Source organism: Xenopus laevis, chromosome 9_10S (assembly GCF_017654675.1).
Source record: "Xenopus laevis strain J_2021 chromosome 9_10S, Xenopus_laevis_v10.1, whole genome shotgun sequence".
Classification (NCBI taxonomy): Eukaryota; Metazoa; Chordata; class Amphibia; order Anura; family Pipidae; genus Xenopus; species Xenopus laevis.
Window position 1 is genome coordinate 90,739,028 of NC_054388.1, and position 144,179 is coordinate 90,883,206.

At 40.1% G+C, this 144,179-nt stretch overlaps 1 protein-coding gene across 4 annotated transcripts; it reads left to right on the forward strand.

Moving 5' to 3' along the window:
* Positions 1-24,910: 24,910 nt before the first annotated feature.
* ttyh3.S (tweety family member 3 S homeolog) lies at positions 24,911-119,094 on the forward strand. Of its 4 annotated transcripts, XM_041577748.1 has the most exons (16): positions 25,205-25,335; positions 43,381-43,491; positions 64,495-64,664; positions 80,874-80,985; positions 82,332-82,549; positions 86,012-86,107; positions 90,579-90,651; positions 91,404-91,479; positions 96,183-96,238; positions 97,213-97,305; positions 98,622-98,714; positions 99,906-100,042; positions 104,492-104,668; positions 105,065-105,140; positions 109,118-109,219; positions 113,336-113,421. In XM_041577748.1, the coding sequence occupies exons 3-15, from the start codon at positions 64,501-64,503 to the stop codon at positions 109,196-109,198; spliced, it is 1,452 nt and encodes a 483-aa protein (XP_041433682.1). In that variant the 5' UTR covers positions 25,205-25,335; positions 43,381-43,491; positions 64,495-64,500; the 3' UTR covers positions 109,199-109,219; positions 113,336-113,421.
* The last annotated feature ends 25,085 nt before the right edge of the window (positions 119,095-144,179 follow it).

Genomic DNA, 144,179 nt, shown 5'->3' on the forward strand with positions numbered 1-144,179 from the left:
TGGAATTGATACAATAGTTGCTCATACTCCAGAGATGCTGCTGAGAAATGTATCCGAAAGAAAAATGTTCCAGGCGGCACTCTGGATAAGTATAAAGAGGTATTTTTATTGTGTCATAGTGGGTAACATATCGCCTTACGCGTTTCGGGAAAGCCTTCCCTTAGGCATACAGATTCACATTCATCGTTTCTTTAAATAGTTTAAACAATTGCCCAACATGTTACAAATGTTTAAAAAAAGGAGGAAAATAAATTGTTTATATACATATGTATCCAAATCTTTAAAATGTATATAACATAGTTGCTTAAAACACCTTTTATTAGTATTGGGCAATTGTTTGTTGCTTAGCCCACTAGAGGTCACTGTAACATCAACTATTTTATACTTATCCGGAGTGCCGCCTGGAACATTTTTCTTTCGGATTTACTACAGTCGGATTTACAGCTGGTGGCTGAGCACACGGAGCTCACTGAGTTGATTGGGGAGACTGATGTTGTGGGGTGAGTCTTGAGCGGTTGTATTTTCATTGACTTTCCTGAGAAACTAAATGTTGCAAAATTGTAACCGTTGAGTCTGCATCTGAATTACTGAGCTGCCAGACTCAAACAGCAGAGACAGGGACATTCAACTTTAAACTTAGATTTTGGAAAAACAGTAAAAAATAAATAATGGAAAGTAATTTTAAAAAGTCTTTATTTCTGGGGAACTATCGAAAAACAACTGAACTGAAAAAAAGGTGGAGGGTGAAAAACCCCTTTAAAGTGTTTGGCAACTGGTTGATTTAATATATTTCTGACATACTAGTTCTGTTATCCCATCCATTTTACCGTAAGGGCATTTAATACTGTAAACTAGATATGTGGATGCACTTGTGTAAAAGCCTTTTATTGGAATGTGGGTACCACTCAATGGGTAATACACTCAAGCTTCCTTAAGTACAGTACCACACTGACTACACCCACAACAGTGACACAAAGTCCCATTTTTATATGGTTTAAGAACCGTTTGTAAGGAGCTGGTTCCAGGCCCTTTATCTGACAGTACTAACCTCCCTCCTAAAATTGTGAATGGAAACTGTACCTGTGCCATTTATGCTAGTAAAAAAATACTGTTAATTTCTACATGTCTTCGGAAACTTAGTACTAAAGTGAGGGTATGTGTAATACGAGGCAGGTATATTATTTGTAGTTGATTAAATGGCTTATAAGGTTTTCAAATGTATTAAAACTGTATTTTTGTGATCACACAGCAAACTCCAGTCAGAGCTGAAAACAACAAGCCTAGAGAAGATGCGGATAGCAATGGAAACCTACTATGAAAAGGTATGTCCATTTATAGAGGTCAAAGAGCTAACCTGTAACAAATATGTGGGAAGTGCCAGGGTCTATTTGTTTCACCTTAATAAATGGATTTAACAATGTATGCTATAGGCATCATCTGAGATACTGGGCAGTGTCACTGGAATCACTATAATCTTGACCAAAGGTCTGGCACTCAGATGTCTGGCCCTACTGAAAACTGTAAAACTTTCCAGCATTTTTTCTGAAATGTGTATTCTGACCCACCTAAACTTTAAAAGGGCAGTGATACACTGTCCTTGACTTTCAATAATAGTGTATTACTGTCTACAAAGATCATATTTGGATGACAAGTTTGCACACTTGGGGGCAAATTCACTAAAGGGAGAATTTTTGCCAGCAAACGCTCCGCCACACGTGGCGTTATTTCGTCATGCGTAAATCCATTACCACTACGCTAATTCACTAAAATGTGAAGATGCGTTTCAGCAACTGAATGCTGGCGAAGTTTCTTTATCGTTTATTCGTCAGCGCGAGCATTTCTTAGCGATCTTTCGATAGCGTTCAATTCTGCCCAGCGAAATGTTGTTAGTACACTTATGCTTTGGTCAATTTGAATAGGGCGGGTACATATAGGTCATATAGACGTCTTTATTAGTGATGTTGGTGCAAATGCTTGAAGTGGCCACTTTTTATTACACATGTCCAAGGAAGCAAATAAAGACTAAATAGATTCTCTAATGCCCTAGACATGAGCCCACCCTAAAACAAATGCAAGCAAGGGATGTGCCATGAATATTGTTCATTTATGAACATTCAACTAAATTAAAGCCTTTTGCTGTTATGAAAAATGTGTTTTTGTCCCTCCAATATAAACATAAAAGTGAAAACTACATTTAGATGTAGCCACTAGATGGCAGGCCTTTAGGGAATAAAGCAGCAAAGCATTTAAAACAGCAGTCTAATAGGATAGTAATGTTTGCCCTGCTGAATGTGAATGCTATGCCTTTGGTGTTAATTTATATTGATTTTAAATTTTGTATTGACTTTAAATTAAAGCTGATATAAGCCAAAATCCACATTAGCAATATAAAGGGGGATGATTTTCCAACAGAGAAATACTAGACCCCACCTTGATCTTTTGGTATTCTGAATAGTTCTAGGGGTAAGATTTTGCTTCTTGTTTTACGCTATATGTGCTGGTGTCACCACTTTTTTTTGTCTTGGCAAATTGCTGGATGTTTTCTCTAATATCAAAATAACAGAAGGGGTTAATTAATAGGGGTAATTATAAGGATGATGCAGGCCCTGTTTAAGGGGACATACAGTATAAAAGAAGAATGTGCAGTCATATAATTAGCAAGATTTACGTTCCTGGCTATGAGCTAGCCATAAAACTAAAGCCCCCCATTTATAATGCATGAGTGGTTTCAGTAAAAGCAAACAGATGTGATTGTTCTAATGATGTATATTTAACTGTCGCTTACTTATATTAAAGTTATTAATTTTAAATAACTTTAAATTAAAATTTTTAATCTTCTGCTGTCAGATTCATTCCTGCACAATCACTTATTGTGATTGTAATATGTTAAATAAAATATATCATGGCAGAGCTGAAGCTACAGAGAGAAGGTGTGTTTCTTCTACACAGATATAACTGAGAACATACAGATATGATCTCTAGTTGCAGATGTCCATACCAAGGAAATCGTTTGATACAGCAACCCAACCCTCCAATCCTGCTTTTGTCTGTCACATGATTCTGGGAGATGAAGTTCAGTAACAAGTGGGGAGCTGCAAATTTCAGTTACCTGCAATACAAATATTCAGTATACCAGAGGTTTATTAACGCTATAGCCTTCTTGCACACACGCGGTCAGATGGCAGAGCAGATAGCACAGTCTGACTCTTACGGAACGCATTTTAGGACATCCTCCTGTGAAATACCTGTCCTTCATGCGATGTCCTACGTCTTAGGAATGGTGCATCAGGTGCTTTTACCGTCACTCATCCTCCAAATCCACCTCCGTCCTCTACCCTTCCTTCTCAGCCGTCAGCAATACGAACTCAGAACCGCCCTCAGTTCTCTTCCTTCCACCGTCAGTCTTCCGCTCTCTTCACTCCGCCCTCGGTCCTCCGCCTTCTTCACTCCCTGCTCAGCCCTCTACCCTCAGCACTCATCCCTCCGCACTTCGCCCTCCGCTCTCCCCCCTCTGAACTCTCTTTTGATCCGTCAGTCTTCTCTCTAACCTCCTCAAGTGGTGAGCAAGAATTTTCATTCCTGCACTGCTTTATTCACATATTTTTTTTTTTTTAACTTCCGCTTTTGTATTTGGCGCCATTTTTCACAGCCAATAGGCGTCTTTGGTTTTGTGAGTGGACCTCTTTAAGGGAGAAGAGTGGAGGGCGAAGTGCGGAGGGATGAAGAGGTAAAATGGAAGGCTAAGGCAAGTGGGTAGAGTGCAGAAGGCGGAGGGAGGAGGGAAGAAGACGGAGGGAAGAGGGCGGAGGGCAGAGGTAAGAGGGCGGAAGGCGGAGGACTGAGGGAGGAGGGCAGAAGGCTGTGTGCGGAGTTTGTATGGCTGACGGCTGAAAATGGAGGGTAGAGGACGGAGGGATGACTGTAGATTTGGAGGATGAGTGACGGTAAAAGCAATCGTCATTCCTAAGCCATAGACATCGCATGAAAGACAGGTATTTAGCCAGAGGATGTCCTAAAATGCATTCCATACTGTCTGCCTTCTTCGTCGTCGTGACTCGTCATACTCAGTCGACACCACTCTTGCCTTGCCACCCAACTAGCCAAACCCAAGAGTTGCCTATTATTTTATTAGCTTGCAGCTTACTGCACAATTTAAGCACCTGCTTAAGTCCCCGGCAGACAGCTATCTAGAACAAGACACGGGGGTGGGGGGGCACCGGCCACGGGGCCAGGCCAGCCAGTGTGGTGCTAGCAGTAGCACCCCCCGGTTCTGCAGCAGTCTCAGTCAGTGCCAGTGGGCAGAGAATTTGGGGTTTTTTTATTAAAAACTTCATGTGAGGGGTCGGTCGGCCAGCAGCAGGGAGGGTGCAGGATGGGCCCAGCAACAGCTGTAGAGGCAGAGCCAGCTTGCGCCTGAAAACATTTTTGCTGTAAGCCTGCCTGCAATGCAGCCAGAGAAAATTTGCAGCCTGAACACAATAATTCGCCCGAATACTGAAAGCGAATCTTAATTTGTATATGCAAATTAGGGCAGGGAAGGGGAAAACATTTTTTACTTCCTTGTTTTGTGACAAAAAGTCATGCGATTCCCTACCCCTAATTTGCATATGTAAATTAGGATTCAGATTCGATTTGGCCGAATCCGAATTCTGCTAAAAAAGGCAGAATCCTGGCCGAATCCCGTACCGAATCCTGGATTCGGTACATCCCTAAGAGATAGTAAAAAGTAAATTGAAGGAGTTTCATGGCCACATGGCTCACAAGGTTTGAGACCACAAGGAGAGTGCTTCTGTACAATTAATTAAACATGAGACACCAATTATCTGTTTATACAAAGGTATATGTACTTAAGGGGTTGTTCACCTTCCAAACACGTTTTTTCAGTTCAGTTGTTTTCAAATTGTTCCCCAGAAATAAAGACTTTTTTCAATTACTTTCCATGATTTATTTTTTACTGTTTTTCCAAAATCTAAGTATAAATTTAAAAGGGTGGTTCACCTTAAAAATAACTTTTAGTATGCTATAGAACGACTAATTTGCAGCAACTTTTCAATTGGTTTTCATTATTTATTTTTTATAGTTTTATAATATAAATAATAATAACAGTAATGACTCAGCCTTTCATAGTTGTTCGCAGGAGCTCACCATCTTGGATTTTGTTAGAGTTTTGTTAGTGTCGGTAACACTGCACATGCTCACTGGGCTCTGGACAGCGGAATTTAGGGATTATTGAAAATCATCAAGCCGAAAATTAGGTTTGTCTGTTATAGAAATTGACGCTACATGGCTTATTATTAAATTGCGATGTTATTTGCACTAGTTTCAGAGCTGCCACGTAATCAGCCTTGTATTGTGAATATTAAATTCTAAATATACAGAGTATTGTGAATCAGTTCCTAAGCGCAGGCGATGGCAGCCCAGAGCATGTGCTGTGAATCAGCAGAAAAGCATCTTCAGAGGCAAACATCTTCACTGCTAAAGAGATATGGTTTCCTTGTGCTGGTACAGAACCCCAAAACGTAAAGTGCATCATTTCTAGCTGCCTTTTTTGTTGAGTCTTTAGTTCTCCTTTAGGTTCCTAATTTAGAAATGGAATGCTGCAGAGATGCAGCACGATTAACTCACCATTTTATATCTGAATAATGAATCTAGACAAAGTGTTTTTGCAGAATTTCTGTGGTACAATTATGGTTTATTGTGCAGAATGCATTAATAAATCAATCAAGGGGAGTGTAGTTGGAGTTAAGCAACAGTAAATCTATTTTTTAAGAAGGAAAATGTGTATATAAGCTACATATCTAATTAGATTACCGTAAATATTATTAATAATAATAAAACCATTCTAACATGATGGTTTCCTACATATACCAAAAACAACTCTAAAAAATATCTGTAAATATCTGAAATATTGGGGAAATCTCAGTTGGTATGTGCTGTGTGCTTATGAACCGCTTAGGAAATCATCCTTTGTGAGCTGAAAAGCCACTTCAAACTCACACAAATGCTCTTCACAAATGTGGGCCTTTGTAAGATGCAAACAAATTGGTTCTTTATCTTCTTTTTAGCGAGCTGACAGCTAGAGTAAGTTCTAGCAGAAAAAGCAGCAGATGAGATCACCAAGATCCAAGATATCCTCCAGCCAAGACGTCCAATACTCTTTAGGTACTTTACCCAGCGTTTTGTGATTTGTGTTGTTTAAAAACGGTTTCTCGTGTTTTTTTAATTCTTCATATTTATGTAGTGTTTTGGACAGAATAATGACATTTATGGTGTCTAATAAATATCATTATAATGGGTAGCAGAATATATTCCCATACACAATTCAGAGGCTAGTAATAACCTGCAGAAATTGTGACACATGTGACTGGGCCTCCAAATACGTGGCTGAAAAATAAATGGATGAAGCACTCTTTAATGTTTAGTGTGTGCAGCCGCTCATTCTCTGCAACCGATATGCCGGTCTCATTCCGCTGATAACCTAGGAGAAGAAGATGACTGCTGTGAACTCTGCTGGACAGAATCTGCACGGAGGGGTAAGTAAAGACTTAGGAGCATTTGCCCAGGGAAGCAGCTAGACTTGGGGGAGGGGGGTCTATGTAGGGTAGGGGGTAGGGTTTTTTAACTTTAGGGTTGAATTCTCCTTTCAATGAGAAGGAAAGCTACCAAGGCAGTTTACTGGCAATAGATTAGCCACAACAGTGCAAGCTAGAATGCCATTTTTATTCTTTAGAATGATTTTCAACCTGTTTAAACAGCTCTAGACACTGTCTCTATTTGTTTAGCATAGCTGTTGCCATATTAGCTTGCTGTGACACCACTTCCTGCATGAGTCTCAACCTGCTCACTCATAGCTCTGAGCTCAGATTACAGCAGGAAGGGGAGGAGGGAGGGGGGCAAACTGAGCATGCTCAAGCCCAAGCCATGAAGGTTTAAGCTGAAAACAGGAAGTCTGATACAGAATCCCATGTGTATGTGATAGAAGGAAAGAAATGCTGTGTTTCTTTTGACAGAGGACTCCGAGCAGCATTACATTGAGGGTTTACTAGTGTATTTATATAGACCTTTCTGATAAAGCTTACTTAGTTTTAACCTTTCCTTTTCCTTTAAAATAGATAACCATGGCAATGAGCTATTTATCTGCAACTGTTTTACAGAAGTTCCTTTCCAAAAACTGCTTGATTAACTCATCTTCATGTATATGAAATAGAACTCAACAGTCTCGATGTTCTCTGCAGCAGGCCTTTTCCTGGTAACGGTCTCTTCAGTCTTCAGAGTTCTAGGAACACATTAATTTGTGGCTATCATTTGTTTATGTTAAGTGGTACTATCTACAAGGTTTTCCCTTTGTCTCAATGGCTTTTCTTCTGGTTCCTTCAATTGTCCGAAACCATAATGGAAGCTTAATTGTCTCCTGATGAAGCTGCCAATAGAACATTGTGTGACTTGTGATAGGAATGTGATCAGGACCTTAGACCGATCATAATATCTCTTGCGGACATACAAATGATCTTTAATGTAGCCACTGCCCTTCTTAGAAAATAATTTGCAAGTTTCTTACTGCTCAAAAAACATCTGATACTGAGACTTATACTTTTCTCCCAGACAGGTCACTTGGATTTGAAAGCAGTGGTTGTAATGAGTTTTATGCATTACTGGATGTAATGTCATAACCATTCACAAAAAAATTATACAGCAATATATACTTAGTGAAGACAGGCTAACCCTTGTCTTAAAGCTATATGCTTAATGTTATTGGCACTAGGGTTAAAGGAGAACTAACCCTCCACCACCATAAGCCCTCCTATGCTTCCAAGCATTGCCCCCCCTCTCCCTCCCTGCGATGTGCTTTAGTGTAAAAAAAAAAACCTTTAAATTCTCACTCTTAAAGGATAAGTAACCTTTAAATATAAAATTGATGAGAGTGCTATTCTAAGCACTTTTGTAATTTGCATTCATTATTTATTTTTAAATACAAGATATTAAGGTAAATCTGTTCTGTTAATATTAATTAATTTTGTTCCAACAGCACCACCTGCTGGTCAGTTTCCCACCAGTCTGACTATCAAGTAGTCAAGGATGTTGTCAGGAGAAAGAAAGAGGTTGCTCTGATGTTCTGCTGCTTAGGAAAGATTTGAGAAAGGTTTCTAATTTTTTTCCTAAGCAGAAGAACATCAAAGCAGCCTCTTTCTTTCTACTGACAACTTCCTTGACTACTTGATGGTCAGACTGCGCAGAAACCAACCAGCAGGTGGCGCTGTTGTAACAAAATTTAGTACGTGTATCCCTTAATATCTTGGAATGAAAAATAAATAAATAAATAATGAATGTAAATTACAAAAGTGATTCGAATAACATCCTCATTAATTTTATACTGAAATATTTTAAAGGTTTACTTACCTTTAAATGCAGAAAAGTGCAGTGGAGCTCCCTGATGCCAACTTGTGGATCTTCATGTAGTCTTTGGGTCTCAACATCGATTTGCGCATGCGCAGTTGAAGCCAATTCCTGACTTGGCCCCAACGGACAGAGACGGAGATAAAGAAGGGCCCACTGGTAACACTGAACTAGTGCACCCAAGGACAGGCCTAAAAAGCCTTGAGTGGCAAATTATAGCATATATGCCTGAATCTACTGTGTCCATGGGAAATTTGCTAGAATGCAATGATTCTTAAAAATGTGGATTTCTTGCACTGGATTCCTGTTGCTGTAAGGTTAGGCATGCTTCCTGGAACCTACAGTTAGGCCCATAAATCTTTGGACAGAGACAACTTTTTTTCTAATGTTGGTTCTGTACATTACCACAATGAATTTTAAATGAAACAACTCGGATGCAGTTGAACTGCAGACTTTCAGCTTTACTTCAGTGGGTTGAACAAAAAAATTACATAAAAATGTGAGGAACTAAAGCCTTTTTTTCAACACAATCACTTTATTTAGGGGCTCAAAAGTAATTGGACTCAAAGGCTATTTAATGGGCAGGTGTGGGCAATTCCTTTGTTTTGATAAAAGCCTTGGAGTTGATGTGAGGGGGGGGGTGCTTGTATGTGGAACAAACAACATGCGGTCAAAGGAGCTCTCCATGCAGGTGAAACAAGCCATCCTTTAGCTGCAAAAACAGAAAAAACCCATACGAGAAATAGCTACAATATGAGGAGTGGCAAAATCTACAGTTTGTCACATCCTGAGAAAGAAAGAAAGAAAGAAAGAAAGAAAGAAAGAAAGAAAGAAAGAAAGAAAGAAAGAAAGAAAGAAAGAAAGAAAGCAAGCACTGGTGAACTCAGCAACGCAAAAAGACCTGGACGTCAACGGAAGACAACAGTGGTGGATGATCGTAGAATCATTTCCATGGTGAAGAGAAACCCCTTCACAACAGCCAAACAAGTGAACAACACTCCAGGAGGTAGGTGTATCAATATCCAAGTCTAACATAAAGTGAAGACTGCATGAAAGAAAATGCAGGGTGCACTGCAAGGTACAAGCCACTCATAAGCATCAAGAATAGAAAGGTTATATTGGACTTTAATAAAAAGAAACATCTAAAAAAAAAGCCAGCACAGTTCCGGAAAAACATTCTTTGGTCGGATGAAACCAAGATCAACCTCTACCAGAATGATGGCAAGAAAACAGTATGGAGAAGGAACAGCTCATGATGCAAAGCATACCACATCATCTATAAAACATGGCGGAGGCAGTGTGATGGCTTGGGCGTGCATGGCTGCCAGTAGCACTGGGACACTAGTGTTTATCCATGATCTGACACAGGACAGAAGCACCTGAATGAATTCTGAGGTGTTCAGAGACACTGTCAGCTCAAATCCAGCTAAATGCAGTCAAACTGATTGGGAGACGTTTCATAATACAGATGGACAATGACCCAAAACATACAGCCAAAGCAACCCAGGAGTTTATTAAAGTAAAGAATTGGAATATTCTTGAATGGCCAAGTCTGTCACCTGATCTGAACCCAATTGAGCTGCATTTCACTTGTTGAAGACTAAAATTCGGACAGAAAGGCCCACAAACAAACAGCAACTGAAAGCCGCTGCAGTAAAGGCCTGGCAGAGCATTAAAAAAGTGGAAACCCAGAATCTGGTGATGTCCATGAGTTCAAGACTTCAGGCTGTCATTGCCAGCAAAGGGTTTTTAACCAAGTATTAGAAATGAACATTTATTTTCAGTTTTTTAATTTGTCTAATTATTTTTGAGCCCCTGAAATGAAGTGATTGTGTTAAAAAAAGGCTTTAGTTCCTCACATTTTTATGCAATCTTTTTGTTCAACCCACTGAATTAAAGCTGAAAGTCTGCAGTTCAACTGCATCCGAGTTGTTTCATTTAAAATGAGTTGTTGTAATGTACAGAACCAACATTAGAAAAGATTTATGGGCCTAACTGTATTTAATAATGTATAGATAAGGGGGACCAAGTGTAGCACTGCTAATGATTTTATTAGAAGATGTTGCACCACATTCTAAAAATCATGCACACACAGCTCATCGCCTTAAGCAACCCATCCAGCCATCTCTTCTTGCTTCATATAGCGGCAGCACTTTGATTGCTTTAGCATCTATAATTGACTAAAGTGCATCAATCGGGCTGGCTGCTTTGCAAGGAAAGCACACATTCATCTCAAAGTAGTTTGACTATCAAGCTATATGTTTGGCATTCATAGTGCTAAATGTATTTATTTCTTTTACAGTATAGTAGACAGTAACACCAAAAATAAAAGTGTTTTAAAGTAATAAAAATATAATTCAGTGTTGCCCTGCACTGGTAAAACTGCTGCGTTTGCTTCAGAAACTCTACTATTGTTTCTATAAATAAGCTGCTGTGTAGCAATGGGGGCAGCCATTCAAAGGAGAAAAGGCTCAGGATACACAGCAGATATGCTCTGTAGAACATAATGGTGTTATCTGTTATCCACTATTTAACCTGTGCCATATAGTCTTTTTTCTATTCCCGCCATTGCTACACAGCAGCTTGTTTATATGAACTATAGTAGTGTTTCTGAAACAAACAGTTCAGTTTAACCAGTGCAGGGCAGCACTACATGATATTTTCATTACTTTAATACAATTAAATGTTTTGGTGTTACTTTAAGTGAAGAGGAGGGACAGATTTTTAGAGGAATAACTTGCAGATCTTGCACTTTCATTCTAAGCATCACAAACGGTTTTTCAGGGTTCATTAATCTGCCACAGCTTCATAAGTGATGTAATTCGTGGAAACTCATAAGATCTTTCCCTTTTTAAATGGTCACAGAGGATGCATAAAGGCCTCAGTACAGTGGATGCAGTGTTGTTTTTTCATTATTAACACTTGGGGGGGTTATTTATCAAAGTCCGAATTTATCTCAATATTTTCTGCAAACTCTGATCAAATCCGCTTGGTTTTTCTATGCTTATTTATTATTACATTTTCCCGAAAATTTGCTTTGCTTTGCGTAATTTTTTCATCCAATTTTCAAGATTTTTTCGGAATTTTCAACCGAAAATGTCGGCGTATTGCACAAAGCCCAGCGCACATCAAAAAATCATTGGGACTTTTCCCATTGACTTATATGCAACCTTGACAGGTTTGAGATGAGATTTTCTGATTCTGACTTTTCCATTCTTGGGGTTTAATAAATTCTGAAAAATGTGTGATTTTTTAAAAGTCCGATTTTATAAAAAAATTACGAATTTATCGTGATTTTTGCATTTGGAGTTTAGTAAATAGCCAAACTAGGGGAGTTGTGGTTGCACACCTGAGGCCAATTTCAAAAAGTTTAAAGCCCTGTCTAAATGATTCAAGTAAATATGCAAGTGCATGTAATTTTGAAACAGGGTTTTTTTTGTTACAAAGTTATGATCATAATATTGATAAGCCACCATACCACGTCAAGGTAAAACCCCACATGGTGGTCCCAAGGCCACCTCAGGTGTGCACCCACAACCCCCCATTTTAGTAAATAGCCCCCTTGGTATCTAGTGCTACATCTCAAGTTCCTATTATGTCTGGGGAGCAAGGCCCTCTGTTCTGCTGAACTGTATAAGCCGACTCTGCTGCCTTTGACTTTTGTCTGAGCTGCTGAGAATGTGTGGAATTTAGCTGGCTTCCATTATATCTTTTCATTGGTGATATTGCCACCAGCTCTGATTCATGAAATCGTTCCATAGCCTGAGCACTGCACTTGAAGAATCATGGTGTTATTTTTAGAACAGACAGAATTAGATCATGCTAGATTTTCTTTATTTAAAAGGTATGTATGAGTTAAAGGGGCAGCACGCTCGTATTACTATTGATTTTCAATTACATGACTTAAAGGGCACAAAGCATATTTCAGCACAAGTCAGAGACCACATTGTTTGTCCCAGCAGGTCTATCCACCGAGGTTAACAGTGCTGCACTGATGACAATGGGCAACAACTGCATTAGTGTCAACAAAGAATGCCTCTACACAAGCAAGCGACAAGGCAGGTCGCAAACACTATTATATATATAGAGCTCCTTAATTAAAGTTAAAAAAACATCGACAAATTTCCATTTTTGCACCCATTGTTTCCTAGAATTCCAGTATAAATTTTGATAGCCACTAAATTCACCAACTTTCTTCCTTTTCCAATGATATTTATTGGCATTTGAGAATGCCACAACACAATATAATTGCACAACAAAAGTAAGTCATCATACTTAAGGTGGATAAAAAGAAGGAAATTGCAATGCAATGTAAAATGGAATATAGAAAGAATAAATAACAGAACTAACTGCAAATAAATAATAAATGTGTTAAACATCCATTTGTCATCACATGAGGATTTTAAGTATCTAAAAAAGGGGAGCAATTATTCAAAACTGTTTTTCAAATTGCAAGATTTCCATATCTAAAATGAACAGTATCCTGCAGACAGAGAGATTTTAAATATGATAAAATGTCTTTTGAATCAGGAGATTTCTCTTGAATCCAATACAAGAATATTGATTCATGAGCTACTGCTAAAGCCAGATAGGTAAGGGTCAGTCCACACGAGCAGATTTGGGGAGATTAGTTGCCCCAGCGAGAAATTGCCTCTTCTTTGGGCGACAATCTCCCCAAACTGCATTCCCCCTGCCCTCCACCAGCTAAAATGAAAATCGTCTGCGGCAATTCACATGTGCCGCTTCGTTTTCCGAAGTCGCCTCAGGAAACTTCGGGCGACTTCGGAAAAGAAGAGGCGATTTCACCGCAGAAGAGGCTATTTGTTGCTGGGGCGACTAATCTCCCCGAATCTGCTCGTGTGGACTGACCCTTAAAGGTTTATATTTCTCAAGGCTCTTCCCCTTAGGGCAGAGACACATGGACAGATTCGGGGAGATTAGTCGCCCGGTGACTAATCTCCCTGAAATATTTGATTAAAATGGAGTCTATGAGAGGTGGCTGTTAAGTAATGTGGAGCTTTCTGAATTGGGACAATGCACATAATGTCTCTTCTGCAGACGTCACTTCTGGGTTGGAAAATTTTGTGGTGTATTAGGCACAATTGCAAGTTGACAGCTGTGTTCAGCTGTGGGATTTTTAGGAAGCATCTTTTATGGTGAATTTTTTTCTGTGGTGAGCTCTAATTTCATATTTTATAAATCTACTTGCACAAGTAGGATGTGTTTTCCATTTTGCATGCCTCTATATTTCTTATATTATCTGGATTAAAGTTAGTCAGCAGGTTGCAGTTCTGGTTGTGGATAGGGCAATTGGGTGTCGGGTCAGAGTCTCAACAATTGGTTCCGTACTATAGTTGTAAGTGCAAGATGCAAAAAGAACAACAACAGTTAGTTCCTGGCCTCCCTTGCATCCGAGAACCATGTCCTTTTAATCAGCAATATGTTTTGGTGCAAGTTGCAGATATAGAGCATATGCTGGCCCAAATACCTATATGAATTGCACTTGGATGGACACAATTTTGCACTTTATCCTTGCTCATTCATTAGGTTTGCCACCTCACCCTTTTAATACTGGCCACATATTGAATCCACATCCTGCATATTAAGGGGTGAGATGACAACCCTATCTTTCATATGTAGATATGCCCTCCAATGTTACCACATAGCTAAACATTAGAGAGTTCATTGTTTTTAAAAGGGGATATTTGAACAGAGGCAGATAAGCTTTTGCCAGACTTCAAATACCACTGTCCCTAAACAGTGACTGGGCAACAGCTGCAGATGCACATGCTGGAGATCACTAGCTATTCAGTAAAGAACTATACAACAATCATGTATTCTTAAGCTGGCCATAGATGCAAAGATCCGATCGTTTGAATCCTCGAACAATCAGACTTATCGGATTTCCCCGTCTCCCGACCTGCCACTAACCTTTCAGATCAAATAAAGTAGTAAAAAGAACAGATCAGACGATGTTCTGCACCTGACAGCAATCGTATGAAAGTTATGTCCGACAAAAGCTAGTGACAGTCTCCCACTGAAGATCGTTAGATCGGCAATACACTCAGAGATATTATCGGCAGCCGACAGAAATTTTCTAACCTGTCCGAGTGACCGATGTAGGGACACTCCACACACAATCCAAAAATCGTACGAATCGAGGATTGGTAGGATCGGATCTTTGCGTCTATGGCCAGCATTAGGCTTCAGCACTGCACTGCTTTGGAATTATTAACTGTTCTGTGTTAATCTGCCATGACAGTATTTGTTAAGCTCCCCATAGACGCGACGATTCTTCTTGCCGAACGACCGATTTTAGGGAAGCCCGACCAATCCTTCGAAATTATCGTGTGGTTAGTGGTATTCGAACGATCGTACATCTTACGATTTTTCGGCCAACATCTGTCAGGAAATTGATCGGCCAGGTCAAAAAATCTTTGTCGGTCCCAGTGCAATCTATCTATGTTTGCAGGGCCAAACAGGCAGCTCCCCTCAGTTTTCCTGGCAAATTGGTCTTTTTAGTTGATGGTAAATTCGTACGATCGTACGATCGTTCTGAGAAGATCGTGGTCTCACGATCAGGATCTGATCTTTTAAAAATCTCAACATCAATGGCCAGCTTTAGTCTCTGCCTCTTGACTTCATGGGGTCTTATCTTCCACATTGGTGGAAAGGTTCCTGACCTTGAACAGGTCCTTAATGTACACTTCCCGGGCAATTCCACCTTTGTGCTTAAGCTGGCCACAGACGGACTTCCCCATCTCCCGAACTGCCACTAACTATTCCGATCAAATAAAGTACAAAAGAACAGATCAGCCAATCTTCTGCCCCTTACAGCAATCGTATGAAAGTTATGTCCGACCAAAGCTAGTGAAAGTCTCCCTCTAAAAATTGTACGATCGGCAATACATGCAGAGATTCTACCCGCAGCCGACAGAAATCTTTTAACCTGTCCGATTGACCAAACGACCGATCTCCGCCGGACGAAAAATGTCTGGACTCTCCACACACGGTCCGAATATCGTACAAATCCTCGATTCGTACGATCAGATCTTTGCGTCTATGGTCAGTTTTACTCTCTGGTGACTGACATTTCATTTAAAGACACATTTATCCCATGAGTGCTAGTTAATTATGTTTGAGGCAGAAGCAACAGACTGGATGAGAAAGTTTGATATCTTACAGGAAGGAGAAGGATGATAACGAAACACCACTTTGAAACATTAGCCTCACAAAAACAACTGTGATTTTAAACTAATATAACCTAACATATTGTTATTTACAAGTACTTTCTTACAGCAAACAGAAGTCCATTACTCTTATGGAGCTCATAGCTCTTGGATTTTGCGTTGGAAGTAGGCAACTACTTGTAGTTGAAAGGCTCTTGAGTATGAGCCCTCAAAGGGGTTGTTCACCTGCAAACACTTTTTTAGTTCTCTTGGTTTCAGACAGTTCACCAGAAATGAAGACTTTTACCAAATACTTTCTATATTCTATGTGTGACCGCTTTAACTGTTCTAAGTTGATACATTTAGTTGATTCATTTATTATTTTTGTCCCTGCTGAGTTTCATTAAAGGTAGCTGTTAATACAATAGTTCCTAATACTCCACAGATACTGCTGAGAAATGTATCAAATAATTGTATCAACTAAATGGAGCAAATTGTAAAATTTCAGATGCTCCTGGATCACTGAGCTGCCAGATGATACACGAACATTAAACTTCAATTTCTGGAAACAATCTGAGACCAACTGAATGGAAAAAATTGATGTAGGCTGCTATGGTACCCCAGGGGTCATTTACTGTAAGTGCAATACATTTTGCACACTTTTACACTCAGTCTTTGCACCAAATTCCAATAGTTAAAGGAGAACGAAAGGCTTGGTGCACTTGGGGGTGCAAAATGTTAGGCATCCCCAAGTGATTGTATTGACTTACCTGAAATCCCGGGTCGGTGCTCCTATAGCAGAAAACTGCACCGGCCCGGGGTTATACCAGTGAGCACCACAGAGCGATCTTCTCCTGTCTTCCAAAATTCCTCTGAAAGCAAAGTCAGAACAAGAATGATTGATTGTGAGAGTGGGGATTATATGGATGAGCAGCTACATACAAACTGAAGCCATGCACAATTCCAGTCGTTGGCTGGAGCGGTGTAAAGGTCTCTACCGCTGCACTCTAGTTTTTCATTGGTTTTGGCTAGAGACCTTAGTTCCATTGAAAACATACAATGACATTTGCTTAACCACAATAACTGTCCCATGCACAAAGCAAGAATAGGTTTGCTGAGATGGTAATAGGGTTGCCACTTTTCCTCCTGTCTAACTCCAGGCAGGGAGGCGGGGCTGTGATGTAGTAGGAGGAGCTAAAGTCTCTTGAGCACTTGAGGGCTTGAGCATGCTCAGTTTGTTCCTCTGTCCCTCTCCCTCCTACCCTCCCTGCTGTAATCTGAAGGCAGAGCTATGAGTGAACAGAGAGAGAAAGACTCAGGCAGGAAGTGATGTCACACCAAGCTAATACGGCAGCTTCTATCCTAAACTAAAAGAGAGCTTCTAGAGCTGTTAACTCAGATGTGGTAAAGCATTCTGCAGATTAAATATAGTCTTATAGCTTGCACTATTGTGGCTAATCTATTGGCAATAAACTGCCTCGGTAGCTTTCCTTTTCCTTTAAAAAGAAACAGGGAAATGAATCTGTTATAACAGCAAAGCAAGAAGACATTTTTTACTAATACCCTTAGCTTTGGAATGATGTTGGACAGACAGGTGTCCACATACTTTTGGTAATGTTGTATAACTACACATAGGTATAGAAGAAACAGTTGCCTAAGAGATTGATACCCAGTACATTTAAAACATTTTGCTCCCACTCACATGTTGCTTCTAAGTTAATAGAGCATTTAAAGGAATTGTACAGTGTAAAAATAAAAACTGGGTAAATAGATAGGCTGTGCAAAATAAAAAATGTTTCTAATATAGTTAGTTAGCCAAAAATGTAATGTATAAAGGCTGGAGTGATTTGATGTATAACATGTCAGTCTGAACACTACTTCCTTCTTTTCAGCTCTCTTGGTTTACACTGACTGGTTACCCTGGTTACCAGGCAGTAACCAATCAGAGACTTGAGGGGGGGCCACATGGGTCATATCTGTTGCTTTTGAATCTGAGCTGAATGCTGAGGATCAATTGCAAACTCACTGAACAGTAATGTACCATGTGGCCCCCCTTCAAGTCGCTGACTAACTCAGAGTTATAGAGCTGAAAAGCAGGAAGTTGGATTCTGGTTGTTTTATTAGACATCTGTTCACTCCAGCCTTTATACATTACATTTTTGGCTAACTAACTATATTAGAAACATTTTTTATTTTGCACAGCCTTTCTAATTACACAATTTTTATTTTCACACTGAACTATTCCTTTAATATTTTCATGTAGGGGGCCTGGTATGAAAATGGTTGGCAGGCCCATTTGGTGCACATAGTTTAAGGAAGAGATTTCTATGAGTCTGACAGAGAGAAGGACAATTATTTTGGAGCTTCATAGAAACTGACACAGCCTGCCAAGCTGATGGTTCATAAAGGAAAAGTAGCTTCGGTAAGGAATGCATAGTTATTTTTTGAGAAAGCCATCATTAGCTGGGGGCCCTTGTGGATGAAAGTCAGGCTTTAGGGGAATACAGGAAATGATCCTATAAAATAAACTTCAAACATCTACCCATAAACATTACCATTTTATTGTAGTGGAGTTTGCCCAGGATTCCGTTTGATACTACTGTGTGTAATTTGTGTTGGCTGACAGCCCTCTTCACACATCTGGTATATCTATTCTTCTTCCATCCACCACTTATTGCTTCTCACAAATATTGGAATAACTACACTAACATATGAAATACATATTTTATATTATCTCTGCTCATTTACCCGTCCAACCATGTACAAATTTAGGTCATTAAAAATGGCCAATGGGCAGTGGGGGGGGGGTTCTATTGTTCAAGCTTTGATCCCCTTAACTATGCAGTATAGGATGTAATGTAGAGCACCGTGCAAGATACACATTTAGGGCTATTCCACACGGGGAGATAGCCACGCGTTTGCGGTCGCGGCGACAAAGCGCCGCGCCAGTCGCCGCGACCGGCGCAGGCGACAGTTTTGTATGGGCGCCTATGTAAAAACGCCTGTGCTAACCACACGAGGCATTTTCAGGCGACTGTTGAAAAGCGCATCGCCTCGTGTGGTTAGCACAGGCGTTTTTACATAGGCGCCCATACAAAACTGTCGCCTGCGCCGGTCGCGGCGACTGGCGCGGCGCTTTGTCGCCGCGACCGCAAACGCGTGGCTATCTCCCCGTGTGGACTAGCCCATAAAGCTCAGCATCATACCTCCTATTTTCCCCAATATATTTTCCTCTGCTTCATTGGATGTTGGCTGCCTATGAGTGATGAGTGTGCCTTGAAGGTCCAGTGATTGCCCAAGGACCAGGTGCTTAATTACAGAGGAAGCAGACCCTGAAGCTGCAGGGGGCCCAGGAAGTATAGGGGCCCCATGAGGCTCTAATTCATATACAGTTTCAATGAATATTGGTTAAACAGGTCAACCTCTAGACATTTTGTGCTAATTTGACGTTTCTTGTTACGAACAGGATATTTTTTTTTTATATTACCACTTCCTTGATCTGGCTGCAGAGATATACATGTTTTTGTTTGTGGTTTCAATTTTGGCAGTCAAGTGAACTTTTTCTACTTTTGAAAAGTTTCTTTTGTTTTTGCCTTTTTTCACACGTCTATTGTGTCAGCTTAGCTAAATCCAAAAATTATGGATTGAACCCTTCTTCTCCCTCTCTGTCCAATGGTTTTCTGAAGGATCCAGAATCCTTAAACTGTTTGCCCTTTTTTGTCTCATTTGAACATTATGTACATTTATTTCCTTAGAATATCATTCCTTAGAACCAGCTGTAACTTTGGCTGGGTAAAAATGTATTGCTCCTCTGTTTCAGAACTACAGCCCAGAAAACCCTCCAGCAGCTTAGATAGCATAAAGATGCTGTTGTTTTGGAACTTTTAGACTGTTGGGGTATAGAAATGAGCAAGTGTAACAAATCTGTGGTCACTTTCAAATGAATTAGTTGTTTGTCTTTGAACTTTGACATCTATTTCAATGAATGTCCATGCAAATCAGTGCCATGGTATGCAACTGAATGACAGGCAAATTGGCTACCTTGAAACATGCTTTATAGGATGGGGCTGACCTTCCAGAGTACCAGTGGATCTCCTAGTGGGTAATAACTTTAGTGGGCCCCATAGGTCCATCATAGGTCTATATGACTACCTTTTGCACTGTCTACTTATGTGAGAGATCCCTCAACACTAGGTTCTGTAATGGCTCAGTCCAATAATTGGGGATGGTGTTCAACACAAGGACACACAACACAAGCTTTCCCATTCACGGAATGGAGATAGGAGGAAAGTGTTGGAAAGGTTGCTCTGTTGGCTTGACTGTTATTTCATCTACAGTGGTGGAACTACCAGGGGGAGCAGGGGGTGCGAGCAGGCCAGGGCCCGCCCCCCCTCAGGACCCCCCCGGCAGCCCGCGCACCACTGAAAATGTGGGCCGTACGGAGGGGGGCGGGGCCCGGCTGCGCATCACGTACAAGGGCCCGCCCCCCCTCTAGGAACGCTACTGTTCATATACCACTGCACTATACAAATAAAGGCCTTAAAAAGGCTGCACGGCCATTGAAAACCTATTTTAGGGTCATCATATACAGCCCTGGCCTACAGAACTAGAGATAAGTTACATTATGTATGTATGTATGTATAACTTTATTTGTAAAGCGATGTTAAGGAATGCAATGCAGAAAAGTATATATAAGTATATATATAAAAATATACACAGGGAAGACAAATCACATAATAAATTTACACATGAATCATATAAGGACAAAGAGATGAAGTGCTATGTGGTAAGAGACACAGTGGGAAGGAGGTCCCTTCCCCGTAGAGCTTACAGTCTACATTAGATCACTTTGCTTGGTTATGTTGATTAATGCATATCAATGGACTATTGGGAGATTGGCTGAAGATGAGAACGAATCCCCTAATAATGAGGAGATCACAACCCAATCTATCCCTAATATTTATTTATTCATAAACCTTCATAACATTTTGTTTGGATTTAGGTTATCATTTTTTGGAGAAAGTTAGAAGCTGCTTCCTTTCACTTGTCTTGGTGTCTAATTATTTCAATTCTAATTTTGTACTCTTTCTAATTATCACACAAACCATGTTGATGAGGCATTTCATACTGCTCCGTTGGCATCTGATGTTATTTATTTCTCAGAAAATAATTGCAGGAAATATCTAAAAAGTCTCAGATTTACATTAGGAAGGCAATTAGACCTTCAATGGTTTTACTAAGGATATACTGACTGTTTCCCTCCACCCACCCAGGGACATAAGATGCTCAATATGTTCCAGTGCATTGACACAAACTATCATTGTTCAGGGGAGGTGTAATGCTATTTATATGCAGATGTTATGTAGGGGTGGCTTTATATATCACCATAACAATTCCTATAGGCATTAAATTATTGCCTGTTAATATGTGGGTTGCTGTTGATTCTTGAAGGGACGTTAGGAGTTTAGCAAATTTCTAAAGTGATAGCATTTATTTTATTGTTAAAAGTGCATCACAATCTCCCCAAAAATTCAAAGTCAAAATGTCTTATTTGCCAGTGCTTCCTATTAAGATCCATGGTAAATGTGCCGTCTAAAGTACATGAAGAGGTGACTAATGGGCCTTCACTCAAGCAACACTTAAATGCAGCGGGTCAGAAAGGGCACTGAGCCATTGCTTGAGGGTTAAATGGACACGCAAGTGATGTTTCTAATGGCCTGTACTGACAGCTGGAGGGAAGGAGCTGGTTTTTGGGAAGTGCTTTTCCTGAAGTGAGTGAGAGCAGCTGGCTGCCAGGACCCAATTGCAACTAACAGGGACTATAGGAAAGCAATTGTAACATAGTAACATAGTAAGTTAGGTTGAAAAGTACACTATTGTTTTATAGATAAACAATGATAAAGGTAATCTGACCACAGTCCATGTTAAAACTGAGAAATGCATCTTTGTTTGTATGTTGGGATGCTGGAATTTGCAGCTTTGCACAGTTTCGGAAACAACTGGTTGGAACATTCAGTTTAATAATTTGCCCTTGTACTTTCACTCATTAGATTTTGTAGCCAAGCGGCTTGTGTCAAGTCCTATGCTATAACAAGCTATTTATAATTACACATCTCTTTTTCAATGGCATGCACTCCACACCTACTTAATAGCAGAGGCATATTGAAAGCACATTTGCATGGCTAGATAGAAGGGATGCACCAATTCCAGGATTGGGTTCGGGATTCGGGCAGGATTCGGCCGAGTCCTTCTGCCCGGCTAAACCGAATCCGAATTTGCATATGCAAATTAGGGGCGGGGAGGGAACTTGCATGACTTTTTGTCACAAAACAAGGAAGTAAAAAAAGTTTCCCCCTTCCCACCCTTAATGTGCATATGCAAATTTGAATTCGGATTTCGTTCGGTATTCGGCCGAACCTTTCTCGAAGGATTCAGGGGTTCGGCTGAATACAAAATAGTGGTTTCTTTGCATCCCTACTAGATAGCAATCCATTTCAGGGACTCGCCAATTTATTTTGGCACCCTAGGCAAGGGCTTCAAGCAGTGCCCCCCCCCATCCGGTCCTGCATTACCACTTCTCACCTTACCATTCATATTGCCCCACATACCTGTACCAGCACCTATCATATTGCCCCCATTTGTACCTGTGCCAGCATAAGCCAAAACATCCATCATATTGCTACCCCCATTCTGTACTGTACCTATACCAGCAGCAGCCAAAAAAATCCATCATATTGCCCCTAATTTGTACTTGTGCATGAGCCAAAAATTCATCATATTGCCATAAACATCTGTGTGCTTGTACCAGCAACCGTCATATTGCCCTATGTACCTGAGCCAGCAGCAGCCAATTCCTCATATTGTCCCGAATCTGTACCTGTGCCAGCAGCAGACAAAAAATCCATCATATTGCACCAAATCTGTTTACCTGTGCTAGCAGCTGCCAAGAGGGAGGTGGGGAGTGCAAAAGGGGGTTGAAACAAGCAGTTTATAAAATTGAAAACACCAAGCAAACCAGGGTTTAAAAAACAAAAGAAAAAAAAATCCCCTTTAAAAGTGCGCCCCCCATGATTGCACCCTAGGCAGGCGAAAACTCTACCTACCCCTAGTTCCGGCCCTGATCCATTTATCCATATAGGGGTGTCCTGTAGATAGACCAGCCTGGAGACAACTGTAGCTGCATACTGCAACAATTTCTGTGCAGCCAATAGTCATGCTGGAATTGAACTTAATAGTTGTCTGGTTTAGAGGTGAAACGTGCCCCCCATACATGGCCAGCTGTGTGCACAAATTTCTAGGCACACAAATGGGGTTGCCATGTTTTATGGAAATTTTATGGAAATTATCATTACCGTTCCTCCCAGCTAATAAGCTTTTCTACCAGCCAGGAGGGTAGGTGCACCCCCCTAAGCACAAACTCTGCCCCATGGTGCAACCAGCAAGTGCAAAACAGGTTTTTAAATGATCCCTCCTCTCTTTCTTATTCTAAAATTGTGCATTTGGTAAGAAGCTACATTTAGAAGACAAAGTTCTTATATTTAACGTATGTGCTACTAATTTCTCTGAATCTGAGCTTGTCTCTGCCCTGAAGGGGTTTATCTCTAAAGGGATACTGTCATGGGAAAAACATTTTTTTCAAAATGAATCAGTTACTAGTGCTGCTCCAGCAGAATTCTGCACTGAAATCCATTTCTCAAAAGACCAAACAGATGTTTTTATATTCAATTTTGAAATCTGACATGGGGCTAGACATATTGCCAATTTCCCAGCTGCCCCAAGTCATGTGACTTGTGCTCTGATAAACTTCAATTACTGCTGTACTGCAAGTTGGAGTGATATCACCCCCTCCCTTTTCCCCTCCAGCAGCCAAACAAAAGAACAATGGGAATGTTAACAGCTCCCTAACACAAGATAACAGCTGCCTGGTAGATCTAAGAACAACACTCAATAGTAAAAACCCATGTCCCACTGAGACACATTCAGTTACATTTAGAAGGAAACATAGCAGCCTGCCAGAAAGCATTTATCTTCTAAAGTGCAGGCACAAGTCACATGACCAGGGGCAGCTGGGAAATTGACAAAATGTCTAGATTTCAAAATTGAATATAAAAAAAATCTGTTTGCTCTTTTGAGAAATGGATTTCAGTGCAGAATTCTGATGGATTAGCACTATTAACTGATGCGTTTTGAAAAAAACATGTTTTCCGATGACAGGATCCCTTTAGATTAACTTTTAGTATGACGTAGAGAGAGATATTCTGAGACAATTTGCAATTGGTTTTCATTTTTTTCATTATTTGTGGTTTTTGAGGTATTACATTTTTCATTCAGCAGCTCTCCAGTTTGCAATTTCACTAATCTGGTTGCTAGCTTTCAAATGACCCTAGCAACCATGCATTGATTTGAATACGAAACTGGAATAGGAAAACAACAGAAACAAGAGTGAAAAAAAGTAGAAATAACTATACATTTGTAACCTTTCAGAGCATTTTTTTTTGTTTTTAATTGGGTCATTAACCCCCATTTGCAAGCTGGAAATTGCCAGAATAAATAAAATAATTAATTTAAAATAATTCCAAAATGATTTAAAAGAAAAAAACCTATTGAAAGGTTGCTTAGAACTGGCTATTCTATTACACACTACGGGGGTTATTTATCAAGGTCCGAATTTATCTCAATATTGGCTGCTACAAACTCCGATGTAACCCGCTCTGGTTTTTAATGCTTATTTATTATTTCATTTTCCCGAAATATTGCTTTGGGGCAAAAGCTCAGATTATCACGATTTTTTCGTGAATTTTCCCCTAAAACTCTGAATTTCATCATGAAATTGCCCAAAACCCCCGACACAACCAAAAATCAAAGGGACTGTTCCCATTGACTTTTATGCAACCTCGACAGGTTTGAGATGCCGTGTTTTTATATTCGGGGATTTTAGCCCTTGGGGTTTTATAAATTCGGAAAAATTCTTGATTTTTTTAAAAGCCTATTATAACACAAAAAAAAAAATTACAATTTTTTCGGATTTTGGGTATTTGGAGCTTAGTAAATAACCCCCTAAAAGTTAGCCACCTCTTTAACTTCCCTAGCTGCTAGCGGTGGGTGATGGGAGTTGTAGTTCTCTGACTGGCTGGCTTGCACTCGTGGGAAATGGGAAGAGATACGATGGCATGAGATACGATGATGGAAAAGTAGAAAAGCACACATCAGGTTGGAGGGATTAAATTCCCTGATAAGGCAATGACAAACTCAGGATCTAAGAGGGGGCGGGGTTAAATGTAGGGGCGGGGCTCAGGAGAGGGAAAGTATCTGCCCCAGACAATGGAGGAGGATAAAGGGGAGGAGAAAAGGACCGGGCTCGTACAGGAGAGGAGGAGCTAAGGTACATCGAGTCTCAGTCGAACAAAGAGCCGGAGCTCGGTTGCAGTGCCAGGGACTGGCTGATCAGGGGGAGTCCCAGTGGCAGCTCCGGTTACAGAGCTTTGCTGCTTGTTATGAGCAGGGGGCGGTGTAGGAGCTCGGAGCTCTCAGGTTAGTGGCAATGGAGGAAGGGAAAAGAGTGTGAGACAGCTGCCCCCCTCCTTCCATCTTCGGGTACCCCATGGCTGGCAGGCCCCGGCTCTGAGTCGTTCTGCTTCCTACCGATATGGCCGCTGCCATCAGCTACACCCCACCGTGGTGGGTCAACCTGCTGCACCGGCTCCCCCACCTCAACCTACAGTGGGAGAGTCTCAATGGGGATTTCCGCCCAGAGGACCCTGACTACCAGCAGGTGAGAAAACGGGAGATCTCATGTGGCACCTGGGCATGGGGGTGTATTATTAATGGCATACATCAGTCTGATGTTATAAGAAGCCTATGCTGCATATACTACACTTCAGTGTATGGTCCCTTCTTGCTGCTGCTGATACATGTTTATATGCCACCCCAAAGGTGTTCTGAGACCTGCTTTCTTACTAATGAATAGTATCTTTTTGTTTGTACTCTGGGGATCTTAAGCTGTTGATCTGCCAATAGCTGTCAAGGAATGCTGGGAGTTGTAGTTCAGCAGGTGTGTGTGTGTATAGTGTCAGCATTTTGTTGTGGCAGCAGCTGTAATGCAATGACGTCACACAACAGCCAAGATAGTGTTCATGTATGTGTTCTCTCTCTATTTTCTCCCTGTGCTCTCCATGTGATCATGGAATGAAGTGATAATGTTACATTAGGCTGCAGGAACTCCCCCGTATGGTGACATTGTGTCTGCCATGTAAATAAACCTCCTGCCTGAGGATGAGTTGCTGTGTCTCATACACTACAGCAGCCGCTGGGAATGCTCTACATTCTTCTAAATGGCATCCATTATTTATATTGTGCTGATATATACTGTGACCTTTCTGTATTTCTCATCAGTCCCTGCACAAGTGGAGCTTACAATCTAGAATCCCTATCATACTCCCATACACTATAGTTGGTTTAATCAGGAGCCAATTAACCTGCGCTGTATGTATTTGGGGTGTGGGAGGAAACAGACATGGGAAGGATTTAGGGCAGAGACACATGTTCAGATTTGGGGAGATTAGCCTCCCAGCAACAAATCTCCTCTTTTTCGGGACTAATCTCCCCGAACTGCCTCCCGGCGTCTAGAATATAAATCGCCGGCGGGATGGCAATCTGTGAAATTCGGTTTTCCGAAGTCGCTCGAAGTTTCCTCATGAAACGACTTCGGGAAAACAAAGCGATTTACACTCTAGCCAGTGGGAGGCAGTTCGGGGAGATTAGTCACCCCAAAGAAGAGGAGATTTGTTGCTGGACGACTAATCGCCCCGAATCTGAGTGATAAATCTCCTCTTCCTCGGGGCGACTAATCTCACCGAACTGACTCCCACCGGCTAGAATGTAAATCGGGATGGCAATCGGTGCGGTTCGGTTTTCCAAAGTTGCCTCACAAGGAAACTTCGGGCGACTTTGGAAAACGAAACACTCCAAATGCCATCCTGCCGGCAATTTACATTCTAGCCGGCGGGAGGCAGTTCGGTGAGATTAGTCCCCCAGAAGAAGAGGCGATTTATCACCGGGCAACTAAATCTCCCCGAATCTGAGCATGTGTCTCTGCCCTTAACAGTAAGTCATTGAGACTGCAGAGGTGACTACCATTACAAGGAATCCAGAAAGCTTCCAATGACAGGAAGGCCATCTCCCATAGAATCAATTTTATTCAAATAATTAAAAATGTTTAAAGTGATTTCATTTTCCCTTTGTTATAATAAAACAGTGCCCTGTACTTCATCCCAGCTAAGATTTATTTAATCCTTATTGAAGACAGAACAATCCTACTGGGTTTAAATCATATTTCAATGATTTTGTAGTGAATGTAAGGTATGGAGACCCACGTTAATTAAAGGCCGCTTATCTGGAAAAACCCAGTGTCCAGAGCATTCTGGATAATAGGTCTTATACCTGTACGCTACACCCATCAAACATAACCAGCATGTTGCCCTGGAAGTGTAGTGTAATTGCAACTTGACATTACCTGTAGGCTGCTGGAGGATTCTGGGTGTTGTAGTTCAGCTGGAGGGCTTCAGTGTAGACATTCCTGCTCTGCATGTGCTTAAACCATATCTAATAAATACCATCTGTCATTTAAAAATCTTCTATTTCCATTAAAAGCCATATATTCATATATCCCACCTACATTCCTTATACATTATGCTGTAAAGCCCTTTTTTTATACCCAAAACTGCAAAATGAAGCTTTGTTACATTTGTGTTGGAAAAAAAATGGCCCCCGGAATCCTAGAAGGCTGCCTTTGCTTATGCCATATTAAACCATGAGCCATTTTTCCTTTATCTTAGAAACTTTGTGGAGCTTTCCGACAACTACTGTTTACAGTTTTGCTGCAATTTTATTTCTTTTTGTTCTTCCTGTTAATGGGTTAATAGAATCAGGCCATTCTATCCTGTGGAAATGAGTAGTGCCCAAAATGATGTGCCCCTTGGGGCCTGCACCTCACTGTTCTGCTGTTCGTTTCTCCATATTTCTGGCAACAAATGGCTTGTGGAATTCTGCTTATCCAGCTGTGACACAGAAGAAGCTGTGCAGTGAATTGCAGCCCCATTTAAAGGAACAGTAACACCAACGAAGTGTTTCAAAGTAATGAAAATATCATGTATTGTTGCACTGCACTGGTAAAACTGATCTGTTTGCTTCAGAAAAACTACTATAGTTCATATAAACAAGCTGATGTGTAGCAATGGCGGAAATTGAAACAAGGCTATATGGCACAGGTTAAATAGTGGATAACAGATAACACCATTATGTTCTACAGAGCGTATCTGCTGTGTAACCTGAGTTTTTTTCTCCTTTGAATGGCTGCCCCCATTGCTACGCAGCAGCTTATTTATATAAACAATAGTAGTGTTTCTGAAGCAAACACAGCAGTTTTACCAGTGCAGGGCAACACTGCATTATATTTTTATATACGTTAAAACACTTTTACTGTTCCTTTAAAACTTTGGATGAACAAGTAACAAATCTGCGGAGTCAGGTTTATCAGAAGGAACTTTTTTTTCCTTTCCTGTAAATGACATAGACAAATCATTATCAAGGTAATTATATGGTACGAGAGCAAGGCTGGGCATTGTGTGGGCATGAGGCATGACAGAACATTTAGCAATATTGTTCACAAACCATAAAATTGCAGGGTATGGTAAATGTGGCATGATACCTTTGTTTACAGACTTCACAATGGGAAATATCCTACTGTATATCTAGGGATTGTGTCTTATCCTTTTTCTACCACTAAACAATGTATGGGTCATTCTTCTTATTTCCTTAGCAGCTGTATAGTATGAGAGGCTAGATTTATTTTGTGGTTGTTTGTAGATTAGAATAGAATAAGAGAGAATTTGTGGGACGGCTTTTTTTTCTAGGGAAGGGATGATGTCATTCAATTTTGCAGTACAGCAGTAAAGAGTGACTGAAGTTTATCAGAGCATAAGTCACATATAGTGGAGCAGCACTATTAACTGATGTGTTTTGAAATTTTGTTTCCCATGACAGTTTCCTTTTAAATATCTCAACTTTCATAGAAAGTCAAAGTCAAAATTTTTTTTTTTTTTAAATTTCTTTATTTTCAGTTTTCCAACAAGGGTACAGAAAGAAAAAAAAAAAAAAAAAAGGGGAATGACAAGGGTGATAAAATTACACTTACATGTATCAACGCAAATGGTTTATATAATGCATTTACAACATTTCGCTCCATTTATTCGTCTTTTAATCCATCCTTATAAGGTCTTTCATATATCTATGCCAGGGAGACCATATTATTTTTTTTTAAATATTTTTTTCCCTAAGACGTTGTACAGCAGTTTAACCTACTTGAGTCCCTGTGTAGCAAGAAGTAGCAGTAAGTAGCAATAAGAATGCAAACTCTCGGCAATAACTGTGGAGATTAGATGAACCGATGACCTCATGATTTAGAGGCACATTTATCAATTCGAATTTCGAATTCATGTTTTTTAAAACTCCCATAAATTAGTCTAACTAGTCGAAATTTATAAATAAATTTATGAATAAAATCGAATTTAAACGACTCGAAAACTCGAATTCGATATCAAACCTGATTCGAGTTTTTTCTCCGAAAAAAACTAGAATGTCAGGAAGGCTGCAAACATCTCCAAATTGATCCCTGCACCTCTCCAATTGACTTAAACAGTAATTCGGCAGGTTTTAGGTGGCAAATAGTCATTCTAATTCTTTAAGGGCCAGAGTATGATAAGTCTCGAAAATTGTATTAGAATTTTTCAAAAAATAGAGTTTGGATAATTCCCTAGTCTAATTTGGCAGAATTTTCAATTTGACCCTTAATAAATCTGCCCCTTAATGTCTATTTCAAGGAATAAAGATGGAATGTCAGTCTTTGGGGTAAGAAATGAGCCTCGTACCCCCCTGTGGAAAGCTATCTGCCCGTACTTCTTGTGACGTAATGGGTTCCACTTTAACCTGCCTCTTTCTGCATTTTGATATGCAAGCTTGGCAGCAGCGTTGGGCCTGGTATAATTATTTTACATGTATTTATATAGCGCCAACATATTGCATAGCGCTGTGTGTATTGAAAGCACACTTGTACTCCCATGAGCAAAGTGGAATTTAATTTTAACATGTTAAATCAAAATTGCAAGTGGGACCAAAGTCATAAATGTCTAACGGGTCTTTGGTTGTCCCTTAGGTTAATGGCACAAGGTGATTTTAATTGTAAAGTCAAAAAAATATTATAATAGTTTTACCTTGTGTGAACTTGGAGACTCCACAGCCTTCTTTTTGTCTTTTGCATGCAAGTCCATGCTTTGGGGATTGGTAGAGTCAGAATGTTCCAATCCAAAAATGTTGCTTTTACTGGGACACTCTGTGAACCTTTGTGGGCCCCGAATCAGTGAATCACTGCACGCATGGGAGACTCTTCCAAACGATCGCTGCTTTCTGTCAATTTCTAGTACTGGACAGCAAACCGTTCTCCTTTCCTTTACTTGATTGGTTATAATAAAAATATGATGCAGTGTTGCCATTGCTACACAGCTTGTTTATATGAACTATAGTAGTGTTTCTGAAGCAAACGGATTCGTTTTACCAGTGCAGGGCAACAGTATGTGATATTTTCATTACTTTAAAACACTTCAATTTGTTGCTGTCACTGTTCCTGGCCTGCATATTTTGTGAAGTAGACCGGTTGTGCACCGTCTGCCTCTTTTACAGCAGTAGCAGCTGCTATTAGTGATCTAAACCATGATGCTTGTATATTATGCATTAGCCCTTATTAGATGTTATGATCTTTCAACCACAGCTGTTTCCAAGATGCACGTATGCATGGATGGTCTGCATCTTTCTTTTAATAAGTATGGGGATTTTGATAACAGTATTTTAAATTCTCCTGCCATTCTCCAATAGGCCAGTGCTCCTATACAAGCTCATATAGGTTGCATATACATCTGCATTACTATCCAGTGCAACACTAGCTGACCTTATATTCAGTTTTGGGGAAATGGCATACAGGATAACATTCGTATCAATAGAGAGTTCACAGGAGCAGTTACAAACCGGCGGAGTGAGCCCATTAGCGGGGAATCTGCATGCCGGTGTGTCCTTAGAAACCTCTCTGGCCGCGGCAAACAGCAACTCACAAAATTCAAAGACGGACTCCACCGGATCAGTTGACACGCGGAGACCATGCTTCTTATGAAGTGACACAATGGTCACGAAACGCGTTGAGCGCACATCCCCTGCCCGCTGGTAATTTTAATTCATGTCCAATAAAGCATTTATAGTTTTAAAACGTTGGTTTCCGCGTGTCAACTGATCCGGTGGAGTCCGTCTTTGAATTTTGTGAGTTAACATTCGTATCAACCAAGCTTCCTGTTCCCCTAGCTTCTCCAATTCAGTCTTGCCTTGTGTTGGTTGGAGGGGTCAGCGCCTCTCCCAATAAAGATTTACTGAACACTTTAGGCAGGTGTAGCGGGGAGATCCCCTGCAATGACGAAGGGTCATTCACATGTTGTGAAAAACATTCAAAAGAACAGCTGAATATTTGCCACTAGCTGCTGCATTTACAGTCATAATTAACCCCATATTGGCACTGAGAGGGTCTCTGTTATAGCTCTGTTATGTCTACAAGGGCATGGACACATGTAAACACAACAGCCTTACTAAATGCTATGCCACATAGGACCACTCTGAATTTTTTCTTGTGGGTTTCATTTACTGACGCAGTAGTTCAGACAGTAGAGGTCCTATGCTGATGGATGGTGACCAAGTTCCCAATCCATAATGGTCCTCTGATGTTGGATGATGAACACGTTCAAAATGGTAATGTTCTATGTTGATTTATGGTGGTCAGGATCACAATAAGTGATATCTTATGCTGCTGGATGGTGAGAAGTGTCCACAAACATCAATGATCCTATGCTGTTGGATGGTGACCAAGTTCACAATAGGGATATCCTATGCTGCTGGCTAGTGAGAAGTGCCCACAAACATCAATGGTCCTATGCTGCTGGATGGTGACCCATGTAGAAAGGGTTTTCTTCCTGCTGGATGATACAGAAGACCAGACTGCTGGAATAAAACAAAAAGTAGCTGCAGCTGGCGAATACAATAATGTAGAAACAGGTGTTGTGCTGATTTACCTCCAGACATGATATTCATAGCACTGTTACCTTGGGAACTGTGATACCAAAAATGAGACCTGTTTTATAATTATATTTGCTGATTGGCCTTGGGATGATAGGATTCCTGCCAAAGGGACATGAACCATTGAATCAATATATTAAAGAGTGATGCAAGTAATGGTTAGAGCATTCCTCAGCGAGTGAAAGCTCTTTAGTCCCTAGTGGCTTTCTGTGTGGAGAGGAGCAGATGGCCAGACAGTTTTAATAAGAGGGGTTCTATTGCTTTCTTCAGCACTTAGCTTATTAGTCAATTGAATGGAAGGCATCTTTATACAATGTGTTCTTGGCTTCTCAAGTAGAAGTGTAGGAGTGTTTCTTTTTTGTGGTACTTGTGGATCCTAGTTTCCTAGTTCTGTATAGTCAATGCTTAAATAGGTTAACTGGTTATATATATATATATATATATATATATATATATATATATATATATATATATATATATACACATGGCTGCCGACTCAGCAGCTTACTGGACTGTATATGAGAGCCTTCTGACTAACATCTGCCTGATGTTAGATTAGAAAGTCCCTTTGTGCAAGGATAGTATTGGTTATTGATTAAGGTTCTCTTAACAACAGGTCAAACTAGGCCCCTATTTTGGTCCAGCCGTGGGCCTGTTAGCTAAACAATCGGATATATCGTTAATTATTTTCTGTGTCACTATGTACCCCTCATGCGTAAATGTAACAAAACCTCATCTGTGAAGGTGGGAAATTTGGCTTCAATGTTCAGGCATGATGTTATTCTAATGGCTGTGTATCTGCTGGATAGCAGCCAGTCGTATCCTAGATTTCCTGGAAAGCTTCAACCTTTTTGCTGTGTTAGGATCCGTCTCTTCATATGCACTGCCTTCCTTTCTTTGATACTTTTGCATTAATAAATGTATTTAATTTATATTTACATAGTTTGCTCATGCACTGTAAATCTAGATTTTTATTGCAGTTGGCCAGTTTGAGGCCAGACAGTGGTATGGTAAAGTCAAAGCAGTCTAAAGGTGGCCATACACGGGCTGATAAAAGCTGCCGACAGACCGTGTCGGCAGCTTATTGGCCCGTGTATGGGGCCCCGCGACGGGCTTCACCGATCGAGATCTGGCCGAAAGTCGGCCAGATCTCGATCGGATGGGACAGAAAATCCCGTCGGATCGCGGCCGCATCTATTCGTTGATGCGGTCCCGCGATCCGGCCGCCCGTTAAGGCATCGTTAGGATCCGATCGTTGGGCCCTAAGGCCCACGATCGGATCAGCCCGATATTGCCCACCTCAAGGTGGGCATATCAGAGGGAGATCCGCTCGTTTGGCGACATAGCCAAACGAGCTGATCTCTCAGTGAATGGGCACCTTAACTTGTGAGAGATTGTCACATAGAGCTGTTAACCACTCAACCTGATTCATTTTGCTAAGAAGCCAAGGACAATGAGTCCCCTGGGATGTAATCAGTGTAATCCTGGGAATGCATCTGCTGATCCGCTCCTGCATCAGGTTAATACAAATACATACTATTACATTACTGTTTATGTTACACAGACATATTCTGACTCTTTATCTGGGGACTTCTCCTAGGAAAAAAGAGTGAAGACAAAATACCAAGGGTTGCCTCCAAGAAATAGTAATATTTTTGAATTGGTTTTGGCACAAATTTTTTCTTTGTTGAAAGTATGTTATTTGCAGAACATGAAAAGTATTCTGGGAATACAAGTCTTGGCTTTGGGAAACTGACTACTTCTGTATCATTTCAATGGTAGATGTATTTTGGATAAGCAGTGAAAGGTATAGCAAGGGACAGACAGACCATGCTTTTAGTAGCAATTACATTTTACAAATAACCTTAAAATGGTTGTAAGGGTTAAATGGTTTAGAACTGAATTTGCATTCATTATGCAAAAGTTTGTATTTAGGTTTTCACCCCCTTTAGCACTCAAAGGGCTAAACGTCATGAGCGCTTTTGTAGAATGGTGTCCTATTGACAGAAAGCATCCAACAAGTCGGATGGTGTCGCATAGGTCAAAATATAATGGGACTGAAAGAAAAATCTGGTGCATAAACTACATGTAAAATTTTCCATTTGACACAACACAGCATGTGAACTGTGTCTTCAACCAGCAAGATAAAATCGAATGGTGTTGGAAAGACTTTTTTTCTCACTGTCGGCTGTAAACCCATGAAGAAAAGACTCCATCAGACTTTATCTGATCTGACTTTACATTGTAGCCTAGGGGGATCCGATTTTGTAGCAACCTACATCATCTCTTAGGCTAGGGCCACACGGCGCGATTTTGCCGTGATTCTGAGCTGGGCGAGTTGCTAGTTGCGAGTCGCTGCGGTTTTTAAGCCGAAATAGCTTTGTTAACTTTGGCGCTGGCGTCAATGCAAATCGCGGCGAAATCGCTGCGCTAATTCACACGCGGCGATTCTTTTTCTACTGTCGCCCGGAAACGCCCAGCGAGGCAACTTCGGGCGACAATAGAAAACGAATCGCCGCGTGTGAATTAGCGCAGCGATTTCGCCGCGATTTGCATTGACGCCAGCGCCAAAGTTAACAAAGCTATTTCGGCTTAAAAACCGCAGCGACTCGCAACTCGCCCAGCGCAGAATCGCGGCAAAATCGCGCCGTGTGGCCCTAGCCTTACTGTGTGTGGTGTTGCATGGAGGATCAGATAAAATCTGACCCATAAAATAAGTGCTTGTGGAGTAGTGAGAGCCATGTAAATGCTACAGCATTGCAAGGTCTCATAGAATTAGCTTCTAATGCTTCATCTTCTCACACTGGCAACCTGATCTAAGAAACAAAGTATGACAAAGTATGGATCAGCTATATGTATTATTATATGCATTATGTTATTCTTGCAACGAGATACGGTTATGTCCATAAATATTTGGACAGACAACTTTTTTCTAATTTTGAACTGCAGACTTTCAGCTTTAATTCAGTGGGTTGAACAAAAAGTTTGCATGTGAGGAACTAAAGCCTTTTTTTGAACACCTCAGCTTCTGTCCTGTGTCACATCATGGATAAACACTAGTGTCCCAGTGCCACTGGCAGCCATGCATGCCCAAGCCATCACACTGCCTCCACCATGTTTTATAGATGATGTGGTATGCTTTGCATCATGAGCTGTTCCACGCCTTCTCCATACTTTTTTCTTGCGATCATTCTGGCAGAGGTTGATCTTGGTTTCATCTGTCCAAAGAACTTTTATCCAGAACTGTGCTGGCTTTTTTAGCAAAGTCCAATCTAGTCTTTCTATTCTTGATACTTTTGAGTGGCTTGAACCTTGCAGTGCACCCTCCGTATTTACTTTCATGCAGTCTTCTCTTTATAGTAGACTTGGATATTGATATGACTACCTCCTGGAGAGTCTTGTTCACTTGTTTGGCCGTTGTGAAGTGGTTTCTGTTCACCATGGAAACGATTCTGCGATCATCAACCACTGTTGTCTTCCGTGGACGTCCAGGTCTTTTTGTGTTGCTGAGTTCACCAGTGCTTTCTTTCTTTCTCAGGATGCACCAAACTGTAGATTTTGCCACTCCTAATATTGTAACAATTTCTCTGTTTTTTTTTATTCTTTTTGCAGCTTAAGGATGGCTTGTTTCACCTGCATGGAGAGCAAAATATTCCACATACAAGCACCCCCCTCAAATCAAATCCAGGGCTTTTATCTTCTTCATTGATAATTATATAATGAAGGAATTGCCCACACCTGCCCATTAAATAGCCTTTGAGTCAGTGTCCAATTACTATTGAGCCCCTGGTCCAATTACTTTAGGGCACCTGAAATTAAGTGATTGTGTTAAAAAAAGGCTTTAGTTCTTATATTTTTATGCAATCTTTTTGTTCAACCCACTGAATTAAAGCTGAAAGTCTGCAGTTCAACTGCATCTGAGTTGTTTCATTTAAAATTTATTGTGGTAATGTACAGAACCAAAATTAGAAAAAAGTTGTCTCTGTCCAAATATTTATGGGCCTTACTGTATGTGCTCATTTTTATTCAGCCGATTTTAATGGCCGATATTGATTGATGGTTTCAATTGATTGGTATCTTATTTAGCGTATTCTGGCTGTGATTTAGAGCAATGGGATGCTTATAATCATTCCCTGTCTCATTAAATAACTAGTTTATTTTTAAAGGTTAGCTAAAAGCTTTTTCTAGAAAAGTGATGTTCAGGCATCCTAACTTCTACCTCCCAGTCGTCCCTTATGTAGACTTAGTCTTGCATGTGAGCAGTATATTATTTTATATATTTTAGTATGTGATCTGGGTCTCTGGCCCAGATTCTTTATGCAATTGGGTCCATAGCTGACTACTCTTTGGATATGTCTGTGTATGTGTGTCACCTTACCTCCCCCCCAAATGTCACCAAGTTGAAAGAACTGAGAAACAAGTGACCCTATTTGTGGTGTCAGAGGTAGGTCCTGAGCTGCTCAGCCCAGTGAGCGTTGCAGTTCATTAGTGTGGGATATATGTATGCATGGTATCTGGGATAATGATCATCTGTTTTCTTGGAATTCTTCCTCAGACCATAGGGATGATGTATGTGAAAGGAAATTCATGAGTCATAGCTGTGGCTTTTGTTACATTCTTTGGTGGACCTTGTTATGCCGTCCTTCCGTCCTTTACCCCCCCAGGCATGTGTGGAGTGTGTTATGGGTTTAAGATTTAATGTGTTATGGGTTTGGAGAATCTTTTGGGAAATCCAAGGTTTTGTGTATTTTTCGGTGAGTTCTCATAACTATCAGTATGATTGCAGTCTGGAAAAGTTATTTCCTGTTAAAGAAATCTCTCAAAATGTAATTTAAATGAGGAAAAAAGAAGGAACATTATGCCGCTGGATGTAACTGTTGGATGAGTGTATTGTGAAGAGCATGAAAAGAGATTCAAGGCTGCTTCAGATTCCAGGGTCTATTTATATGTGTATGCATATATTTATCTACAAGCCAGTGCAACCAGAAGCCACCTACCAGCTCAGTTTATATTACGTTTATCAATAGAATTACTGTCCAAAATATTCAAAGAAACGAATAATATTAAAAAAAAAAAACATGCCTTCTGATGTCATTTACATGTCACCAAGGATATTGAATATTAGTAATAATAGGTCCAAGGTTCAGGTTTACACTTGGTCCTTACATGTTCCTGGACTACAACACAGGAGTGATGTAGTTCAGCAACATCTGTGGACCAACGGTAATGAGGCATGGTTTAATGTATGGGCTCTGTGATCTCGAATTTAGATTTCTGATTTCTGAGCAGTATTCAAAGCTGGCCATAGATGTTGAGATTTTTAAAAGATCTGATCATCATCGTGAGACCACGATTATCTCGGAACGATCGTACGAATTGTCCATCAACTAAAAAGACCAATTTGCCAGGAAAACAAAGGGTAGCTGCCTGCTTGGCCCTGCAAACAGAGTAGTGATGTCATTTTATCACATGACTCACTAATACTTGTGTATTATCATTAATAAAGTAACCCTTGTTGGAAAATGAGGATATTAGAAGTAACCTCGGAGTTCCATGACCTGTATAAAAGCACTCTTCTGCCTTGTGCTTTTATATGTTCATGGAACTCCTCGGTGGCTTATTATATTCTTATATTTTACAATAGGAGGTACTTTATTCACTATATTACCGGATCCCAGGGGACTTTTTCTGCTTCACTTCTTCATTTCTGTAAATATCTCTTCACATGTTCGCCTCATATACGCAAAGCAAATAAAACCAGAGGTTCTGGGTGATGGATTATGAATTCTTTAGCATGGCCTAAGATGGGTCTTTTTCACACTGCTTTCTTGGTACATGTGGAGTCATGAAAGTTGCCATACAGGGGCAGAATTAAGATGCTGATTCGCGTCCTTTCAACCAATTTGGCAACTTATCTGATGGGCCCACCCAACACATACCTGGCCAGAAATCAGCCAGATATTGATTGGGCAGGTTTGATTTTCCAGACGGTTTGAAGACTGCATTGGCTAATTGATGAAGTCCTTGTTCCGACAGCTTCTAATCCTGCCTTTGTATTTTGATTGTATGGCCTTCTGGCCAACGATCGGTTTAAAAGAACACTAACACCAAAAAAGAAACCATCCAATTTGCTTAGTTTATATTAGTGATTGTTATCTGACATGGCTATTTGCATCAGAGCCCAAGGTACACAACTGTGCAACATTAGAATGTTTCATTGCTGCAAATTAAGTGTTTTTTTAACACCAAATGCAGGCTCATTAGTTTAACGTGTTTTTCCTCTATGTAGGATCTTCTTTTATGACCATATGCAAAATCAAAAATTTTACACTTAAATCTATTGGCTAGTGGCTCTGTACATTTTGAAGCCTGTAAAGCACTGTTTGTACAGAGATGCAGAATACTGATAGACAGCCCTGCACAAGGCTTCCAGGGCTAGATCCAGGACAGAAAGCTGCATGTGAATGTTCTGCATGAAAGGATGGTTACTGATGCTGAAAAGATGAATGAGGTCAGGGAGCCAAGATGTGCACTCGGTGAAGAAGAGAAGAGGAGGAATGGACCTACCAGCTACTGTGTGTCATGTTAGACAGAGATATAGGAGAAGGAGACGGAGCATAAACATGTACACTTAAGTGGGCCATTAAAAGCTGCAGACTGAGTCGGCAGCTTAGTGACCCGTGCTTGGCCCTCCGATGGGCTTCCTCGATTGATATCTGGCAGAGAGTTGACCAGATGTCAATCGGGCAGGGGTAAAAATCCCGCCGGATTGCAGACCACTTTGATTCGTTGATTCGGCCCCGTGATCTAACCTCCCCTACTCCTGCATTATGATCCGATTGATTGGGTCATCCTATCGCCCACCGTGAAGGTGGGCATATTAAGGAGAGATCCGCTCATTTGGCGAAATTGCCAAACAAGTGGATCTCTGTGTATGGCCACCTTTAGGGATGTGAATTTAATCCCACAAGTCAGGTTTTCAGAGGCTACTAAAGTGGATAAAGTCACAGAAATCTTGTTTATTATTTATCATTGATTTTATCCAAAGTATTTTATGATTAAACCTTGCATAATGCATGCATTTGTGAATTTTTCACTGCTTATAGGGTTTTTCTTGCCTGTAGAAATCATTGATTTGTCCCCTTTTTAAAGATGCTCATTCTTGGCTGCCAATTGCACCCTGTATGTTTGACACCTAACCCCCTTGCTCTGATCTGAGCGTTGGTAAGTGCAGAGTGTGTGGCAGGCAGCAGCAGCCCCAGAAGCACCACTGGATTTGTAATTGGGGCTCATTCAGATATTGATTGAGTAGACATTCTTATTGATGAGTGTTTTGGCATGTATGATCAGCTTAAGGCTTTTGTTAACTGATTTCTAAACATGCATGCTGTGAGGCTAGTTTGGCTTTAGGATGTGCACAGACCAAAGGAACAGAATAGTGCTTATAATAAGATTCTTTATCTTTATGCTTTCTTTTTCGTTATGGTCTAATTGGTTGTCACTCTGGCAGGAATTCAGTGTCAAGACTACTCAAGACAGAAAATAAGTTTAGAAATCTATCCCTCACTGACCCTCAAGCTTGATTTTTCAATGTATCTAAGAGACCAGCTAGGCCTATTTCCCAGATATCACCCTAACAGGCCTTTAGGTTGACAAATTTAAGAGATGAACCAGCGCTAACCAGCTTGAGAATAGATAACACAAGAACAAATCGCCTAATATAGTGTAGTAATTCCAGGCTCTATTGCACACCTTTATGTGAATTCACAATTATTAGGGGAAAGTGCTTTTTTCCCTTCACCTCTTGGGTTTGTATACCCTTTACCAATCCTCTTAAACAGTGACACCTTCTAGGGTTTGAGATCGGGTACTCTCAAACATTTAGATTTCTGCAAGCCTTGATATATTTTTCTTTCTTCAATGTTCAGCCACCAGCAGTTCTAAAAGATTCACTCAAAATAGTGTAAAACCCTTTAAATTTAGGGGTGGGGAGGGAAATTACGTGACTTTTTGTCACAAAACAAGGAAGTAAAAAATGTTTTCCACTTCCCACCCCTAATTTGCATATGCAAATTAGGATTCGATTCCGTATTCGGCCAAATCTTTTGCAAAGGATTCGGGGGTTCGACCGAATCCAAAATAATGGATTAGGTGCATCCCTAATTCCGGACTTGCCGAGTCGGTCAATAATGGTTGCCGGGTTCTGACAGCGGCATACAGTCCTAGGCACACTCGAATGACGTCACAGCCTGACGTGTTTCGTCTTCTGACTTTCTCAAAGGCTTCAAAGTCTCTACTGAGCATACCCGCCTTTTCACTGTAGCGGTTTGTTGTAGGTATGCTATCTCATCTGATTACATGGGGGATTTATACACCTTTAGGGTAGGGACACACTGGGCGATTTGGGGAGATTTAGTCGCCTGGCGACTAATCGCCGCGACTTTCCACGACCAATCTTCCCCGAATGCCTCCCCTCACTCTGCGCCTGGATAAAATGAAAAATCGCCTGCGCTAATCACACGCGGCGATTTGTTTTCCGAAGTCGCCCGAAGTTTCCTCGTGAGGCAACTTCGGGCGATTTCGGAAAACGAATCGCCGGGTGTGATTAGCGCCGGCGACTTTTCATTTTATCCAGGCGCAGAGTGAGGGGAGGCATTCGGGGAGAAAAGTCGCTGCGATTAGTCGCCAGGCGACTAAATCTCCCCAAATCGCCCAGTGTGTTCCTACCCTTAACTTGAGGAAACTAAATTTGCATTATTTACATTGCCTCTTAATGTTGCAAGTATACCGTAAACCATGATCCAATACCCCTGTAAGTAATTGTAATCCCTGTATTTTGTTAATAAGGACCAAAGTAGTTTTCATTAATATATATGGATCTTACCTTTTCCTTATTGTATGAGAGAGGTTACTTCTTTTCCAGGAGGATACTATTCAGTGCAATTTGGACATATGTATGATTCTGTAAATGAGTTTGTTGAACTTACAGAAGCATTGGGTTTTTTTTTTTTCTTGAATACATTTGAAAACGATCTTGCCACTCTGTTTCAAAATGTCGTTCCTGCATTTCAGGTTATATTTGTGTAACGGAATTAGACTAATTATGTTTTTTATGTTCTGTCTTCATTGATGTCTCCATAAAAGTAAATTATGACCAATTCTTCCTACCATATGGTTGGCCGAGCTATTGATTTGGCATATATCTGGTTTTACTTTATCATAAAGGACAACTTTAACTGTCCACTGATGTGCTTGTCTAATTTTATTTAGTGAACATTGGTCTTGGGCATTAGGGGGTGGGTTTAACATACCTCAAAAAAAGGCATATTCCTACCCCTATAATAATTTGCATAGCCCAGAAATATTTTCATCCTTTTGCAGCTGAGGAGTAGCTGTCCAATAAGACAATTAGGTAACATATTGGTTTGCCTAATTAATGATGTATAATGGTTTGTGAGAATTGGGAATCTACATTTTGAATTGGATAGTTAAATGTGTAGGCAATGAATTGTCAGTATTATGTAACATTGATATGGAAATGTTTCAATGAAAAAGTGTTCAGTTTTGAGATTTTTGATGCCGTTTTCCATGGTTAGACTTCATAGACTTTTTCACAGGTCTTTTCATATGTGCCCAGACCATTGTTATTTCATGAAAGTAATCTATCAGGTGCAGTGCATTCTGATGTTGCAGAAGTAGAGATAGAGATTAGAATGGGGCTGCCTGTGGCATACACCAAATTCCTTTATTCCCTAAAGGATCATTTTATCACTGAGTCTACAATGAATAGTGCTTGGGTGATCAAAATGTGAGATTTGAGCCCATCTAAAAAAAAAAAACAAAACAAAACAAAAAAACACCCTCTTTCTATTGATTCCTATGACATTTTTAGAAGGGCATTAATCAAAAGGTAAAAATTAAAGTTTACATATTATGTATAAAACAAGAATGTACCAGTGCATTAAACTATTTAAGATATAGAAGCAGTTTACTTTAAAAGTTGTGTTTCTGGTTACTAGATTTCTGCAAAAACCCTTTAGTCCCACCCATCTGTTCTACTTCCTGGTGCCTCCTTTCCCAGGCTGTGCAGGGGAGCCGGCAGCACTCACACTGCAATGTAGGATAGGAACCAATCAGCAGCTAGACTGACCTGATAGGGAACTGAACCCTGTCTTTGCTTGTGTGACTGCAGGGCTGTGATTGGCTGTCCCCCTCCTACTATGCTTCTGGCATGGACTGTTAGGACACGCCTGCCCCTCATTTGAAACACAGGCAGGGACCAGAGAACGTCTATGGGGAACTCAAAAAAAGGGGCCATTTTTGAAGACAATGTTACAACCAAAATTAAAACAAGCACCATGTAAAAAACATAAGAACTACATTTATCCGACTGTTGGATGAAAACGCTGCAAAAAACAGCGTGCATCGTTTTCATCCGACAGGCGGATAAATGTAGTTCTTACCTGCGATTTCTCCTTCACTTCCTGTACATCCGACACGTCACATGCGTTTCATTGCATGGCGACGTGTTGGCTCGAGCCGCACCTTGGAGTTTTACCCTTAATCACAGAACGTAATGAAAATAATACTTAATCGATCGATTGAACGATTTCCAAAAAAAAAAACTTCAACTTCTAAAAACGTAGCCAAATGTTGGCTATAGGTTCTAGGAGGTCCCCATAGGCTAACATAGCAATTCGACTAGTTTCATTTTCGAATGGTCGAATATTCAAAGTTTTTCCAATTCGAACCGGTAAATTTTTGGCCTATTCGATCTTCGAAGTACCTAAAAATTACTTTGAAATTCGAAGTTTTTGAATTTGAAAATTCACTTCAAATTCACTTCGACCCTTAGTAAATGTGCCCCCTAAGGGTAGGACTACACGTATGTTTTCGGCGAGATCCGACGTGCTGCAACAAAACTCCTGCGAAATAAAAGGTAAGAGATAGAAATGTCGGATGAAGTTGCAGCGTTGATCCGACATGACTGTCGGATGCAGACAGCGTGCAGCATGCGTTTTGTCACAGCACGTGGGATCGCGCCGAAAACGTCAGTGCAGTCGTACCCTTAAAAATGACTTTTTAAAATATACATTAAAATATTAAATATACATTAAAAGTTACCTATAGGTCATGTTGATTGTTTTTTGCTGAGAGGTTTATTTTTGTAAGTAATTGTTAGTTGAAGTTCCCCAACCTGACTGTCCCATCATAGCCAGTTAGAGTTTCTAATGCTAACGGACTCCTACTGCACAAATATGGCAGCCCCCTCGTAGACGAACACAGGGAGTCAGATAGGTAATGAAAGAGCATTGGGCAAATACTTTATGGAAAAATGATAAGTAGCATATAAGAGGTTACATTTCTGGTGTCAGTATCTCTTTAAGCCTTTTCCATCTTATCATCTTGTTGTTTGCTCCATTTCCTAACTCACATTTAGTTTTTTCCTTTTTTTTTTATTTTAAATGGGTCAGAACTGAACATCTTTCAGTAAGATCAATACAGCATTAACTGATTTGTCTGATGCTTCAACAGTTATCCTGATTTAAGCCATTGCCCGTAATAGGTCTTGAAGGTTGGCTGCCATTCTCTTTCATTCAGTGCTGAAATAATTACAGACTAACTAAACACTGTTTTTCATCTTTTCTTTTAGCTGATATTTAAATGCTAAATATTGAACTAACAGATGTGGTCATCACCCCCAACAAGGTTTTTAAACCTGTGTGATCAATATTAGAGAGATTTTCAGCCACATATTGGGCAGGTAGGTCTATCGAAGTGCCTTAGTTTAAAGGGGTTGTTCAACGTTGAGTTAACTTTTAGTATGATGTACTATTGCATGCAATTGGTTTTCATTTATTACTATTTGTGGTTTTGTTATCTAGCTTTTATTTAGCAGTTCTCCAGTTTAGCAATCTAAAATGACCCTAGCAACTCAATTCATTGGTATGAATTAGAGACTGGTGTATGAATAAGAGCGGTTACATTCTACTCACAGCCATGGATCAACCGCAATTGTAGTGAACGACTTCTTTATTTCCTTCCATTTAAAAGACCATAACAATATGGCATAGGGTGCAGAGTAAAAAGTTCACACGCAGCTGATGCGTTTCGTGACATCTAGTGGTCACTTCCTCAGAGCATAGTTGCTTTCTACAACAAGGGCAAACTTTATAGTCAACAATTTTACAAACATTTACATTTAGGGGCCCATTTACTTAGCTCGAGTGAAGGAATAGAGGAAAAAATACTTCGAATTTCGAATGGTCGAATATGGCTACTTCGACCATTGAATAGGCTACTTCGACTATTCGACCATTCGATATTCGAAGTACTGTCTCTTTAAAAAAATACTTCGACCCCCTAGTTCGCCACCTAAAACCTACCGAGGCCAATGTTAGCCTATGGGGAAGGTCCCCTTAGGCTTCCTAACAATTTTCTGATCGAAGGAAAATCGATCGATGGATTAAAATCCATCGAAACGTTCGATTAGAAGAAATGTAGTCGTTCGATCGAACGATTATTCCTTCGAACGTTCGATCGTAGGAATATCGCTAAATCCTTAGACTTCGATATTTGAAGTCGAAGGATTTACATTCGGCAGTCGAATATCGAGGGTTAATTAACCCTCGATATTCGACCCTAAGTAAATCTGCCCCTTAGAATTATACATCCTTGTTAAATCCTTACTGCTTAAAAACAAAGTGTTCTCATATTAAAATATTCAAAAACATAGTGGTGGAATGTGTTATCATAGGGGTATATAACCATATTCACCATTTTACATTAAATATCCAGAAAATATTTTATTCAATCGTGCTGGCTGTTCTGTTTCTAAAGTGAAAATCCACCAAACCTCTCTTTTGTTTAGTGCTTTCTCAATATCTCCTTTTCTCGTTCCTAGCCTCACTTGCTCTATACCCTGAAATAAAATACTTTCTTCATTCCCATTATGTTCATTCAAAACGTGCTGCGCTATTGCTGAAGACACATCTTTCCTTCCTATACATGCCACATGTTCTAAAACTCTTATCTTTCATTCTCCTAGATGTCTTTCCCACATACTGTCGTCCACGTCTACAGGAAGCCAGATATATAACATTAGTTGTCTTACAGTTCACATAGGTTCTACATGATATTTGTTTCAAGATGGGGTCAGTGACCCCCATTTGAAAGCTGGAAAGAATCAGAAGAATAAGGCAAATAATTAAAAAAAATCAAAAAAAATAAGTAATGAAGGCAAATGGAAAAGTTGCTTTGAATAGGATATGCTATAACATACTAAAAGTTAACTTAAAGACGAACCACCTCTTTAATGCTATGACTAATGTAGTGAATCGACGCACACAAATGATAACAGCAACACTGGTACGGACAGACCAAATGTGAGTTTATGGGTTGCTGCTCTTTGCTTGAACTATGATATAATATATTGTCTATCCCTCAACTCAGTTAATACCTTTTACATAATTACACTATTGAGCAGGTCAGTATATCAATAAAAGTAATTTTTTCCTGATCGTATTTAATGATTCAGATAAATGTGTTGAAAGGCTGTACTTAGTGCAAACAGATGACTTTGTATCAATGCACAATGGATGTATTGATTAGATAATCAAGTTCTTTTTATGGTTCCCTAGTCAAAGGCTTCGTAATGAATATGACTGATCAGTATTCACCTGTGAATGTATTCAATCACCATTTAATCCCTGACTAAGGCAGAGTCTGCTTTTGAAAATGCTGGTGCTTCAGAGGATGTATGTCTAGTTTCTATTCATTTCATTAAAACGAAACTATAAGTTAAGTGAATAAAACCACAAATTTGCAGCCCAGACCACCTGCATATGTTTCAGTTCTGTTGTGAAAAGTGTAATTACATTATTTTTCACTTCACTTCAGGTTCTTATTTTTTTGCCATTTTAAAAAGTGCTCAGGATGTAATGTTCTAAATTTATTCTTAACGGCATTAAAGAGAATACAATAAATAATTGGGTCAATCATTGGGCCAAGACCACAAACGTAATAATTTTAGTTAACCGTGTCCTACTAGTGTTTATAAGTGTATAGTGGCCAGATGATCCCAAATAATATCCATGTATTATGGATATTGGTTAGTTCATCAATCAGTTTGAAAATACGATGTGTTGATGCATCTGGAAGTGTTCGTTGCGTTATTAGATGAGAAAGTGGAGTCACAATTCATTCTGGCTGTTGGCAACAGTGTGCAGTACTATGTATGGAGCTGATTGAGTGGATAACGTGTGGCTGGCCCTTGGTTGCTGGCTGACAGTATTAAAGCAGACATTTAAGGGCCAGCAACACATTGTATCCACCTGGTCAGTTCACAGGATGAACAGACATATACAGTGAGAAAAACCATACACATTATGGTACTCATTCCGCCTGAATTAATTGTGGCTCCTCTTGACTTTCTCATTGTGTTTTGTATGAAAACACATGGGGTCAGACTGGGCCGGCGGGGCACCTGGAGAAAACCCAATGGGTCCTAGACCCGCTCCCTACTTGAAGCACTGTCCTAAGCTCTCCATCCCTTGCTGCCTTGACCTTCCTCTCTGGCCTCAGTTGCTGCTGAGTGAAGGAATAGGTAAGTGCGGGGTGTGTTGCCGCGGAGGGGCTTGCGGCTCGGATTGGGGGCAGGGGGGGTTGCAGCTGAGATGGGGGGGACGGATGGGGTTGCAGCTGTGATGGGGAGACCAGAGGGTGCTTTGTCCCCTAGTCTGACACTAAAAACTCATTCTCTTCTCACACTATTTTGGAAAGTTTGCACACAGTTCTAATAACTGCATACAAAAGATAATTAGAGGGTCCTTGGTAAGGATTGTAAATTGATGAATGGAGTTTACTATTCAAATTTAATGACTATACAGCATGTGTATTTTGCCGCACTTAACATAGAGATTCAACCATTGGCCATTGTATGACCAGCTTAGGTGCTAATTCGTAACTTAGTTTTCAGCTTGTCATGTTTAATTATTACAAACAAACAAAGTTGAGGGCATTGCATCATGATAACTCCATATGCACATGCTAGAACAATCTCCTGTGTTTGCTCCAAACCTATAAACTGGTAACATAAAATGTTTTTACAGTGGTTATCTCCTGATGAGATCTGTTATGTCTGATAAAGGGAATACCCATGATAAAAACCTTTTCATGTTACCACTTTATAGGCTTGGAGCAATTATAGGACACTTTTTCAGCAGATGTACACATAGAAAATCCAACCAAATGTGTTAATGAGTATCCTACAGAAGGATTCCACCACAATAAAGCTGGCCATAGACGCAAAGATCCGATCATATGAATCCTCTATTTGCGTGATTTTCGGACCGTGTGTGGAGAGTCCCGACATTTTTCATCCCCGTCGATCGGCTGCCGATAATTTCTCTGCATGTATTGCCAATCTGACGATTTTCAGTGGGAGACTGTCACCAGCTTTTGTCGGACATAACTTTTGTTCGATTGCTGTCAGGACCAGAACATCAGCTGATCTGTTCTTTTACTACTTTATTTGATCTGAATGGTTAGTGGCAGGTCGGGAGATGTCGAAGTCCGATCATTCGAGGATTCGAACGATCGGATCTTTGCATCTATGGCCAGCTTACGAAAAACAGTTTTGCATAATGAAAGAGAATGTTTTATTCTAAGCATTATTTCTATATGCATTTAAGAATTCTCACAGATTTTATAGTTGTTTATCAATATAATATCCCTTTCACTAGTGACTTGTACCATTGGAAAATTGGCATCATCTCTTCTCCAACAAGGACTCCAATATACTCAATGCCTAAGAAAGTGAATCATAGATTCTTGCAGGGTTTTTGTGGAATTGTCTGGCTTTCACTTGTTTGACCATCTACGCGGTTTACTTTTCCCAGCTTTTAACTACATCAGTATAAAAAAAAGTAGAAAAATTGGTATAGTTTTTAAGCAACCATAGTTACATAATATCCATTTTAAGTTACCTGATTCATTTTGAAATTTTTTTTTTTCCCACGACAGTATCCCTTTAAAGATGAACCACCCCTTTAATGCTATGAGTAATGTAGTGAATCAGTGCACACAAATGATAGCAGCAACACTTGTACGGACAGACCAAATGTGAGTTTATGGGTTGCTGCTCTTTGCTTGAACTATGATATAATATATTGTCTATCCCTCAACTCAGTTAATACCTTTTACATAATTACACTATTGAACAGGTCAGTATATCAATAAATGTAATTTTTTCCTGATCGTATTTAATGATTCAGATAAATGTGTTGGAAGGCTGTACTTAGTGCAAACAGATGACTTTGTATCTATGCACAATGGATGGAAGTTACCTGCTTACCAGTGCTATCCTTGAAAGGAAGCATAGATCGAAAGATAGATTCAGTTTTAGAGGACTCCATGGTAGTTTATGGCATTGACTTGCAGGGACCATTTCTCCACCCCCTTAGGCTGGAAGTCATTCAACTCCATCCTGCCTTTGTTTCAGGTTTTTAAGTCATAGATTATGGTGTCCCACTTTGAGGGACACCAGACTTTGAGACCCAGAATCCATATCTTCACAGTGGAACAAGGTGAGGCAGGGGCTGAATGACTATGCCAGGCCAATATGTGGCTGGAAAATGGTCCCTGCAGACTATCATGGTTTTCAGTCTGAGGAATAATTTATGTCTGTGTTATAAAAATATAGATATATATATATATATCCAATCCCTAATCGAAATAGAACATTCTCAAGAGAAGCTGGTAGACTATGCACTTCAGCATACAACTTGGCACAACTCCGAGTAGAGCTCTTGCTCTAAACTGCTGCAAAATGTTTACTACTGTGGCATTAGCCTAACCTAGGTATTTTAATATACAGGGTATCGTCTGTATAGAGAACCCCCACCAGGAAATTTGGAGATTTACTAGAAAGGAATTACAGTCATATGATTGCCAGGAAATACATTTCTCGTGTAATCCCAAACTATAAACTACTCTAACCATTTCATTTTAATCCCACTATGCATTTTACGTAAGAAATAAAACCTGGCCGGATAGAGTGGGAGGGAGTGAGAGTTCATAACACAACTTTCCTTTTAGCCGCTCTGTAACCAGTTAAACTACTGTATTACACTTTATGAGCTGAGCTGATAAGAGGTTTAGAATGAATTTTCCTATCAAGTGCTGTGGATTCTTCTCTGAGTACAGGGGGTGGAATTCTCCAGGTAAAACATCTGCAAAATAACACGGGGGGGATGCCATTCCGTGATCTTCCCACAGCATATAGTGTAATAGCTTTCAATTCTGATAAAATGTCTATTGCCGTAGTTTATACAGCCCTATGGGTAATCCCTGAAATGTAATAAATAAACTGTAATAAGGTTGGCATGCAGTTATAATCAAGAACAGGTGCCCTATGTTTGTATATAAAAATGTTGGGAATTCGAGGTCATACTGAGAATGAAATGCCCGTTCACCATTGATTGCAACCCTGCTTCTATGTAAGATAAGAAAGAGCAGAAGTGAATCAACAGAGAAATCCTCATGATTTGGGCCTGCAAGTGCTTGGTCTGCTTTGCCTCCTTTGCTTAATACTATTCATTATCTATTATTTATATAGCCCAGACACATTTGCACAAAGATTGATAAAGACTGCACATCATTAACATGATACCCCAGTAGAATTTACAATCTAAGGCCTCTATCACATTCACTCAGAGTAGGGTTAGTTTTATTATGTGCCAATGAATCTTTCTATTTCCTCTGTAGTAAAATGGGAAAGCCAAAGTTTCCTGATTCAGAGGCATCATGTTTTATCAGTGTGCGCCTTTGTTTGGATTCTTGGCTGGCTTCTTCATGGCCGTTTGGAAACCTCATTAATTAACCTCATTACTCTGAGAACTGTAACGTATTGCATATGTCTGGAACTATTCTTTTTTTTAAAGGTATAAAATGCTACTCTGCTTTATACATCCTGTAAGTGCCTGTATAATTCATTTCTTTAATGCAGGAAGCTTAAAATCTTTAAATTGGAATTTAGGAAATATTGTAAAATGCTTTAAAAGTATCACTCACTAAAGTATCACTCACTTTGTTTGCTGTACTGCTTCTCATGTTCTTTAAGAAACATATTTCATAAAGGATACCTGCAGCCACAATCTTAATTTTGGTTAAAAACTGAAACAATTGGGTGTACATAGAAGATTGCTTAAAGGGGACCCGTCACCCAAAAAAATTATACAAAATCCTATTTTATCACATTAGTCAAGCATTATGAACTTTAATTACACTATATAAATTACTTGAATCTTGTTTCCTTTAGTCTGGGAATTCATAATTACATCAAGCAGGCAGGAGCCATTTTGTGGACACTGATATTAAAGGAGAAGGAAAGGATTTACATGAAAATCCCTTTAATATAATTACCATACTTCTGCCTCCCAAACAGCTATAGCAGTTCTTCTGGATGAGCATTATTTATCCAGCTTGCTGTCTTGAAAGTAAGCCCTCTCTTAAATAGATTGCAGTTGCCATTTTCAAGCTGCTGACATCACTTCCGCCCGTGTCTCCTACACTGTAAACTGCAGCTTTAGGGAGAGGGGCTGTGCAGGACTGTCTTGAAAAAACAGAGGAGAGTTCCGATTGGACAATGGGATTAAGTGGGCGGGGCTAACGAGGGCAAGACTTTCAGCACGTACAGGCTGAATATGCTAATGAAGAAAAAAAAAAAACGGCAGCAGCAGCTCAGCAGTGAGGTGCGCATGTGTTTGCCCGGGGAAATCTCTGTTGGAGGAGAAAGGAAGCAGCTCTGGATTGAAACAGGTACTTAATAGCAGGACCTGACTTTGCCATTACAAAGGCAAACTAAGCAACATTACATTGAGCTGGGGGAATATGTTAGAGACTATATTAAGGCTGAGATTTTTAGGGAATGTTGTTTAGAGACTTTCCTTCTCCTTTAAGGCAAGCCTTGGAGGACCCAATGTCTTTCCCCATGCCCTGGCTACACAATGAAATGGTTAAGAGAACGGGGGAATGTGGGGAGAGCAGTTACATCTAGGAAGTGCTGAATGAATAGTGAAAGTAATTGTCTGCCCCGCCTCTGCCTAAGGCATAGAGGAGGGGCAGGCAATATTTGATTGACAGCTGAGATTTTTAACTGAGCTTACAACAGCTATGAATGCTTTAACAAAAATAGAAATTGGATTTCATGTTCAATTTGAAAAGGACTTTTATTATACCGATTTTTGTGTCTGAGTGACAGGTCCACTTTAAAGATTTGGATTATCTGATTGACCCTTGGACCAAAGACTAGATTACACGGGGGGGGGGGGGGGGAGCCAGCAGCTGCAGACCACATCCCTATCCTTTTAATTGTCAAGTCTTTATATTGAATATCTAAAAGAACATGGGTTTGATTGTTCAGAAAGGCGAATGTGTTGGACCCACACACAGGCTAGAGTCTTGCAATGGTTGACTACTGACAAAATAAGTCTTGGGTGGAAAGCAGCAATGTAGGTTTAGGGCTTTAGCACATGGGCAGATTCGGGGAGACTTAGTCGACTGCGACTAATCGCCTCTTTTTCGGGGGCGACAATCTCCCCGAACTGCCTTCCCCCTGCTTTCCGCCAGCTGAAATGAAAAATCACCTGCGGCAATGCACTTGCGGCGCTTCGATTTCCGAAGTTGCCTCACGTGGAATCTTCGGGCGACTTCGGAAATCGAAGCGCCGCGAGTGCATTGCCGCAGGTGATTTTCCATTTTGGCAGGGGGAAGGCAGTTTGTGAAGATTGTCGCCCCGAAGAAGGGGCAATTAGCCGTCAGACGACTAACTCTCCCCAAATATGCCCATGTGCTAAAGCCCTTAAGCTCCCCATAGACTCGACGATTCTTCTTGCCGAACGATCGATTTTAGCGAAGTCCGACCAATCTTTCGAAATTATCGTGCAGTTACGATTTTTCGGCCGACATCTGTCAGGATATTGATCGGCCAGGTCAAAAAATCTTTGTTGGTCCCAGTGCAATCTATCTATGTTTGCAGGGCCAAGCAGGCAGCTCCCCTTTGTTTTCCTGGCAAATTGGTATTTTTAGTTGATGGTAAATTCGTACGATCCTACGATCGTTCCGAGAAAATCGTGGTCTCACGATGACGATCGGATCTTTTAAAAATCTCAACATCTATGGCCAGCTTTACACTGCTTTTCAGATGGAACCACATCCTCCTGGTTTATGATTTCATTTCATTTAGTTGCAGCATTTCTGTTGGTCCACAGACTTTAAATGAGAGAATCCTTGCTGTGAGGTCTAAATCAGAAATAACTTTGGGAATGGATATTGCATTCCAATATCTTACAAAGATGTTCAACGCAGAATTTGCAAGGAGGAAGTTAGAATAGCCGTACTTCCCCTTTCTACAAATAAGTTGATCTGTGCAGTTTTACTTCCTTTGGCTGCACGGCTACATGGTCCGTAATGATCTGATTATTTTTTTCTCTATTTTTCCCCTTTACTATATGCTGTGTTGTACACAGAAGTTACTACTGTCTATGCATAATACATGCATTAATAAGGACATGCCGTCTACTTTGTTTGAAATTAATAGCCTGAGTTTTTGTACAGCATTTCTATTGGTAATATTTACCCTATACTTCATTTCTCTTTCTTTTCCATTGTTCCATTGTGTAATGCCACCACATGTAACCAATGCCCTCCCATGTGCTTTTTATTTTATAACATTGTGTTAGGGTACCACATCCAACCAAATGCACTCTTGTGTGTCCTTTATTTCTCTTTCTTTTCCTTTATGCTCTTTCACACTCGTCCATTAAAGATACTGAGATACTTTCTATTATCTTTTGAGCAGGGTTTGTCCAGCATTCTCCTTTTCCAAATTCAAAAAGAGAATTTCAAGTCTCCTTAAGTAATGCATGATGAGGGCAGGCTCAAAAGAGCAATCTATATTCAATCTTGCTTTTCTTCTAAGGAAATTAGCATTGTTGGCACTAGAGGAAATCCAAAATGTGTATAAACTATTGTTTCACACATTGGCAGCAAAACAATGTACACATTAGTGCCTTTATTTCCTCTTTCTGCTGAAAAGCGCCAGATTTTATATTTTTTCTTTTTTTGGCATACAGGAATAGATGAATTCTTCAATACAAACATTTGTAGCATTTTGAATAGTGTCTAATTTTAGTCTTGGGGGCTACTGAGGAATTTACTTAATTTCAAATCTAGTGGAGTTTCTCTCATTAATATTTATTATAGAACACTGGGGGTCATGTCTGATCACTACTGCTGTTTAGGTCTTGGATTACATTCTGAGCAGATTTATACAAAAAATGGAGTTGTGTGAACACTCCAAGGCTAAGTAAAAATAAGGACAATGCAAGTCATCCGGCTAAATTAGCTACAAATAGGGTTGCCACCTTTTCCGAAAAAAAATTCCGGCCTTTCTATATATTCGCCTTTTTCCCCTATTAATAACATTGGGATCAGCCATCATTTTTACCGACCAGGCCGGTAAAATACCGGCCAGGTGACAACCCTAGCAAAAGAAAGGGAAACATTCCCTGGTCCCCTGTTTCATTAGTAATATAATATCTGTGCCAATGCATGTGTTTTCAAAAACATGTTTTGTTTTTTTTTGGTTACAACATTATGCTAATGAAATTGTGAAGCCACCGTCCCCACATCAAGGTGAAACTGACCACACGTGGCTAGAATAGTCCTATGGCCCCTAACTGCTGAGCAGGGAAACAATCATACTTATGAACAGCAGAGGGAGCCCCCGCCTTACTTCCCAGTCATGCAGAACTCAAGCAGCTTTGTTTATGACGATCCCTAAGCAGCCCAGACCACACTGAGCATGTGCACAGTCTTAGTCTTGCTAAGATGTTTAACAAAGCTACAAGATGGTGACCCCCTGTAGTCAACTTTGAAAGCATAAATCATTTTTTTGATTAGGCTTTGTGTTGCATTAAGTTCATGTTTATATTTAGTATACAAAATACAGCATTTCTAGCCTTATTCTATTTTAGACTTTACATGCCGTTTAAAGAGGTTGTTCACCTTCCAAACACTTTTTTCAATTTCAGATTGTTCCCCAGAAATAAAGACTTTCCATTATTTATTTTTTACTGTGTTTTCAAAATCTGTTTAAAGTTGAATTGTTCATGTCTCTGGTGTTTGAGTCTGGCAGCTCAATAATTCTAATGAAGACTCTAAACCGTTACAATTTTGCAGCATTAACTTGATACATCTCTCAGCAGCATCTGTGGAATATTAGCAACTATTGTATCAATTCTAACAGCTGCCTGTAATGAAACCCAGGGATTCTGCTCAGCAGGGACAAAGATAAGAAATGCATACTTGGGGCAGATTTATCAAAGGTCGAGGTGAAATTTCAAATGAAAAAAATTGAAATTCTGAGCTATTTTTTGTGTACTTTGACTAGGGAATAGTCCAAATTTGAATATTGAAATTTATCATGTACTGTCTCTTTAAAAATTCAACTTCAACCATTCAACATCTAAAACCTGCCGAATTGCTGTTTTAGCCTATGGGGGGCCTCCTACAACCTATTTAAAGTCAATTGGTTGACTTTGAAAAATCGTGTGCTATTCCTTCGATTCGTACGATTAGAATTGGGCCGAATACGGACCTACTCGATCAAAAACTGACCTATTAGACCAAAAAAAAAAAACCTTCGACTTAATTTCGGTTTTTTTCAGTTCGAAATTTGACCCTTGATAAATATGCCCCTAAATGTATCCATTTAGAACAGTTTACAGGGACTGCGACCTTCCCCCCCTCCCAGAGCAGAAGAAAATCATAGGAACGGCATTATTATTTTATTTGCACACAGATTGTAGAGATGAGGACTAGCGCGTTCATTATGCAGTAAACGCTTCATTAATACAAGTGATAAATATATAATAGTAACGAGAAGGAACGTTTATCTTAAAGTGGTTATTTTATTCAGCAGCTCTCCAGCTGCAGTTTCAGCAGTCTGGTTGCTAGGGACCAAATTACCTTAGCAACCATGCACTGATTTCGATAAGAGACTGGAATATGAAAATGAGAGGGCCAGAATAGATAGATGAGTAATAAAAACTTGCAATCGCAATAAATAATAGCCTTACAGAGCATTTGTTTTTACATGGGGTCAGTGACCCCCATTAAAAAGCTGGAAAGAGGCAGAAGAAGAAGACAAATAATTTAAAAAGTATAGACAATTAATAATGAAGACTAATTGAAATGTTGCTTAGAATTGGCCATTCTATAACATACAAAAAGTTAACTGAAAGGTGAACCACCATCAGCCTGTTGAATTCCACAGACTGATTTCAGCCCCTATCCCTGGCAGTATCCTTTCTCTTCTATTTGCGTCCAGAACAGTTGTTTCTGCTCTGGCGATAACACACTCGGGGGATTTCGGCAAAGAAACGTGAGCACAATGGTTCCAGGCGCTAACGAAGGAGGCTACTGCCCATGGTTGGTGCTGAGATCGAACCCACGTGGCTTTAGCCTTAAAGGAACAGTAACACCAAAAAATGTAAGTGTTTTAAAGTAATGAAAATATCATGTAGTGTTGCCCTGCACTGGTAAAACTGATGTGTTTGCTTCAGAAACACTACTATAGTTCATATAAACAAGCTGAGGTTGTCGCCCCCGAAGAAGAGGTGATTTGTCGCTGGGACGACTAATCTCCCCGGATCTGCTCGTGTGGACTGATCCTTACCAGTGCAGGGCAATGCTGCATTATATTTTTATTCCTTTAAAACACATTTTTTGATGTTGCTGTTCCTTTAACAAGTAACCAATATTTACCTAACTATAAAGGTTACGTTTTTAAAGTCAATTTAAATTGTACTGTTTAAGCTTATTGCAGTTGTATGCATTTTCAAGTGATTGGACATTTTGAGTGTTTTAGCAGAGGCACTTCTCGGTATTGTCTATGGCAGGGTATTTTCTGGTGTTTTGTAGCCAGGACAAATCGCGGCATCAAGTAGCACCATGTGTCATTTGCCTTACGTGATCTAAGGATGAGAGACATATCTTTTGACGTAACCATGTTTCAGAGTTGAGTGTTTATATAGACCAAAGAACTTGTATAAACCAAGCATGTACAGTATGTAATAGTGCCTGGGTGGTTAATATTAGTGTGTAATAAGCATTTCCTTTGGAATGAATTTGTGTTTAAGCATTTCCTTTCACTTTGAATATATTAAACATTGTGTATTATTATATCTCTACTGCACTAAGGAAGGTACAACTTTCCTGACAGGCAGTGGGAAATGGAGAAGAGCATTTGGACTTTTTCACCGCAGCAAGAGAATGCTGGAGGGCTGCCAGCACAGAGAATAGGCTGAAGTCCTAGACACCGGCAGCCAGCAGTCCTATGAAACTGGGAGAGCATTTCCTGGCCTCAGCTGTAATTTAAACTTGGATCACATCGCTGAAATCTGTTTAAAGTAAGCTGGCCAGATGATGTAAGGTGATTAACTCCTGGTCTGCTGTTTGTATTCAGCCTAATTAGAGAGGCCCACACAGCTCAAGACTCTAGCATGTACCAGAATTCTGGGTCAAGTGGTAATTGTCATTCAAGTATTGTTCATTGCAGCCAACTGCCCTTAAAGCAAAATTAAAGTGAAAGGGACTATGCCCCCTAAAGGACCAATTACATAAAAAAAAATTTTTTTAAAAAAAGTATTCGTTAGTATACATCGAAAAAAAACCCACCCAAAACAAATTAAACTTTAAAATCGCAAAGCCTTTTTTAAGAAATAACTTACTGAAACTCCGCTTCTGATCCTCAGAAAAGGCAACACGGTAACGATACATTGTGCAGCGCTCCATTTCTCCTCCCTGGCTATCTCTTATATGGAAGGCAGGGAAGAGAAATCTAGTGGCGCATGATTGGCCCCCCGATCGCTCTCTGAAGAGGAGCGCAAGTGGAGTTTCGGTAAGTTATTAATAAAGACTTTGCGACTTTAAAGTTTCATTTGTCTTGGTGTTTTTTTTTCGTTGTATACGAACGCATTTTTCAAAAAAATGTTTTTGATGATACTGGTCCTTTAATGGGAAATCATTTTTATAGTTTAAATCAGTTTGGGATTGAGTGGTCAATTACTTATAGTGATTTTTTTTTTATATACACAATTTTGTTTTATCTTTTCCCCTGGCATAAATAAAACGCCTGTCTTGTTTTTAGATGTTGATTACTATACTATATTATTTTGGAAAATGTTAGGCCTGCATGTATACGATACAGTTTTTACTGCAAACGTATGAATGTTTCTATTTGGTTTGAAAAAAAAAAGTAAGTAATGGCCTTAAATAAAACCTAAAGTATTATGTGCAACATGCATACCAAAGCATAAAAGAGGCTGTGCTATACATTGTGTGTGCAATACATTGTTTTGGATAATATCCATGCCTTAATTAAGCAGCCTTACAGTAAAAACCCTTGAGCATTTTACTTACTCCTGGGGTAGGAGCTTGTTCCACATTTACTGGAGTAAGTGGGTGCCCTTGGGCTGCATTGGATGAATGACATTTATTTTAACGGAGAAAGAAAGCTCCAGTCCATGGTTCAATGATTGGAATGATTTACCAGATAGCCTGTTAGCAGAAAACTGCACATGTAAGCAAACAATCCACTTCCTCCTTATGTGCCTAACGACCGATTTTAGGAAAGTCCGACCAATCCTTCGAAATTATCGTGCGGTTAGTGGGATTCGAACGATCGTACATCTTACGACTTTTCGGCCGACATCTGTCAGGAAATTGATGGGCCAGGTCAAAAAATCTTTATCGGTCCCAGTGCAATCTATCTATGTCTGCAGGGCCAAGCAGGCAGCTCCCCTTCGTACGATCGTTCCTAGAAAATCGTGGTCTCACGATGAGGATCAGATCTTTTAAAAATCTCAACATCTATGGCCAGCTTAAGTTGCACAGAGCTTTAACATAATTAAATATCAAATGCAGCCCTATAACCTTAATCTAATACAGAGGCTTGTTATATAAATTGTGTAAGTGGTTGCTATAATAAAAGTAGAAAATCATGTTTCCCTGTTTGCATTTTAACTGAGACCGAAATAGAATGTCACTGTAAATGCTGCATTTTATATGCTGAACTTACTATACCAGCCCAGCATTTTATCAGCCCTACAATTAGGGGCCGATTCATCAAGAGTCGAATATAGAGGGTTAATTAACCCTCGATATTCGACTAGGAACTAAAATCGTTCGACTTCGAATATCGAAGTCGAACGATTTAGCGCAAATCCTACGATCGAACGATCGAAGGATTATTCGTTCGATCGAACGATTAAATCCTTCGAATCGAACGATTCGAAGGATTTTAATCCAACGATCGAAGGAATATCCTTCAATCAAAAAAAACTCAGGCAAGCCTATGGGGACCTTCCCCATAGGCTAACATTGAGTTCGGTAGCTTTTAGCTGCCGAACTAGGGGGTCGAAGTTTTTCTTAAAGAGACAGTACTTCGACTATCGAATGGTCGAATAGTCGAACGATTTTTAGTTCGATTCGTAGTCGAAGTCGTAGTCGGAGGTCGAAGTAGCCCATTCGATGGTCGAAGTAGCCCAAAAAACACTTTGAAATTCAAAGTTTTTTTAATTCGAATCCTTCACTCGAGCTTTGTAAATGTGCCCCCTAGAGTTGCCACCTTTTGGCCCTGTTTAAACCGGAGCTGGGCTGTGATGCAATAGGGGCTGGGCTGTGATGCAATAGGGGCTGGGCCTGATTGCAGGGGTGGGGCTATGATGTGGTGATCGGCGACTGACTGTTTCATCAATCATAGGGAATCCTGCCCAGTTTTCCTAATTTGGAAAAACAGGCAGGCAGTTTTGACCCGGGCAGACCTTCATAACCGTGCTGTCCTGGTCAAAACCGGACAGGTGGCAACCCTACCTACAATAGTAACGGCCCATGCCGTGAAATTTCACACAGGAGCTCCTCCATCTTTGATCCTATAAGTCCATCTTTGAAGTGTCCGTGACACTGCACATGTTCCGTGTGTTCTGGACAGAATTACAGTTTGTCCCTTCTGTGAATTAGGGTCACTCACATATTGTTCTGTTCATATGTTTCTTTTTTTCATTTGCGTGATATATAGTATATTGAAATCATTTAGCAGCAAAAAGTGTGTTGCTGATTTATTCAATTGTATTGTGTATTGTATATTGTATATATTATTGGAATTGTTCCGTCTGCTTTACAATAGTCCCCCAGACGCTGGAGTTGGTTTTTTTTTCTGTTTAATCTTGCCTTGAAATGTTCAGCCTCATTCTCCAGCTCTCTATTACTCAGCACCCTATGAAACCTGTATAAATAAGTGTAAAACAATATATAATTCATTACCGTTTTATTACCGGTGCCTGTTAATGTACGGACTCCAAGTGTATAAATATTTACCTAATCTCTTTCATTTTCCTGTACATTTATAAAAACAGATGTGCACGCCTGGGAATCTCCGGTTATGTTTCTATTAAAAACAGGTACTGGAGCAGATCTTAAAAACATGTATAACCTCAGCTACACAATGGAATTACTGCAAGCCAAGGGGCTACATTATACAAGGGAGACCTGTGTATAAGTCCCATGATCGTTACAGTGGAATAAAATACAGTGCAGTGGTTTATAATTATGTGAGACTGTGCTCTATATATTGTAGTTTTATTATATTCAGGTGGTTAGTCCTGTAAAATTCCTCAGTCTCAATAGGTCTGTTGGTATTGTTGGGCATACATATATTTATCCAAGCATTGCATTCCCATTGTTGATTCTTGCAGGTAAATCTCTTTTATTCATTAAAATCTATTATCCGAGATTTGAACTTGCTTATTCTCAAGTACGTTTTGCCTGAACTCTGCTTTAAATAAAGCTCCATTTTATCCAAATGGACTCCATTTTATCCAAATTTTCTCTGTTATAATAAAACAGATCGAAACTAAGATATGATTAATCCTTATTGAAAGCAAAACCAGCCTATTGGCTTTATTAATGTTTGCATTAATAAGGTATGAAGTTCCAAATTATGGATATATCCATTATCTGAAAAACCCCAGGTCCCAAGCATTCTGGATAACAGGTCCCATACCTGTACTTCTAAATATATTCTTTAACAAAATGGATATTGTCCTTAGTTCCACATCACTCCATTACTGTGTAGACTTATATAGGTATGGGACCTGTTATCCAGAATGCTCAGGACCTGGGGCTTTACGGATAATGGATATTTCTATAATTTGGAACTTCATTAAGTCTACTAGAAAATCATTGGTCATGTACAAGGTACTGTTTCTTTATTATAGTAATATATTATAGAAAAAAAGGAAATACTTTTTAAAAATGTGGATTATGTGGATGAAATGAAGACCGAAATCAACCAGATTAAGTGAGTGGTTTTTTTTTTTTGCTTTATCTATTTAGAGCCATTATTTGCATTCCTGGTTCGAAAATAGCAGCTCTACTAGGCATCTGCTGTGTCTGTAGCTCAGTGGGTAATGACTATGTAGGAGGATTCTCCATAGAGATTGTTGCATGTCTGTTGCTCCATGTCCTATCTTTTTATTCCTGTGCTTACAGCTGGAGGGACTGAGCTTCTTTTCCACTGTCCATTATATAGTACATAATGTATGCCCTGTTGTAAAATATAAGGATTTTCTAAGTCCTTTGGCCTCATCCTTTTATATGGTCATGGAACTCCGAGGGGACTTCCAGAATCCTCATATTTTACAAGGGTACATTATTTATTATAATACACAAGTTTCAGTGAGTCATGTGACTGAAATGACCCCCCTAAGCTCTATTGGTAAGGATATATTTTACAGGATAGTTACATAGTTAAATTGGGTTGAAAAAAGACAAAGTCCATCAAGTTCAACCCCTCCAAATGAAAACCCAGCATCCATACACACACCCCTCCATACTTTCACATAAATTCTATATACCCATACCTATACTAACTATAGCGTTTAGTATCACAATAGCCTTTGATATTATGTCTGTCCAAAAAACATCCAAGCCATTCTTAAAGGCATTAACTGAATCAGCCATCACAACATCACCCGGCAGTGCATTCCACAACCTCACTGTCCTGACTGTGAAGAACCACCTACGTTGCTTCAAATGAAAGTTCTTTTCTTCTAGTCTAAAGGGGTGGCCTCTGGTACGGTGATCCACTTTATAGGTAAAAAGGTCCCCTGCTATTTGTCTATAATGTCCTCTAATGTACTTGTAAAGTGTAATCATGTCCCCTCGCAAGCGCCTTTTTTCCAGAGAAAACAACCCCAACCTTGACAGTCTCCCCCCTCTAACCAGTTTAGTTGCACTTAGTCTCTGCACTCTCTCCAGCTCATTTATATCCCTCTTAAGGACTGGAGTCCAAAACTGCACTGCATACTCCAGATGAGGCCTCACCAGGGACCTATAAAGAGGCATAATTATGTTTTCATCCCTTGAGTTAATGCCCTTTTTTATGCCAGAACTTTATTTTCTTTAGTAGCCACATAATGACACTGCCCAGAATTAGACAATTTGTTATCTACAAAAACCCCTAGATCCTTCTCATTTAAGGAAACTCCCAACACACTGCCATTTAGTGTATAACTTGCATTTATATTATTTTTGCCAAAGTGCATAACCTTGCATTTATCATGATATTCATGGCTCTTGTCATAGGAAATTCTGTAACCCTTATTTTAAAATAGAAGGTGTTCCTTGCAGAGCTGTGTATTCACAGTCTGAAGCAATTTTGGGTATCTGGAGTCAGAGTCACCAAAAATATAGCAAATACGACTCCTAATATCTTTAAATAAATGTGCTGAAAATAATCAAATCAGATTTAAGAGCTTCTATGAAGGACCATACGACAGAAGCAATTCTGAACGATACTTTAGTTAATTGTGGATTGTATTTAATAGCTATCTTACAGCTATATGCCAGGATCTTGTTTTAGGTTTTCCAATTGTTTTTGGTTCATGTAGTTTAATTTTGAGTTTGGTTTAGAATTACCAAAAGATGTGGTTTATATATTTGAGCTTTCGCAGTGGTAAAATGCTTTGTATGTTGTGTACTTAACTTCTACCAATCAATATGGAAAATACATTAAATAATTAATTCTGAAGCAAACACACAGCTTTTACCAGTGCAGAGCAACAGTACATTATATTTTTATTACTTCGATACACATTCAGTTTTTGGTGTCACTGATTCTTTTAGGGATACACCGAATCCAGGATTCGGTTAGGGATTCGGCCAGCAGGATTCGGATTCGGCTGAATCCTTCTGCAAGAGAATGCAAATTAGGGGCAGGGAGGGAAACTGCATGACTTTTTATCACAAAACAAGGAAGTAAAAAATGTTTACCCCTTCCCTCCCCTAATTTGCATATGCAGATTAGAATTCAGATCGGTATTAATCCAAATCGTTCATGAAAGATTCGGGGGTTCGGCCGAATCCAAAATAGTGGTTTTGGTTCCTTTAAAAAAACAGAGGAGTCGTAGTCAATGGTACCATAAACTGAGGACTATGTACTGACTCCACAGCCCTGGTTCCATGACCATATAAAAACACCAGTTTAGAATATTCTCATATTTTAAACAGAGGGTACACTATTTATTATAATATATATTATAATTATTATAATACAGGTTTCACTGTGCCTTTACAGAAATGACATCACTTGGCACCGATTATAACTGATGACATCACTAAGCACCGTCAATAAGGATATTCATGGCCCTAGTGTAGCTCTACAAACTTTATATCAAGTCGTGTGCGATCTGGGCCCAACCAAATATTCTAACTTGTATTAGAAAGAGAACTTTTCCAAAATATAGTATGACAATCGGGTGCTTTTCAGCTTGCTGTCATGTCTTGATTCAAAGTACCAAACTTACTGTTCTTTGCTGTTGAGTTTATGCCAACTTAAACAAACCTTTGTGTGGGCTTCCAAACCACAGTGCAAACAGCATGAGCTTTGTTCCAGTTGTCAAGTTATAGAACATATTCTTGAATAAACTTTTGAAGAGTTGATTATATATTGCTGACATTCCTCAATGTAGAATCTTTGTAGTTGGCACCATATGGCTGACTTACTAAAGGTCTACAGATATTGATAGAATTCTTTGTATGGCATCATTGTTTTAAATTTGAACCTGTCATGGGAATATGGTTTTTGGATCAGTATGCTTTTTTGTAAGCATAAAAAGAAAGAAAAAAACTCCATTAAATCCATTTGGTGAACTAAGTGAAAAAGTGAAATTTTGTTGTGTCCCCCCCCCCCCCGATACATCATTTTTATTTAGAATTTCAGCATTGTTGCAGTCACAGCAGGGTGTTATGTCATAATTGCCCCTTATCTGTCAACATTTAGGGCTGGGACACACTGGGCGATTTGGGGAGATTTAGTCGCCTGGCGACTAATCGCCGCGACTTTCCACGACCAATCTTCCCCGAATGCTTCCCCTCGCTCTGCGCCTGGCTAAAATGAAAAATCGCCTGCGCTAATCACACGCGGCGATTCGTTTTCAGAAGTCGCCCGAAGTTTCCTCGTGAGGCAACTTCGGGCGACTTCGGAAAACGAATCGCCGCGTGTGATTAGCGCAGGCGATTTTTCATTTTAGCCAGGCGCAGAGCGAGGGGAAGCATTCGGGGAGAAAAGTCGCTGCGATTAGTCGCCAGGCGACTAAATCTCCCCAAATCGCCCAGTGTGTCCCTTAAGGGATTGTTCACCTTCAAACACTGTTTTCACTTCAGTTGGTTTCCGATAGATCACCAGATATTAAGACTTTTTCTAATTACTTTCTATTTTCTAATTGTTCTTAATTTAGTTGATACATTTGTTATCTTTGACCCTGCAGTAGTGATGTGCGGGCCGGCCCGATACCCTCTGGACCTGCGGGTCGGACGGCTTCGGGCCGACCTTGCACGCTCCTTTCCGTGTCGCGGGTGGGTGCGGGTTGAGCTCTTCTTACTGCTCTCCCCGCCCTCAACCTTTCCAAATGCCAGCTTCCAACTTCCGTGTTGAGTTTTTATAGACGAGCGCCTCTCGCCCAGCCCCTTTTGTGATGTCATCCACAGGCCAGGTCAGGTGTGCCCTGACCCGTAAAGAACTTGAGAAACCTGAACCCTAATTACTGTATGTTTCTTGTCTATGGATTATTTGCCATTTGAAGTAGCTGCAAGCATTGGCTGTGCCGTTTTTATGGTGTCAGGTTCCTGGGTTATGTGTAACTTTAATTACAGGCATGTGTATGGCAGCTCCAAAGATGTAGTTGGCGTGTGACTCAGTGCTTTTGGCATGGGTTAATCTTTTCGTGTTACAATGTATTGGTACGTAGGAGTTTTGCAGCGCTGCCTACAGAAAGGTGCTATCACGCTTGCCTTAAGTAAATGGTGAGTTTAGCGTGATAATATATTCCACCCTCTTTGTTTAAAACCCACTCCGTTAACACTTTATATACTTAACAGTTGGTGGGTTTGAATAATTCTTTTTTACCTGAGCTATGCAGGTATTCCATGGGCAGGGAACACTCTTCTACTGGTGAACGGTGCCATATTGTTTCTGTTAAAACATAGATATCTCAGGAACTGTATTATTATTAGTGTTCAGAAATATATTGTAAAGTTTAAATACAGGTTGGATTTTCTAATGGAACAATAAGCTATTTGTTGTGCTGCTTTGTATGACAAAATTGGACATCACGGTCTCATATAACATGCTTCTCTCTTCTAGTCCTTGATGCTTCTGGCTTGTGTCGCTCTCTCCTGCCTGGCTCTTGACCTTCTCTTCCTGCTCTTCTACTCCTTCTGGTTCTGCTGCCGTCACCGGAAAACAGAAGAGAACACAAATGCGGATTGTTGCTGTACCGTTTGGTGTGTCATCGTTGCTACTCTTGTCTGCAGGTAAGTGAGGTATAAACCTGCGCAGCCATAACACAATTCTTATCTATTCATAAAACGCTGGATCCAGGTCCATGTACTACACCGGTACACGGAGGTACAGTGAGGGAGAAAGGCAAAATAGAAACGTAGACACTTGTTACCAACAATTCCAAGCGTTAATGTTGTTTAGTATACTGAGAGTTATAGTTTTCCACAGCTGCATGGCTATTTTCTGGGTTCCCCTGACTGAAAGGGGTTGTTCACCTTCCAAACACTTTTTCAGATTGTTCTCCAGAAATAAAGAAGTTGTTCAATCACTTTCTATTATCGTTTTTCCAAAAATCTAAGTTTAAAGTTTAATGTCCCTGGTGTTTCAGTCTGACAGCTCAGTAATTCAGGTGCAACTTTTGCGCTGTTACATTTAGTTGATCCATTTCTCAGCAGAACCTCTGGAGTATTAGCAACTATTGTATCAATTCTAACAGCTGCCTGTTCCGCTCAGCAGGTACAAAAATAAGAAATGTATCAACTAAATGTAACAATTTACAACAGTCTACAGCAGGGGTCCCCAACCTTTTTTACCCGTGAGCCACATTCAAAAATAAAAAGAGTTGGGGAGCAACACAGGCATGGAAAAACTTCCTGGGGTGCAAATTAAGAGCTGTAATTGGCTATTTGGTGGCCCCTATATGGACTGGCAGACTACAGGAGGCTCTGTTTGGCAGTACACCTGGTTTTTATGCAACTTAAACTTGCCTCCAAGCCAGGAATTCAAAAATAAGCACCAGCTTTGAGGTCAATAGGAGCAACATCCAAGGGGTTGGTGAGCAACGTGTTGTTTGTGAGCTACTGTTTGGGGATCACTGGTCTACAGGGTCGGCGACCCCCCTCCCAGATCTGCTTTAGAAGGTGAAAAATTACACTTTACATTTCAATATTAGAAAAACATACATAGAAAATAGAAAGTAATTGGAAAAAGTCTTTATGAAAAACCCCTTAAATTGATAAGTCAGAGTTAAGTAAATGCTCACTTTGTTATTTCCAAATGTGGCCCACCCACAGCACCTACCATAGGCAGAGCATTCGCCAATTCTTTTCAGTGGTGACAGGAGAAGGGCATTTTTACCACCTCAAAACCGTATGTATGCCAAAGCCCTTCTAGTCTGTAAGACGTGATATGGAGAGATTTTTGACACTGCTGTATCACCCATTGGTAAATATCTAGAATATGAAGTTGGTGAACATACCAAACACCCAACAGTCATTTAATTTGTTCTTGTGAAACATGGGCATTATTTCAGTAACTATTATTTAAAATGCCTTTACTTTTATTTTGTAAGGTTATCTTCCCCTATTTATTTTTTGAGATAGCATCCTGTTTTTGTGGGGGTGTTGATTATTGCAAGCTATAATAAAACAATGAAATTCTCAACCATTTTAAACCAAATTGGCCAGCATCATATTTGCGTTTAGTGTTGTCTATGGAGAATGCTTCCTCTGAGGCAAACGGATATGGCTAGTGCCATATTTCTATTCATTAGAAATATATGGCGAAAATGAATGTTTCTGTGTAAAGAGCTTTAATTTCTTAGATTGTCTAAAAACAAAAGAACAACGGTGCATATTCTACTTTTAATGGCCTCTGTTTTTGACTGCTGTGCTGTTTTGTACACCATGTGCCATCTTGTCTTTGGCCTAGTTCATTAATATTGTTTGTGAATTGATGTCTGCATCTTTGAAATGGAAACAAACGCTTTCCTAGATCTTTATTCTTTGCACATTCTGTGCACTTGCATTTCTTTGCTGATTTGCAAATGAGCAAAGATGCCCCCCCCCCCCCGTTGCATTTTTATATTGGCCTGATGATAATGAATAGATCATAGCTCTGTTTGGTTAGGCGCATGGTAGGCCAACCCAAGTAATATAGATACCCATTACCTACCTATTAAGTTAGTAAAGTGTATTTACAGTCTACAGGTATGGGACGTGTTATCCAGAATGCTTGGGATCTAGGGCTTTCCGGATAATGAATCTTTCCTTAATTTGGATCTTCATACCTTAAACCAGAAAAAAAATAATTCCAGAAAATATTTTTTCCATGGCACCTTACCTGAATTGCCATGTCCAGTTCAGTGCCATTACCCACAGTTTGCTTATTGTAAGAGCTGTGGGGGGGGGGAGTCACAATGCCCAAAATTTCCTGTCACAGCTTCTAATACAGTTATGGGATCCGTTATCCAGAAAGCTCCCCATTACAGCAAGGCTATCTCTCATAGACTCCATTTTATCCAAATAATCTGCATTTTTGAAAATTATTCCTTTTTTTCTCTGTCGATTTTTTTAGAAGCATTTTAGAAGCAAAATCAGCCTATTGGGTTTATGTTTTATTTAAATTATTTTCTAGTAGACTTATGTGTAGATCCAAATTACGGTAAGTTACGTTATCCGGAAAACCTTTTTTCGTGAAATAATCAAACAGTACCTTATACTTGATCCAAACCCTCCTATTGGGTTTATTTAATGTTTACATGATTTTCTAGTAGACTGAGGGGCATTTTTACCTAGGGTCGAATATCGAGGGTTAATTTACCCCCGATATTCGACTGCCGAATTGAAATCCTTCGACTTCGAATATCAAAGTCGAAGGCTTTAGCGATATTCCTACGAACGATCGAGGAATAATCATTCAATCGAACGATTAAATCCTTCGAATCAGACGATTCGAAGGATTTTAATCCATCGATCAAAGGATTTTCCTTTGATCAGAAAATTGTTAGGAAGCCTATGGGGACCTTCCCCATAGGCTAAAATTGGCTTTGGTAGGTTTTAGGTGGCGAACTAGGGTGTCGAAGTATTTTTTTAAAGAGACAGTACTTCGACTATCGAATAGTCGAACGATTTTTAGTTCGAATCATTCGATTTGAATTCGTAGTCGAAGGTCGAAGTAGCCTATTCGATGGTCGAAATAGCCATATTCGACCATTCGAAATTCAAAGTATTTTTTCTTCTAATCCTTCACTCGAGCAATCAAGTAAATGGGCCCCCTAATGTATGAAGATCAAAATTATGGAAAGATCCATTACCTGGAAAAACATCAAATGCAGTGAGAACCGTATCTCCAAATAGGTTAAATGCAATGGATCCTGACATCCCAGACATCTCCTTTGCCATTCCAAAAAGCAGTATACCTGGAGGCGAGAGCAGCTTTCAGTTTATTTTCAAAATCAGGTTTTAGGCCAATATTAGCTAAGACGTTGTCTGCACTGATGAAAATGCTCATATGCTTTTTCACACCTTCATTGGATCCAAGGATCCAAGGTTGCATTTATATTATTACATTCGCTTTACAAATTAGTCCCAGTCTATCATTAATGGCATTGTAAACTGTATGTTTAGTAAAACATATGCTATGTAGTACTTACAAAAATGATAAGGAACATCAGTGTTGGCAGTAACAAAGTATTGTGAGGGAATACAGGGTTATGGGAGCTCATAAAACAAGTTGATCAAGGGTCCAATTGCCATTTTGGATTCAGGAGGGAATTTTTTCCCCCTCTGAGGCAAACTGAAAAGGCTTCAGATGTTTTTTTTCGCCTTCCTCTGGATCAACTGGCAGTTAGGCAGATTTTAAAAAAAAAAACCTAAAAGGTTGAACTTGATGGATGTGTGTCTTTTTTTCAACCTTACTTACTATGTTACTATGTAAAGCAACCGTGGCGTGTTCTGTTGCTGTGGACTGCAACTTCTGCAACACTGTGATCTGTTTTCCAATAACATTTGCAGAAACATTCCCAAGAAATAGTATTTTCATAAGCTGAAAGATCTCAACAACAAATCTGATTCTGATTCTTAGTATAGAGATAGAGATGACAAATACTGGTAGTGCTTTGAATTATACACGTGGAACCATTTTAATAAGCAACAGGATATGATATGAAATTATGTAAAGTAAGTAAAGTACGCTAGCTTGGCATATATCTAGATGGGAATCCCTGCTGGTAATGAGCTTAATGGCTGCCTCGTATAATATGTAGGAGAAAATATAGCAATCCAAGCATGTCACTCCTGAGAGATATGTCTACTAAAAACCTGTCCGACTTGTACAGCATACATTCTAATGACCGAAGCTTTCTGTTTCCATCACACAGTATTTCAACATCATTTTAAAGCTGTCAGGATCCGGGCCGCCTGCCAAACCCTCGATCGCAATTGCAGCCAAACATTATATCACTATTGTTCCTTTCCAGGCAGCCAGGCAAGGCTCTCTACCTAGCAGGGCTATAAATGTCTGCGAATACAAGTTTAATGACTTTCTACTGTCTCATAACAAGCAATTGGAGCATTTTGTTCTGCATCTGTTAATTAGTATAGCACGCCCAATCATTAAGGGCAGAGACACACGTGGAGATTCGAGGAGATTAGTCACCCGGCAACAAATCGACTCTTCTTGGGGCACTAATCTCCCCGAACTGCCTTCCCTCCGGCTAGAATCTAAATCTCTGGCAGGATGGCATTCGGAGCCCTTTGTTTTCCGAAGTCGCCCGAAGTTTCCTTGTGAGCCAACTTAAGGCGACTTCAGAAAACAAAGCAATCTGAGTGCCATCCGCCGGCTATTTAAAATTCTAGCCGGCGGGAAGGCAGTTCAGGTAGATTAGTCCCCAAAAGAAGAGCCGATTTGTTGCTGGGCGACTAATCTCCCTGAATTTTCACGTGTGTCTCTGCCCTAAAGGAACAGTAACAACGAGAACAAAAATGGCAGTTCTGTCCTGTTGCCTTTAGCAAATGTATGTTTTTTAGTTGACTTTCAGCTTTTTGCCATGTTCTGCTATTCTAATAATGAATACCAGGCAAAATTAAAATAACCAAATTTGGACATTATCTTTATTGTGCAATAATTCAAAATAAATTGTAAATTTATAATACAGGTATGTGATCCTTTATCCGGAAAAATGTTATCCCCGGAAAGCTCTGAATTATTTAATGGCCAGCTCCCAAAGAATCAATTATAAGTAAATCATTCTCATTTTTAAAATGATTTAATTTTTCTCTGTAATAATAAAACAGGACATTGTTCCTAATGGTAACTAGACTGCAATAATCCATATTTTTGGCAAATGGTGATTTATGGTATGGAGAGCCATACCCCAGGCCCTGAGCATTCTGGATAACAGATCCTATACTGGTGTCGGGGACCTTAATAGTAACAGAAATTTGGATTTACTGTGAAGAATTTTGTTTTACAATGAAGGGGATATTTTGGAAATTTTCAGATAATACTAAATATTAAAGGGCATGTAAAGTCTAAAATAGAATAAGGCTTGGAATGCTGTATTTTGTATACTAAATATAAACATGAACTTACTGCACCATAAGCCTAATCAAACAAATAATTTATGCTTTCAAAGTTGGCTACAGGGGGCTGTCATCTTTGTTAAACATCTTTGCAAGACTAAAGCTGGCCATAGATGTTGAGATTTTTAAAAGATCAGATCCTGATCATGAGACCACGATCTTCTCAGAACGATCGTACGAATTTACCATCAACTAAAAAGACCAATTTGCCAGGAAAACAAAGGGTAGCTGCCTGCTTGGCCCTGCAAACATAGATAGATTGCACTGGGGCCGACAAAGATTTTTTGACCTGGCCGATCAATTTCCTGACAGATGTCGGCTGAAAAATCGTAAGATGTACGATCGTTCGAATCCCACTAACCGCACGATAATTTCGAAGGATCGGTCGAACTTCCCTAAAATCGGTCGTTCAGCTAGACGAATCGTCGCGTCTATGGGGAGCTTAAGACTGTGCACTTGCTCAGTGTGGTCTGGGCTGCTTAGGGATCGTCATAAACAAAGCTGCTTGAGTTCTGCATGGCTGGGAAGTAAGGCTGGGGCTCCCCCTGCTGTTCATAAGTATGATTGTTTCCCTGCTCAGCAGTTGGGGACCATCTGACAATTCCTATCCACAGCAGTAAATGAAGGGAGAATTTCACTGCATACAGTCAGGTTTCTTATAAAAACGGTAGACATTTTTTAATTAAAGTATATTGGAGTTTCTTTTTCATTAAAGAAAGTAAAAATGGGATTTTATTTTTTTGCCTTTACATGTCCTTTAAAATGTCAATAAGAAATCCCATTATGGCCAGTGACCCACACTGAAATGTTGAAAAGTAATTGGCTGCTAATGGAGAAACTGATACCAGGCTGCACAATATATGACCAGTCTCCTGTGGGTCACACAAAGATGAGCACCTTGGTGTCCCTGGGTTCTGCTTGCTCAGCCCACAAGTCAATCAAACACATGAGGTGGCTTTTTTTGCCATTAAAAGTAATCTGAAAAATGCAGAGCTTTAGTTTCTGTGGTTGTTGCAGTAAGTGCTAGAATTATTGTTTGTTTTCTGTTCGATGCGCTAGGGACACGCTGCCAACTATGTGGTTGGGGTTCTGGGCAAACTGACTTACAGAACCAGTTGAGTTTCTTTTCTGAAATATTAATTTTGGCACATAAATAGCCCCAGTATCAGGATTATCCAGAAATATATTGTCCAGACTTTTCTTCTTGGATGAAGCAGAATTTTGGGATGGATTGGGAAGAAATCTTATATGTTGATTTTGTGCACATTCCATAGAATATAGATGTATATATTTTGTTTGCATAAATGCATCTGTGGGCAGCCTTGAAAGTTTAAAACATGAAATTCATGTTTCAAGAATCGTGCCAAGCACAAACTTGACTTTGAAAGGTAGGTAAAACAACGATCTTTGGACTGTAGGGGGTAAATAGAATGCCAGTTGACCCAGGTGTTTAGAGAGATGTGGGGAATATGACACTTTGATCAGTGGGACTCAATTGATGGATACTGTACTGGGGATGAGTGAGATCAGGTGGGCCAAACTCTTGATCAGTCAGAACAGGAAGAAGTGGAGAGGAGCCAAAAAGACATTATATAGGCATTAAAGCACTCCATATGTCCTTGCCATTAAAGCCTAAACTTATTAGGATACCTATGGTGGATGAGGTGGTTGATGGATGGATTTTGATTGGTGGGAAGGGAAAGTATTCTGTGCAAAGAATTGAGAATGAGGGACGTTAAAGTCATGTAAGGAATGTGAGTGATGTTTAAACATGAAAGGATGACCAATAAATAGAATAGCCTTCTAGCAAAGGTGTACATTAGACAGATGTATGGCAAATTAGGGACTCGAGTCAGTCTAGAAATAGCATTTTAACTTTGTAGTTTGTGCTAAAATAGGAACATATTTCTTGCCTGTGTTTGGGTTTGGCTGAATAACATTAATTAAAATGTGTTGATTGAATGAAGGGATTCTCAAACCGGTCTTGTAGGAGTCCATAACAGGCTACGGTAAATATGAAAACTATTGCTTTCATCAAAATGGCCCAGCACCTGGCTGCCATCTGTTTTCCACTTCGCAATGCTAGCCACGTGCACAGATTTGTGTTTTAAAATTTTGGTTTTTGGCTGAACTGTACAACCATCTGTGTGTGTATAAGTTGTATACGTGTAATGGGCAAAAATAGACTGACCGATTTCCCCCATTTGGTGCCTGTATCGGGTGATCAGGAGCATTGGACATGCCTTGTCCTGCACTGCTGGGTGATCCAAATTGGGCTATTAAGGGTAAAGACAAATTTCAATAATATTGGGTTAATCTTTCCAATGAGATAGCCCAGCTGTGACAAGGAATGTATTGGTGCTACTGTAGTACTAAAAAAAACATGAAGTGCATAGGGTGGATGCGATATTGACTGTTTTAGTGTAACTTTAAATAAAGACTTTTTAAAAAATGTTAGTTTTTTTAAAAAAAAATTTTGTGGCCCTTTGTAGTTGTTGTTAAAGGAACAGTTACACCAAAAGATGAAAGTGTTTAAAAGGAATGACACTATAATGTACTGCTGCCCTGCGATGGTAAAACTGACTTATTTGCTTAAAAAACTCTACAATAGGTTATATAAACAATCTGTTGTGTAGCCATGGGGGCAGCCATTCAAAGCTGAAAAAGAAGAAAAGGCACAGGATACACAGCAGATAAAAGATGATCTATGTAGTATAAAATGGGATTCTTCACAACGTATCTGTTATCTACTGAGTGGCCTGTGCTTGAATGGCTGCCCCCATGGCTACATTTGAGCTTGATGATATTAACTTTAGTTGTGTTTCTGAAGCATACACCCAGTTACCAGTGCAGGACAACAGTACATTATATTTTAATTATTTTAATCCACTTAAATTTTTTGGTGTTACTGTTCCTTTAACAGAAGAGGACAATAGAGTTAGTGCTGCAAAAGGCCAACCAATCTCACTATTTTACAAACCACCTCTGAAAAAGAAGGTTTTCCCCCCTCATTCTTTCCTTCACCCCATACAATAGAGCAGATTCTGAAAGTCACTTGTAAGGGGGACGGACACTTTAAGAGCCCCCCGAAGCACTTTGTTTACATTTCTGCAAATCTATACGGCCTCAAAAGCTTTGGAAAGAATTTATTTTATATTTATTTTACCATTTCTAAAATCTCCAGAGCTAAATGAACGCTTGTGGTTTTGGGCATCTTTTGAAAAAACATGTTGAACTGTTTATCCAATAACTCCAGCAGTGTTTCGTGGTTACTCTCTTTACATGATTATGATTATGCTAGGGGGCATTTTAGGATTCGCAGCATAGCAAAGCGTAATGTTTCTGTTGGCCGGATTACACGCTGATGTCATGTTTCCATTTTTGCAACAGTGTACTAAGGGTTCCGCATGCAGCAGCACAATGAAACCCTCACCACCCCAGCGCCACAAAAAAGATATTTATCTAACCGTACGCTAAAACTGGGAAAACAAACTGAAGTAGGAAACTTTGGGATTTGTTGTTGCATGTGCAATGAATCATCAGAACAGAAGATGGGGAGCTACTTGGGCATCTTTGGAGACACAGATCTTGACTGCTAAAGGGCTTTGGTTGCTTTGGGCTGGTACAGAAGCATAAAACTAGCTACTTCTTTAGTTAAGCTTTGGTTCTCATTTAATGATTTTTTTTGCCAATGCACATGTATTTTAAAGGAACAGTTCAGTATAAAAAAACTGGGTAAATAGATAGGCTGTACAAAATAATTTTTTTTTTTAATATAGTTATGTGGCCAAAAATGTAATGTATAAAGGCTGGAGTGACTGGATGTCTAACAAAACAGAACACTACTTCCTGCTTTTCAGCTCTCTAACTCAGAGTTAGTCAGCGACTTGAAGGGTGCCACATGGGACATAACTGTTCAATGAGTTTGCAATTGATCCTTAGCATTAAGCTCAGATACAAAAGCAAACAGTTATGACCTGTCAACCCTCAAGTCACTGATTGGTTACTGCTTGGTAACCAATCAGTGGAAACCAAGAGAGCTGCAAAGCAGGAAGTAGTGTTCTGGCTATTATGTTAGACATTCAGTCACTTCAGCCTTTATACATTAAATGAACTAACTATATTAGAAACATTTTTTATTTTTCACAGCCTATCTATTTACCTGGTTTTTATTTTTATACCGTACAATCCCTTTAAGGCTAAGAAAACAGGAAGTGGACAGTACTATACATTTATTATATGAAATTCATTGGTTCATTCCTCTTTGATTACATAATTTTTGCTTTACAAAATAAAACCTTTAGCCCCAAAACCCAAGTATTGTGGAAGAATAAACTTGGTTGTGTGTGTGTGAACATCAATCTCATGTAAAATAGACTCTACACATCAAATTACTGCCTTTAGAAACTGAAAACAATATATTTTTTTTTACCAGAACTGAAAAGGAACAAATGAATATTAGAACATAAACTGTATACGATATATAAAATATTACGTTTTATATAAAGCTACATAAAGTAGTTTGTTAATATTCACAAGGCGGAAGAAGATCCTTGACCAGCAGAGCTTACAATCTAAGTGATAAGTAACTTACTGACTAGTGCTCCAAGAATATGTTCTACAGAGGATTGAATCCCAGAGGGAAGGAGCAATGTGAGAGAGTTCTGCAAGAGAGCAAACACTACATGTGGCATTAGCCTGAAAGTTCAATATAAACCCCCACAAGTCGTTTTCCTGCGCTCAGAATAGAACGGAACCTCGGTTACAGAGGTGTGAGTGAGTAATTAAGTAGCTGCATTAATTAACACTTCACTTTCTATTCTTCAAATGCATTTAAAAGCCTATTTTTATTTGCTACTTCTGTAATTTAATATGATCTCACTGCTGTGAAGCATCTTTATAATGTGGCTGAGGATCGCACAGCATGTCTTTTTTGTTTCTTACTAGTTATAAAGGATGGTTATTACTGTTTTAGCCCGTTACAAACAAATCATTTTGTTTACCAATACTTTTTGGTGAACCAGTAAAATGGATAAACAATCCTGTCAAACAAAGCTTAGTTATCTAAATAATCAGAATCAGCTTGTAGCCGAACTCTTCCATCCAAATCTTAAAAGTGCAGATTAATCTAACGTTGAGACAAAAACTGTGATTAATCGGAATGGGAAAAAATTCTTAGGTTGTCATTTTTAAATATCTGCATTTTTCCCATGTCTTATCGCCAGCAAATTTTCCCAAAGGGTTTGGGAGCTCAAACCTCCTGAAATCCATTTAACCCAATAAGCAACTCATGCATATTTTAATGAAATCTTTCTAGCACTTCATTAAAGAGAAAATTATCTAGAATCTTTGTGTTGACTTTCCATTATAGTTTATGAAAACCATAATCCATGCAAGGGTGGCTTCACGCTTGAGAAAATTCACAGAACAAATGAAAGAAATAACCAAAGACTCCCCCTATATATATTTGTGTCCCTGAAAAGGAGCCAGATGTTGGAAACTGCCCAGATTTATAGAATGCGTGTACAGGACCTGGGATAAGGGATCTTTCTGTAATTTGGATCTTCATGCCTTAAGTCTACTAATAAATCATGTAAGCATTAAATAAACCCAACAGCTTGGTTTTGTTTCCACTAAGGATTAATTATATCTTAGTTTGGATCAAGTACAAGGTACTGTTTTTTTTTTATTACAGAGAAAAAGAAATCCTTTTTAAAAATCTGGATTATTTTGATAAAATGAAGTCTATCGGACAACCTTTCTGTAATTCAGAACTTTCTGGATAATGGTTTTCCAGATAACAGATCCCTTACCTGTACTATCTTTCCTCTGATTGCTGAAAAGGTGTTTAAAATACAATAGGGACCAGCAGAGCTGTTGGCATCTCTTGCATGGAGGGAAATACATGATGGCCCTTTAAGAGCAGCTGTCACGTGATGCTAAATTTCCTGTAGAAATATGATTGTCAGTGCAGTGTAAAGCTATCTATTTGATCCATTTTTATATGTTTTATATTTTATTTATGTATCATCTTACACATATTGTCGCTGAAGAGGAAACAGCTGGGTGTATTCCCAGACGTTCTCATACCTCTGGATGGATACACTTGGCTTCCAGCTTGATGCTGATTAAGGGTAGGACTCCACGGGCGATTTCCACACGATCCGACGCGCTGCACAAAAATGCACAGAAATAAGCTAAGTAATAGCATTATCGGGTGGTGTCGCAGTGTTGATCCGATGCAACACGACTGTCTTGCGCAGCGCGTCGGATCGCATGGAAATCACCCGTGGAGTCCTAGCATTATCTTCTGGTTACCTGATCTAGATCATTGTGTACCATTCATTTTGCCATACAACATTATTGCCAAATGATCACTGTATAGCAGTTAAAGGTTCGTTTTACAGGCTGGAGAGAAGAATGTGCAGCTCTTTCCCTGTCTGATTCTCAATAAACATTCTCAGTGGCTGGGTACACTTAGCTGAGAAAACCATGTGATATAATCACGTTGATACCTTAGAAATATTCTAAAGGAGAGCTGCACCAGAGAACAGACCCAACCAAGAGAACTTCCAGTGTAGTCATCACAGGACAAACTCTTATGATATCAGTAGGTAGCACCAAGTGCTTTCATGTTAAGTCAACTTCTCTTTATGAGCTGCCTGATGCATCTGTATTTGGTGTAAATCAGGCAAAATCAATTCCCACGTATCCCTGATAGACTACATTGAAACATCTGGAACATGAAAAATTTCTATTTTTTTTATCTGTCCTTCTTGGTAGTAGCAATGTTTTGCTCACTGAAAGCACAAGATGTAGCAGTCTGATAAATAAAACACCAGTATGCAATAAATGTTGCTTTTATAGAGGACTGTTACTGATTTAAGGGTTTTACTCTACATGTACTCTAGGGCATCTCTTGCTTTTGGATACTGGCTCATGGGTTGGATGCCTACTTTGTCATCTTTTCTGATGGTCAGAACATATATTGACAGCGTTGTACTTTGGTGCATGGCTGCTAGAACTTTATAGAACTTAATAGATTGATTGTGCTGTAGTCAGTAGATGCATATACACAATAGGCATATTTGATTATAATGGAGTCTATGAGAGACAGCCTTTCCATAATTCTGAGCTTTCCACATAATGGGTTTCTGGATAATGGATCCCATACATGTACAAGCAAAGGGTTGTTTGTCTATTTATGATGGCATAACGCTATTCCCAACATCTGCTTTTTCCTAGGACCGTGTTTATTGCTAGTCCTAAAAACACTTGGGGGCAAATTTACTAAAGGGCGAAGTGACTAATGCTGGCATAAATTCGCCAGCGTGACGTCATTTCAATATTTTTTCGATTTCATGATTATGGAAGGAAGTAGTTATCAGTGTACTTACCTAGCCACAATTAATAATATAACAACTTCCTGGCCACAGAGTCACATATATTTATCCCAGCCTGCTATGAGATCAGAATACCCTTTATTTTATTGTGAATGGAAGGCAGGTGACATGTTCTCTAAGGGATATAACATATGCCCACTATCCTGAGCTCCCACAGGGTAGCGGAAAACGTTACCAAGATACCAGACAGAGTTGAAAAATAATACAGGTCTGTGACCTGTTATCCAGAATGCCCGGGACCTGGAGCTTTCCAGATCTTTCTGTAATCTGGATCTTCCTTGTTTGTTTGACTTTTTTTCAAACAAACAAGGAAGTAAAACATGTTTTAACCATGAACAGCCCCATATGCCCCTTATTTGCATATGCAAATAAGGATTGAGGCTTGGTATCTTTCATGAAGGATTCGGATATTGGCTGAATCCCAAAATAGTGGGATTTGATGCATCCCTAATAAAATATATATGCTGACTTGACCTGAGGTATATTTCAGAAAAATTTAGGGAAGATCATAGTAAAGGGCCCCTATTAGATAAATGTATTTATCTAATGGATCAGAATTATCATCATCATCTTTTATTTATATATAGTTACAAATTGCACAGCACTTTACAATAATTTATAAAGCTCCCCATAGACGCGGCAATTCTTCTTGCCGAACGACCGATTTTAGGGAAGCCCGGCCAATCCTTCGAAATTATCGTGCGGTTAGTGGTATTCGAACGATCGTACATCCTACGATTTTTTCGTCCGCCATCTGTCAGGAAATTGATCGGCCAGGTCAAAAAATCTTTGTCGGTCCCAGTGCAATCTATCTATGTTTGCAGGGCCAAGCAGGCAGCTCCCCTTTGTTTTCCTGGCAAATTGGTCTTTTTAGTTGATGGACAATTCGTACGATCGTTCTGAGAAGATCGTGGTCTCACGATCAGGATCTGATCTTTTAAAAATCTCAACATCTATGGCCAGCTTAACAAACAGGTTTATTACAATATTTTATCAAACATGGGTTACAGAGTAACACAGGGCCCTGCTCACAAGAGCTTGCAGTCTGTCATATTCTAGTTCCCAAAGCTGTTATTGTATAGTGATGCCTCAAAACAAATGACAGCGTTTGACCCTTTATAAAAATGAAACACCTGGTTGATTGAGTTTATTCTTCCTAAACGTCACTATTATATCTGACACCTGTGCTTTGAGTCAGTCTCACTCGCTCTCCAGAGTGTCAAGGGAAGAGATTTCCCCTGAGCTATGGCTGATGGCTGTGATTAGTACTGACAAGTAGGGACATCCTCATCTGTCTGCCAGTAAAGACCATTTCCATGAACAATATATCTCTTGTAAAGATTACACCAAGTTTACTCTGAAGATGATACTGGCTCTTATAGTACGGGTATGGGACCTGTTATCCAGAAAGCTTGTGATGTGGGTTGTGGGTTTTTCTGGATGAGGCCGCATTTGAAAAAATAGAATGGGCGGCACTCCGCATAAAAGAAGTTGGTTTATTGCAACAGGTCACAGACCAACATCACCTGAAGCGTTTTGGGAACAACTCCCTTAATCATAGGTTTACAGCGATCTCTTCAGGAATTACAAAAAATACAGTGTCTATGGATTTTTTTTTCTGGATGAGGGGTCTTTCCATAATTTAAATGTTTAATTTCTACTAAAAAATTATTAAAACTCTATACTCAATAGTAGTGTTTTGCCTCCAATAAGGATTAATTATATCTTAGTTGGGATAAAGTGTTTTTTTTTTGTTTTTTTTTTTATAATTCAGATTTTTATTGCATTTTCCAATACATAACAGTAGTATCATCAACATTTCTTTTAAAACATAGAACTTAGATGAAGTACATAGTTATAAAGATTCCTTACATCGTAATTCTGTGCAATAAGTATATGCTTATTGGTTCTGTTCTGTACTCAGTGGGTTGGAGTGATGGGTTAGTTGTGGGCGTGGGGATGGGTAAGGAGAGAGGGAGAAATAAAGTAAAAAATAAAGTATAAAAAAAGGGGGGACGATAGGAGAGATTTGCTCTATGAAAGACTTAAGGACAGGGGCACACAAAGCTACTGGGGGAGATTAGTCACCTATCGATTAATCGCTTCTTCTTTGGGCGACTAATTTCCCCAAACTGCCTCTCCGCCGGCTAGAATGTAAATCGCCGACGGGATGGCACTCTGAGCGCTTCGTTTTTCGAAGTTGCCCGAAGTTTCCTCGTGAGGCAACTTCTGGCGACTGCGGAAAATGAAGTGCCCCGAGTGCCAACCCGCCGGCGATTTACATTCTAGCCGGCGGAGAGGCAGTTTGGGGAGATTAGTCGCCTTAAGAAGAAGCGGTTTGTCGCTGGGCGACTAATCTCACCCAGTAGCTTTGTGTGTCCCTGCCCTAAGAGTGAGATCACGGGGGTAGGTGCTCCAGTTTTTTACACTCTTGTTAAGGTTGTGCATTAGTCCGAGTCCTTGGAGAGGGTCCAGTGTACCCATTTTGCTATGAATTTTGTGGCTTGGTCTGGCAATATATTGGAGAGTTCTTCAAATCTATATATCTCATTTATTTTGTTTATCCAGTCTTGGATCCTGGGAGGTTGTGTCCATTTCCATCGTACTGGGATCGGGATCAAGTTTTTTTATTATTATTACAGAGAAAAAGAAAATTTGATTAAAATTGAGTCTATGGGAGATGGCTATCCCAAAATTCAGAGATTTCTTGATAACGGGCCCCACACATGTATTGTGCCTTATAATAAAATACCACTGTTCCTTGCATTATTCCCATAATTCCCAGATCTGAGGTGTAGAAGATTTACCTTCACAGCCGTGGCATATAGAGTGTTGTCACCATGTAACCTGTGAAGCCTAGCTGTATTTCAGCCACCCACTCTCTGTAGCGGTATTCATTATTTGCCCTATGTAGGTGCTAATTTAACCGTTTCTCTGCTGCAGGAGTCCTCGTGTTTCTGCCTTTGTTGCCCACTTATCTGGCATCCATGTCCAGCGATAAGGATTCCCTCTGTTTAGGATTTTGGTCAGGAATAGAGTAAAAAAGGAAATGCTACATGTGGGTTTTTGACTGATTCTGTGCAGCTCTTTACAGAGGCTATATTTGTTTCATACTGCAGATATACAGCAGACTTCAGCATGGGTTTGCTTTTGTGCTTCTGGGTCAGAGACTTGTGCCTACCTTCACCCAATGCCAGTCTGTCAGGTCCATTCCATCTTCATCCTGCCTAACCAAGGCAAGTCATAAAAAAAGAATCACTCCTGTCAATGTATCACATTGAGGGCCCACAGCCCCAGGCAACATCGCCAAATGATGAATTTACTGCACCATTTTATAATCCTCAATTCATCTTTTTTCTTCTGTAGCATAAACCCCATGTCGCTCCTGTTACAAGGGTTAGAGAGGCTGCTTTTTCAAGATTTTTGGGGGAGATTTTCGAAAAATAATCTGTCTGCTTTTTTTGTGCTTTTACAGTGCTGGAATTGCTGTCGGTTTCTATGGCAATGGGGAGACCAGTGATGGTATTCATCGGGTGACATATTCAATAAGACATGTGAACCGCACTATGGCAGGAATCCATGATCGGGTAAGCAGCGAAAAATACTGCAGCGAAAAAATCTAACCCAATAAGAGTGAACGAGAACGAGCATTTAGCAAAATTAGGGATTAGAGTCTTGACTGATGTATATGCAGTGCTTTCCTAATTGTATTGCCACTAAAACTGTTAAATAGCTTAACTGTGAGAGCAGCTTCCAGTTCCCTGTTACTATCCCTTTAAACCAGTGTATAAATTCGCATACTAAGGGAACATGAGGGGCAGAAGTATATAACTGAATTAGCGCAGAATCTGGAAATCTAACACTGGAGCCTTACAGTAACAAAGGAGACATATGGAATAAATGTGTGATTGTAATTAAAGCCAGGGGCCGAACAGTAACTGTACACTAAAGAGGCCTAGAACATAAATATCCATTTCAGTTATTACACAGTTAAATGTTTACATAGTAAGTTAGGTTGAAAAAAGATACACGTCCATCAAGTTCAACCTTTTAAATATATATATATATATATATATATTTAAGCTGGCCAACTACGTCAAAGTCATCCCATATCTGGCCAGTCCTACACTTAATTTTCATCTGATTCATTAAGAATTCAATTGCTTTATTATACATTTTACAAAGGGACTAAGTTTTACCTGCAACTTACTTGCTGCTTTCAAAGTAAAACTCCCAAACTTGGCTGCCCTTTTATTAGACACCAGTGGGATCACCTGACTATAGCTGGGAAGGGTGGGAGCTACAACATGGAGCTGGTCACTGCTCTTGTATAACTATAACAAACAAGGAAAAGTTGTGCTCACCACTAATTTTTAAAAAACATTAAGCGGGGGTGCAGTGAGGTTGCGACCACAAAATTCACATATATATCCTGCCTAACTGCTAGCTGATCCAGAGGAAAGCAAAAAAAACCATTTGAAGCCTCTCCAATTTGCCTCCTTCCTGACTCCAAGATGCCAATTGGACCAGTCCTTAATTAAATGGGGAGGAGTCAACTGTGGGCCTGAAATGCAAAAACTGGTCACGGTTACAATGTTAATTTAGAATGCTTGCATGGTTTCACTTGGGAACCATATGCAATTTTTCTTTGGATGAGTTGTGCCTGAGTGACCCTTGCCATTTGTGGGCCTAAAACGATGGACTCCACACTGAATGTCATAGGTCATAATCGAGAAGCCTGATGTGTAGCCCTCTGGACATCCATTTGTGGCCTGGGTCGAGGATATTAAATGACTTCCAGCTATAGTCAGCGTGAACTTTTTTCCTGCACACAAAATTGTCACCCAAAAACACAGCTATGCTATATTTACAGGCAGTTCTTGTGATTCTTGATAGTCATTGCTCTAATAACTATGCATGTCATTACGCATAGGTGTCTGACACAACTACATCTCTCAACCAAACTGTGGAGCCATGTCTGCAAAACCTGGAAGTCATGTTTACAAAACAGACTGATTACCTCCGCATTGTGCAGCGACTTCAGAGCCTACTCTATACCCTGGTTCAGCAAACCTCAGAAATCCCCTTCTGGAAGAATCATTACTTGCTGGATGAATTTGCCGCACAGGTGGATCTCTTTGACTGGTACAGGTGAGAAAGTCTCTTCTAGAAAACTGGTTCTACAAAATCATTTGCTCCCCAAGATAAGTTTTTTTTTTTAAATAATGCACATTGCAGGGAGGGAGAGGGGAGGGCAGTGCCAGAAAGTTGGGGGGTGGGGTGGGTTAGTTCTCCTTTAACTAAAGGTGACCATACATGGGTCCATTCAGACCAAGTCTGTGTCTTATCTGCCTGTGCAGCGCATCAGCACATTGTTGTGACCTTTGATGTCCTTTGATGTGTCTTCATAGGCCCCAATGCATGATCTGATCTTTGGCCCTTGGGAATATATATTATATATATATGGCCCTGAATGTGGGTGGCCAAATGGACCCAGATCTGCTCATTTGGCAACCTCCATAGATGCCATTTATTAAGAACATATGTCTTTTGATTTGCGACAATTGCAACAATTCTGGCCCTTTATCAAGCTAAAGCTTGGAAAAAGGCTTGATAAAGGGCTGGGAACAGGCCAGAAACGTTGCAATTGTTGCAGATCAAAAGCCATATGTTCTTAATAAAGGCTTTTTAAATTTCACCCTACATCGATGCTGTGTGGTATAATACAATCTTGTAATCCAGATAATGAGTGGACCACAGGTCACGGGCACCGGATTGTTGAAAGGATTGGAAAGTTGGCGAGTGCTGACTGAACTACATTGTCACTTGTAATTCTTTTAAAACAACTACAAACCAGAGCTGTATATGCATTTTTACTGCTCAGTTCTCAAATGCAAGCTGTGCATTTTTTAAATGTGACTAGCGAGTAGGATAACTTTTCCCTGTCTTTAATATGCCACAAGTCAAATTCCCAGCATCCAATCGAACAGCTATTGGAAGTTGTAGTTAGTGGGAGGGGGGGAAATAAAGGAACCTTGACCCATGGGCCATAGTCAAAATACACCTTCTATTCTAAAAAGTTAGATCCAAGATCAGAGAGCTCTGCTATAGCAGTACATCAACTGTGTGTGTTAAGCTGTGCTTACACTCGGCAAATGAGTGGATCTTTATGAGATTTGACAACCAATGTTTTGTGTCAAATCAGGCCCCTTGGGGAGGCCAACATCTGTGTTCTTATTCATTTTTGCCAGATATCCATTAGGCAGACCATCAGGAGGGCCCCATAGATGTACCAAAAAGTCGCTGATGTATTCACTCTTATTGCAGTTGACTTTGTTGCTGAATAATCCTGTTAGGCTTGTTGCACACTAATCACTTCTATCATTGGTGCTTATAGCAGATATTAAAACAAATGTGACTGGTGACAGGTTGCTTCCCATTGATACCAGTGGGAATCACCATGGGCTGCCTCATACCTTTATTATTGCTTAGAAATGCGCACCAATGAATTCTCATTCGATTAGCATGGGTACAGGGCTACCTGTATTATGATGCTCCAAGCTATGCTTATATTTTATTTAACAGTTTGGGGCATCATTCATAAAAGTGAAGGTATACTATGTTGGTGATTCATTTTATATGAATAACCAAAATATGCAAATGGCCGAATTTGTTTTTATTAAACAGAAAATCTATAAGAGCTATACACCTCCTAAAAATAGGTTACCCTTTTCATTAAAGGAACAGTAACCACAGAAAATCAAAGTGTTTTAAAGTAATGAAAATATCATGTACTGTTGCCCTGCACTGGTAAAACTGATCTGTTTGCTTCAGAAACACTACTGTAGTTCATTTAAACAAGCTGCTGTGTAGCAATGGCGGAAAAAAGACTATATGGCACATGTTAAATAGTGGATAACAGATATCACCATTAGGTTCTACAGAGCTTATCTGCTTTGTAACCTGAGCATTTTCTCCTTTGAAAGACTGCCCCCATTGCTACAAGGCAATTTTTTGATGTTACTGTTCTTTTAAGGATTGGCTGACGTATTAAAATTCCACTGAACTGAATAAAGTGTCTACACTCAATGATACAGTTTTTATGCCATGCGACTGTTTAGAATAACGTTTATTGCTGTACAATAATTTAAGCAGGGGGGGGGGGTCAGGGCCCACCAGGGCTGCCACAGCAAACCACCCTCTGCCCTCTCCCTCGGAGCATATCTACTTCATGGATCGAGTAAGCAGGCGGGGCAAGTGGGCGGGGCAAATGGGCGGAGCAAGCCAGAGGTCAGGAGCGGAGGCCCAGTCCGATGCTGCATTTAAGCATCAAGTTGCTCTGTTGAAAAGGCACATAATTGATCTGCAGCCATTGACCTGGGACCTAAAGTAAATGGGCAGTGTATATATATTGTAATTGTATATATTGTAATGTTGTGCTTGCCTAGTTACTCTGTGACATTTATAAAATGTTAACAAGGAATTATCCCAGTAAAGCTGATTGTTGTATTCTATTATTCATGGAATTTAACGTAATCTCATTTATGGGTGACTACAAGTACAAATGATGTAATGGGCCTGGCTTAGGCAAAGACAAGGATGAATACGATTTTTTTTTCAAAGTTATTCGTTTGTTGGGCTTATGTGCTGGTAATTTAAAGCAGCATGTGACAAATTAATATGTATTAAATATTATTATTTATTAATTAAAATTGAATACTATAATTATATATTTATTATTATTATTATTATTATTATATTAATTAACCTTCAGTCATTACAAGCATGTGACCACTTTTTACATTGGATCATACATTTACTCTGTATTTCCAGTCCAGGGATCAAAAAGGGGAAACTAATGTTCCCCTATATAACATACGTATATTCCCCATGCTCTTGCTTGCAAACAATTTTCAGGGTGTTTATTTGCTTATGGCTAAAGAGTAGCACACTCAGTATGGATTTTGCCCCAGGGGCAGTAAGATCTATTCTGTTGATTAAAAATACTGAGACAGGTAATAATTTTTAATGAAATAAAATGTTATTCTAAGCAATGTTCCAAAAATCATTTGCTCCCCAAGATATGCTTTGACCTATGGCTATATGACTAATAAATAGATCACAAAAAATCTGCCTATTATCTTGTTATTATCTAAGGGGGAGCCTTAACTAAAGGTGGCCATACATGGGCCCATTCAGACCAAGTCTTCTATCCACCTATGTGTGGGACCCACCAATGGGCCTGCCTGACTGATTTGAAAACTGCATTGGATGAAGAGCGCATCAGCACGTTGATGTGTCCTTTGATGACCTTTTGATGTGTCCATTGACGGTCTTCATAGGCCCCAATGCGTGATCTGATCTTTGGCTCTAGGGCCAACAACTGGATGTGCCCTATATGGTCCAGAATGTGGGTGGCCAAATGGGCCCAGATCTGCTTATTTGGCAACCTCGCATATGTTTATAATATCCATTCAATACAAGGCCATGAAGCGTTTGCGGGGTTGTGTATAGTTTATATGGCAGTCCTGGGGGATACTTATAATGGAGTTTACACATTTAATATTTGTTCTTAAAGTTCTAGTACTTTGACTGTGTCCTGTCTATCTGTAGGTGGCTGGGGTACCTGGGCCTGCTTCTGTTCCATGTCTTCATTTGTTTGCTGGTGCTATTTGGGCTGATCCGAAACTCAAAGGGTACTCTGATATGGTAAGTAGCTCGCACTTCTCATACTTGTATTATTCTTGTGATGTCAATTTTATATGTAATTGTTGGTACTTAATGAGTCGCTAAGAGAGAGAGAGAGATGTAAGTTGTATGTGTATATCTTGGTTAATTAAAAACAATAAAATCTAAGGAAACTTATCCTGTCTTGTCTGTCTATTGATCTGTCTGTCTGCCTAACTGTCCGTTTCTAACCCTTGCTATATTGGGGGCAATATCAGATAAGTGCCAGAAACTGGGTTACCTAGAGGTGTAAGGGGTACAATGTTGTCTTTTACTAAGACTCCTCTTTTATTTGGCCATGCTTGACTTTAATAAATCATTGAATACATTAACGGGAGCCATAACAGATTCTAAATACCTACAGTAAAACACTAAAACCCTTCGGTCTATGACCTTGCCACTTGAGTCTGCGAAATGTAAGTTTGTCCTAAGAAATGAGGAACAGCAGTGTTCTCCAAGGTGCTTTTGAAGGCCAACCATAAAGAATCACAAGTGGAAAATCTATTTCAGCATCCATAAATCTGATGCTGTCAACATGGTTACCCAAAGCAGTTGGGTACAATCTCCCTTTCTTTCTGTGATAAAAGTTAGCTATTTTTTAAAATACTTATAGTTTAAAATTAGAAAACCATTGGTTCTATAAAGGGGATTTTGCTGAGGTGGATGATAGGAGAGAAGTGTACAGTTCTATAAATCCACAACAATGATATATCTAATATTTTTGTGTCAAAATGACATGAGATGCTCCTATGGTATTTAGCCAGGTAAATGACCCATTTCCACCTTCTTCTTTCTCGTTCTGAAGACTTAAAACAAGGTTTTCCTTCTGCCTGTTTATTTCTCCATCTGCTATTTCCCTACAAGAGCGCAGTCCCTTCACCCTGACACTTGGCTTTGAGCTCAAAACTCTTGAAAGTCTATAATCCTCATTATTAATTTATCAACTACATTCCAGTGCTTTGAAGAATCTTCTTTTGTTTCATCCTTGTTGTTTGCATTCCCCATGAACAGGTTATAAAAGGATGAGTCAGAATGTAGTGTTCACACCAAAATAAATGCCTCCTAATTATCTGCTCTTATTCAGATTTATACATACTAATACCTTATTCACTTCCCCCACCAGCATTCCAAAGGCTTTGTTACGTAATACTGATATAGTTTCCTTTATATAATCAGTTGAACCATTTTAACGGAAAAGACCATTTTATTATTCTGATAAAAAGATGGCAGCATATTAAATGACAGACTCTGATTAGATAGTTCTGGCGTTAATCTTCAAAAAAAAAAAAAAAAAAAAAAATATATATATATATATAAATTTTCACAAAGTACCTGCACTCCTTCCTAGTTGGCGAGGGTGGGTGCTTGGTCAGTCAAAGTATACAAAGTTCAAAGTGGACCAGCACACCAAATCTTCAATCAAAAAGAGGTTTATTTCAACATCACTCAAGTGGACACTTGACACTTGTTGAAATAAACCTCTTTTTGATTGAAGATTTGGTGTGCTGGTCCACTTTGAACTTTTGGAAATGGAGATCGCACTCACAGGTCTTAGATGTGTTTAAATGTCTTTATTCAGTGGACGATCGCTGACGTTTCGGCTGACACGACAGCCTTTCCCTTCACTATATATATATATATATATATATATATATATATTAAAAATAGCCATATATTTACTTCAATAATATAAAGACATATATATGTTCTCTAATGGATATGTGATCATTCCAAAAAAACTTGGGAAAAAAAAGACTGGAAAAGTTGTGTATAACTAAACACAAACACCTGGGGAAACTCCTAATAGGTCAGTAACATGATTGGGTCTAAAATGTTTGGATCTCAGAGTCGGGGGCCCCAGAAGTAAAGATGGGGAGCAAATATTGCAGCAATATAAGAATAATGTTCCTCAACATAATTTGCAAAGAATTTGGGCATTTTATCATCAGTAGATAATATCATTAAATGTTTCACAAAATGCAGAGAAATCTCTGTACACAAGGGACAAGGCTCAAAGCCAATATTGGATGGCCTTGATCTTTGGGCCCTTAGGAAGCATAAAAAACAGACCCAATTCTACAGTTGAAATCATTGCAGAGGCTCAAGAATTCTTCACAAAATCATTGTCTGTGAACACAGTTTGTCTCTGCACCCACAAATGCAAGTAACAAATCTACCATGCAAAGAAGAAACCATATATAAACATGATCTAGAATCCCTGCTGCCTTCTCTGGGCCCAAACTCATTTAAAGGGATACTCTCATGGGAAAAATGTTTTTTTTTTCAAAATGCATCTGTTACTTGTGTGGCTCAAGCAGACATCTGCACTGAAATCTATTTCTCAAAAGAACAAACAGATTTTTTATATTTAATTTTGAAATCTGACATGGGGCTAAACATATTGTCAGTTTCCCAGCTGCCCCCAGTCATGTGACTTGTGCTCTGATAAACTTCAGTCACTCTTTACTGCTGTACTGCAAGTTAGAGTGATATTGCTCCCTCCCTTTCCCCCCAGCAGAACAATGGGAAGCTAACCAGATAGCAGCTCCCTAATACAAGATAACAGCTGCCTGATCTAAGAATAGCACTCAATAGTAAAATCCAGGTCCCACTTTGACACATTTAGTACATTGAGTAGGAGAAACAACAGCCTGCCAGAAAGCAGTTCCATCCTAAAGTGCTGGATCTTTCTGAAAGCACATGACCAGGCAAAATTACCTGAGATGGCACCTACACACCAATATTACAACTAAAAAATACACTTGCTGGTTCGGGAATGAAATTTTATATTGTAGAGTAAATTATTTGCAGAGTAAACAGTGTAATTTAGAAATAAAAACTACACCAAACCTTTAACATAAAATCCCTTTAACAGAGACTGAGAGAAAATACGGTCCTGTGGTCTGATGGATTCAAAAGTTCTTTTTGGAAATCATGGATGCCATGTTCAAATCAATTGGCCTTTCAGTTTCCAAATGGTTACAGAGTGTTTAAGAAAAGCTGATGGGAAACATGCACAGTGTTCCGACTTTTTTGGAAACAGGATTGTAGTTGTTTAAGAGCTGTTACTATGATTTCCCAAAACCTGAGACAAGGCTTGTTGCAGGGTAGAAATTTAAACTATTTTGATTGTTGTCATAAGATGTGCAGTCACTGACTATAATACATCACCAGTGGGAGATTTTCAGAGCAGATTGGATGGGTAACCACCCTCGGGTTGTTGAATTCATTAATTAATCTAATCTAAACCGGGCAGAGAATCTGTTTCACCTGATTCCTCTTCTCTCTTTCTAAACTTATTCTGGCTCTGACTTTAGTGTTTTATCATTTTACTAATCTGAATTGCATGTTACTTCAAGCAGGAAAATCCTTACATTACCTTGGGTTGCCACTGATCAGTAGTAATGTATTTATTATTCTTTATTGATGATGCACCAACATATTCTGCAGTGCTTTATAGACATTATACGTCATTCCCATCAGCCCCTGCTCCAGGGAAGCTTACAGGTTATGGGCCCTATTGCACCCAAACACACTATGCTTCAAGAGTGTATATTTACATATGAACATATTACTCTGCACATAAATCGTTGCTCCACCTGAGAAGACTGTCAACCTTTGAGATCAATCCATGAATCAACAGTTCATGAGTTATAGAGGAAAACTTTATCATTATTAAAACCACATCTCTGCATTTAATACGCTCTGGCATCTGTGATAAATATAAAGATCTACATCACAGTAAAAGTTCTCATGGTATGTGACTATAAAATCTGTTTATATGTATATGTAAAAGCATATTTTCTGTAAGCATCAACTTGTATAATTTAAATGGAATTGAAAATATTGCCAGTGTTTGAGTTCATTTACCAGTCATTGGGCTTTAGATAAAAGGTTTATTAATAAAGTAATTATAATATTTATATAAACTCATATCAGAGCTTTGACATTTCAAATGTCTTAAGAATCACTGAGTTGTGAAACGGAAGGCATTCATGGCCTTTCCTCTGCTGGCATATAAAACCTCCAGTGTTCCTTCAGCCCTAAGGAAATCAATGTTTTTATTGTTGGGAGAACTATAGTGATTACATTTTCTAAAAACCACTGCCACTTTCCATTCTACTGTAGTCATGGTCAAAAATAGCCCTCTCTCTCTGACACTGCCACATATGTTATTGAAGAATGATGTGTAGAACATTAACTTGATATTTACTTGATATGAATGAAGGCATACTCCTTTCCTCCTCCTGCAGCCTCCAGGAAAAAAATTTACTGGGGACCAAACAGGTTCTTCAGTGTTTCCCTGATGTTGACATTTTAAATAACCTTGAGTGACCCACAAATATATGCCCACCAACATTTTCAGGCTATACTTGCTTAGGTTGTTATATTCATACCTGAATTATTACTGGTGCCTTATTGTCTTGCCATCTTTTGTTTTTATTTTGTGCAGTGTGTGTTTCCTTGGAATGATGGCTCTCATTATAAGCTGGGCATCCATGGGCCTGGAGCTGGCAGTTGCTGTGGTAAGTAGCCCCATATTGTGTATAGGCCTTGTACAGTAAGCAGGGGACAGTTTATCCCTCTGTACCCTAGCAGTATCCATTTGCATATTTAACGTTAAGGGGTTTATTAATTAAAGTCCGAATCCAAATTTTAGTGGAAAAAAACCCTCAAATTTTCAGAGATTTATTAAACGCTGAGGATGGAAAAGTCAGAATTTGAAAATCCGGCGTCTTAGACCTTCTGATATATATAAGTCAATGGGAGACCACTCCATCCTTGGTCTGTGCTGGAATTAGCCGAAAATCCAGCTATTCTGAACTTTTCTGGCAAAAATCAGAAAAACTTGGGCTTTTCTGAAAAAGCTTGGAAATATCAAGCAATTTGGGGAAAGAATTAAATCAGGAATTCTGGTTTGGTCTGACTTTTTTTTATTAACATACTAAGAAAAATTCAGATTTTGATAAATATGCCCCTTAGAGTTTGGGGCCTGATGCTATTGTGTCCATTTCGAATCCTGATGTAGCCACTACATTTTGGATCTGGAGTGAGCTGGAAGATGCTGGAGGAATAACTTCTCCTTATGAAAGTGCTCACAGAAGCGTTTTTAAACATCTTAAGTTGGGCTTGTATGTTAAGCCTTGTTTAGATAGTACATAGCCCACACTGCTCAACTTCTCTGTAATTTAAACATAATAATAATATGTGTTATTCATTGAAGTGTTGCTGGATATGCTAGCTACACAGGTGTTTCTAACGCATTGTTGTCCTCAAGGGCTCCAGTGACTTCTGTGTGAATCCTGACACATTCGTCTCCAAAATGGTAGAAGAGAAATCTGTGCTCCGAGCAGGTAAATCTATAACTCTTTGTAGTTGGAAACGGTGACTAAAACTTCTGTGTATGTTTAACAAAAGGGATCTATAAGCTGTTTAGAGGCTGTTGGTAACAAAAGAACCAGAATCTCCACAATATTTTCATCTGCCTTGAGAAAATCTTTATTTTGAGGAAAGACAATCAATCTGCAAACAATTACAGAGTCTCTGTGCTTTCCTTATTTAATCTTCTCTCTGTCTAATGAGACCATTAAAATTGTCAATATATAATAATATTTGCTGTGTATGTCCTTGCTTCTGTAAAGGTGTTCTGACTCAAGGTGTATGTATACAGGCCAATAAAAGCTACAGACAGTTGTCAGATTATCTGAGTATGGAGCCCTCCTTGGGGTCTACTCGACTGAAACCTGGCTGAAGATCAGCTAGAAGTTGATCAAGCAGGTTTAAAAATAATGTTGGGGTGAGGAGATCAATGACATGTTGATGTGGTCATCTCCCCAACTTTTATCCCGTCAAAGTGGGTCGTCAGGGAAAGATCTGCTGATTTGACAAGTGAAGTCTTGTAACAAAACTTTAATTGGTTTGCAAATTAGGCATGTTAGAAAAGGCATTGCAAATAAGGTAATTTTGAGGTACAAATAAAAGTATATATTCGAGTTTCTTTCACGTGTGCTAAAATTTATCTGCAATAATTTCTAAAGTTGTTTAAATATTTGGCAGCTGTGTTGCAAACATACCCTGGGATATAGTTGCCAGTGTTCTTGCTGATGTTGGAAAAATAAAATAGTCTCTGCTGTCTCAGAGGAAAGGTTGCCATGTGTTTGTACTTACTAAAATTAAATAGACTAGAGGAATTAGAGTGTCCTGCCAGTGGCGACAGAGCTTTAATTGGGTTATATCTCTTGGACTGCACGACAGTATAGTGACCAGGGAGGGACATAGCACATTTTGAGGAGCACATCACTATTACAGAATTAGTGTTGACCATTTAATTCTATTACCCCCACCTCTTGCACACCTGCTACCCAGTTTACATTAACACAGAGTAGGTCCTGGGTTCATGTGGGGTAAGTGGATACTTCCATTCAGGGTTAAGGAGATATCAGATAATGTTCTACCTTCCCTAATCATCCTTGTAAACCCATTTATGTAGCCAGGATCCTGCAGTACATGCTGTAAATGGCTGGCTGATTGGTGATTAAACGACAAATGAAAGGTTCCAGAATTTGCTTAAGGGTCAGGGCACACGCTCCAATTCGGGGAAATAAGTCGCCCGGCGACAAATCTCCTCTTTTTTTTGGGGCGACTAATCTCCCCGATCTGCCTCCAGCTGGCTAGAATGTAAATTGGCAGCGGGATGGCGCTCGTAACGCTTCATTTTCTGAAGTCGCCCGAAGTGAGGCAACGAGGAACCTTTTGGGCAACTTCGGAAAACGAATCCGGCGGGAGGCAGTAAAAGGAGATTTGTCACCGGGTGACTAATCTCCCCGAATCGGAGCGTGTGCCCTGACCCTTAAGCAAATTCTGGAACCTTTCATTTGTCGTTTAATCACCAATCAGCCAGCCATTTACAGCATGTACTGCAGGATCCTGGCTACATAAATGGGTTTACAAGGATGATTAGGGAAGGTAGAACATTATCTGATATCGCCTTAACCCTGAATGGAAGTATCCACTTACCCCACATGAACCCAGGACCTACTCTGTGTTAATGTAAACTGGGTAGCAGTTGTGTGCCCTGACCCTAAAGGAGACTTGGGGTAAAATATTACAGGCACCCCTAAGGGAAGAGACCTGCCATTACATTATGTGCATGTTAGAGCAATTGTTGTGCTAAGGACATTTAGTTAGATAATAAACTGTGATGCTTTTTTTGAAGTAATTGATAATAGTTTTGTTAAAGGACATCTGCATGTATAGTGTCTATGAGCATAGAAACATACCGCAATTAAATTATAACTATTAGTAGACCATATTAATCCAGGCTGAATGTCCAAGAGATTCACGTAACCCTTAAAGAGATAAAAAAAAAATTATAAAAATCTGACCTCTAAACATGTGAAATTTCAGATAATTGACTGGAAATTCTGGGATAGCATTGATGTAGAATATTTCATTTCCACTTGCTGATTGTTGTATATGTGAACTGATAACCATAATTAAGCCAAAATATCAAAGTGACAAGGATTAATTATATCTTAGTTTTGGTCAAGTGTTTTATTAGTTAGTACAGTGTCCTCTAAAGTCACTTTTAAATGTTTTATTCTGTTAAAAAGAGGCATTTCTAAATTACTTTTGCAATGTGACAGCCTTGAAGACTTTTTGCTTTGTAGTCTGCCCCAAGCCGTACTTTCTAATGTTTACTGATAAGAGTTTGGAGTGGAAATGAAGTCATGTGCTGCTTAGCATCTCCAGCCTATCAACTTGATAGAAATCCTATTTAAAACATCAATAGATATTATGACAAGGCATCATTTGCTGAAGACCTCGGTCTGCCAACTAATTTGTATTGGAGAGGAGTTAATGCTTTCTGGTCCAGTAATTGCTTTCAGCTGTAACGATTGGAGTGCTCCATTCTACTTCATATTTACATGGAAATAAAGTGTAGCCCCTGAACAGGAGTGATCTTACACATTCAACCCAGAGTCGGCAGCTTATCTACATGTGTATAGAATATTCCCCGATATCTGGCTGGAAAATCACCAGATTAAAAATACCACTGCAAAAGAGCTGCATCTGTGTGATGAATGGGTCCTCTCCAGACAGGCCTGCACAGACTCCCATTATTATCCATTCCTAGGCCTGAAGTGGGTCAGATAAACAGCCCAATTTGACCCACCAATCAGGCAAAGATCTGCTGTTCCAAGAGGTTTAAATATGTATTGATGGCCTTGCAGTAAATCCAGACTTGGTCTGATTATCTAATCATATAGCTGTGTGTTTATGGGAACCACTACTACAATGACATTTTGAAGTAAAATGCATAGGGGGAGTATATTTAGTGCAATGTTCTGTCATGCTTTATGGCCTGTATTTAAGGCATCTTTTAAATCTGTCTTAGTTGTCTGAGCTCCTGTCTGAAATCGAATGTTTATATTATGACAAAATTTGAAGCCCTTGACATGATAAATTAGTCCAGAGAAAACAACTCCAAGACAGAATACAAATAAGTCATTTTATGAAGACAGGAAAATAAACTGTCCAGCATTAATTACAAATGCAAAGACTTTTTTTTTTTTAGTTCATTGTATCCAAAATGTACAGCCAATTGTAATATTGTGCTTGTAAATATCACATTCACCTTTGCAGAGTTCTTCCAGCTTTGTCATTGGCTGACCACATGTAATTTAAAATAAAATGGCATTACGTTGCTTCTAATAATTGCCTAAGCCTATACAACATGTATGCAAGTACAATTCTGTAGGGAACATGAACAGCTGCTTAGACCAGGCCTAAAGTAGATGAATGAATTATTGATGGCGTCTGCCAGTTTCTATTGCTCACAGTATGCTGATTGCTTGCAGTTTTGGATCTAAACGTGAACCTGGATGCTTCACGTATTCTATAGGGAAGTGCATGACTCATTGAAGATCTGGTTTCATTCAGACACATGTTCATGGAGTTCTCTTTGGACGTCCTCTTATTTTGTGTTCACTGGTTGTTGTTCATACACACAGGCCTGTAATGCCTAGAAATGAGAATGTTCTATGTGCCTTTACACCAAGGAGGTTATTTACTGAACCTCGATTTTTTTCAGGTAGAGGTTTTTTTTGGGGAAAAACGCAAATTTCTAGAGGAAAAAAAAATAGAATCTTTCGAGAATTATTATACCCCGAAGCTGCTAAAAGTCTGAATCCTAAAATCTTCCATCTCAAGCCTGCCATGGTCATGTAGAGGTCATGTAGAGGTCATGTAGAAGTCAATGGCTGGTATGTGGGTTTTGTCCACTAATCTGAAAAATTCAGGCTTTTCGAGAGAGAACCCGAAAAATGGAGCGATTCGGTTGTCAAATCTGAAAAATTCCAGTTTTCACTCAATTTTATCGAGTTGTTTCATTCAGCGAATTTTTGGAGTTACTTTATTAATGAGAAAGTTAAAATTGTGGATGGGAGTTTGGTCGAGCCTGGTTTAATAAAAAGATGAGTTTTAGTAAATACACTTAGTGTTGTCATTGACTGCACTTCGATTTGAATTGCCTCTTAATAGATTAATATCAAAAAAAATTACTTTGTGAGAGACAGTCTTAAAAAACCAGTGAAGAACAGTCCCTAAGGTCCTTGGGAATCATTCTTGGTCAGGATAGATAATATATGACCACCAGATGCACAATACAAGGCAGAGAATGCACCAATTTGACTCAGTGGTCCAGGTGCTCCAGCCTCAGCCCCATCGGCTCCAGGGAGCTGACAATCCATATGCGAAACAGGAACAATAGGTGTTGAGTACCACAAAAAGTGTAATAAAAAAAAATAACTCTTCAAACTTTCAACTCTTAAGCCTTACGCATTTTTTGTCCTAATCTTAGGCTTCGTAGGCATTCTTGGTCAACGTAACGTACAAAGCTAATTGAGGTGTCTGTTTCATGTAGGGAGACACACAATTATTATTCGCTGTCTTGTTAAAAGGAAGGACAACATCCCTTTAATCGTACAATTTATAATCATTTCCAGTCATCAGAGTTGCACTGCTAATGAACTCTCATTCTTTTCTCTTTATTTAGACATCCTGAACTACTATCTTGTCTGTAACACTGGATCCCCTAATCCCTTCCAGCAGGTAATTTAAAAGATTGCTTTGTGCACTGGAAATGGAATGGTAGAAGCCAAACAGCAATGTATTGGCTCACTTTGAGGGTAGGGGCACACTGGTCGATTCGGGGAGATTTAGTTGCCTGGTGACTTCGGAATACGAAGCGCCGTATTTGCCGTGCCACAGGCGGCTTTTCGTTATAGCCGGTGCAAGACAGTGGGAAGGCGTTCGGGGAGATTGAACGAGACGATTAGTCGATAGGCGTCTAAATCTCCCCGAATTGCCCAGACCCTAATATTCTACATGTCATTTAGTTACATCCCTTAGGCTGAAGAATTGTGCAACCAGTGTTAAGGTGACCATATATATTTAGATTTTTAAAAGATTTTTCCTTTATCATACGATCAAGTTTATCCTAAATATACGATTTGTCCATCAACTAAAAAGACCATTTCGAGCGATATCGTCTCATTGAAGCCAGGAAAACTGTGGCTAGCTGCCTGCTTGGCCCTGCATAATGGATACATTTCACTGTGACCAATGAAAATTTTCTAACCTGCCCGTTCCATTTTCTTTCCAATGTCGGATGAAAAATCTTTAGAGGTATAATCATTTGGTGCCCATTATGTTCACGATAATTTGAGGGATTTGTCGGATCACACTAAAATCTGTCGTTTAGGTGAGAAAAATCTTAACGTTCATGGTGAGCTTTTAATTGGTGAGCCCAGAAGAGGGGAAAACTGACTAAAAATAACTTTTAGAAGGGCAAACGTAAGATCGCTACTAACAAAACTTTGGAATTCCATCCATATTATTTAGCAGTAGTCTAAACACTCCAGTGTGGTGCCATAAATAGAACAACCTGCTCTTACTGCCTGAGGTTATTGACACATTTATTTCACAAGACATTACCGTAGCTGTATGGGATGCTTGAGCATGGTGTACCTAGAGCATTGTGGCTGGAGATGAAGATTAAATGCCATGCTCTGCTGTTTCCACAGATGTTGTCAAGCGGTCACAAAGCCCTGGTGGAAATGCAGGATGATGTCAGGGACCTCTTAAGATCTGCGGTGAAAGAATACCCAAACTCCAAGGTATGGCGTAGCTTTAACATTGAAGTATAGCAGCCATACCAGACAAGATACAATCAAACTGCTTGGACTATGTCCACAAGGATACTGGGTCAGTAAGGTGCATTTAGGAACGTTCAAAGACAAGTGGGTGGAGCTAGCAAGCCCTCAAGATACCTCTTCAAGGGTATACTTGCCCCCATCATCTTGTTGTGTTCCTAAAAGCACCTTACTAAGCAAAGTAGGTTACTTAAGGGGTACAAATAAAAAACATTTTATGTCTTTGCACAAGCAAATTTTCCTTTGTGCAAATTTAAAGGATAAACAAACCCCTTGTTAAAAAAAACCCCACCTTGTTAAAAAAAAAACCCACATAGACCCCCTCTCTCCTCCCCCCAGCCTAGCTGCTACCCCGGGCAAATGCCCCTAACATTTTACTTATCCCTCGGTGCAGATTCAGGGATCGGAGTTCACGGCAGCCATCTTCTGGGTCTTCGGTTATCTGACAACGAGGTCGCCGAGGTGGCACATGCGCAATTAGAGCAATTTCCTGGTTTTTGGCAACTGCGCATGTGACGAAATAGACAGAAATTGCAGAAGCGCCGGAAGAAGACACGAAGACCCGGAAGATGGCTGCCATGAACTCCGATCCCTGTACCGAGGGGTAAGTAAAACATTAGTGGCATTTGCCCAGGGTAGCAGCTAGGCTGGGGAGGAGGAGGGAAGCGGGTCTATGTGGGGTAGGGGGTAGGATTCTTTTTAATAAGGGGTTAGTTTCTCCTTTAATATTGCTTTTGACTTTTTGCGGAAAACGGTTTGCAAATTTTATAGTTTGCGCCCCTGTGCAGTGCATGTAATAAAACTTCTTACTAATAAACTTATGTTTGCTCCAAAAGATCAACCCCTATATTTAATAAAAGACACTGGAGCAGCAACCCATAGCAACCATTAAGATGTTTGCTTTCAAACAGGTGACCAAGAAATGCAGCCTGCAGATTGGTTGCTATAGGTTTACTGCATCTGGACAAACTTAGTGCCTTTTATTACGTAACCCCCTATGACACCTTCTAGCACTTCTTAAAAGCGGGCAATTACAATTGAAATGCAATAACAGAGTTAGGAACAATATTACATTGCGAAATGCATCTTTTCATTCATAATTGTGCAACTTGTTTTTCTATTTGCAACTTTTATTACACTTTCCCATTAATGTAGTTTGCATACAAAACTGATCATGTACCTTAAAGCCTCCTGTGTGGCCCCAGGCTAACAAAATGACTTCACAGCAGAGGTATTATGTAAAGGTCTAAGTTTAAAACATCTCTTTGCTAAATCTTAAGGATTATCTTGTCTGCATACAAGGAGTACTGAATTCTACAGAGATCAACCTGCAGCATTTGACAGCCTTGGTAGATTGCCGTGGTTTACACTTGGTAAGTCTCGGCCTTCCTAAGACCATTTGCATGTATAAAAAGTTACATAAACACTCTGATCTTTCAAAAATAAATGATTTTATACACAAATATATTGATGATTTCAGAGATTGAAAGGACACCATGGTAGCGTATCTCTGACTTGAAAAAACATTCCCCAACCCTCTTAGACTCACAGTGTTGTGCAACCCCTCCCTCGCCTGTTTCTGTTGTGAAGGGATGGATTTTGGAAACTGAAATCCCTCTGCTTTACATGGAATGTGCACTTTATGGAAAGCATTTTTTTTTTTAGGAATGACAATATAATGCAGTGTTGCCCTGCACTGGTAAAACTGGTGTATTTGCTTTAGAAACTCTACTATAGTTTATATAAACAAGCTGCTGTGTAGCCATGGGGGCAGCCATTCATGCACAGGATATCCAGTAAATAACAGATACATTCTGAAGAATCCCATTGTATACTACAGAGCTTATCTGTTATCTGCTGGGTATCATGTGCCTTTTCTTCTTTTTCAGCTTTGAATGCCTGCCCCCATGGCTACACAGCAGCTTGTTTATATAAACTATAGTAGAGTTTCTAAAGCAAATACACCAGTTTTACCAGTGCAGAGCAACAATTCATTTTATGTTTATTACTTTAAAGCACTTTCAGTTTTTTGTTGTTACGGTTCCTTTAATTAGGGTGGGCAATTGCTAGAAGTGAGCATTATCATTATTTCTTCTCAATCTGAGGAATAAATAATGGTATATAATATTTATAGCTACAGTATATTTTTGTAAGTTCAGAAAGTGTTCATGCACGTTTTTAAAAATTAGCGCAACCAAATGAGCTCATGTCTCTTTACTGATCTCTTTTTACACTGGACTTCAGAGAATCCATTTGAAAGGAATGCAGAGTGGTTTAGTTCCACACATCCTCATAATAGTCACCTTGGTATAACAAGCTTATTTTTATACTTGAGAGCACAGCCAGCAGAGAGATGAGCTCATTACACAAAGATCATCTTATCCATCCTTGCCTTTTGATTCCATCCTCCCACGCTGATTCCTCATAGTGGTGGGAAGTATCTAGTGTAAAAAATGTTAGTATTGCATATGTGTTTGCTTAGCCCTAGTTATTGCACCTGCATGGAATATACATATATACTGTGTCTTTAGTGTATGTGTAATTGAACTATTTTCTGTTTATAGGATTATGTCCAGTCCCTCACTGGATTTTGCTACGATGGAGTAGAAGGGCTAATTTACCTGGTTCTCTTCTCGTTTGTCACTGCCCTGATGTTCAGCTCTATTGTATGCAGCGTACCTCACACCTGGCAGCAAAGGAGGTAAATGTGGCCTTTGCTTATCACCCAGTCCCAACAGACACAACCAAGCAGACCATACACAACCATGTGACTGGATGCACAGGCACCTTCCCCTTGCAATGAAAGAAAGCAGTCGGTGCATCAGATATTGTAGAGCAGTGCTGTCCAAATTCTGTGGTACCCAGGGCCGAAAATTCCCTGGCCTACGTGGTATAGGACCGATAATGGAAGCCAGTGTTGACTCCCTTTTAAACGACACCCATGTTATCTCATGTACTTTTAAGACCTTGTCCACATGCTAGTAACACAACACAAAAACCAAATGGTTAGTGCTCACTGCAGGGATATCATTCATGTAAAGCTGGCCATAGACGCACAGATCCGATCGTGCGAATCCTCGATTCGTACGATTTTCGGACCGTGTGTGGAGAGTCCTGACGTTTTTGGTCCCGTGGAGATCGGTCGTTTGGACAATCGGATTGATTAAAAGATTTCTGTTGGCTGACGATAATTTATCTGCATGTATTGCCGATCGTACGATTTTCAGTGGGAGACTGTCACCAGCTTTTTCAGACATAAACATTCGTACGATTGCTGTCGGGCAGAACACCAGCTTTAGTCAAATATAGTATAAACATACCCTTAAATATACCATAAACATATCCTTAAATCCATATGCCGCCTCCTCCCCTGTAGATAACACAGCACCCCCCAGCACATGATTAAACACCTTAGGGGCCCCTAACAACAATTTCCAAATACTAACAAACTTCCATAACAAACCCTACCAGGCTCACATCCCACATGGTACAGAGTAGGGCAGGCAGAGTATGGCACACACAGGCAGCATAGGACTAACAGAGTATGGCACACACAGGGAGCATAGGGAAGGCAGCGTATGGCACACACAGGGAGCATGGGGCAGGCAGAGTATGGCACACACAGGGAGCTTAGGGAAGGCAGCGTATGGCACACACAGGGAGCATGGGGCAGGCAGAGTATGGCACACACAGGGAGCATAGGGCAAGCAGAGTATGGCACACACAGGGAGCATAGGGCAAGCAGAGTATGGCACACGGAGCATAGGGCAGGCAGAGTATGGCACACACGGAGCATAGGGCAGGCAGAGTATGGCACATATGGAGCATAGGGCAGGCAGAGTATGGCACATCAGGGGGCATAGGGCAGGCAGAGTATGGCACACACGGGGAGCATAGGGCAGGGAGAGTATTGCACACATGGGGAGCATAGGGCAGGCAGAGTAGGGCACACACAGGGAGCATAGGGCAGGCAGAGTATGGCACACACAGGAAGTATAGAGCAGGCAGAGTATAGCACACACAGGGAGCATAGGCCAGGCAGAGTATGGCACACACAGGAAGCATAGGACAGGCAGAGTATGGCACACGCAGGAAGCATAGGGAAGGCAGAGTGTGGCAAACACAGAGAGCATATGGCAGGCAGAGTATGACACACACAGGGAGCATAGGACAGGCAGAGTATGACACACAGAGCATAGGACAGGCAGAGTATGGCACACACAGGGAGCATAGGGCAGGCAGAGTATTGCACACAGGGAGCATAGGACAGGCAGAGTATGGTACACACAGGGAGAGTAGGGAAAGCAGAGTATGGCTCACACAGGAAACATAGGGCAGGTAGAGTATGGCACACACAGGGATGCATAGGGCATGCAGAGTATGGCACACACATAGAGCATAGGGTAGGCAGAGTATGACACACACGGAGCATAAGACAGGCAAAGTCCCCGGATGTATCCATTAATTCACGAATATGGTCTGGTAGCACTAAAGGCAACGTGGGAGGCGGCTTGCTCCCTACTACTGTGCTAACCCTGAACATATGGTATAAATTGAGATATAAACAGGGTTTAATGTCCCAATATCCCCTGGGCATAAGCTATTTTCGTAACCCCGATTTTCCCCCAGGGATGACTGCTTCCTTCTGCACACGCTGGGGGCAGACAGGTATCTACACAATAAGGGAATTGCTCAATGCCTCTATTACTGCCCTCTCACATTACAGGAATTGAGGGATTTAGCACCGCAGTCTGCTTTACACCAGTTTGAATATCTCCAACTACGTCATTTTATATACCCTTATTTCTCTGCAGCAAAAGGGACTGGAAGTACAGCCTTTGAAACATTAGCTAAACAGGGTTTGCCGCAAAGGGGGCTCATCTCTAAGATATATAAGCTTCTTACTGAACCTCCTGCCATTGACCCACGGCAGCATACTTACATGATTAAATGGAATTCTATAATTTCGAATCCACTATCTCCAAAAGATTGGTCAGATATTTGGTGTAATGCACGGCGAATGATCACTTGTGTGAGGCAGAAAGAACATATTTATAAGATATTGATGTTTTGGTATTACACTCCCGACAGACTTCATAAGCTCTTCCCGGGTCACTCACCCCTCTGCTGGAGGAACTGTGGGGAATTAGGTTCCCTTCCCCATGTATTTTGGGACTGTCCACTTATTAAACCAATGTGGTTGGAGGTCAAGAAGGTGCTTGATCAGGTCCTTGCAACACAACTCCCTTTAGATATATCCACCTTTCTACTAGGCAGACCGTTCATGGGCATACCAGATTCCAGCAAAAAATTGGCTAACTACATTCTGACGGCCGCCCGGATAGCAGTAGCGTCTAAATGGAAGTCTCCTAGCTGCCCAAGCACTCAGGAGATCATTAATAGAGTGAATGCCAACAGGTTATTTGAGGCGAACATAGCCTATTTACAAAATACTACCCCCCAGCATCTTCATATCTGGTCTACCTGGGAATTAAGGGGTTTTGTTTCTACTAGCCCCTCCATACTGGATGGCGTACCTTTGCCACTCCCTGTGGTATCTTAGATTTAGGCTAACTGCTAGCTAGCTACTTTCATTTCACTACTGGACGTAATGCTATTTGTGAAGGCGGCTTGATAACGGTCTTTTATTGCCTTGAGATATATGGGTGGGGGGGCTCCTTATATGTAATTCTCTCAGTCTGATACTTTCTGCCTCCACATGATAATGTATAATTTTATTATGTCAAATGAAGTATGCTGGGATCGGACCCCCGCGGAGCCTCCTGTAATTGCATTTCTTTCTTTCTATTCACAGACATCATGCAAACTTTTTCCTTTTTTTTTTTTTTTTAACTTCTGATTTATTTTTCTACTGTATTTTCTATGTGTATCATCACATTACTATTTGTGTTTCTATTCTTTACCTGTGGAAAAAAAAAATTTTCAATAAAAAATCTAAGTTACAAAAAAAAAAAAAAAAGCCAGGCAAAGTATGGCACACAGTATTTGTTTATAGAAGTTATGGGCAAGATAATTGGTTCCTTCAGTTAATAATTTTATTTTAAAAGAAAAATGAAGGCGTGTAATTGAATGTTACATAAGAAAATAGCTGGCCTATTGAGCTCACTGCATATGCAATGCAGAATATCCTTGACAGCTTTTTTTATTTGTCAAAAATCCAGCTTTTACATTTTCTTTTCTCTTATAAACTGTATAACTTTGCATATTTTCGGTTAGAAATACAGCATTGTATTTGTAATACTGGATCTTATATTTTGATATTTGCAAGTATGCAGCTGCCAGTAGATGCCACCTCCATTCTTTAGTCTGGTATCCGTTTCCCTTTGCAGATGGTGAATATAGAGTAAAATTGGGTATATGACTATAGTATGGGATCCTTATGGAGCATATGTCCTTGGCAGAATCGTAGGGATGATCTCAGTCCAGATTTCCCAGTGGAACCCTGTGGCTATGGCAGTAAGGAACACGTAAAAGTATATTTATAGATGCCAACATGCTGGGCTTAGATGTATTCTCTACATTTCCATCCTTTAACCCCTTAGCCTGAAGGCAGATATCTGCCAAACTCTGAATAATAAGCCACACTAATGACTTTCTGAGCAAAATAACATTATTTTTCTTTATCTGTAGATAGCAGATCCAATAGTGGGTTCAATAGCATATCATCACATTGCTGTATCTCATTGGCAAGCCCTGTTTTATCTGGCCTGCTGTTAAGGTCTATTAGTTCACTGCTGCAAAGAAATACTGGCATGTTGTTTTTTTTTTTTACAAGACGTATCTGGAATTCATTTACAATGGGAATCTGTAGTTGTTCTTGTGCTGCGAGTGCCACCTAGTGTTGGTTTTTTATAAATGCCGTTCCATTGTAGAAACTGAAGTCCTCACTGTATGACACCGGTGCAAATTCCCACAGGCCGTGCTCACACTGAAAAGGTAACACATGTAAACATTAGTCCACCAGGGATGCTTTGTGGCAATTTTGCTCTTGTGTTTTGTAATGCAGATTGTTTTTGCAAGTGATGTTTCAGTAAAAAAGACTGAGCCTACAACGAGTAACCAAGGGCTACAGCTGATCTGCTTTTATTTCTGCTTCCTTTCATCTATGTGAATGTTTTTGTTTAACCAGGGCCAACTATGAAGAAGGCGATGAAGAGACAACCACCCCAGGGACCCGCCAGACTCATGATAATTTGTATAGGGTGCACATGCCCAGTTTGTACAGCTGTGGGAGCAGCTATGGCAGCGAGACGAGTATCCCAGCAGCCGCACATACAGTTAGCAATGCTCCAGTGACAGAGTACATGTGAGTAGCTATCACTGAGCCAAATATTGGCAAAGATAGTGTTGCTGTTCTATTTTTATTATTATTATTATTATTCAATGACCCATCATCCCACTCGCATTAGCCATAAACATTTGTGTTGCTGCTATTGCAGTTGGCATACACACACTATATATATGTGTCCAGATCCTGCTGCTTATTAGTAGAATTGTGCATTGACTGGTAGGTTGAAGTGAATAGCAGCCGAGTTCCATACTGTCACTGAAAACATCTGCTTAGCGACCAGATGGTTTCAGATAATTAAGCACATTACAATGAATTCAGCCAATCACATTATTATTTGTATCATGGTTCCTACCAAGGACCATTCTTTGTGGTGTTTATATACTGAAAATGGGATTATCTTTTTTTCTTTAGGAGTCAGAATGCAAATTTCCAGAATCCACGTTGTGAAAACACCCCTCTGATTGGAAGAGAGTCCCCTCCTCCCTCTGTAAGTTATGACTTAACAGATACAGTTTGCGGCCAAGAGTAATCATTCCCGAGAGTAATACATGATCTAATATTTAGTAGGGATGCACCGAATCCACTATTTTAGATTCGGCTGAACCCCCAAAACCTTCACGAAAGATTCGGCCGAATACTGAACTGAATCCGAATTTAAAATTTAAATTAAGGGTGGGAAGGGGAAAACATTTTTTACTTTGTTGTTTTTTGACAGAATATCACGCGATTTCCCTCCCTGCCCTAATTTGCATATGCAAATTAGGATTTTGTTCGGCTGGGCAGAAGGATTCGGCAGAATTGAATCCTGCTGAAAAAGGCAAAATCCCGAACCAAATCCTGAATTTGGTGCATCCCTATAATTTAGTTTCATTACTGAATTAACAATCTGATTATGTATGGCATTTAAAGGGGACCCGTCACCCCAAAAAATTACTCATAATCCTATTTTATCATGTTAGTCAAGCAAGATGAACTTTAATTACACTGTAAAAATTATTTGAATCTTGTTTCCTTCAGTCTGGGAATTCATAATGATAGCAAGCAGGCAGGAGCCATTTTGTGGACACTGTTATTAAGACAAGCCTTGTATCATCTCAGAATCTTGTTTGTGCACCAGAATGGGGGACCTGATGTCCATCCCCATGCCCTGGCTACACAACTAAATGGTGAAGAGAACTGTGGGGAGAGCAGTGTGACATGTAGGAAGTGCTGAATTGGAAAGTGAAAAGTAATTGCCTGCCCCTCCTCTATGCCTAAGGCATAGAGAAGGGGCAGGCAATATTTAATTGACAGCTGAATTTTTTTAAATGAGTTTACAACAGCTTTGAATGTTAAAATAAAAAAAGAATTTGGATTTCATGTTTAATTTGAAAAGGACTTTTATTATACAGCTTTTTATGTCTGGGTGACGGGTCCACTTTAAAGCAATTGGTATTTTCACATATTCATTTAAGTATGGATAAGACTAGATGGTAAATCCAGGATGTACTGGCCTCACTACACAGGCCTCTCTTGATCCATGTCCTGCAAGTGGCCAAATGCCACATAGATTGGCAACTTCTGTGACCTGGTCCACTGAGCGATTGCTTATATGTATGACCAGCTTTACTGCTATACCTGGGCTAAAGCAAATAATATGTAAATGATTTTTACTGCATGGTTTTTTTTTCTTGTCATGCTGTAGGAGTTATTTAATAGTTCAACGATAGTTTCTTTTATCTAGAAACCCATTTTACAGGTGGCTCCAGAATAGTACATTGCTATATCCCATAGTGTTTTATTCATACAAATATTTTTTCATTATTGGCTTTTTCTAGGCCATAACAATACATTTACCTGGTACTGCTAGCTAATTTTATCCTATTGAGTTGCTACTGTGAGCAAATGTATTTTTGGCAGCACTAAGGCATAATGCGCCACATTACAGAAAACCCTTACTCTTTATCTGGTCCTGAGCTTCGTTCAGTACTATGGAAGATTCGAAATACTCACACACACGAAGATTCTGGTTTATTTATAGTATTTATTTTTGGTAAGTGCATAAATATTGGGAAATTCTCACACCTCTCTGCACAGCACAAAAGTGATTGAACTATAAAAAAGCCTGATTTTTAATGCGTAGTACAAAGGAAATATAATTGGAAGGTGTTTGCTTTCAGAAAGCGGAACAGTAGGCTCTGCCTGCTGAACTGGCACAAACATTGCATATTTTTTATTACATTGCACCCAATTACACATTTTTGTATGAACTGGCATTTCTTGGATACTGGCCCAATCAGGGTGTTGGTTTAACAGCAGCATGATAAAGATTTAAGCAGTTCCTACAGCAGTGAGGGGATAATTATCTATGTTTTCAAAAAACACTTGTGATATAGTGTCACTGTTGTGGAAAAAAATGAAGCTTGATGTAATGTTCTCATGGCATGGAACTGCATATGCTTCTGAATATAAAGCAACATTATGTGCAACAAATACAGCAGTAAATAAGTAAATAGGAAGTAGATATAAAAGTTCCCTTGATCCCTGCCTTGAGGTGTGCATTGCAGCTGTTTCGTTTTGCTTCCTCAGTGACAGGGCGCAGCAGTGAAAAGTTATCTTTGCTGTGTAACACAGACAAGATATCCACTTGCAGGAATCAAGAAGAATTTTCAACCCCTAAGCTAAGCTTTTTATTAGCAGCCGAGAGGCCACTGAGCATGTGCAGGGTCGCTGACTCGCAAAAGATGGCCGAACAAGATCAGAAGCTAGGGAGATGGTTAAAGGAATAGATCATTACTGTTATAGGACTGCTTAAGTTTTGGGGCTGGTACAGTAAGTTTATTACATAACAACATACTTCTAGCAATACTCTTTTAGCTTTAGTTTTTCTAAACTAATTAATTTAGGTAACATAGAAAAAGTCTTCACCAGAGATCCCTTTTATAATCATGTTTGGAATACCTAGCAAACCTTATATGATCCTTGGGTTCCTTGGGCGCATTTAGCTTTGAATTAGTGTATATGATTATTGGCTTGACTTTCTTGCTTTGCCTGTACAGGCTGACGTGCCCAGAGACAGTGTCAGAGCCTTTCTGTGGATCATGTTTAGTGATTTTATGGGGCTGTTGTTAGTTACTGGCTGTTGAGTTCAGTGTATGTCCCTTCTATTATTCATTCTTTTTATTGTCTAATGGAATTATTAAAAGGGGACTATGTATTTTATCCCTGCCTAAGCTACCATTGGCTTTGGATGTAGCTGACCACATTCTTTAACACTTAATCACCTTACAAGGAGTCCATGGGGCAAATACACTAACCTCCGAAAATTCGTCAACGACGGCTTTGCTCACATCGCAACACTTCGCCAGGACAACGCTAATTCATTAAAATCCGAAGTTGCGTCCAGGGTGCCGAACGCTGGCGAAGTAGCGCTAGCGTCACTGCGGCAAGCGAAGTGAAGTTGCGCTAGCGTTGCCTAATTTGCATACGGCGGGAAGTAATTTGCATACGGCGGGAAGTAATTTGCATACGGCGGGAAGTTAAAGTTGAATGGACGTATATGTTGCAGCAAATACATTACACTACACAAGCCCAGGGAACCTTAATAAAATAAAATAGAGTTGTTATATTGCCCTACACATGAGCCCAGTGTATAGTTTATGTGCCATATGTTAGGAAATGTAGGGGGGAAGCCGGGCACCCCAGAAAAAATGTACTATCTTTTGCAGCCCATCACCCTGAAAAATGAAAAGTCGCCAGCGTTTTTTGGGACTTAGAAAAATTTTCAACTATTTTATGAGGAAGTCCTATCGACTCCTTCGCCTGGTCTGGGGAATAAATGCAATGACCACAATCAAAAAGGAAACACTCTTGCCCTATGAACTCACAATCTAATTATTAATTCTTAATTCCAGCATTTGCATTTATCAACAATACTGCAGAACATCAGCACAAGTTACTATGTTATTATGTATGATTGTTTGGGGTGGGTACCAGCAGTTGGCATCCCTACTGGCAGCACATATGAAGCAGCAGCAGTGCCTGTATAGATAGAGAGGGCAACCAGGCATCATGGAGCTGAAAACTGGATGAAGCTGCTGTTTGCTAATGTTCCCTATGTTTGTTCTGTTGTACTGTGTACTGTAACTTTAAGCCTTGTCCATGTACTGTAACTTTAAGCCTCAACTTAATCACCCAAAAAGCTGGGTCACTTAAGTGCAGATATTCATGAGCAGAAGCTCTCTCGTTCTGTATTGGTCAACTCCTAGCTGCTCATCACACCAAAAAGTATCTCTTTTTCCCCCCAATCTACCCTACCTCTCTGTGCTCCCTCCATGATCCAGGGCTATTCCTTTAGACCAATAGAGCCCCTCCTCTCACACACATGGACGTATTTTCCCCATGTTGTGTCGGCTGCACTGTATCATAATTAATGCACGTTCAGGCTCCACTCTCTTTTTCTCTCTCTTTCCTGCAACATCACAGTTGTATTTGACTGCCACGGACACTAGCAGCCATATGAGCTGGCAGTTTAAGCCTTCGGACAGTGCAAGGACGTACTGGTAACGGCGGCCGCTATTGGAACAGGTACTGCAACAAGGTCCTGCCTTTCCTCACTCAATCCTATTCCTCCTCTCCATCCCTGCACCGTCTCCCCTTCCCCGCCTGGCCAGCAGCTTACACTTTTTTATACCTTACACCTTTTCACAAAACTCCTAGCACACTCCTTCCCAAGAATTGTACTGGCCCAACCTGGCTTCATGCCTCGGTTATTGGTGGCCCCTATCAGTGAAGATGCTATGTACACAGATGCATGCTGCATTATTCTTTTCTACCAAAAATGAACAGAGAGAAGATAAATTAGTAAAAAGCACATGCATTGCCTGGATTTGGTACAGCGTTACTGTTCTATACTATTTTCTGTTATTCTAAATCCTAATTCCATGTTACAAGGAGTACTAAATGTTCTTTCTCTCCAAGCACTGTTTTTTCTTAATAATGATGCTCTGTTGTCCTTTTATTCTAGTATAAACTATAGCTTTTTATGTACCAGTGATCTGTGCAGGGAGTTACACGAACTCTGTGCTGTTTCATCATAAATACATCTGTTATAGCTTAGCATTTGCCCCATGCAGTCTCATTAAATACCGTAGTTTCTAGCAATTATTTCTAGCAAAACACAGCAATTATTCTTGCCTTTGGCTCTGAGGCACAAATGTGGCATGGGTGCAGACATCCTCGTTGTCACTTGTTATTGCAGCTTTTATATATTATTTTGTGACACCAGCAAAGGTGATCTTTTTCAGACAAGGATTTGTAACCTTAATTGCATGTGATGTCTCGGCGTCCATATTTATGTTGGTTCGACGTATAAGTGTGATCCCGTGGGCACCAACCCATAGCAGAGACTGCAGTCCATTAACTCCCATAGCAAAATCCACAGCAAATGCAGTCAATATTAAAAAGTTAATTGACGCTTATTTGTATTTGTTTTTCATTAGAAATGATCATTCTTTATTTTCACTGCACCCTTTTCTGTTTTAATTGCTTGTATTTTTTCCCCTGGCCGTTGTATGCGCACTTCATAATAATGACACATTTTTGCCAAGCCTAAGGTTCTAAGGATACGATTTGGTAGAACTAAACAATGAAGCAGGCCACACATGAGCCATTTTGTTGCAATATCTGACTGATCTGCTTCATCACGATGCAGAAGTGTTGCCATGTGTACTCCTGCCATTGGCATCGCCATTTAATGCTGCTGTTTTTGCAGCAGGGTTTGAGTAGCCACGACAGTTGCTTGGCCCCACAATCAAATGAATGCTCATATAAAATCACTGATGACGCGTGGGATAATTTGGATTTACAGGATTGTTCTGTGTTGAGAAATACCCATGTACCCAACAGTATCTGATATACTTATAAAGGCTTGCCCAGCAGTAAAAGCTGTGCCAACCATTCAACCTAACAGCCCTGTCCTTCAAGAGCTCCCCTTAGATCCCTTATTTTGGAGTGTGCCCAGGAAATCCATCTGATGACTGAAAAGTACTTTCCTGATGCTGATGGAATATGTAAACCTGTATCCCCATTGCTTTTGGGTGGTTTTTCAATGAAACTGGTAAACAGCCTTCATGGTCTTAGCCCCTCTGATAGAGACATGACTATAGTTTCACAGAAATTAAGAACAGAAGGACGCTGCCGCAGATTTACTGCGAATGTGCAAATTTATTGTCAACACGACATGTTTCGGGCAACATATTCCCTTTTTCAAGGGCATATGTTGCCCAAAACATGTCGTGTGGACAATAAATTTGCACATTCGCAGTAAATCTGCGCCATGTCCTTCTGTTCTCAATTTCTGTGAAACTATAGTATTATATTTGGTGCTGGGACGGAGCACCAGTGGGACAGTCATAGGACCAGCTATACTCTCCACTGTGTATAAACTTACAATTAGAGACATGACTATAGGCAGGTAACAGGGAAAGAGGGGGATGTACTTGGGCAGAAAAAGCTTGGATACCTATGGATCACCTGACAAGAATAGAAGGACCATTATTAGAATGTTTCCTTTCTTTACAGAATAACCTTAATATGAATGTTGTGGTTCAGGCAGCTGTGCTGTGTATATAGCAATCATTACCCCAGTACCTATGAGTGCTACAGCACAGACTAAAGTATATATTTACTCTTTCTAACAGCACTGACATGCCTTTAACATAGAGTGTCATAAAGTTGCATTGGTTGAGTACTATGTGTAATATGTGTGTGTATATATATATATATATATATATATATATATATATATATATATATATATATATATATATATATATATATATATATAATTACACATAGTACTCAACCAATGCAACTTTATGACCTATATTATATCTATATATATATAGTCATTTTCGCCTCCGATCACTAATAATATCCTCATGAAGCCATTTCAGCTGCCCATACACTCTTGGCACATTCTTGGTATCAATATATCCTTGCCTCTGAATGGCTGAGACACACTGCCTGCGCTTTTGTAACCGTGTCTGACTGCATTTTGTGCTTCGCTAAAACTATTGTGAAAGCACCTACCCAGCGGCACAAAACAGACCCCCTTGTGCCCTGCGCTTCCATACTGCATGCATGGAGAGCCTTCCTGACATTCCTGGCTGTGCTCTATATCTCATGAAATTAACTCTGTGGCCTTTTGTGCTTTTTCTTCTTCTTGTTTCCTTCCCCTCCACAGGTGTTTACATTGATCTTCATTTTGCAGAATACAATGACCATTCAGTGGATTTCCTGTCATTCCCTCTCATTGTTTTCATGACTCCAGTTGTTTTTTTTATCTTTACCTTTGTATTGTGGGATGATGTCAAACTGTGGAGCTTGGGGAGTTGTTAAAATACGTGTTTCTGTTTCCGCTATCATATCTTCCATGGATTAGCCCTTGACTCCTAATGAATAAAGGTTACGGGAGATCAAAATAAAAGTGCATTTAAGGATTGAGTGTAAATATGCTTATGGATACTCCCTATCATTCAGGACTAACCAGAACCTCATCTCAAAACGTACTACTACTATTACTCCCTTTCCTCGAGGCAAGTGTTGCCCCCAAAAAGTAATGCCTTATAGGGCTTTTTACACTGGCACCATTGCAGACTGCAACAAAATGTTGGGCCCCAATAGACAGATTTTCCATGGCTGAATTTTAACCAAAATGTTATATATTAATCTATCTCTATTCTGATATTTTATAAACCATCGACATTATATTTTGTTTGTCTTGATGAATGTACAGTGAAGGAGTTGAAATATCAACTGAATGATACTTTGATTTAAATTTGCCATTTCTAAAATCCCACAAGTGCTCCATTTGTTTTTGCTTATTCACAATGGCAGTAAAACATTTATGCATTATCGAAAACATTGCTTTTACATATCCAGGGTGTAGCCTCTTATACGGGATCCATAATCTATTTAGATGAGATAGTAGGTTTGTAGCATTATTCTGAGAGTTGACCATTGATTACTATTTCCACTGTTTGGGCATAATGCTGTGTGTGACTGGTACATGGCCAATGAGCTATTACCTAGATGGTTTGTTTAAAGGAGAAGGAAAGCTACCAAAGCAGTTTATTACCAATAGATTAGCCACAGTAGTGCAAGCTAAAACACTATATTTATTCTGCAGATTGCTTTACCATGCCTGAGTAAACAGTTCTAGAAGTTCTCTCTGTTTGTTTAGGATAGCAGATGCCATATTAGCTTGGTATGACATCACTTCCAGCCTGAGTCTCTCCCTGCTCACTCATAGCTCTGGGCTTCGATTACAGCAGGGAGAGTGGAGCAAACTGAGCATGCTCAAGCCCTAGCCCTGGAGGTTTAAGCAGAAAACAGGAAGTCTGATACAAAAGCCCATGTGTACAAAATAGATGGAAAGAAATGCAGTGTTTCTTTTGACAGAGGACTCAGAGCAGCATTACTTTGAGAGTTTACTGGTGTATTTATTGATAAAATGTATTTAGACCTTTCTGATAAGGCTTACTTAATTTTAGCCTTTCCTTCTCCTTTTTAGATAAGGGTTCAGTATGCCTAGATCATTTGCATCTGTTCCCTGTGCGTGATGTTGTTGGATATCTTCAGTCAGTACTCAAACCCATTCTTGTATTTCTAACACTAATTCTATTTTGTCTGTCTCTCCAGTACACCTCCAGCATGAGAGCAAAATACCTCGCTACCAACCGTCCTGAAACCGACCCGGTGCACTAAGTGCAAGTCACAAGATTCTCCTGAATGCCACTAACCAGAGCAACTACTGTGGATCAGTGTCCCCCTGGCCAAAACTCAGAGAACATGGAGGATTCCTATTGGATCCCTGATCTTGGGCAGTAGAAGCTGCAAGAGTACGGCCATGTTTCCCAGAAAGTGCTTCATTAATGAAGAATTAATCGCCTTTCACTAATCCCATGGAAGAATGAATCCGCTCCTCTTGTGCTTACGTCTATGAATCCTTTCTTTCTCGCATCTTGACATCTAGCCGTGTTCTTGATCACAAACGAGTCCCTCTTTGGGAGTAAAGATTCAATTAGGTATTCAGCATCCAATTTGTTTTTCAGAAATTGCATTTTTTTTTTTTTACATTTCTTTTAAAGAAACCTAATTTTGCAGGTGCGCTTTTTCTAAAGCTCTATTCATGAAGCCAGATGATCACCAGATGTATTCTCTTTCCTTATGTGTACAAAATAATATCTTTCAAACACAGGAAGTTACCGTTTTTTTCTCTATTTTCTGTTCCTCTGTTTGACCACATCAATTTCAAGTCTTGAAAAAATCCTAAACAAGTACTATAAATTGGATTTTAACTAAAAGACCATGTCCGTATCAAGAGCTACTAATAGGAATGCCAGTTAAGAATACCATCAGTAAATACTGCCAGTAGACAACATTGTATGTATATATATTTGTAAGAATTAGAAAATAAGGTGCCAATAGGGGAAATGTATAGCAACATGTACAAATAAGAAATGAAATCAAATGTACTGTACAAAGAATAAGGGCATGCGCTGTATCGTACATTACCCTGGGCACAAACATTCCTAATCACTTAAGACTTGCACTGTATATTAATATGTCTTAATTTCTAGATTTGGTGTAAGTGCAGGGGGAATACATTTGTTTTAGTGAAGGGTACAACTCACTGGGTCAGAGTGTATACGTGCAAGTGGAGTGTTTTGCAAATTGAATAGTTAGTAAAGCCCTCCAAGGCTGAATGATTTACAGTTATTGTTGCTCCCCCCTAAAACACGGCTTCTGTGGCTGCTTTTTGGCATGATGAGTATCCAAAGTACCACTCAGATGTATTTTGTAGCGTTGCAGTAAATGAAGTAGCTTTGTATGCATTATTTCCACTAGCCCACTAGTAGTACAGCCCAGAGTTACAGACTGCCACTTCATTTAACTGCATCTCTAAGGACTGACTGACCCTGGGCATGAGTCTTCTCTGTAGTCATCCAGTTGTTCAACTACTAGTTTTATGCCTAATGAATGCAGTGCCCACCTGCGCCCACACTGCCCTATTCTCGTTTGTTTCTAAGAGGAGAAATCCCTGTAAGCATTTGTTCTTCTGGTGGAGCAGAGGCAGGAGATGGACAATCTATAAGTCTGTCTGTCAACTGCAAAGATTATTGCTTCCTCCTGTTTCAACGATAATACGTCTGGTTAAGTTTGTCTTGTTTCTGAATTTTTTTTTCAGAGCATCACCCCAGTTTTATTCACTCTAAAACGGGCAGTGCCATATGTGGTTTCCAAAGGAAATTACCTGAAAGCCACTTACATTGTATTTACTTCATACAGTAGACCCCCCCCCCCCCATTTTATATGTTTTAATGGGACCAGGGAAAAAAAAGTGGTGTAATATCTGGGAACTGTGTTACAGCGACTTGAGTCTTAAGTACTGCAATGACAACAGGGATGGGTTTCTTTATTATAGTTGCAGTAGCGCAGTACTGTGTAGCTTTTGTCAGTTACACTACCTACTGCAGTGACAGAATAGAGGACTGCCACTAGAGGTACAAACTAAGAAGACTCACAAATCTGGACAACATTTTGGTGCAAAATGCAGGAAACAAGAGTGTAAAATCCAAGAAAATTTCCCACGGCATCATCAGGACCAATGTTGTAAAATCAGGGCTTGCTGTACTGTACCTCCATGTTCTTTTCCATGTTTTGTGTTGTTGTAATTTTCAACACATTTAAGGACACCAATAGAGTATTACTTCTGGTATGTCATTGAAATATTTGTTAAAACACAAATTAAATATGTATTCGTTAAACCTGGGTTTTCTTGCATCTGATGAGAGTTCTGGTAGGACATCATTCTGGTAGAAAACCACTTGTCCATCTGTAGGACTTCAGGCTTCAATCTGAGCCTGCATTATGACTATGTGTTACTCCTGTGGTAGGAAGGCAATCACTATATTTTTCGATCATGAATAATTTTATGAATCATAATGTCAAAGGGAACCCTGCTTTCATTATCCAGCTGGCATAGTTTAAGTGAGCACATGGTACAATATGGAATATTGCTGACACTCCTCATATAATTTGCAATTGGACCAGTCAATTGATGGGTGAACCAGGTATAGAAGAGAATCTGGCTTTATGAATTCCACCAATGGTGCTAACTCCCACTCAGTACAATTCAACTGTGCAGTAGTGTTGGGTGCAAGATTCCAGAAGATATGGAATATAATGTTCTTTTTCTGTATTATTGCTTTCTTACTTTTATATATGGCTGGTACTGAAATCATTTTACACCCTCTATAAGAAACATGCTCCAGACCATGTAGTTGTGCCATTTTGAAACAAAGTCATGGAACTCAACTGACAAAACATAGAAAGCATTCCTTGCCGGATCATGGTTTTTGTTTAACCTGTTGGACAGAAGAAAGTGAAACTGAGCCACACAGACTGTAACGGTGCCACAAAAAACGCATACACAATCATTTAGAAGCACAAGACGGTGGCTGTCGCATCTCGATTTGTAGTTTGTTCTCCCCTCGTATGCCTATTCAGAACCGCTGGGTTGTTAATGAGCTGTTCGAGAAAGACATCTCCATAATGTGAAATGTGCATGTTGGACGTTTGTTTCCAGTTGTACAAGACTGCTTTGTAATTGTCAAGGGAATTTGACTCAAGCCATTGCTGTCTTGGGAATCTTACTGTAGTGTTTGTATTCCGTGTGTGATATCAACCAGTTTAATTTGCTTACTGTTTTTTGGTCTTTTCGAATGGATTGGATTGGCAATCAGCATCAAAGTTGGACAGATCTCTGAATTTCACGAGTCTCCTGTAAATGATCGGTCATTGTTGGTCCTCCTCTCCCATTTTTAAAGATGGCGCATATTGAGAAGTGCAACAAATAATATACTTCATGCAGAACACAAGTAAAAGGCTTGCACTCTTTCAGAATAGGCTGAAGCCTGAAGTGCATAACATAACCTAGCATCTTCTCTAGCAAATTCATTATGTTAGAGAAAAAAAAAACACTTCACATTTCCAAAAGATGTAAACAAAGATTGGTGTAGGGCAGGGGTCTCCAATCTTTTTCAACCGTGAACAACATTCAGATTTAAAAAGAGTTGGGGAGCAACACAAGCGCGGAAAATGTTCCTGGGTGGTGCCAAATAAGGACTGTGATTGGTTATTTAGTTGCCCCTATGTGGACTGGCAGCCTACAGGAGGCTCATTTTGGCAGTATATCTGGTTTTTAAGCAACCAAAACTTGCCTCCAAGCCTAGAATTCAAAAATAAGCACCTGCTTTGAGGACACTGAGAGCAACATCGAAGGGGTTGGAAAGCAACATGTTGCTCTCAAGCTACTGGTTGGGGATCACTGGTGTAGGGTATATTGGCAGTTCACCTGAAACGTAAAAATCTGCCCCAGTGGAAGAGGCAACATTTTGCTGTCTGTTCCATTTTATTCCACGTAGGTTTGTCTTTATTTCAAGAAATAAGATACTATTATATTTAACCCACATATGACATTCATCTTGGCAAGTATATAAATGGCAACCATAAGGCTTGGAATACTGAAGATTAGTCCTGTTGGACTAATCTATGAACCTACAAGATTTCCATACTACTTTTACAGAGCTCTGGACATACACAGTACAAGGAAATACAGGCAGCTAATAGGTTTGAGACCAAAGAGATGATTCTTCTAATGAAGATGCAGTACCACATTCAATGTAGAAAATGTTCTGCTGCCTTTGAACGGTTGTGCTAAAGTGGTATTCATCTGCAGCATGTCCAATTTAGGGCATCAAAAATCAGCTTTCCAATAGGAAAACGCTTTGTGTAGCTCAGTGGAAACCGAATATTTTAGCCATTTATACATGTTATTGGATTGACGAAGAAAGCAGGCAACTCTCACTTCTCTACACAGCAAGTCTATGTGCTGCAAGGCACTATAGAGTGAGACATATTTTATCATGGGTTCTCAAAGATGGTCTTCAAACCTCCCTCAAAGTGCCTTTTATCCTTTGCTTTTTAAAGGATGTTTTTAAGCCGAGTATAGGTCGTTCTATCACTGGCAGAAGGGGATTTGGAATAAAAATCTGAGCTTTGATTGGTCCACCTGTGCTTGGCAGAGTAGAACTTCATAACCTGCACTGGCGCTGGGTCTGGAGGTCCCACTTTGAGAAAACCTGGCTAACTTGCTGCGTTAAAGTTTCATGCAAAATTCTTAGAAAAGTCGGTCTCCTAGGGGCATCTTTGGATGTAGAGAATGGGCACAGGATTGGTCCCTCCCTAGTGCTGTGTAATCTTCTCCTTCTTCAAAGACTCTCTATGCAATCCAGTCTTGGGATTTCTAATATGGCCACTTGTTTTTCTGTGTTGCATATTACCCTTCAAACAGAAGGAAGAATCTCACGTCAACGGGAGAAAAGCGTAACTCATGGTAACCTGCCTACAGGAAATGTCTTTGGTTTTATATGTCCAATTGTTTTTGGGCGGGGGGGGGGATAAATCATTACAGTTATATACAACATGGTCAATTCCATTAGTAAAAATATGGGGGTCAACTTTGTCTTACTCGTAACCCTGTGAATGTTCACTGTAAAGCCACTAATGGTTTACGTGTGGTCACCTTTCGATAATGCAAGATTTGGTTGTGTACAAAGTATATTTTTCAATTATGCAATAGGACTTTTATTTTCTTTTTTACGGAAAGCGGTTGCAGTGAATGAGTCTCTTGCAAAAACGAAGTCCATGATTGTGCATCTCATTGGTGGTAACTTTGGACTGGAATCTCTGGAAAATGCCATAGACTGTCACTTAATATTAGGCCTGTGGGGCTGTTGGGGTGTTTGCAAACTTTTTTAACCTCAGTCTGGAGATTTGTGGACATTTTAGCCATTAATGAGAGCCGAGCAGTCTTCAGCTTGATTGTGTTTGGACAAAGTTTTTTTTCCTTTCAGAGAGCGTAATTTCTTCTGTACAGATACGAAACATAAGGGAATTGTGCATGTTGAGTGCCGGCCAGGGCCAACAAAGCGTGCTTCATCTCAAATCTATATTAAATTAAAAATTGTGATTTCTTATGTTTCTAAATTAAATGTATGTACAGAAACTGTGAGTTACTTTCTACTGTATCTGTCCTATTGCATAAAAATATATATTTTAATATTTGCTGATTTCATTGAAGTCTCTGCTGCACTTTGTCAGTTGTTTCTTTTTTCTTTTCTTTAAAGTTGCAAAGATGAATCTGACGGATGAACCCCCTGTTTTCGTATTTGCTACCATCCTCTGCCCTATTGTAATCTCTTCTGTTAGACACAGGAGGACTCATGGTTATTTTTTACTGTGCTTTGTTTTGCAAAAAATGTAAATCATAAATGTGTTCTGTGGTTTCCATACAGCTTGGTATCATGTTTTTAAATAAATCCAAAAATGGAGAACTCGTTGCAATGTCTGTTTGATTTCTGTTTCCAGAAAAATAAGTATTTTGGAGAAAAGTAGTCCCAATTATGACCACCTTCCCCCCCCCCCTCTATACTGTTTGGGGTTTTTTGGGGACTGTTTGGTTTAAAACTGTTTGTCTGGGTTTCAGCATTGAGAAATCCGATCAAATATCTGGATGTACCCACCGCCAATGTCACAGCTTTGCCTCTGCATGTCGTCACCCTGTACAGATACATTCTCAATGTGCCCCCAATGTCACGGCACAACCCATGAACAGTAATCACAAAATAGGTGCAGCCATCGGAAATCTCGGGGCTCCTTACAACGAAATTTTCTGGAGCCCGCCCACCCCACTGATGACCAGGGCCCCCGTACAAGTTAAAAAAAAAAAAAATTGGTGGCCCCGTACAAGTTTAAAAAAATTGTGGCCAGGGTAGGGTTGCCACCTGGCCGGTATTTTAACAGCCTGGCTGGTAAAAATGATCGATGATCCCAATGTTATTAATAAAAATAAAAAACATTGGTGGCCAGCCCCCCCCCCAAGGTTAAGAAACATTGGTGGCCAGGGCCCCTACAAGTTAAAAGGAAATGGTGCCAGTGCCAGCTACACATTAAAAAAACATTGGTGGCCAGCCCCCCCCCTACAAATTAAAAAGAAAACAAAACATTGGTGGCCAGGGCCCCTACAAGTTAAAAAAGCATTGGTGGCCAGGGCCCCTACAAGTGAAATAAAAAACATTGGTGGCCACTGCCCCTACAAGTTAAAAAGAAAACAAAACATTGGTGTCCAGGGCCCCTACAATTTAAATAAAAAACATTGGTGGCCAGGGCCCCTACAAGTTAAAAAAAACTGGTGGCCAGGGCCCCTATAAGTTAAAAAGAAAACAAAACATTGGTGTCCAGGGCCCCTACAAGTTAAATAAAAAACATTGGTGGCCAGGGCCCCTACAAGTTAAAAAAAACATTGGTGGCCAGGGCCCCTACAAGTTAAAAAGAAAACAAAACATTGGTATCCAGGGCCCCTACAAGTTAAAAAAAAACATTGGTGGCCAGGCCCCTACAAGTTAAAACAAAACAAAAAAAAAATGGTGGCCAGGGCCCCTACAAGATAAATAAAAAACATTGCTGGCCAGGGCTCCTACAAGTTTAAAAAAAAAAAAAACATTGGTGTCCAGGGCCCCTACAAGTTAAATAAAAAACATTGATGGCCAGGGCCCCTACAAGTTAAAAAGAAAACAAAACATTGGTGGCCACGGCCCCTACAAGTTAAAAAGAAAACATTGGTGGCCAGGGCTCCTACAAGTTAAATAAAAAACATTGGTGGCCAGGGCTCCTACAAGTTAAATAAAAAACATTGGTGGCCAGGGCCCTTAAAGTTAAAAAGAAAACAAAACATTGGTGGCCACGGCCCCTACAAGTTAAAAAGAAAACATTGGTGGCCAGGGCTCCAACAAGTTAAAAAGAAAACATTGGTGGCCAGGGCTCCTACAAGTTTAAAAAAACAAAAAAACATTGGTGGCCAGGGCCTCAACAAGTTAAAAAGAAAACAAAACATTGGTGGCCACGGCCCCTACAAGTTAAAAAGAAAACATTGGTGGCCAGGGCTCCTACAAGTTAAATAAAAAACATTGGTGGCCAGGGCCCCTACAAGTTAAAAAGAAAACAAAACATTGGTGGCCACGGCCCCTACAAGTTAAAAAAAAAAAAAACATTGGTGGTCACGGCCCCTACAAGTTAAAAAAAAAAAAACATTGGTGGCCAGGGCCCTTACAAGTTAAAAAAATCATTGGTGATAAGGACCCCCTACACATTCAAAAAACGTTGGTGGCCAGGGCCCCCTCATACAAGTAAAAAAAAAAATAGGTGGCATGGGCCCTCCCAGACACAAGTTAAAAAAAACATTGGTGGCCAGGACCCCTATACATTCAAAAAGATCAATGGAGTTCAATAGAAGTTACCTTTAAATTTTGTGTGATTTTCCATTGTGGTCTTCATTCTTTTCTGGAGCTTCTTCTACAGCACAACTGGGCCCCCCTGTTCGGGCCCTGGGTGCAGCCGTGCCAAACATTAATATATTATTCACAAAATGACAATTCTGCAGATAAATGTATTGAAGAGGTAAAAATGTCCCATTGTTTCCCTGTGGTATCACTACCCTGTCAGCTGTCACCAACCAGCAGCTTCACTTGTCTTTGAAGGTTTACACACATTCCCGAAGTCAATGAAATAATGCTGAAGGGCAACTTCCTAGTAATTCCTTGTGGTCCTTCTTCATCCTTTGGGATATTTTTCACTTGAGGAAATACCCTGACCTTATGCTTTAAGACTGGCAACTGAACATGAGATTGTGCTGTGAGTACAAAGAGCAAGTCCCCATCTTGGAATATCTGAATGTGGGCTCAATGTGTTAGTTGTATGTTGTAGCCTCTGCTGCTGAAAAAACAGAATTTCTTTCACTTTGGACTTAAGATTGCCGCCACTTACTGCCACTGCCATTTACAGTATTACCTAAATGCCACCCTTTGCCATTGCCCAGTCCCTTCTGCTTTAGACCATCCCCTCCAGTACTTACAGTTTACAAATGGCATCTGCTACTGGCATCACTGCTATAAACCAGCTGGAATGCCACACATTGGCACCATGATCTGTGATTTATTTATCCCCATTCAATAAATGAATAAGGTAGGGATGTTCTCAGCAAAACTAGTAACACTTAAGGATGACAGATTGTAAACAGGAATATACTGTATGTAGCCACATAGTTCGGGCAACAATCTCCCCAAAATTCCTTCCGCCACCAAGAATATGAATCGCCGGTGGGATGGCATACAAATCGCTTCGGATTTCCGAAGTCACCCAAAGTCTCCTTGTGAGGGAACTTTGGACAACTTTGGAAATGTATGCCATCCCACCGGCAATTCGTATTCTTACTGGAGGGAAGGCATTTCGGGGAGATTAGTCGCCGAAAAAGAGATTTGTCACTGGGTGACTAATCTCCCCCAAGTCTTCACATGTGCCACCAGCCTAACAGGGAATGAATGATTTGGCTCCTCCATAGTTCATTTCATTACATCAAGCAATCGTTTCCCAAATTGTCCTCTAGGTGGCAGCAGAAGCAAGGCAATTTACAGGAGAGTGAAAAGTAAAGAATTTACAGAGCTGTTCATTAAAAGTGAATTCACCTTATTGCTGAAACCCTGCACTGCACTGATAAGATCCAACAAAAGGCAATACAGGGCAGTGACTGTCTATGGTGTTTTACAGCAACCCCTCTGGCATTTGTGGTGTTATTCAGCTTTCCTTGAGCCCCACCATGTGACTTGAAACAGCAGCACCAATGTCATATGGCAGGGCTGTCCAACTGGCGGCCCACGGGCCACATGTGTTTGTTTACCATTTGTAAAATATAAAAGGTATCACTACAGAGATTAACTGGTCCCTGCATTGTTTAAACCTCAATTCACACTGTAATCCCCTGTATTGTTCACACTTGTGACACCTCTATTGTTCACTCCCCTAAAGTCCTGTACTGTTCACACCTGAGACCCAGACTGAAACTGCCCATATTGTTCACCTGTTCACACTTTATACAAAATGCTAATGGGGCACCAGCACTGTGTCACTGTATGTAGTACATATTAGACTGGTCCTGATTCCTGTCTCCTGCTCTGTTCTGTCTTCCCTATGCTCCCTGTGTGTGTCATACTTTGCCTGCTCTTTGCACCCTGTATGTGCCATATTCTGCCTGATCTATGATCCCAATGGAACATAAACCTGGTATTTGTTCTGGGGGTTTGTTAGCATTTGAAAATTATTGTTAGGGGCCCCTAAGGTGTTTAATCATGTGCTGGAGTACTGTATTATACACAGGGGAGGAGGAGGCATATGGATTAATGGTTATGTCTTAATATGACTTAACTTTTTTCCCATATGAGTGGCATCCTTGCCAGTGCCGGGACAAGGTAGTTCAGCACCCTAGACAAGAGCTTTAATCAGCCCCCTGTCCGGCATTACCATTTCCCTCCTTACCATGATGGCTTTTAAATAAAGAAAGCAAGAAAATGTACAACACTTTTCCATTTATTTTACTGCCCCCTGTACCTGTACCAGCAAGCTCAGCAGCCATTCATTATACAGCCCTCCTGCAGCCATCATATTGCCCCTAATCTTTACCTGTGCCAGCAGCAGCCCCCAAGTATTTATGTACCTGTGCCAGCGCCCAGCCCAGAAGCAACAGCAAATATATGGGCCCCAAATCTGTACCTGACTGTGCCAGCAGGAAGCTTCACACTTTACAGCAATAGAAAGAATGTCTTCAGTTCAGTGCAACTGTGCAAGGCTGAGAGCAGCGAGAGCCACACCAAGCAGGCCACCAGCTCTCTGCCTCTCTCTGTCACCCACCCTTTACATTATCATTGCCTGCACACGGTACCAGATCTGGCAGCATAGGTGCAGGAGATCCTTTGGCTTTTCTGGTGCTACTCCTGATAACATTGTTAGGGCAACTCTGGCTCAGTTGAGTTTCCTGAAGGAAAATGAGATAAGAAGGTCTGTGGCTAATGAAAAGCGATGGCGATGGGTGCACCTTCCTCCGTAAACTTGCATCTTGTTATACGCTGTATGGAAACTGTTATATTGGTATTGTCTCCCACACTCTGATCCTGCTCTCCCTTTATCCTCAGGGTGATGGCAGAGATATTGCACAGCACAATGTACGAGCAGAGATATGTCCTGGAAATGATTTCTTTTGTTCTTCATGCATTTCTGGAAGGGTGGGGGAGTTTAGATATTGTTTTTTGTGTTGGGGTGGTACAAAGGCCATATGGACAAAAACAAGACTTTGCAAGTTTGGCCTTGTGAATTGGTGATTTGGACTATTGCCTATGGACAGAAGGATGGACTCTGCGGGCAGGAGGGTGTATGGGTGGGTTTGTTGCTTTTTTGATTTTCTGATATGTTAACATTTTGAATTAATGTAAGTGTATTTTTATAATAAAAACCTCTCTCTGCCACCCAACCGCATCATTATTTGGGTTGGACAGTTACATACTAAGATAGAAAATCCTGGAATGAAATGACTGCCAACACCAGTGGTGTAACTAAAGTGCGCTGGACCCCCCTGCAAAAAATCTTCAGAGGGTCCTGGTGAACTCTGATCCCCATCCTCGTGGCCAATTCCCGAACTGCCAACCCGCCCACTCCCCGCCCAGACTCCACCCACTCCCACATGACTTGTGTCTAGTGATGGTTGAATTTACAAACATATGCTAAATTGCACCAGAGTGGTTCCCCAATTCGGACCTTTGCTTTAATTTTCAAGCCATTGATTAATATATATAGGCAACTGCACAGATGAATTATAACATCTATGCCAGTATATCAAAATTATTTTGAGGATCATTTTTATTTGCATACATGGAGGGTGAACAGACCCACGAAGTAGACACCGATATATACATTTTAACCCGATATATAAGTGTCTGAGTACAAGAACATTGTGTGTTTACATTTGGGCTGCTTTGATTTTTTTTGCCCGCGCTGCTTTTTACTCCCAGTCCGGCTCTGCTTACATTGACCTAAGAGAAGTGGCACAATTGGTGGGTGTTTGGCTATGAGACATGGCTGGGGTGGATCAGGTACATTACATTTATGCTGGAGGGGGGTTTATATTTAATCAGGGCCACATTCTACTTGTTGGTCAGGAACCACTGCACAGGGGGCTTGGTGACCAATGAGCTAATAATTGGGGCTTAGAACTGGCCATTCTGTAACAAACTAAAAGTTAAGATGAACCACCCTTTAATTGGAGGGCCAATGAACCAAAAGGACAACTGAAACCACAGTACATTCATCCCAGATGCAAATAATATAAGCAGGCTTCCCTTGGCCCAGCGGGTACACATTAGGGGTCACTCCATTTATTGGAGGAACAAACCAACCCTGTGTATCGCCTTGTTTTCCGTTACTCTGGTATTACATGTTGTGACCCCAACCCCATTGTGCCCAGGTGAGTAACCATTATGGCTTAAAACCTGCTGACAACCATGAGAGAAAGGCAGACCAGTTCCAGGAGAGCAGATGAGCAACACAAGTTTATTCTTGCACTAAAAAGGCAATCTGACCAGATGTCTCATATTGTTTTACTCAAGGAACATTTTTTCTTTGCTTTGTAAAGAAAATGTTCTGACTGTAACAGAGTCAGAGTCAACTTATTAAATCTGTAACAAGATAAAGCTGCTTCGCTCTCGTTTTTTCACAAGCACAGAATAGAGACAGATGTCTTCTGCGTTATATGGTTTTCCCAACAAAGAGAGCGGCAATATCCCAAGGGCTGATAAACACATTTCAACTTTGGCCTGGCCCCTCACAGTCACAGAGCAGCCACCACTGGTTCCTGACCCTAGTGGGCCCCGGGCCTGAGGCTCAAGCTTCAACAGAGTCGGACTGGGGGGCCCCACGGGGCTTCTGACTCAGGACCCCCTCCCCCTTGCTCTGCCGACGTGTGACGCACCGCGATTTCTTATGGGTGCGTACTGTTTTTTTTTTAGTGATTTTCGCGTGTACTGTTTGTTTTTTTTCCTGCTTTTTGCTTTCATTAATTCCCTTAAAGGAAAACCATACCCCCAGAACAATGTAGGTCTCTATAAAAAGATATTGCATAAAACAGCTCATGTGTAAAACCCTGCTTCATGTAAATAAATTATTCTCATAATAATATACTTTTTTAGTAGTATGTGCCATTAGGTAATTATAAATAGAAAATTGCCATTTCTAAAAAATAAGGGCCGCCCCCTGGGATCATATTATTCACGGTGCACACAAACATACCAAACAAACCATACTTCTTAGGTCACATGAGCCAATTAGACAGAGTTGTGTCTTTTGCTTCCTCACTTCTTCCTGTTACAGTTAGAGTTGTAGTATTTCTGGTCAGGTGATCTCTGAGGCAGCACACAGACCATCACAAAATGGCGGTTCAAGACAAGAGATGTAAAAGGGCAGTTTTTACTTAAATGTATATTCGAGTTTGGTAATATTCTTTCATATGCTATTTAATTTGATAAACTATCCATTGCTCAAGTATTCATTTTGGGGGTATAGTTTTCCTTTAAAGGATAAGTATACCTTTAAAATAAGTGAATGTAAAATAAATGAGAGTGCTATTCAAAACACTTTTGCACTTTACATTCATTATTTTTTTTTTCTTAATTCCAAGATATTAAGGGATACGTGTACTGTTAATATGAATGAATTTTGTTACAACAGCGCCACCTGCTGGTCAGTTTGCAATCATTGTAGGCAATGAAGTCAGTGGAAAGAAAAACGGTTGGTCAGATCAGCACATGTCGCTTTTGTAACAAAATTTATTTAAATTAACAGTACATGTATCCCTTAATATCTTGGAATTAAAAAAAAAAATAATGCATGTAAATTGCAAAAGTGCTTAGAATAGCCCCCTCGTCAATTTTACATTCACTTCTTTTAAATGTTTGCTTATCCTTTAAGTCAGAATCATGGGTTTTTGCCTAATGTTGTCCATAGTGTGCCATAACGAGCCTCATATGAATTAATGAAAGCTGCAGGTACTGCCCTATGTCCAACAATTTTTTAGGCTGCTACAAGTTGTGAGCAACAAATCTCATGTGATAGAACACTTATGGTCCCCATAGACGCAAAGATTTTTCTTGCCCAATGACCGATTTTAGGGAAGCCCAACCAATCCTTCGAAATTATCATGCGGTTAGTGGGATTCGAACAATCGTACATCTTACGATTTTTAATCCGACATCTGTCAGAAAATTGATTGGCCAAGTTAAAAAATCTTTGTCAGTCCCAGTGCAATCTATCTATATCTGCAGGGCCAAGCAGGAAGCTCCCCTTTGTTTTCCCGGCAATATCGCCTGAAATGGTCTTTTTAGTTGATCGTACATCATACATAAACAATCATTTCGATATAATCGTGGTCTCACGATAATGATTGGATCTTTTAAAAATCTTTACATCTATGGCCAGCTTTAGGGAAATGTATTATACTATTGACATGTTCTAAAAAGCTTCTTTATAATCAGATTAACTTCAAAGTTTTGGCAGCCCCAGTACCAGAGACCACCCAATCACACTATGGGGCAAATTCACTATGAGCCGAAGCGCCTGACGCTAGCGTCAATTCGCTAGCGTTGGGCATTTTCGTTACTTCGCAAATTCACTAACGGGCGCTGGCGTAACTTCGCTAGTGTAACTTCGCACCCTTACGCCTGGCGAATTTGAGCAACGGACGTAACTACCCAAATTCACTAACGCGCGCATTGTTCTGAACGCTACCTTTTACGCCAGACTTCCTTCGCCACCTCAGACCAGGCGAAGCGCAATAGAGTAGATAGGGATTTCTTCAAAAAAAGTTGAAATTTTTTCTAAGTCCCAAAAAACGCTGGCGTGTTTTCTATATTATGGGTAATAGGCAGAAAAAGATCGAAAAATTTTTTGGGGCTCCCCTCCTTCCCCCCTACATTTCCTAACTCATGGCAACTATACAGGGGGCACATGTGTAGGGCAAAATAAAAATTTTATTTGATGTTTTGAAGGTTTCCCAGGCATTTGTAGTGATTCTACGTATTCCTCCATTGAAATTTGAATTTAGCGCTGTATGCAAATTAACCATCGCTAGCATAACTTCGATTCGCTTAGCGAATCAACTCTAGCGCAACTTCGCAACCTTATGCTACTCCTGAGCACAACTTCGGATTTTAGTGAATTTGCGGAGCGCTGGCGAAACTATGCCTGGCGAAGTGCGGCGAAGTGCGGCAAAGTTACACCTGGCGCAACTACGAATCTTAGTGAATGTCCCACTATGTGTTCACACATAGGTTTCTTCTCAAAAATATCATTGCACAACCATAACCAAAGGGAAATGTAGACAATCTTTAGTTTTAAAAAACGGCTGGGTTCTGAAATGTTTGAGTCCCTTCCCTGTATATTTCTATTTATAATCTTGCATTGTTTTTTAGGTGTTATCTGAAGACCATTAATACAATGTTGTCCATTTATCGCTACAGTCTGTATGAAATAAACATATAGGGTTTATTTGCCTATATTAAATCTAGTGTATTTTACAAGGCCATCTTAAGGAAAAATGTTTTTGAAGAGCCGGTGACTGGAGCTGAGACTGACGGCACAGTTAAAGGAACAAGGGGAAAACCATTCATGTAATAGTCTAACAAGCACTGAAGAACGTCGGTGGATTGAGACCATGTTACGGGCTGATGTCTCAGAGTGTAAATGTTTGACCAGATTTTCTGCATCACTAGGGACAGCGACTCAGGATCATATTGACCTTCTGGGATTCTCTTGGTTTTTATAACCTTTCTGATCCCACTGATTCCCTGGGAAGAATTGGCACCTGTATCCGTGTCAGTCCCTGCATTCTTTTTACGGCTTTAACCCTTTCGGAGGCCTGTAAACGAAACGCAACCAATTTGTAAATGAGAACATGTACAGTAATTCTTCAGGCCTCAGGAGGCAAGGTTTTATTGTATTTATTTTAACAGCCCTACAAATGTACTCAATGCTTAGCAAGACGTAAACACCCTCTGGGGTAGAGTTATTCTAAAATAATAATAATAATAATAATTCTAAAATAATCAGTAATGATAAATACATTAGTGCTAGGAGTTTCCATACACATTTGGAATGAGGTCCCTGTTGGGAAGAGCTTACAATCTAAGAAGGGGTTATGTAGAGCAGTTGATACATCTCATTTGTCCTTTAAAAGTTTGCTGCTCTGTATTTTCTTTCTTTTGGTTGGTAGCCAGCAGCTATGCACATTGTTACTTTAATGGAATGACTAATACTGATCAGTAGGTGGAACACCCATTCCACTCTCATTCCTGACAGCACCTTATGGAAAATAGGAAAGGTAACAGAGTGAACAATACAGAATATATTTTTACCTGCTGTTTCAAACAAACACCATCCACCGTGTGACAGCAAATGTAAGGGCAGGGGCACACGGGCAGATTTGGGGAGATTTAGTCGCCTGGCGACTAATCGCCTCTTCTGCGGGGCGACAATCTCCCCGAACTGCCTTCCGCCTGCTATAATGAGAAAACGCCTGCGCCAATGCACTCACAGCGCTTCGATTTCCGAAGTCGCCCGAAATTTCCTTTTGAGGCAACTTCGGAAATCGAAGCACCGCAAGTGCATTGGCGCAGGCGTTTTCTCATTATAGCAGGCGTAAGGCAGTTCAGGGAGATTGTCGCCCCGCAGAAGAGGCGATTAGTCACCAGGCGACTAAATCTCCCCGAATCTGCCCGTGTGCCACATAAAGGTAGAAACAGACCAGGGGGCAATTTTACTAAAGAGCCACGTGGCTAACGATAGTGACTTTTCACCTGTGTTGCCACCCACAGGGACATCGCCTAACAGGTGCAGGCGCCAATTCGCTACCGAACAGGACCATCACTAGCGGATATTTACACTCTATCACCAGGCGACTTTTCACTCTGGCGAACAGACGTTACTCCGCAAATTCCCTCAGACCAGGCGAAATGCAATAAAGAAGCTAGATCTTCCTCAATCTTCTGTCACATCATATCCTATAAGCCGAAAATGCATCAAAGTCCAAGAAACGCTGGCGGCTTTTCATTTTTCAGCGTGATTGACTGCAAAAGTCCTAAATTGAACTTTTTTTGGGTAACCGGTTTTCCCCATACATTTTCTAACATATGGAACATTCATTTTACAGTGGGCTCATGTGTAGGTCATTATAATAACGTGTTTTAAAAAGTGGAATTTGTAAGTATTTGCGCCAACATGTAACATAAAGACGTCCATACACTTTAAATTTCCCCCCTATACAAATTGACCTGAGCGCAATATAACTAGTAATATCACTATCGAATTTTCGCTATGCAGAAATGAATGCTTGTGCATCTTCGCTAGCGAAAAGTCGCCAGCATTCGGTGACCAGTACGAAACTCTGCATATTAGTGAATTGGCGTAGTCTGAGCTCCTTTACTCCTAGCGAAGTGTTGCGATGGGTGTGAAACAAACGCTGGCGAAAATTTGCAGATTCCTCCTCCGTATGTGAGATAGCAGCAAATGGCTAGCAGTGTTGGGAAGCAGAGTTTTTATTAGTGAACTGTATTGCATCTCTTGCCTCATTGCCTGTTTTTGGTCATCTAGTTTAAAGACAGTTTTATAGAGTTTTATCCTCTTTAAAGGGATACTGTCATGGGAAAAAAACATTTTTTCAAAACGCATCAGTTAATAGTGCTGCTCCAGCAGAATTCTGCACTGAAATCCATTTCTCAAAAGAGCAAACAGATTTTTTTATATTCAATTTTGAAATCTGACATGGGGCTAGACATATTGTCAATTTCCCAGCTGCCCCAAGTCATGTGACTTTTGCTCTGATAAACTTCAATCACTCTTTACTGCTGTACTGCAGGTTAGAGTGATATCACCCCCTCCCTCCCCCCCCCCAGCAGCCAAACAAAAGAACATTGGTAACCAGATAACAGCTCCCTAACACAAGATAACAGCTGCCTGGTAGATCTAAGAACAACACTCAATAGTAAAAACCCATGTCAAACTGAGACTCCTTCAGTTACATTGAGAAGGAAAAACAGCAGCCTGCCAGAAAGCATTTCTCTCCTAAAGTGCAGGCACAAGTCACATGACCAGGGGCAGCTGGGAAATTGACAAAATGTCTAGCCTCATGTCAGATTTCAAAATTGAATATAAAAAAATCTGTATGCTTTTTTGAGAAATGGATTTCAGTGCAGAATTCTGCTGGAGTAGCACTATTAACTGATGTGTTTTGAAAAAAACATGTTTTCCGATGACAGGATCCCTTTAACTAGCTGTACCCACGCACCCTACTACTGCCTGCTTTCTGCTACCTCCCAACACATTCATTCATCAAGGTATTTCCTTTTCAGTGATTCTGGGCACTGCTAGAAATGTTCTTTCCAAACTGAAAAAATTTTGTTTTTAAATTCATGTTGTCTTAGCCACCTGCTAGAATGTCATGTTTATAATATGAATATGCAGGTTCAAACTTTCAGTCTCCAACACTGAGACCCAAGGGAGACAGCTCAGCAGCATGCTAGAGCAATATCCAGTATATATACAACCTTTACATAATATACTAAGCTATGGGAATGTTTCTTTAGGCTTAACTCTTCTTTGATGTCACATTGAAAATATCCGACAAGAGCAGAGGCCCCAGTGGGGACTATATCTGTGATTGGCACCACTGGGGCACTATTATGACCCCAGTTTATACTTATACTGAATGGTGGCAGATATACACTGTGAATAGCCATCTTACTGTTTTTTTGGGGTGGATGTAGAACCAGATGTAGAACCAGAGGCCCTGAACAGAAATATGAATAATAAAAAATAGCAGCAACAATAAAAGTGTTGCCTTACAGAGAATTTGTTTTTTTAGATGGGGTCAGTGACCCTCGTTTGAAAGCTGGAAAGAGTCAGAAGAAGAAGGCAAATAATTTGAAAACTCTAAAAAAGAAAAAAATGAAGTACAAATCAAAAGTAGCTTAAAATTAGCAATTCTATAACATATAGAATGGCTATATAACAAGGAACACCATTGTAACCATGGGGTCCCATGCAGTGAATTGTTTGATGCCCCTGCGTGCCATGGGGCCATACCTGCTTGGAATTGGGAGAGTCCAATAAGCCCCTGCTGCAATTTAGCATTGCCCGAGATCCTGGTGGGTGTACAATATTAATTTATAAAAAGAAAGGCTCGATTTCTGTGTCCACACACACACTCCAATGGCAGTTCTGTCTCACCTGATTGCAGATCATTCATGTAAATTGTATTTTATTTTGAAAGGGAACTAATATACTGCCCCAAATGATTTTGCAGGTACCCCCTGGACAACAGAAATATCTATCTGAAATAGATAAATAAGTGGTGAGCAGGCCCTGTAATGAATGGTTAAACTACACTGTTCCCCATATTGGATTTAACATTCTTCACTAGTTATAAGGTTGCATTATATGTTTTAAAAGGGAAAAAAGATCCACAAAAAAACTGATGTGAGATTGCACTTCTGATCACTTTCACAATTTACATTCATTGTCTATTCTCTATACCTTGTATTTTCAGCAGCAGCGTCTGTGCCTTCCTAATATCCCTAATTAGTATGTTGTTTATCAGGACAACTGTGTTTAAATGTTGATGTGCCACAAATCTCTCATTCCACCATGAGCCAAACACTAGATGAGAGATGAACTGTCCCTCTATGCATACAATATATAGTTATGGTGAGTGGGAGACAATGGCCAGCGGCTGAATCAGTTGTGCTCATTCACAATGAGATCCATGGATGTTGCGGTTGGTGATATTTGCGCTTGTTTAAGGGTGGACACAATACGTGCCTCAGCCTTTCTGTTTGCTTTCCCTGTCTTCAGTGGGAACTTGAGAAAATCTTGCCCTTTGCATCTTCTGTGGGAAAAAGCTCATGGTTGAACGGCTCGAGAGAATGTGCTAAAGTCAACAGTCCCTTCACCTCCCTTATCACTTCAGTTTGAAGGTGTATTGCCTGTTTGCCATTGTCTCTGTTTCATTCAAGTTACTGCTACTAATTGGAAACCGTGCAATGACATTTTAAGAGAAAGTGCCCCCCGTGCTAACATGATAATTATGCAATGTGCCTCTATTCATAAATGAGGATCAGGGATTACATAGACTCGGATACAATCTGTGCTTTGGTATTGTGTGTACTTATAAATGTAACAAGATCAACCTGCTATGACCATAATCCACAATATGTGCATAGTTGGGTGGATTCCCCTTCTGGGCATGGGATGGCGTTGGCCTCTATTCAGCATGCTATAGGCCTTATGGAATCTATGATGAGGCACAACTTCAGTTTTGGGCACCAGCCTATAGGGAAAATAATGGAAGAACTGGGTTGGGATAGCTTAAGGACAGGTAATAGATGATAAAGCATGAAATAAAGGCTTAAATATCTTTAGAAAAATAGTGGCTAAAATGTGAGATTATGATGATTAACAGGTAGAACTGAGTGCAGGGTTGGTATAGTGAAGGTGACCAGGGACCTTTACAAATGTGATTTTCAAAATCAGCAAAGAATATCCTCCCTTAAAAGTGGAGGCAGTCAGGTTATGGAATTTCCCACTGAGAGGTAGAACTGGATGTGTATCTTTATTTCTTGAGTAAAACCAAATCTGCGTCAGTTCCACACAGAACGCATTAATAAGAGGTCCCACGCACTAGGGTGTATGCGCGCGCTCGGGGCCGTGGGTGTGCGCTTAATCGCGAGGGGGTGTGCCTGGAAGGAAGACGCTAGGATCCTGAGGCCTCGGGGAGCCGAGGAGGGAAATCTGGCCCTTTGGGGAATATATAAAGAACCAAATTATAGTTTATCCACTGATGAATCTCCCGGTGGTGCAAAATGCATCAGGAGGGAGGTGCGAAAGCAGTGATCCAACCCCTTGGATGTTGCTCCCAGTGGCTGCAAAGCAGGTGCTTATTTTTAAATTCTAGGCTTGGAGGCAAGTTTTGGTTGCTTAAAACCACATGTACTGCCAAACAGTGTCTTATAGTAACTCCATTGTTCACAAATCACCTGCAACATTGTCTGAATTTGTAACCATGTGGCTCAATTTTCTGATCTACAAAGAGTACAAATCAGCCGAGAACCAACAAGGATTCCCCTCTCTATACAGTTTTATACCCCAGAATAGACACTCATTTCTGCTTGGGTTTATAGAGGAAAATCAGCTATTTCTAGCATAGTCCATAAAACCCAGCTATTTCCTCTGCTCTTTGTTTAGATTTTATTTGTGTGGACCCACAGCAATATAACAAGTACTCAAGCAAAGCCTCCAACCATCACTTTTTCCTGGATCAGGTCGGCAGGTTTCACTCTGCGGGGGGGGGGGCTGTAGGAGGTTTTATTGCAGTTTCTATAGTTCACAACCAGGTAGTTCTGAAATAAACAATGCCAGTAAAGATGATTTCCATTTTAAAGCTTCCATCATTGTAGATCTGTGAGATGCCAGGGATTTACTATTAACTCACTGCCGGTGTGAGAATTCTCTCCAAGGGTTTCTGATGATTCTTTAATCATGTCAATGTCTGCTGGAAGAATATGTTTTAGTGCTTATAATAACAAGCAGACTAACTGCAGGGCTGCAAGATACCCAGAAAACTGGATTCCTAACTGTACCCTGTAAAGTAAGAATAAATTTGGCAGGCGCGATTCACAGCGAATTTCCATGTTTTGCCGCTGGCAAATGCATTCTAGAAAATTTTGGATGTGCGTCGGAAAAGTTGCTCGCGTCAAAACTGTGTCGCGTCAACATTATTTGGACACCCATTGACTTGAACTTTATCAGAATTGACGCGATCATCAAAATTGACGCAGGCGTCAAAATTCACGTTTCGCAAATTTTTCTATGTTTAGCAAATTTCGCAAATTTTTTTCACAGCTTTGTTCTGCTAGAAACATAATATTGTTCTAATGGGGTATCACAAATCACAACATACACCACGTTCCATTTACCAAATGTCCTGAACGGGTCACTTTGGGCAGAGTATAAGAGCATGTACCCTACAGCAGAACAGTCTCTATGCCTTTTCATTTTGATTGCCGCTGAGGAAGACCGTGCTTTAGTCGAAACGCATTGGGCTAATGAGATTTGTTTTGCTATGATTTTTGTAACTAATTGATGTAACTATTTTTTGATGCAATAAAACTTTATGCTTTTTGACAGACTGTGCAATCCTTCTTTGGATTGTTGAGCTTTACAACCTTGGAGACTCATGAGGGGATCTTCCTTTGTACTAGCACCTCACATTTTGCATTTGAGACTGCGCCTTCTGACCTCATACTTTTACAATCTCTATATGTAACTGTAAGATACCTGTTTCTGTATAGCATTCTCATTGGTGAAGTCTCTTGCATGAACAGGGTGGGGAGCACATACACAAACCTGTTATCCAGAAAGTGCCAAATTACAGAAAGTCCATCTCCCATAGACTCCATTTTATCTACATAATCCAAATGTTATTACTTTTATTTCCTTTTTCTCTGTAATAATAAAACAATACATTGTACTTGATCCAAACTAGGATATAAGTAATCCTTATTGAAGGCAAATAAGTTTATTTACCGGTAATCTTAAAATTTATTTGTAGTAGAAAAAATATGGAGATCCAAATTACGAAAAGACCCGGAAAACCCCATTCTGGACAACATGATTCTGGTTTTTTTTGTTTTGTTTTTTTGTTTATTTTTAGTCCTTTTCAATGGATTTCAAGCCTTTGCGTTTATTATAATGGCAGATGCCTTGTTTTGGGTTTGGGGGTCTTCTTTATCTTTTGGGAAGAGGATGGGGTTAGTGAGGTGGTGGGCTCTAGATATTTTGGTTTGGTGGAGGGGAATGGAAGCCAGATTGGACAGAGATAAGACTTTAAAACTGGCTATCCATTGGGTGTTGTTGGAATTGGTGAGGGTGTGGGGAGGGGAGGCGGTCAATATGGACAAAGGGGTGGACTTTGATAGTTGCCCGTCCTCATATGGGTGGAATGGGGAGGGAGTTTTCTGGTGGTGGGTATCTTAAGTGGACTTATTTAACCTGCCATTCATTTTATGTTAGTTTAAGAATTGTATTATGGTTTGTTTCTTTATTGTAAGCTTTTATTCTAATAAAAATCCTTATAGTCATATGGCCCATATGGACTCACAGCAGCCAGGAGGGTTTGAATGCCCTTTCCTAACAATACGTCGCAGTCACTCGCATGGGATCTCTTTGAACACAGACAGGGAAGAGATCTGTGGCAGCTACTTCTGTGCCACCGTACCATAGAGTGACCCTAGTCACTAGGGGGATAATGATCCAGTCTGGGCATTTTTGAGACCTTATTTCTTCTTACCATTTAGTATAAATCAGGTTTGAAAAAAACGAATGACTATATATATGGTTGATATATCTGCTACTCAGCCCGGTGATTCAGAACCCCCAAGCAAGACATGAACAAATTTGCACTTATATTGTACAAGTGGTGTCTAGAATATTGTCATACATGATGAAAGTGATACTGACCCCTGACTGGCCCCCTGTACGCTCTCCATCTGTTCAGCCCTTGGGCCATTCGGCTGGAGAATGAACCCAAATGGCCCGTGTAACTGATGCAACTGGATCTCTGCTCCCAGGGACCTGCTGGCCTGGAGGTGGTTTGGGGCACTTTCAATTGTAGATTTTTAGTGATTTTAATAAATTAAAAAAAAAGTGCAAACAAAGACAATTAAATTTGAGTTATATTAAATAATACATGTGACCAAAGGGTAATTCTTCTGACCATTTTTATGACTTCTCTATGTAGTATCACAAAAAATAAAACAGCCACTTTTTGTCAGTTTGAGTGACAGGTCAGTGTCTGCCATTTAAAGGGCCCTGGAAAGCACAATAGCTGCAACAGGACATGTCCAGACACAATCTTTGTATCCCAGATGACCGAGACAGAATGGAGGCCAGCAGTCCATGTGTCCCTTGGAAAAGACTGAATGAGCCCGGCGTCTGCAGCTGCTCACAGAAGTCATTCACTCCGGGACGTGTCAGTGGGTGCTTTCACTCTGTACATAGGAGGACAGGTGCAACTCGGCTGTTTAATGGGTGACTGCTTTATTCACAAGGCTCTGCTTCACTGAGATGCTTGTGTTTCATACAAATGAGTTTCTATGCTGGGAATTTGTTTATTGAAAATGAAGCCGGATCCCCCATGGCTGAGGCACTGACAATATGCCAATGGGGTTTCTAGACAGAAAATCGATTCACGACTGATAGAGGAATAGCTGCGGATCACTTGCTGCTTATAAAGGAACCAGGTCTCAGGAGGTTGGAAAGAGAGCTGATTAAAATCTATAATTGATCAGACCCCCAGAATCTTGAATTAAAGGAGAACTAAAGCTTAAATAAAGAAGTAGACTAGAAATGTTGTACATTATGTTTTGGGTTTCTGTACCAGCCCAAGGCAGCCACAACCTTTTAGCAGTAAAGATCTGTGTCTCCAAAGATGCCCCAGTAGCTCCCCATCTTCTTTTCTGCTGATTCATTGCACATGCTCTGTGCTGCTGTCACTTACTGAGCTTAGGGACCAACTCATAATATACAGTACACACAGAATAGAAATGTCACAATATAAGGCTGATTAGTAATTAAGGGTAAGGACACACTGGACGATTTGTCGCCAACGTTTTAAAAAAGTAAATCGCGGCGACAAGGCGATCGTCTTTTTTGAACAGACGATTCACAGCGACTATTGGCACAGAGCGATTTGTATCCCATTACTCTGTGCGGTACGTGCTCCACCCAAACCGGAAACGGTTTGTGCTTCCCGCTGTAACCTGGCGTCTTTACGTGCTTGCGTTCGCATTGTAATTATCTGTATATGTGTGCGTGTCTAGAAGATTTCAGTGCTTTTCTAAGTACATGCTATTTCTGATAAATTGCTCGGAAAAGGGTCTCAGTGCGTTTTGGAGCTACAGGCGATTCACAAACGCGCTGTGGGCACAGGAGCTGGCGTCTTTCATTTGGTTTTGTTCAGAGACAAAAACGTTGGCGACAAATCGTCCAGTGTGTCCTTACCCTAATACAGATAATTACTACATGGCAGTACACAAACCAGTGCATTTAGCATCAGAATTTAATGATCAGCCTTTTAGCATCAGCTGATATTACAGACCAACCTCATTTTTTGCTTGTAAATTTGCAATGACCCCTAAGCTTAGCTTCTCAACAGCTGCTCAGAGCCCACTGAGCATGTGAGTGTCGCAGACACTTTCCAAGATGGTGACCCCCCTGTGACAAGTTTGAAGTCCTGGATCATTGCTGCTATTGACAAGCTGAAACTTTAGGCTGGTGCAGTAGGTTCATGATATAAAATGTGGTGTTTTAGCCATATTCATTTTAGGGTTTAGTTCTCCTTTAAACACTCAAAGCTTACAGTGTCAGAAAGCAGACTCAACTCTATAAAAGCACAACCAGACGGCCACAAAGTACTAGCACCAAATCAATGAGAAATAATGTTTGAAACAAACCATTATAACTTATAAAAATAGAGAATGTGCCTTTTAGATGTTGCATTCATACATGAACTGCATATTGTTTCTGTTCTGTCTCTCTCTCTGCAGAGGCCACACATTCCCTAGTATGCTGTATTGATTACTAGTAGAGTAGCCGCCCCACACAAAGCAAGTGTAGCGCAATGTACTTGGAGTAAATGGAGTACAAAGTGCAAAGCATTGCCAGGAGGCAGTATTAGCACATAGGGTGAAACAGTTGGGTCAGGGCACATGCTCAGATTCGGGGAGATTAGTCGGCCAGTGACAAATCTCCTCAGATTCGGGGCGACTAGTCTCCCCAAACTGCCTCATGAAGAAACTTCGTGCGACTTCGGAAATTGAAGCGCTCCGAGTGCCATCCCGGCTATAGCTGGCAGTTCGGGGGGAAAAAAGTCGTCCAGAAGAGGAGGAGATTTGTCGCCGGGCGACTAATCTCCCTGAATCTGACCGTGTGCCCTCACCTTAAGGTATAGAACCAGTCTGGAGCCACCACAAAAAGAAGCCAGAAACCCTGTAGTGAACCCCAGTCTGAATCCGAGCTCTCTGCACCCTGTATGTAGCCATGCAAAGGCTTTACACACCATTCCCTTTCATAAACATGCCGCAATGTATTTGTGAGATTGCAGTATTATTTCTTTAGGCTAAAAAAAAGCATTAAAAAGGTTTACATGTTCCCAAATGCTCCCCTCCCTTTGGCGGTGGGAAGGATGAAACAACACCTGGAGGACCACATGTTCAACATCTCTGCTTTATCTACTTTACCCACATCAAATGGGCCTGAACTTTCTGCAGTACTATGGCCTCTATGGTACTGCCGACCATCCAATGAAAAATACAGTGTTGATCTAGTATTTATGCATGCTGTGTATCTAGTGCAGATATGGGACCTGTTATCCAGAATGTTTCGGATAATGGATCTTTCCATAATTTGGATCTGCATACCTTTAGTCTACTAGAAAATCATGTAAACATTAAATAAACCCAATAAGCTGATTTTTTTCTTCCAATATGGATTCATTATATCTTAGTTGGAATCAAATACAAGCTACTGTTTTGTTATTACAAAGAAATTTTTTTTTTTAGGAGACTGGATTATTTGAATAAAATGAAGTCTATGGGAGATGGCCCTTCTATAATTTGGAGCTTTCTAGATAATGGGTTTCTGGATACCTGCACAGGTATTGGATCCTTTATTCTGGAAACCCATTATCCAGAAAGCTCCTGGAAGGCCATTTCCCATAGACTCAATTTTAATCAAATATCCATTTTAATAAAAATAATTTCGTTTTTTTTCCCTGTAATAACTCTCCTTGTACTTGATCCTAAGATACAGCATAATTAATCCTTATTGGAGGCAAAACAATCCTATTGAGTTTAATGTTTAAATGACTTTTTTAGTAGACTTAAGGAAAGACTCCTTATCTGGTAAACCCCAGGTCCTGAGCATTGTGGATAACAGGTCCCATACCTGTACCTGTTTGTACAGTCACTGACATGGGCATAAAGTTACTAAGCAGTCAATCAAAGCTGAGAGAGTAATGGTTGATCAATGGGATTGCTAGTAGAGTCACTAAGGCCTCTTAAGACACAATTCATATACAAACTTGTTTAGATTCTCCTCCTGGGGTCCATGGGAAAGCAGGAAATGGATAAGATAATCATCAATGATTTATATATATTATTTACATTTTGTTGCTTAACATTTTTTGCTGCAGTCTTATTTTAACTTCTTAGGATTAGGGTAAAATAATTTAACCTTGATAATGGAACTGTTTTGAGAAGAGTTTCTACACAAACAGATAAATTGACTTGTTCAAGGTTACAGGGAACTGACCTGAGGATCAGTCTGGGGTTTTCTTTCTCAGAGCAGAGCATATGTCTCCTGTCCTCCCCCACAACATGGACATTTACAAGCCTGGCACAGAGGAAAGCTATCATACATTAGAAGCCATAATAAAACACTGCAGTGGCTGTTTTACATGTATAATAGCTAAGAAAATTACTTGGAAAAACACCTGTCTGGGTGGGAATCTGGTTGAGACTTTTCATGGAGAAGGTGGAAGGTTAGTTCAGTGTCCCTCTCTCTTTTCATTAGTCATTTCTGTAAGGAGAGAACTACTATTGTAGGTGCTAAGATAGAAGTAACCATGGGAGAAGGATGACAAGAAAGAGCAAGTGCTGCAATGAATAGGGGGAAGTGTTCTGCTGTTTGGGTGCATTGCATTGCAGGGACCGCAGGGCTGTAGAATGCACTGCATTGGCACTAGAGGGCTGTCTATGGTGCTTGTTGAACACAATGTATTTAAGGAGCATAGCCACCAAATAAAAGACGCTTGCACCTAGGCCCTCCGAAAAAAATAAACTTAGGCTCCCATTATGATTTGTGGGTGTTTTGTACATAAGGCACTAGGCAGGGTTGACAAACTTGTGCCTTCATTTTATTCTAAGTGTCAGTTTATTGGGTTTCCCCTAAATTACAAAACAACAGAATTTTCTAGCGAAGCTGTTCTGTCAGTGACGTAAGTATAGATGAAGCAGACCCCTTGGGGGGCCTGGATTGTGGGGCTGCTTTCTTTATAAAATAGTATTTCCCCCATCCCAAGTTGCTCTCCTACCTGAGAAATAGTGGGAGCTGTGGACATGAGTAGCCAGGAGTGCAGGGGGTGGGCAGGTGGCTCCCGTTAGGGTTGGTGATGGTGATTTTTTTGAGGGGGACCCTACGCCTCATAGTTATGCCACTGGTAACTACATAAAGCCAGTGGAGTTAGTGCGGCAGTTTTTGTGTAAATTTATGCCTGACACGCTGCTGGTAATCAGCATTTTCATTGGTGAATTGTCTTGCTTCTGTAATTACAATTTTGGTTAAGTTCTGGAGAGAACTACTAGTAGGAGCAGTAGGACAGTTTTATGGAAGGTTTAGATCCCCATTTCATTCACCAGCAGCTGATTCTGCTTCCAATATTTCTACAGCATGGCCATTTTTGGATGCTATCAAAGAACCTATAAGGCAAGTCAATGAAAGAGTAGATAAAGGAGTTCCTGAAATGTTCCACTTTAAAGAATTCTGGACACTTTAGGGAGAGTGCATGCCTTACCAACCAACAATCTATGAGTTCTGGCAAATGACTGTAAAATGCCATAGACCAGGGTTCCCCAACCTTTCACATTCAAATTTAAAAGTTGGGGAGCAACACAAGCATGAAGAGAGTCCCAGGGCATGCCCAATAAGGGTTGTGATTGGCTATTCGGTAGATCCTATGTGGACTGACAGCCTATAGAAGGATCTACTTGACAGTACACCTGTTTTTTATGCAACCAAAATGGTGAGCAACAATTTGCTCATGAGCCACTGATTGGGGATCACTGCCATAGATAGTCTATTTGTACTATTTATAAGGCCCAAGGGGGGAGGGGATGCTTTCATTGAAATGTTAAATCCTATTTTGAATCCCAGTCTGGGCCTGCCACCAACACTAAGGATATCCCCTTTCAGTGATCCCCAACCAGTGGCTCATGAGCAACATGTTGCTCACCATCCCCTTTGATGTTGCTCCTAATGGCCCCTTGGTAGGTAAATAAGAGATATGGGGAGCACTACTTAAACTCTTCAGGTGCTGTTGCATACGGTGGTGCTATTCCTTAGGCGTACGGCCACGTCCACATTCAGCAAAATTTTACAGGAAAGGCAAGCACTTCACCACTTCTTGCTGTGCAAATAATCCTTTATTTTAGCCAGTTTTACCACTCCAAGTACAGAACAACGTTTCGGGGGGTTTGCACCTCCCTAGGTAGGTACCCATTTTTACATTTCAGGCTTCCAAGTCATGGAAGCATAAAGACACAGTTTTACTCTAAGCAGTTCATACCAGGAGGCGTGCTTCATCATTTGATGAGATTTATATATGCAAATTGAAGATACTCTGTTTGTGAGTACCCATCTGAAAAAAAAAAAAAGCTTATATAAGGAGAGTTAAGAAGCTTCTTTCTGTATCGCCTATGGTGGTGGTGAAATTGGAAGGGATTGACACATGTGATTGGGTTACAGTAACTAAATCCGTCGATCACAGAAAATGGTGATATATTTTAAAGCAATATTAACCTATATATTTGTTTGTCTTCTCCCGTGCCTTTGGCGCTGGCTTTTGTTACAGATATCTGAGGGGGAGTCTGCTTCCTTCCATCAGTGTCCACTGTAACACCCATTAAAGCCCCAGCCTACTTCAAGGTGAAATGTATGGATCAATATGAGCAGAAGGACAAAAGTCTGACGTATTCACTAATAATTATCAATTTTATACACAATGAAATATCTTTTGTATTTTTAGCTGTGCCTCAAACAGGGGTCCCTTTTATGGTGGGGCCCAATGCTAAATAAATTTCTTCAGCCCTGTATACTTTACATTTTTGTGCATATTTTTTTCCCTCCGTTCTCAACCTTCTCTCCCCTCGCTATTTCCCTCTACTGTGCCCATTCAGACGTAGGGTTTTACACTTTTGTAAACAGCCCAAGTCAAATGGAAAAGGTTGTACATCTTGATAAACAGTATCTCCAAAAATGTGTCTTTCATAGTGTTACTGACTTTGTGACTTTATGTGATTTATGCCTTTAAATTGTGAAATTACACACATTATATAGTAATTTCCTTGTCCTGCTGTGCAATAAAAACATATTTCAATAAGTGGTACGAATGTAAAGTCTGTCTCTCTGTTTTCCTTACGCCTGTTTCACATGCTTTCATTCTCTGTGAGAAAAGATTTATATTTGCCTTGGAGTTAAATACTTGAATGTTTCTTTCTGGGCTTTTTTTTTCTGCTGGCATAAGATATTCCATATTGTTAAACAAAACATTATGTTTCCTCTTATCAGAGCTGTATGTGGTTCCCATGAGAGAAGCGGCTCATCTGTATCTGCCACGATGTCTGCTCACAGTAAATTCCCATTGTTTTCATACATCGTTTAAACCTTCACAGATAGTTGCTCTGGGAATCTCCACAAGTCTGCCCCTGCATTGTATTATTTACAGGAACCTCTAACCAAAGAGGAAATAGGGGATTATATTAACAGTAGTAATAATAGTGGCTGTTGTGTGAAAGCCAATACCGCAATAACCATTCAAATATATATTTATTTAAAAGTCCATTAACTATAGTGGGTGTAAGTGCTGGGGATTTGGGGCTTTTCATGATAGTCACCATATTTGTGCCTTCTACAGATAATTTCCCTGGACAGCTCTTAAACTTATGGTTTGGCTGAAAATATTATTGTAAAAATATAAAGCAAAAGTTACAGTATTACAATACAATGGACTGTTTATGGTTGAGCCCAAAATTTTACGTTTAAACTTATGATTATGATTAATTGTTCCCTAATGCAAGAAACACATAAGGCTTGCTTTTTAGGAAAACTGACAATCCTTCGCCAGAGAAGAACTCTAAAAACCCTATAAGTTAAATAGGGGCTTGTGTAGGTTTTTAACCTTAAATAAATATTTCCCAAATTGCAACCTTGACCTAACAGTTTCCACTGATATACTTGCTAATCTCCAGTTTCCTTAAAGAACCAGTAACACCCAAAGACAATGGAGGCAATTAAAATAGGGCTAAATGACACAGGTTAAATAGCATAAAATAGATTAGCTCTGTAGAACACCATTTTATTCTACAGAGTGTATCTGCTATGTAACCGGATCCTTTTCTCCTTTGAATGGATAGCTACACTACAGCTTATTCATGTACTACTGTACTATATGACTGTTCCTTTAAATATAACAGCTACTCTACAGGACTCCACTATGTGCAGGGCTTAGGGGAGATGTTACTATTGGCAACCCCCTAGTTTTGACTTGTTGCAAATGCAACAAATCTGAGATGTCCAACTAAGTATTCTCTAGCTTTAGCTGCTGTTTAGTAATTATTTCGTTCATCAAAAAAGTAAGAGTTGGATTCCAGGGTCAATGAAC

Coding starts and splice junctions, on each gene's coding strand:
- ttyh3.S (XM_041577747.1), top strand. CDS start 25,210: ATGGCCGCTGCCATCAGCTACACCCCACCGTGGTGGGTCAACCTGCTG. Junction 25,336..64,494: donor AGGACCCTGACTACCAGCAG/GTGAGAAAACGG, acceptor TCTCTCTTCTAG/TCCTTGATGCTTCTGGCTTG. Junction 104,669..105,064: donor GCTCCAGTGACAGAGTACAT/GTGAGTAGCTAT, acceptor TTTTTTCTTTAG/GAGTCAGAATGCAAATTTCC.